The sequence below is a fragment of the Punica granatum genome, chromosome 4 (genome assembly GCF_007655135.1).
Source record: "Punica granatum isolate Tunisia-2019 chromosome 4, ASM765513v2, whole genome shotgun sequence".
Lineage (NCBI taxonomy): Eukaryota > Viridiplantae > Streptophyta > Magnoliopsida > Myrtales > Lythraceae > Punica > Punica granatum.
Genome location: NC_045130.1, coordinates 31,213,426 through 31,357,604, shown reverse-complemented (window position 1 = coordinate 31,357,604; position 144,179 = coordinate 31,213,426). Strand labels below are relative to the sequence as shown.

General features: G+C 37.9%; 12 protein-coding genes and 1 pseudogene across 17 annotated transcripts; 6 read left to right on the top strand and 7 right to left on the bottom strand.

Moving 5' to 3' along the window:
* Window positions 1–1,585: 1,585 nt before the first annotated feature.
* On the bottom strand, window positions 1,586–5,383 carry LOC116205173 (transcription factor VOZ1). Of its 2 annotated transcripts, none has more exons than XM_031537677.1 (5): window positions 5,136–5,383; window positions 4,522–4,814; window positions 3,975–4,124; window positions 2,836–3,355; window positions 1,586–2,713 (listed from the first exon to the last, which is right to left on the bottom strand). In XM_031537677.1, exons 2-5 carry the CDS (start codon window positions 4,747–4,749, stop codon window positions 2,157–2,159), a joined length of 1,455 nt encoding a protein of 484 aa, XP_031393537.1. In that variant the 5' UTR covers window positions 4,750–4,814; window positions 5,136–5,383; the 3' UTR covers window positions 1,586–2,156. The 2 variants fall into 2 exon arrangements, with proteins under 2 accessions (XP_031393537.1, XP_031393536.1); XM_031537676.1 differs by having other exon boundaries at window positions 4,522–4,781; window positions 5,136–5,382.
* A 1,360-nt stretch (window positions 5,384–6,743) lies between these two features.
* Window positions 6,744–9,940, bottom strand: LOC116205175 (OPA3-like protein). Its single transcript, XM_031537679.1, has 4 exons — window positions 9,505–9,940; window positions 8,243–8,377; window positions 7,287–7,373; window positions 6,744–7,172 (listed from the first exon to the last, which is right to left on the bottom strand). The coding sequence occupies exons 1-4, from the start codon at window positions 9,631–9,633 to the stop codon at window positions 7,014–7,016; spliced, it is 510 nt and encodes a 169-aa protein (XP_031393539.1). The 5' UTR covers window positions 9,634–9,940; the 3' UTR covers window positions 6,744–7,013.
* Window positions 9,941–13,494: 3,554 nt separating this feature from the next.
* Window positions 13,495–14,481, bottom strand: LOC116205484 (thaumatin-like protein 1). The gene is made up of 2 exons (XM_031538109.1): window positions 14,117–14,481; window positions 13,495–14,027 (listed from the first exon to the last, which is right to left on the bottom strand). The coding sequence occupies exons 1-2, from the start codon at window positions 14,181–14,183 to the stop codon at window positions 13,837–13,839; spliced, it is 258 nt and encodes an 85-aa protein (XP_031393969.1). The 5' UTR covers window positions 14,184–14,481; the 3' UTR covers window positions 13,495–13,836.
* Window positions 14,482–18,741: 4,260 nt separating this feature from the next.
* On the top strand, window positions 18,742–24,448 carry LOC116204319 (aspartic proteinase CDR1-like). Its single transcript, XM_031536407.1, has 3 exons — window positions 18,742–20,050; window positions 24,090–24,124; window positions 24,287–24,448. Exons 1-3 carry the CDS (start codon window positions 18,742–18,744, stop codon window positions 24,446–24,448), a joined length of 1,506 nt encoding a protein of 501 aa, XP_031392267.1.
* An 11,088-nt stretch (window positions 24,449–35,536) lies between these two features.
* LOC116202991 lies at window positions 35,537–37,674 on the bottom strand (annotated as a pseudogene).
* LOC116202993 (histone H3.2) lies at window positions 37,370–38,156 on the bottom strand. Its single transcript, XM_031534627.1, has one exon. It carries the CDS (start codon window positions 38,074–38,076, stop codon window positions 37,666–37,668), a length of 411 nt encoding a protein of 136 aa, XP_031390487.1. The 5' UTR covers window positions 38,077–38,156; the 3' UTR covers window positions 37,370–37,665.
* Window positions 38,157–43,214: 5,058 nt separating this feature from the next.
* On the bottom strand, window positions 43,215–51,300 carry LOC116202990 (translation initiation factor IF-2). Of its 4 annotated transcripts, none has more exons than XM_031534626.1 (9): window positions 49,430–51,300; window positions 48,967–49,038; window positions 48,761–48,807; window positions 48,130–48,241; window positions 46,950–47,019; window positions 46,376–46,706; window positions 44,785–45,828; window positions 44,503–44,652; window positions 43,215–44,245 (listed from the first exon to the last, which is right to left on the bottom strand). In XM_031534626.1, the coding sequence occupies exons 3-9, from the start codon at window positions 48,785–48,787 to the stop codon at window positions 43,811–43,813; spliced, it is 2,169 nt and encodes a 722-aa protein (XP_031390486.1). In that variant the 5' UTR covers window positions 48,788–48,807; window positions 48,967–49,038; window positions 49,430–51,300; the 3' UTR covers window positions 43,215–43,810. The 4 variants fall into 4 exon arrangements, with proteins under 4 accessions (XP_031390486.1, XP_031390485.1, XP_031390483.1 ...); XM_031534625.1 differs by having other exon boundaries at window positions 43,215–43,728; window positions 43,797–44,245; window positions 48,761–49,038; window positions 49,430–51,299; XM_031534623.1 differs by having other exon boundaries at window positions 48,761–49,038.
* Window positions 51,301–54,117: 2,817 nt separating this feature from the next.
* On the bottom strand, window positions 54,118–57,802 carry LOC116205810 (ferredoxin--NADP reductase, root isozyme, chloroplastic-like). Its single transcript, XM_031538473.1, has 6 exons — window positions 57,614–57,802; window positions 57,379–57,438; window positions 56,539–56,871; window positions 55,997–56,216; window positions 55,139–55,379; window positions 54,118–54,629 (listed from the first exon to the last, which is right to left on the bottom strand). Exons 1-6 carry the CDS (start codon window positions 57,635–57,637, stop codon window positions 54,371–54,373), a joined length of 1,137 nt encoding a protein of 378 aa, XP_031394333.1. The 5' UTR covers window positions 57,638–57,802; the 3' UTR covers window positions 54,118–54,370.
* A 15,414-nt stretch (window positions 57,803–73,216) lies between these two features.
* On the top strand, window positions 73,217–75,039 carry LOC116202628. Its single transcript, XM_031534224.1, has 2 exons — window positions 73,217–73,483; window positions 74,171–75,039. The coding sequence occupies exons 1-2, from the start codon at window positions 73,316–73,318 to the stop codon at window positions 74,741–74,743; spliced, it is 741 nt and encodes a 246-aa protein (XP_031390084.1). The 5' UTR covers window positions 73,217–73,315; the 3' UTR covers window positions 74,744–75,039.
* A 5,444-nt stretch (window positions 75,040–80,483) lies between these two features.
* On the top strand, window positions 80,484–82,415 carry LOC116202868. 2 transcript variants are annotated; one of them, XM_031534505.1, is made up of 2 exons: window positions 80,484–80,811; window positions 81,502–82,415. In XM_031534505.1, exons 1-2 carry the CDS (start codon window positions 80,644–80,646, stop codon window positions 82,054–82,056), a joined length of 723 nt encoding a protein of 240 aa, XP_031390365.1. In that variant the 5' UTR covers window positions 80,484–80,643; the 3' UTR covers window positions 82,057–82,415. The 2 variants fall into 2 exon arrangements, with proteins under 2 accessions (XP_031390365.1, XP_031390366.1); XM_031534506.1 differs by having other exon boundaries at window positions 80,486–80,811; window positions 81,526–82,415.
* A 5,323-nt stretch (window positions 82,416–87,738) lies between these two features.
* On the top strand, window positions 87,739–88,973 carry LOC116203060. Its single transcript, XM_031534726.1, has 2 exons — window positions 87,739–88,022; window positions 88,251–88,973. Exons 1-2 carry the CDS (start codon window positions 87,855–87,857, stop codon window positions 88,785–88,787), a joined length of 705 nt encoding a protein of 234 aa, XP_031390586.1. The 5' UTR covers window positions 87,739–87,854; the 3' UTR covers window positions 88,788–88,973.
* Window positions 88,974–100,003: 11,030 nt separating this feature from the next.
* On the top strand, window positions 100,004–104,420 carry LOC116202465 (MLO-like protein 12). The gene is made up of 12 exons (XM_031534035.1): window positions 100,004–100,257; window positions 100,378–100,435; window positions 100,547–100,701; window positions 100,999–101,115; window positions 101,792–101,852; window positions 102,310–102,473; window positions 102,555–102,643; window positions 102,781–102,830; window positions 102,960–103,000; window positions 103,107–103,316; window positions 103,423–103,551; window positions 103,822–104,420. Exons 1-12 carry the CDS (start codon window positions 100,129–100,131, stop codon window positions 104,200–104,202), a joined length of 1,584 nt encoding a protein of 527 aa, XP_031389895.1. The 5' UTR covers window positions 100,004–100,128; the 3' UTR covers window positions 104,203–104,420.
* Window positions 104,421–114,171: 9,751 nt separating this feature from the next.
* LOC116202695 (glutaredoxin-C9-like) lies at window positions 114,172–115,010 on the top strand. The gene has a single exon (XM_031534298.1). The coding sequence runs from the start codon at window positions 114,220–114,222 to the stop codon at window positions 114,625–114,627; it is 408 nt and encodes a 135-aa protein (XP_031390158.1). The 5' UTR covers window positions 114,172–114,219; the 3' UTR covers window positions 114,628–115,010.
* The last annotated feature ends 29,169 nt before the right edge of the window (window positions 115,011–144,179 follow it).

Below are 144,179 nucleotides of genomic sequence, written 5' to 3'. Positions count from 1 at the left end.
GTGAATAAATTTAATTTAAAAAGAGAGTGTAGCACTGTTACTCACACTCTCATATGATAACCACTATAAAACTACTCCCATATTTTTATTAATTATTAAAATTTATGTTTTATTATATGTTAGGCACGTGAACTTTCAATACAATAAAAATTTAAGTGAAATATGTCATTTTTTGTTTCTTTTTAAAACTTTCTTGAGTCAAATCCCACATTTTATCTTCAATAGTGATCTTATAAATTGATTAATTATATCCTTATTCAGAGCCTTAACTCCAATTTATGATTCATCTCACATACTCTAATTGGACACACTCATTTAACTCCGGTATGTTCCAACTCCCTCTCATCCACTTCCTCAGTAACTTTACTAAGCTATCCAAGAGTCATTTTCCAGCCAAAAAAAATTAATAAAATTCAGCAAAAATATGATTTGTTTAATTTCAGAGTTAGAATTCTACTCCCCTCATATTATTAAAAAAAGATAAATTACATTGATAATTTAAAAAGTTTTATAAATATTTTAATATGATACAAAATCTTTTTTTTATTACTTGATAGTACAAAATATTTCAAAGTTATTTCAATATAATACGAACCGTCATCCCGCCATTGACGCTGTCAAACTGATATTGATGGTGCAAAATCGATTTTTATGAGACGTTACATGATGGTACAAAATATTTTGAAGTTCTAACTTGATAGTACAAAATGTTTTACGTAAGTTACATGATAATACAAAATTTACAAATCTTATAAAGGACAGCTCGACGGCGTCAATGGTGAGATGACGATTTGTACTATACTGAAACAATTATGAAATATTTTATACTATCAAGTAACAAAAAAACCTTTTTGTATCATATTGAAATATTTGTAAAACTTTTCAGACCACAAGTGCAATTTACCAATTAAAAAATCATATAAGAAAGTTATTAGAAAAAAATATGAGATTTATTATTATTATATGAATAAAGAGATAAAAAAATAATAACTATATTAAATTGAGAAAACAATGGAATGGAAAGAGGATAAAATGAGAGAATTTATTATTAAAAAATTAATTATAATAATAATAATTAAACATAAGTATTGAGTAAAAATTTATTATTAAATGTGAAAAAGATAAAAAAAAAAGTAATAATTATATTATTGGATTGAGTGAAAAATACAAAGGAATGGGATGAAGTAGGATTTATATTTCGCAAACAAGCGGCACCTTAAAATCATTTTGTTCGGTTACCAATGCATATTATTTATACTCAGCCCATTTGCAGAGCCGAGATCTGAAGGTCGATTGATCTTCCCCCTTTCCTTATGCTCTATCTATTCATGCAGAGCACATACAAATGAATGGTCTCTCGAGACCCACTTCTCGAGTTGCCCGTGCAGATTCAACAAGGTGCCTCGAGGATAGTAGCTCGTTAGCCCATCAAGCCCCACCATGGAAGATTCCAGGGAGGAACAGCAAGGAATGCATAGCCCTTGGCAAGGCCCCTTAATCCCAAGAAGAAAAAAAAGACGCAAATCTGGAAAGGCAGAAGCTGTCCACCCCACAATTGGCAACCGAAAGAATTTGACAAGAACAGTTCACAAGGGACAGCAATCACATGCATCTTAGAATTCGCAAACTGGACATTCCAGATACATATTTATCGGCATTCAATAGTATAAGATTCCAATGTAATATTGGGATAAAATCCCGTAAATCTTCCCGAGAGAGGATGATAATTCCAGTACACCATTGTTTTTGAGAGAACCCAAATATGTCAGCAAATATTTATATTTTATATAATGTATATGTATATCAGAAGAGGGCATCAACCCATCTACTTACCGATGGTAACCGGTTGTTCTCTACTCTCCGCAGCAACTTGATCAGCTAGATATAGGTGCGGACCAAGTGAATCTTCCGAAGGGTTAGAAAGGTACTCCACCTCTATGACCAGTTGAAAACCAAACTGTACAATAATTCTTACGGCCATCCAAAAAATTGAGGACCACTTGACCTTCTTAAGAGATGATAGGGCTTCTTAAGACTTCAACAAAAGCAGCAAAGGCATTAAGCCACCACTAGAACCCATGGATTTGAGAAAAAGAAAAATGCTTTGGCTGGTGCAGAGTAGAATGAGAAAATGCAACCTCTCCCTCCATATCCTTCTACGTCAGGTAATATTCACATTTATTCTCAACGAGATAATCGTATGGAGCAACTAACCCATAGTTGATTGCTTCGTTTGCAGCTGCACTTTGATTCTGACCGGAATAGACATACCCGACAGAGTCCTTTGAGCTGTTAAGCTTGGTCCTCCCCTTGACAACGCGCTTGTTGTCGCCGGGAAACTCAGCTGAGAGTCTTCCCATCTGCTTCTGCAGATCAGCAACAGAATCGCTTGATAATTTACCCTTTGAGCTCTTTTTCCCATCAACAAGCTTCAATTCCAGTCTGTACAGGGCACAAGCATCACATTTATTGATCTCATACTCGTAGAGATGCCACTCGAAATGATTAAGTGGCTGTGGGTCCATGTAATAGGATCTTTTCAACCCCCCAAATTCATTCATGACTTGCTTCCTCGATTCATGCCAGCCACGGCCGCTGTAATCTGGCAAAGATCTCTGCTTTCTGTTTCCACTTTCAAATGCTCTCCGAGGTTTGTCAAAGAATAGCCACTCTCTAATGGTTTCCCCCTCAAGAACCGAAAGATCAAAAAGCTCTGCAACCATACACAAGAAACAGTGCAAATAAAGCACACAAAGAGAATATTTGAGCTATTAAAAGGGGAATAACAAAATCTGCCCCTCACACAAACATTTGGAAATGCAGTATCAATCTCACCAGGAGCATTCCATGGGGACTTTGCAGTTGCAGCTCCTTCACATTCTGGGATGCCGACATCTTTTCCTTGCGCCTTCGCACTAAGTGCAGCAAAAAGAAGCCCATCCTTCAGCCCGATACCACCAGGTCGCAGGACTGGGCCCATCCCAGGGGGGCCCTCATTCAATGCTAGAGCAGCATGGAAGCTGCTGCAGTAGTCTTGACACCACTCTAAACCTTGAGCAGGCCTTGGGCAGTCCCAAAGAGCACATTTTGGGCCCAAAAATGCAGAAGGGGGAGGACAGATACTTGGTAGGTAGCTTGAGATGTGAGGCATCGAGTCTTCTCCACAGTACCCTGCATTGAAAGCAGCATAATAGTTCTGGTCCAACCCTTGGTTTAGTTCATACTGTAGCTGCTCCAGGGGGCCAACCCCTTCTATATTATTCACGGCTTCAGAACGGATTCCAGAGAGTGAACCTTTGCCCTGGTCAATCATTGTAAAGCCACGCTCCTGAGGCCTGTGGCTCATGTTCAATACCTGAGGAAGAATGATGACAACGTCCAAATCATTAGCCCATGTCGACAGTATTCTTCAGATGAAAGACCAAAATATGAAAACTTCTTACAGTGCATAAGTGCCTTGATGATACAGGAATTCAGGAGAGAAGTATCCACAAACAAATAGAGTGAGCGACTAAGTTTTAGTGTACAACTATTTCTCTAGTTAATGTAAATGAACGAGGCAAAAATTTTAGACACCACTGCACCCTACAAACATTCCACGTGCAGGAAGTTTTCAAGCCAAGAGAAGTCAGCATAATCCATCCTCGTAGAAGTGTGGGCACAGCATGTGGTAAGTTGCAAGCTCGACTATTTAGTACTCAAGCTCTCCCACAAAGCAGTATCAAGAAAAACCAATGGAAATTGCTGCAAGTTGGACAATTTGACAAGTCCTTCGAAATTCAACATAATAGGAGTTATCTTACGTATAACTTTCCACATGCACCAAAATTGTGCAATTATCCGCCAAAAGTTGAAATGTTGACCAGGGAAAGAGCTTAAAATATCTTCTAGATGCTCACACAAAAAACAACAAAAATCAATGCAAAGAAAAAATAATATCTGCAGCAGAAAATAAGAATAAGTAGATGGACAACCTCTTGGAGGGCAGCATTATCTCCAACGCGCAAAGTCTGGTCATTTGGCTCCGGCTTAGGAGCAGCTAATGCACTGGTAGCATCATCCTCTTCCTCACAAAGTTGGAGCAGTCTACAGATATCCGACGAGAATGAGGCGAGACTACCGCCCTACAATCACCATATAAAGAAAAGAGTACTCAAACATTTTACTGATGAAGAGTTAGGTGTACTCAAATGACAAATTGAAGCTACTCAAATTTTAAGCCTTGTTCTGAACTGCAGCATGAACTAGCAAATAAATTATGGCAAGCATATCATGACTCAAAGAAATTAAACGACCCTCAACCTCACAGCCAATAATCAGATCCAGAGACTAGATTTAAACCCATTATCTTTACTGAGAAGAAGCAAAGAATCTTATAATCAATTAGTATTGTCTTGGCTGATTTTCCAAACAACCCCAACTGAATTGCCATATACAACATTTCATATAAATCATGAGGCAGATAAGCTCCATATACCACACATGCACTCAATAAGAATCGGGCCCATATAGTGTGCTAACTTGTTGCAAGGATGAGGCGGGAGAGGGCTCATTGAGCTCAGACTTCCACTCACGAAGCATCTGGTGGACTTGCTCCTCGAGGACGGCGACATCAATCGTGCGGCTCTCCTTCCTCGCAAACTGAAGGTCCACGAACATCCCCTGCAGGTCATCCACCCGATTCTTCGCCCTGTCCTTGAACTGCTTGTGGGACGCTGACTTGCAGTAGCTCTTGGTGCCCTTACCCATCAGAGCAATCTCTACTCCGTCCTAACCAAAGCCTGCGAATCCGAACATCGGAGCCGCAAAGAAGCCTTCAATCAGGCGAAAAACCACCGAAGCAACAATCACAGGGCATGTTTTCAATTACGAAATTACACGGAACCATGAATTACATCAAGAAGTAAGAAATCAAGAAAATCATTAGAAAGATTATATTATGTCCCTCATCTAATCAACACGCAGTGTTCTTCAAAAAAAAAAAAGCAAGCACACAGCTTCAGCAGAAACTGATCAAAAGGGCACGAATCTTTCGAGCAATTACAGCTGAAAACGAACACGAAATGGGAATCACACCACGAAATGAACTCAACCCAACTAAAAGAGCACGAAACTCGGAGATTCACGGGCAGTACCTTATGGAAAAACAACAAGCGGAGAGAGAATCGGCAATGGAGTCCCAAAAATCTAGGGGACGGCTAAATAATCGCAGCTCAGACGCAGTGTAAAGTGATCAAACCCTGATCTCGAGATCACTTTACCGACTAAAAATAATAATCTGAAACACACTGCACAGAGAGAAGAAAGGAATGTAAGGACAGAGAGAGAGAGCGATGAAAAGCGAAATATTCGAGAGCAGACTGATCGGTGAGTGGAAGTATTGCGAGCCAGAGAAAGAGAGAGAGAGAGAGAGATGCCTTCAGCGCTCGCCTCAACCAGCGCTGCCCTTTCCCTTCCCTTCCTGCTTAGAGAGAGAAAGTCTTCTGTATTTATATGGATTTTTTTTCCATTTTTGTTTTTGTTTATTGATTTACGTTCCATTTTTTTTTCGTTTATTTATTTGCGGAGAAAAATGGAAATAATTTAAATTGTGAAGAGGTGAAGTAAATGAGCAGTGATAAAGGAGTGTAATGCAGTAACTAACATTCTCACCTGATACTCAGGTTCGATTTTTATTAGTGAAACTGCTTATGTCTCTTTATTTAGATTTTATTTTTATTTTCTTATACTATGAAATGATTTTTTTTATTGTAATCGAAAAAAAGAGAGTAAATGAGCAGCCAAAAAACGGTGAAGTATTTTTTTGTTTGGAATAGAAAAAAAGAAAAAGAAGAGGGGAAAAAAAGGAGTGAAGAATAGTACAGAAGCTACCATCTCCCTCTCTCTCTCTCTCTAACGGACAGATGCTGCGCCGAGGAGGGAGGAGGATCTTTACCTGGCAACTACTTGCACTTCTGCCCTCGGTCTTTTCATTATTTACGAAACGGCCATCCACTAGCGATCCGACCAGCTCGGGGTAAAGTTCAATGGTTGCACTCGGACTCGACCCGACATGAATTGGGCCAGGGCTATGAACTAGCTTCATTGACGTTACGGTTTTGTGGTGATTATGATTAACGAAATTTTACGAGCATGATTTTCTCGCGAGCTATTGAGATCGGTGTCATACTATGCTGCATGCATAACATTAACTGCAACTGATATTCGAACTGACTGGAACATTTTTAGAGCCGATAAATGCTCACAATAGGTCACGACTCTCCGGTTCGGATGTTACGGAACGTGTAGTCGCCGAGCCGATATCTGTGACCCTCGAAGAAAAAGCGTGTGCAAAGCTCCTTTCCGAGGATAGAAAAAAGGGGTGAATGGGGAAAGCAATGGGAACAAGGAAGGAATAAAGGGCACCTCTCCCATCACCCACCACTTGCATCCATGGAGAGAATTCCTTAAGACATAAGGAACTTCTGCACGGTATCGCAAACCAAATAAACGTGGATACAATTGCACTCTACCTCGAGCTGACCGAAACCGTATATTTCCTAGTCTTTCGGGCACATTACTCGAGGTGAGTTCATTCGAGATTTCAATATGGATGAATGAACTCGTATACTTTGAGATGGACTGTCCGGAAGCCAAGCATAAGTGTTTGTAGCTGCGAAAGCTTCAAGACTATATTAACAGGTTCATACCTGGCTCTCGTCACTACTTCAATGCGATCACATAGCCGAGTTGGAAAGAGCTAGTTCAGAAGCAGTGAAACTCAATTCCATTGGATCCATCAGTCAGTCCCGACACGAATTACTTAGATGGGAGGAGAATAATTCTAACAAAGATCCCATCTGGTACAATTGTTATTCCTGAACTGTGCCACAACATGATCAGCGAATCCAATCAAAAATGAAAGAATCGGAGAAGATCAAGACACTTTTCCTTCTGACGGGGAAGGCTAAAATAAATTAGAAACAATTTTTTGTACCAATGACAATTGATGATTTGGTGCGTTTCGCGCTCAATCAGACTGGTTTTGCTAATTTTGCATTTTCCGTGTCGGCGTGTTTGAACTTGAAAATGCCGCTCAGTCCTCGATTCTTGGCAATCTCCTCCAGCTCTTCAAGTTTGTGCCGAAGAAGTTCGACTTCTCGAGCTAGATCTTCATCTCTTTGTCTCATTTCCTGAATGGAATACGAGTAGGCAAAAGTAGCAATTAAGTCAAGAGAATATATATATATATATAGATAAAGCCACAGTTATCTGTCAATTTTCTGGAGCGGATGAACGGTTGGTACCTCCATTTCTTGCCTGCGCTTTTCCTCTTTTTTAGCTTCTGATCGAGCGTTTCTTTGCACCTCGAATATCAAGAGAGCTCCAGCAACCTGTCCCCCATAAAACATTATGATAAAAATACTACTTAATTTGCCGAAATCAAACTACATTCAAGAGAAGTAACCCGCCAAGATGAACATGCACTTGTCTTATGAAGATACAATTGACTTGGAACAGCCACAGGATTGAAGATGTCATCTAGGGAAAGAAAATTCCACTAATCTAATAGAAATTCTTTTAGACATGGTAAACCACAATCATTGCCTGATCAAGTTGTCTCGGTCTATAGAAACTATTTAGACCATGTAAATATCAGGAATTCTCCAAAGAAGGATCTCAAAGAGCAACAAATACAAGAACCAGGAACTGATGACGCTTATTATCAAGCACATACTCTTGGGAAGACCACTAAATCCTCAGGATGAAATGCGGCAAAAGAGTTCAACTTGTTCTAAATTATATTATTCTCTTATGGCTGCAGAAGTTATATAGTCAACATTGGTTTTGGAAAATTTATAGAATGTCATCTATTCGGTTGAAGCGGACTTCCTACTGACCTAAAGGGTAGGTCTATGAACACTGTCTATGCCCATGAACTAGGTATATATAAGCCAATGGGGTCAGCTACACAGGAATATATGGGGCCAAAGGAAGTCAAACAAGAAATACATGGTTAACTCTTAACTACTATAGCTACTTGACTAATGACGCATTGGTTCATTTATTGGGAAAAGGTATCCGTGGGGGAACAACATGATGAATCGTGAAATTTATGGTAAAGTTCAGTAAACATGCTTTTCTAAAACAGAAAATATGACAACTGCCAGAACTAAAACATAACAAAGTCTATGCCAGAAAGGCCAATGAGTTGCTTAATACTTGATACAAGAGGTGAAACTTGTAGATTGGAAAACCGTACCGTGAAGACAAAGACCTCCCCAATGAGGTCTACAGCAGCCTGTACAGCTTTCTCTTCATTTAAGGGCCGAATCTCAACATCAGTTGCATGGCCATATAGCCGTCTTTGCATCGTTGTTGTCATTCGGTGATTTGCCTATTTCCAAACAAAAAGGTTGTAGATGTTTATAAACATAAAACCTTAAATAAAAAAATCTTTACTTTTTCCCAGGGATGTCATAAGAAAGCACCTAAGAGAATCTTGATTATTTAAATCAAATGGAGCCTCAACAGTATGAGTGAATCAGGACTGAGTATAGACAGAAAATGAACTTTATCATGAAATCTTCATCCAGAGTTGATGGACTGCGATGATACATCTCCAATGAGTTGACAATTCAATAATTAAACACTAGTATAAAACTTATGATACTGTACTGCATAAGACTCCCAAGAATCCTTACAAGTTTTCTCAGATAATTCAGGAATCAGGATCACAAGTCCTTTCACTATTCTCAACATTAATAGACGCAAGACGTGCTAGGGAAAAACTGAAGCCAGCCTAGAAGTCACAGGCTATGAAAAGTTCACTTCTAACGTCATAAGAAATGCAGCATGGCTTTTGACTGTGGTGAAATTTTACAGCAGCTTCGAATATTGTTGTCTATGATATATTATGTACTTTGTATCTGGTAGCTGACACAATACTTTTGAACATACACAGGTTGTGTTTGCAGCAATGTTATAGTCAAACGAGGAGATAAAGGATCAGCTACGAAACATGTCAGTGAACTTCTGTATCTCCATTTCAATTGACACAATTGCAGAACAAGAAACATTTAAGCTGCACAAGGGGCAACAACCACACTCTTGGCAGTTGACCAGTGCAGAACAAGCTCTAATGACGTTGACCTTACAAAGTATTGCAAACCTAAAAATCATGAACAACAGCAACCAATCAAGAATACTTAAAGATCTCGATCCATTATCGGCCCTATGCCTCATGCTCTACAAGGCATGGAATCAGGGGATTACAAATGAAAGTAACACGAGTCAATCCACCGAAACGAAGAATCAAACCGGCAAATTTCAGACAATCCCAGGAGGAAAACATAACCCTAAAGAATCGACCAGCATTATGCTACCCGCAGCAAGATTCCATTTTCAACTGCTGATGGCTTAGAGAACCTAGATTGGTGTAAATCATCAAATGACATCAACACCGATACTGGAACGAACTGAAAGAGGAAAAAGCTACACGGATCACGGGCAGATGATCATTACCTGGGCGATGCCGACGATGAACGCCCGGAACCGAGGGTGGATGGCGGCCTGCTGCTTGAGGCGGCTAGCGACGGGCTTGCTGAGGGTCTTGAGGGCGAGGGTCCCGAGCTTCAGCAGCGGCAGCACCATTTCTCAGCTCTGCTCCGATCTGCTTAAGCGTCTGCACTGACAAAAGCTTCTTCACCCCGTTTAGGAGCTCAAGTATGGCTGTTCGATTCTTCGGGCTCCATTGCGAGCTAATGGGGAATCTAAATAGCACGGACGGCAGGCAATGGCGGGGGATTCAATTTTCGGGTCTTCCGTTGCTTGATGAAGAAGACAGAGAATGAGATATGCGTGGAGAGGAAGAGGAAGAAAGAGAGAGAGAGAGGGTGCGAGCGAGGTCAGCGGAAGGAGAAGGGAAGGGGGAGAGAGAGGCCGGCGAAGAAGACCGCAATGAAGAGAGAGCGAGACAGATGACATTGACGGCTCTCAAAGATTTTCTCTTTTTTAGTTTTTTAATCTTTTTTCATAATTAATTAATTGGCAAAAAAAATATTAAGGTGATTGGTAATTCACTCTTGGTAAAGTTCGTATCAGGGTGGACGTTGACAAAGAAATATTTCACTTTTGATAAAATAATATATTAGACTAATATATCAAGGTGTCTTTTATAAGTGTCAATCGAATGTCGATGAAATTACAAAAGAATCATGTGCTTCATAAAACAATGTAAGGGACTATGATTGCTATGTTGCATAATACCGTGTATGTGTTACTCTCGCTTAATATTTTATGCAATTCTGGAGCATTTTGAATCGATGAAAATGATGCGACCCAAGAGGAATTGCAATATAAAGCAAACAACTAACTCATAATATTTTTTGTGACATTGTAGATTTTGGGAAGATTTTATCAACTTCAATTCTTATAAACTTCTTTTGGCCGAAGGAACAATAACATGAATCGCTAACATTATTCTATAGACAATGTATGCATTTGGAAAGGAATTAAGACTCCTCCACTGGGGCTTTCACTAATTTTTCTTCATTTTTATTTAATTATTAGAAAATTCTAATATGAAACTAAAAGAATGTTCCATGGTAACATCAAGGAGTTTGACCTAGTGATAAAGAAGAGCTTAAATATCCATTCGATTTCGGATTTGAAACCCCTTGAAGTCACCAGAGCGCCTTTGACGTGATTACCCGTTCCGTGTGCCGTCGGGGGTTACACGGAGACTCGAGATTAATTGGACAAAACCCAAACACTCTGGGTTAGTAAAACAAAAAAAGAAAAAGAAAGTTCCATGGTGAAACGCTTAACTTCAATTTTTATATTTTTTTAATCATATCGGTCTTTCAAAGAAGAAGAATAAGAAGGGGGAGGAGGCGATGGCCGGCATTGGGAGGAGTCACCTCGTTTTCTTCCCTTCCCCCCATTTCTTCTTCGCAGCCCTTTGCTGCCTTTTTTTTCAACTTAGTTATTTCATTTTAAACTTTATAATTTATTATTTAGAATAAAATATATTTATTATAAAATAATATTTATTTTAAAATTTTAATTTTGCAATATTAAAATATTAATTTTACTTAATTTAAAATATTTTTTTATTTTCACTATGGTTTTTATTTTTCTATGTTATCTATACTAAATTACAAATGGGAAAAGGACCTTTTTTTTTTGGTCTGACATTGTCTCCAAAATTGTCATTCCTCTTATTTCACCAAAAAGAAAAAATCATTAGACTTAAAGACACTTTTATAAATTTCTCTCTCCAATTCCACCATTTTCATCTAAAAACTATCACATTATTCTCTCTCTTTCCTCTCCTATTCATCTTCTTTATATAACATCCTCCTCCACATCCCTTCTCTCTTCTTATTTTGATTTTACAATTTTTTATATTTCATTAATTTCAATTTAATATTAATTTCCTAAATTTCCACGAACATGGGTATTAGTTAGGGTTATACCATAAATTTATGTCAACATTGATGAAAGAAAAATACAATTCATTGTATGTGATGAAAAGAAAACAAAGAAATTGTTATGTAAAATCCGCGTGTACCATAGATCAAGTAATTATAAAAGAATCAACATTACAATTTTATTTGATTGTTCATTTTACAAAAAATAACTTTATTTTATATATTTATTTCATTTTATAAAAAACCAACTTTACATTCAACTTTATTTTTATTTTATAATTTAAAATTATTTTATTTTTATCATTACCTTTATTTATAATTTTTTTATTTCCAACAATATCATGGGTTCCACATTTCTTCCATGTGTACTTCACGCAATCAATTATTTTTGTTATTTACTATTTGACTCACGATGTATCACATTTGACACGAAAGTCAAATGTTGAAGGCTGTAGCAAATTTTACAAAACAGCCAAACATTGTACTAGCCGAAATACAAATTTTACCAAAAGAAGTAATCGGCCCATTGCGATTGATATTTTTGTCTTGATAGAAGCATAACAATACCTCAATAGCCAGTAAGCTTGGAGCTTGCATGATATTGTTTCATACAGATTTTCATCTCAAAATTAGTCGTCCATATATCTAACCTCGAGTACTAATTAGGGGATGTAATATATATTATATTTCAGAAATTAACTAAAATGATCATCACAACGAGTATCATACCTTAGTTCGTTTACACTCCACATCCTTTGACATATAAGTACCTCATCCACTTATAAGTCTGAGTCCAACTGCAATTCGATGTGACATTCGGCGTCTCAAAGGTTAAAAAACCACGATAATAGTTTCGCATGATCATGCCTCAATCCTCTTAACCATAAGTAAAGAAAAAAAACAATTCAGCCTTGTGTAGTGCTAAGGCATCCCGTTTCTTCATCTGCTACTCCTATTCATCTGAACTCCCTTGCCCTTTATATGTTTCCTCAGGTCGACTTCTTATCCTCAGCTCTATTATGAATCCATAAGCGGTTTCATCACGAGCAAGTCCTCCGAGAAGAAGATGCAATTAGCCGCCATTTTAACCAACAACGCATAGAGCTAAACTAAAAAACTCTTACATCTTACACAAGACATATATATATATATATATATATATATATATAATTCAGATACGCTTTCCCTTATTAGTATCCTTTCAAGTAAATAACAGTACAAACCGCACAAAAGTTGATAATATAATTTCAGTATAGGTGCAAATTATTATAGTGCGTTTGGTTTCAGAGTTAAAGTAACTTTGATTTTGATTGTAGAAAAGGAAAAAATGTTGTGTAGTGTGTTGAGTTAAAGTTAAAGTTAAAATTTTTTACCTAGGAAATGTGTATTTTTGTTGTGTAGTGTGTTGAGTTAAAGTTAAAGTTAAATTTTTTATAATTTTAACCCTGAAAACCATGCGTAAACTCGTATATCCTTTTAACCTGGGGCAACGTGCTCCCCATGCTTTCCTTTTTCTCTGGGTCCATTCATAACTCCAAAAGTTTCATCACGAGCAAGTAAATACCAGTACAAACCGCACAAAAGTTGATAATATAATTTCAGTATAGGTGCGAATTATTATATTCTTATTGTTAAAGTTGTTTTTCTAGTGCAATTGTAGTTAAATTTATTACATTTTGACAGATGAGAGGTCAGTGAATGAGGAGCTGCGATTTCAACTTCTGGGGTAAATGGCAGAATCTTGTTAGAAGTTTCGACAGTCGTATATTATTGGACTATGAAACATGTTTGTTTTCATAGTCTGATTTTAGAATCATGATTTTGATTTTAATTCTACCCACTACACAACAAAAACACTCGTTTCCCAAGTCAAATTTATAATACTATCTCATTTGTCCTTTTCCACAATTAAAATCAAAATCAAAATCAAAGTTACTTTAACTCTGAAACCAAACGTCTCCGTATAATCTGTCGACTTTGAAAGGTTATCACCATAAGAATACAGTATATTATGATATTATTACTTAATAACTGCAAGTACGCCAAGACATTGATGCAATTGGAACACATGATGTCCTGATTAAGAAAAAAGATCAACAGCATGACAATATTATTGCAAAAAGCTTGCTTGAAATCAAATCAGACCTACACATGAACTGACATTCACATTTCCCAATGAGGCAAATCCACAATACAAGATGCCTATTATTTTCTTTTCAAGGATAAACCTCAATAAGGGACCTCAATCCGAATGTTGGTCTGATCTTGTAGCGTCTAAACCCTGCCTCAAGGAAGTTTTGCTCGCATTCTTTCTCAGTCCTCTCTCTTCCTCTGGCCACTGTCATCATCAACAGATCGAAGTAGAGCTTCGTGCTGGTTGATTCTCCGTCATCATTGTCACTTATCACTATGTCTATTATTATTACCTTCCCCTTCTCGTTTCTGCCTCCGATGGCCTCCCTGCATTTGTTCGGGGGGAGATGGCTCGGAACTCGCCCTTCTGGAGGGCGAAGCTGGTGGTGGAAACCGCCGGCTTGCCGGCATTTGCCAGTATCCCCGGCCACACCGTGTAATCGCACTTGTTCACGACCGTAAAGGTTGTCGGTTCCACCCCTGCACATAAAATAAAACAGAACAAAATTCAAACCAAACCAAACCAGCCAATTATTCCGACCGAACAGAGCAATTTCATCTCATATTACCTCGGATGAACAATAACGGAGAGAACATCACAACCAAAGCTGAAATCAAGAATGGAAATTTGGCCATTGGAGATCCGACTGTGATGAGAGATTGGCTACGGCAGAAGGAGAAGAGGAGTTGGGACTGTGGGGTTGGACCCAGAACTCCTCTTCTTCTCCTCCTCCTCCTTATTCGCGTAGGTGAGAGACTGGGGAGGTTAAAGTTGCGGAGGAACAATGGCGGTATATATAAGCCCAGAGAAGGGGTGGAGAAGTACAAAGACTGTTAAAGAGAGGCAGTGCCTCCGTCAGATTTTTTTCTTTTTCTTTTTCATGGGTTAAGTCGATTTGTTTTTTGTGATTGGGTGGGGGATGGGATGGATGAGTACTGTGAATCTACTTGATTGATTAACTGTAAGTTCCTGCTAGTTGGGAGGGACACATTCAAGTGGGAATGAGCTACGTCGTTTTCAGTCCCAGCACCTTTAAATCAACATAAACGTGTCGCCGATTAGTTTTCGCGTTCGCCCTCGAGGATCGGATGGTTAGTTAAACCGAGTCAAGGTATCGAAGCTGTTTTAGTTTTGAGCAATGGTAAACGGTGGAAAGAAAATGAAAGACCATGCTGTCGACCAGCCGATTATGTAAGCTCCATACTATTAGTAATGACTAATATATAGCTTCTGTTTGGCAGTGTTTTGAGCATACGCTTTTTGACAAGCAACTTATCAAAAATACAGCTTACAAATTATGGGGATGCCGTGGTTAGTAATTTGTGTTGCTCATGTGCAATTGCAATACGAAAGTTCAAAATTCATTGAAAGCACTTCGTGATCAGAATGAATAGTTTTTTAACCAATTGATTGAATGAATAGCCGACGACTTTATCGAATGTTTTCATCCGTTGGATTGAGACAAATCACTTCTGCAGAGGAAGCTTCATTCTTTTGTAGGACTATATGCTCGCCAAGTCGTACAAGTTATGGACTCCAACAGTAATGTCACTTGGAGGTCATTTTCCCGTCATGATGGCGCATCCAATCGACAATCTACCATGCCCAAACTTCATCACCAGTTCGTACGATGGTGCAAAATTTTTCTGGTGTAAATAATTATTCTTCAGTTCATTCTTCTTCTCTTCTCTTCGACTCATACTCGATACTCGACACTCGACGGGACAAACACACACAGACAGACAAAGACCAAAAGACGGACAAGACACCACGGTGCCCATCCCACCCCAACACCGATGCTCGATGGTCATGCGCGCACAACCAAAACCCTAAAATCAATTAAGTGAATTTAACTTGAGTGTCTAAATCTTTGCAACTCTAAATCTTGTGCATTATGGCAAGTTCGTGCAGATTAATTATACGTATATACATATATATATGTATTCGCTTTAGCAAGAACATGAAGAAAAGCACACTGCAGCAAATATCATCCTACCACTTCTGTAAATGTCTCATTCATTCTTACCCTAAAACCCTCAAACTTCTTTATAACCGACGAATGGCTAGCCCATTTGGGCATTCGGTTCGTTAGCTGGTATTTGTTTAGTCATTCAAATAGTAGCTGGTGTTCTTTTCTTTTCCATAACGCCCATTCTGGGAAGAGTTGGAAATCCTAATTCTTAGAGCAGTTTCATAAGCAAAAAAATGCTCATGTATATTATATATATAGTCGACTATATTAATTATATTGACGAGCAAGAGCTATATGAATTTTTAATATTTACTTTGGTCAATTTTAGATAGCTATATCAAAACAGGAAACGAAAAAAAAAACTATTTCGCCTGTAATTAGACATATATGCTTGTAAATGGACATATGTGCGCTATAATTATTATTGTTGTTGTTGTTGTTATTATTATTATTATTATTACTATTTATTTGTCTCATGCGTTGCACGGATTCATTTTCATACATATATATATATCTCTTTATCAATTATTATTGTAATTATTTACATTTTGAAAAAAAAATCTCTTATTAAAAATAATAATTTTTTATTATTAATTTTAATTTTCAGATAATAACCTTCAATAGCTTTTTGTTATAAATTAGAGTAAGTTAATTATTATAATAATAAAAGTTTGAAAATAACTATTATTATTGATATGTGTCATATTTTAAATTAATTGTTAATATAGATCTATCGAATAAATTAAGTTTATAATTAGGATAAAAATTTGTTTTGTTCTTTTTAAAACATTATTTAGGATATCCATATTTTAAGTTTTATTTTTTATTTTATTTATGAGCTTAAGTTCATAATGCTTTGTCATCAATTTTTCTTTAGGATCATAATTTTTTCATAAATTCCATATATAATCAATTAATTTCTTGTAGTTTATATCATTTGCATTGTGTGTATATATATATATATATATATGTTCGTTTTAATATACGCACATATATATATATATCATAAAATTAGACTAATTTTGAAAGGTTCAATACTTATGTAACAGACTCAATTACTATGAATTGTGTATTTATTTAATCATCGTATATTACATGTTTATACACATTTGAATACTTTTTTTAAAATAAAAATTTATGACATCCTTATTATAAATATTTATTTTTTATTTTTATATTAAAATAAGCTCATATATTATCTATACTATTACGAAAGGGAGAAGTTAAGTCTCCATCTAACTTTTATTTTCAATAAATGTCCTTCTAGAAATTCTATCGAAAAATTATAGTGTTAGATTAAAGGGTGATATAATAAATTAACTATCCCATAACAATTAACTGTCTCACTTTTTTTTTTCTCATTTCTCTCTTCTCTGTCCCCTCTCTCTCTTTTATCTCCATGAGGGCAACCATTCCATTTCTGTTCCATAAAAAAAAGAAGAAGAAAATTCCAATTTATATATTCATTTCAGGGCACACCATGTTTTTGTTATAGTATATTGCATTATTCAATAAATTAGTATCTTATAAAAGACTATTTTTATAGCAAAGATTGTACAAAAACTGCGTGTAGAGCAAGCATCGATTTGGTAATAAAAATTGATATGAAATATATGAATTATTTTAAATCATCTCTATTAATCTTTTAAATAATTTACTTTAGTAATTTTATTTTATTAATGAGGAAGCATTTAATGATGTAAGAGTCAATTTTACTTATATATATGGATATGGATTATTGGCTAGGATATGCACTAATTAATTACTTGGCCATTTTCATATCACCATAAATGTATAATTTAATAAATCTATCCTGATTTCCTTCTATACTAACATTTTTGCCCTTGCGTTACACGAGAATTCTTCATATATATATATATATATATATATATATATATTTATTGAAATCTATTTTATTTGGGAAAAAGGCGCAAAAAGTCTACTTTTTATTATTAATAATATATTTTATAAGATATATACGTGTATCTCTTCTATAAATATACACTACAATTCTAGTGGTGAAAATTAACAGATGGTACCAATTGGCTAGCTACCTTCAACCTTTCAACATAATTAAAAGATGACTATACTTTGTTACCACTAAATATAAAACACAACTAATAGTTAAGCCGAGAAGGATAAAATAAAATATAAAACTATTCTAGCCCTTGTTTTTAGTACCTACCGTTTCTCTATTACTATAAGAACTAAAATCTAAAATTGAAAACAATGAGAATATTAAATGAACCATTTGTCGCAAAAATCATGTTGAATATATTGAAAGGAAAATACCTTATAAAACCTCAAAATTGTCACATACAAAGTATTTACCTTATAAAGCATATTGAAAATTTTTATTTATGGTGCATAAACTATTGTATGCTTCTGATTTTCTGTGATTCCCTTTGCATCTCTTTACCTAAAACAATGAGATTAGAAAAATTGAAAATTTCTAAAATTGGGGAAATATTACTATTCTAGTTTTTTTTATGATATCTCTCATATCTCTATTACTATAAAGACTACAATCTAAATTTGAGAATAAGATTCTAGCAATTTAGTTAATAACCAATTAGTAATTACATAGGGATCCGTTAGTCTTATATGCCCATTAATTTTCTTTCTTTTTTCATTAATTCCCATTTATTATATACATAAATTGGCTCTATTAATACCCAAATATGACCAAGGAATTTTCATTCCAAAGCTCTTAAATTTATGCTTTCGAGGAAGAGCTAGCGAAGCAGCAAACGAGTTGGTGAGACACTAACTGCGAGCAATACGAGATCATGGGTACTTTTTTTTTTTTGACAAGTAGATCATAGGTAATTCATGAATATTCATTCGTTTATGTTTTTAAAGTGTGTTGCTTTGCATATGATCTTGGTAATTAATCCCTTTGAAAATTCAGTAGATGAATTATAGGTTCTTAGATCAACTCAAATCTAAATCCAATTTTGATATTGATTTTTATTGTATTATATATATATATATATATAGAGAGAGAGAGAGAGAGAGAGAGAGCTCATTGATGATTTTATATTTTTCATGTGCATATTTGGTAACCAAACAAAAGCACTCCCTTTGACAATTCCCATATAAATGTATACATGTGTACATATATTCATATATAACCCTCTCTTTTGGGTAAACCATATATAACCCTCTCTTCATGTACATATGTTTGTATCAGCGCCCTCCTAATAGCAGCCATTGATTCTATGGCGCGCACCCTCTTCTGCCTGCTGAATATCGTTGCCAAGTTATGCTTCTTCATCCATCATGCAATTGCAAGGAATACGGGATTCACCATTGATCTAATCCGCCGAGACTCCCCTAATTCTCCGTTCTATGACCCGAAGAATACTCTGATTCCTGAGCGCTCAAGGCGGCACCCTCACCTAGGACCGAATGGAGATCACTTCATCATCAAGGCCCCGTCATTGAACGTAAAGATTCCTCAGTCTCATATATTTCCTAACAATGGACAGTACGTGATGAAGCTTGGCCTAGGTTCCCCTCCAGTCGATATATATGCCCTAGCGGACACGGGGAGTGACCTGTTCTGGACACAGTGCCTTCCCTGCGACAGTTGTTACCAGCAGAAGAATCCCAAATATGACCCTAGAGCATCCGCGACGTACAAAGACATCCAATGCCAGTCCCAACAATGCCATCTACTGGACACAGTCTTTTGCTCGGCCCGACCAGCCATTCCGAACTTGTGCAACTACACCTACGGTTATGCGAGCGCTTCCTTAACGCAGGGCTTTCTCGCTACAGAAAAGATCACCCTGACTTCTAACACAGGTCAGCCCGTTTCCATACCGAATATTGTGTTTGGATGCGGGCACAATAATACAGGAGGCTTCAACGAGAATGAGATGGGCTTAATCGGGCTTGGGAAGGGGCCCATCTCTTTCATCTCGCAGATGGGGTCCGCCTTCGGCGCCAGGAGGTTCTCCCAGTGTTTAGTCCCGTTCCACACTGACCCTAGCATCTCGAGCAAAATGAGCTTTGGGGTTGGGAGTGAGGTTAAGGGCCCCGGAGTGGTCTCAACTCCTATGGTACATTTGCAGGATCCGACCTACTACTTCGCGACATTATATGGCATCAGCGTCGGTGACAAGTACCTTCCGTTCAACTCTTCTGGGACAGTCTCCAAAGGGAACATGTTTTTGGACTCAGGGACGCCTCCTACGATTGTCCCCACTGATTTCTACAACCGATTGGAGTCGGAAGTGAGGAGCCAAGTAAAGTTGACCCCAATCGATGACCCGCAGCTCAGGCCACAGCTCTGCTATGGGAATGATATTCAAGCTCAAGGGCCTATTCTGACAGCACATTTCGACCAGAATGCAGACTTAAAATTGACACAAAAGAGCATATTCATCGAGGCAAAGCCCGGGATTTTTTGCTTCGCTATGGTGCCAACCAATAGCAGTGGCGGTATATACGGCAACTTTGTTCAGACGGATTACTTGATTGGGTTCGATATAGATAAGAGTGTGATCTCTTTCAAGCAGACTGATTGTACCAAGCAATAGAAATTTTCAGGGGATGTGGGACTGCTTTTTTTTTTTTTTTCCCGGTTGATTATTACGATGATCGATTTATATCATCATGCATAAGAACATTAATGAAAATAAACAAAAAATCAGATTCTCCACCTCCCCCCCTCTAACTTTTATGTTGCCTTAATTTATCCAACTAGTCTTTTTATCCCATGGGTCGTACGATTTCGTTTTCATAAATCTCTATATTATTTCTATTGTAATTATTTACATTTTGAAACACTAATTTTCTTATAAAAATAAAAAAAAAATTCAATTATTAATATTTATTTTAAAAATAACAATCTTCAATCATTTTTTTATGCATCTTATGTTTGAGTTAATTATTAATTAGATTTGTCACATATATTAAGTTCTGTAATTAGACAATAACTTTTATTTTTTTCCTTTTTCAATTAATATGCATCATATATGTATATATCATAAATTTTAAATATTTTCTTTTACTGGTTCATAATTTTTATAGTAAGTTCTTTATATGATCAGCTAAATTTTTTGTAGTTTATATCCTTCAAATTTTATATGTTCATTTTAGCATGTTTATATATCATTAACTTTTAGCACATATTTGTTTCTTAACCAATAAAATATTTTCATTGACTAATTTTAATTTTTATACAATATTAATTGATAAATTTAACTAAGGTTGAACGATTAATTAAATATTTTGCAATATGCATGCATTGTATATAGGGTTAGTTTTACCGTACAACACAATATTTTAAAATTTTTCACTACATAGCACATATCTTATTAATTTCACCAAATTGCACGATATTTTGAAATTTTTTCGTGGCATAACACTGCGTCAATTTTCTGTCACTTCCTAGCCGACGTTGTGGGCCCACTCTTAATACTATATGTGCTACATTGTCAAAAATTAAAGTTTCATGCCATATTGCGAAAAATATTAGCGTTCACAAAAAGTTCAGCTGTGTAAGGTGGGCCAAAAATGTTAGCCATGTTAGCTCTTCTTTAAGGAATTGACGAATAATTAATGTTGTGCTACGCCATGAAAAACATTCAAAATATCGTGCAATTTGGTGAAATTAATACGATATGTGCTATGTGATGAAAATTTTAAAATACCATGTTGTAGGGTGAAATTTACCCTTTTTTTATAAATACATTTTCTTAATATAAAGTTTTATTACATCCTTACTTCAAGTATTTAAATTTAAATTTTTATAAATAAATTCGTACATTATAATAAAAATCTTATAATAGAAAATAGATTAACATCTAAATAGATACTTATTGTTAGGGCACTTATTTGTCACTTATTTTTTAAATTGGCCTTTTTCTAATAAGTCGAGAGAATAAAACGGTTTTAACATGTTTAACTAAACTCTCTTGATCTTTTTTACTAAATTATATTAATAATCTTATAACATTGATGATCGGTCATTTATTATTGCAGGAGTCAATTAACTTATATACTAATTTATATTAATAATCTTATAACATTTTCCACTTTTCAGATCAGTCCCCAACTTCCAAATTCGTTTTAAAACAAGTCCTGGGTCATTTTAGCTTTTTCCGAGCAGTCCATGAATTTTTCGGAATTTTTCAATCACCCAAGGATCTTTTCAATCTGTTTCAGTTTAGTCCCCGGGATTTTTAGCCGAATTTCCAAATCAGTCCCTGTTCTTTTGAAATTATTCTAATTCGATCCTTGAGTAATTTATGAGATGTGTGCTATGATCGTGAGTGATATATGATCGTATACGACTGTACTTTATGTTTAGTTTTGATCGGATGATAAATCATAAGTTAAATGCGTTTGATTTAAACAAATCGTTTCGTAAACCCATAGAATCTAAGGCAAAGAATACATCAAAACGGTTTAATTAATCACTAGAACTTAAAACCGACGAGTTAATTTTATTGTGACCATTTTGCCTATATTTGTGTGCTTGGAATGTTTGAATGTGTCTTTGATTAAAACTTCACATGAATCGATTTAATCACGTAAAGTTGATTAAAAATTTGATTTAACCCCAAGATGGTCGAAAATTAGAGTTTATCGGGCGGTCCATCAATGGCCATTCCGATGGCTCGAAATTCGTAAACTAAAGCATTCGGCAAGTTTTAATTAACTTAAAATTCCACACACTCGGGAAAATCAGGACGTTAAACTTGGTTAAAATAAATAACTCGACTCTTTTAAATGAATTGCATGAACCGGTCAATAATTTATAATCGCGTCGACAACTCAAGAACTGTTGACCATGCCCTTTTAAAATTCACAATTTCAAAAAAACACCGAGATAAGCGTCACGCGTAGCATGGATATCTAGGGAGTACTCGTATATCTTGACTTAAGTCTAGGCCCAATTTGAGGCGGCTCAAGTTAGGATATACGAGTCCTCTTTGGACCACTTTCAGGCGGAGCGACCAGTTTCTCGGCTCTTTCGGGGTCTTCATAACCCCGATGAATCCAAGGGGTCGGTCAACACCGGCTATTGACTTTCGATAGTCCGTATCACGTGATCTTGATTTTTCACATACATACATATTTTTCGATTCGAGCGCATGACCACCGTTTCTTGACCTGCCGACACCCTAGTGGTGTTTCGTGCTCCCATTTCCCTAAGTTTGTGTTTAGAACGGGTTAAAATACGAAAAATAGATTAACATCAAACTCGGCTTAACCAAACATGGTCAAATAGTCAAGCAAAGAGCTAGGTTTCGGATTTCAGGTCAACACACGCTTAATCTGTAAAAGCCACATTGTCACGATATAGAACAATTTAAAAACAACCCATGCATTTTAGACTCGATTACAGACAATGTGTTTGTCGGGTCCACAAAAATAAAGCCGAATGCTACATGTCATCTCCATCACCGCTTTTGTTTGCTTTAGGGTAGGATTTGCAAGCCAAGATACCCCGGTTAATCGGTTAACTCACGTAAATTCGGCAATAACGAAACCTCATTACTTGTTTATTTGTGCTTACTCGTTACATTTGTACATTTGTTTGTTATGCGGGTCGAGCTTGATCCTTTAGGACACGATTCACACGGGGTCTAACGCCCCTAACCGTTGATCACGAGGTCTAATGCCCATATACACCGAGTGTGCATTTTAATTTAATTTTCAGTTTTTTTCCAAAACCACACGGTGAGCACGAGTGGAATAATGACCGAACGCAAACCGACCAAGATTCAGTCGTTGTAATTTGTATTTTTATTTATTTGAGAGAACAATGTAAGGGTTTATGTTGTACATTTATTCATGTAAGAATCTCGATCGGAGAGTGGACAGTCGGAGTGTTTCTTTGAATTTACGGTGTCGAAATAGGCGAGTCAAATGTAACCCTAAATCATGCGGTAAATGAATAAAATGGCAAGCCTAGCAAGCTAGAGTACCGAAAAGGCGTGTGGGATATATGCCCACACGTAATAGAATCATCGAATTCGGAATTTTTGAATCCGTACAAACCATTGCCTTAGCATACTAGGTGTATCACATACCCCTAGACCCGGTAACTCACCGACTCTCGATTTTCTGATCGTAAATAGGTAGTGGCGACTCCTTCTCACGTCCCTGGGAAGGTGGCACTCCCAAGCAGCGTTGCATAGGCGCGCGCATGCATGCCCCGACGAGATTAAAATTCGGGTATGCACAGTTTGGCGACTCTCCTGAGGACATTTAGAGGGTTCAGACTCATTCCCGTTTGCTTTGATTGCTTGTTTATTTACCGCTTTCTACAATTTCCCGCATATCTACCTTACGCACATTTATTTAAGCACTCGCATTGCATATTACGATAGCTCTAAATACCTATGGGTCGCGTCCCACGACCGATGATAGGAGCATATGTTAGATAGGGGTTCCGAGTAAAGGTACGTTGCACGGTTGGACCGTCGATTAGGCTCCCAAAGAGCTTTGCTCGATTTCGAGGAATTCATGCCCATGAGTCGGGAGCCCCCATTCCTAGATAGCACGGTCCATGTAGTACCGAAAACATGCATCGTGCTGAGCCTCCAACTCAGCTTCGACGAACAGTCCATCGAGTCGACCTGCGTACCACTTGAGTATTTTATGTTTCAAGAGTCATGTACCTTGTAATTTATACAAATCTGTGAGCATTTACTTTATTCGCACACATACATCATATGTTTTACAAAATTAGGGTGTCATTCATATTGATGAGTCATAAGTCGGTCTTTCTTTCATCTTGGTAAGGGATGCTATGCTCGGCCTCTTCGACAAAGTCCGTCAGCACACGAGGATCCCACCGAGTCTTCGCAAACCAAGACCAGCACACCTGCTAGGACATTCCCCACTTCAGGCACAGCCACCATGGTCGACCTCACCAACAACATGATTGATCACCTTCGCCGGTAAGCCGTTGAGAAAGATAAGGAACTCACCGACTAGCCGCGACCTCAGAAGGAGCTCCCTCAAACCCACACCAAGCTTTAGAGACGCGACCAAGAGTTGGCTCGAAAGAGCGTCGCCTTGGAGAGGTCTAGGAATAGAACTTGCGGAGGTCCGCATACTGTTAGGAATTGGTGTATGCCCTAGAGGCAATCTATAATCAGTTCTGTAATATGATATCTATTTCATTATAAAACGAGGCATTTCTGTTATTGTGTAGATTGCGCTAAATATGATTTTACACAATAATGTCCTTGGAATAGTATGTTCAATAGGCATCAAGTGTGACTTGATTGTGAGATCCTATAATTACCGAACATTATTCCTAAATGTCCATAGTCAAAGTATTATCGTTAATTAGGATAACGATAATACGGTTAGACTAGTGTGGGTGTTAATTGATGACCAAGTCTCACAGGTCATGGATATGGAGATATCAAATCACACCACATGTATACATTAAGAGTAATGTGTATTGGACTGATCCGCCATGAGATTGCTACATGGATTGTTACGTGACTGTCATTAGCATATCTCAAAGTGACTATAGTATAATGGTCCTTTGACTTGAGGTCACCATGGATTCCTACATGTAATGTCGTATATTTTGATACTGTCAAACGCCACCGTAACAGGCTGGTTATAAAGATAGTTATTGGGTATGCCACAAAGCATGGAAAAGAATGTGAGTGACCAAGATAGGATTTGTCCCTCCTACGAAACGGGAGCGATATCTCACGGCCACTTGGTGGTTAAGTCTAAAAGTATATGCATACCCAAATGAGTCGATATAACGATATCGAGCTCATTTGTTCTGATAGACTTACCCGGTAAACCAAGAAAGAGAGATATTGAGCCATACAAGGATGTCATCGACCATGCCTTGGGCTCAATAGAGATATAGAGGACAATGGATTATATTACACGGTAATATAGGTCACGAGGTTCGTCGAGAAATTGACTTTTCGATTACTTGAGTAACAGTGATGCATTGCTAGATGCCGCTCACTGTTTGTAATATTGAAATAGAGATTTCGATATTACTATCAACGTAATTGGGAACCTACAGGGTCACACACGACGACTAAATCGACGAGATATTTTGAAACAATAAAATCGTCTAATAGAGATTAGATGATTTATGGTGCGATTGATTAATCGGATATTTAATGAGATTAAATTTGTCGATTAATTAGACTCGATTTATTAGATTAAATGGACCCAATTGATGCACGATCCATGTGAGGACACATGGCAATTTGGAATTCTTAATTTCCCTTATCCCACACCGGTCAGGGGACTTGAAAAGCTCCCCCCAAGCTCTATATATATAGATATATATAGCTCAAAGGATTGATATATATATGTGACAGTGTGTGGATATATATATGTGATATATATATGCATGCATAAGCATATACGTATATACATGTGTGTATGCTTTATATATGTGAACATATATATATATATATATATAAATAATTTGAATTGAATTGTTCAATTCAAATTAGGTCCATTAGTCTGAAAATTTCGGGTGTCGCATCGGTATTTCTTTCGAGTGTTGGCCGCTAGCATCGCCGATCTCGAAGACTCGTCGACAAAGTCGGTGTGGATTCCAGTAGAGGCGTCACGCGTGGGACGCTCGGTCGACAATTTTAAATATTTCAGATACGCTTTTATTTACTCTTATTCTTCTAGTAGGTCTTGGAATTAGTTTCACGGGTAGGAAATTTTGAATTTCTGTTTCTTTTTCCGCTTCCGTTAGCCCCGTGGAACTAGCAATTGGTATCAGAGCCTAGCTAGTTAGAATTTGAGTAGATAATAGCATAAAATATGATTTTATGCTTGGTACTGGTATGATTATGTTTGATATTTGCGGTGCATGACTGTTAGACATGGACTAGGTCCTAGTTGTGTTAGTATAATAGTTATACGTGTGGACTATTATGTAATTGTTACATAATAGTGTATGGTGAGATCGATTAAATGTTAATAAAATCCCTCAAAATATTAAGTCCATATCCTTCCACCGTGTAACGCTCGTCAAGACCAAGATCGATGAGTGTGTAGACCTTGCTTTCGCAGGATGCCCTCATCTATCCTAGTAAGATGTGGTGTTTACCAGTGGGTCGGACTTAACTGAACAAGCCTAATAGGATTAGGAGTTCAGAGGCATGTAGTTGGGCATCGATCTATAAGATAGATTTGAATAAGGAGTTATTCACCCAACTAATCAAGAGTTGCATGTGATGCAATTGGGAAAGTGAGTTCCCTACCTAAATAGCCAGTTCTAGGTGAATCAGCCATCGCTGACTCAGAGCTTGGTGAGATATGGATCTTGAGCTACTATGAGAATGATATTCTCTGAATCAATGGTGAGGGTCATTGATTTGATATAAATAGTGGGAGCAATATTTAATAAAGTCCTCATTAAATATTGTTGTGTCGTAATACTTATTTTGCATATTTCTGTGGTAGTTACCATGGCAGGGAGCACTTCTAGTATTTTCTGTTTGCGATCTGTCCTTGATAAGGACAAACTGTCAGGGAATAATTTCCTTGGTTGGTATCGAAACTTGAGAATTGTTCTCACCCAAGAAAAGAAACTATATGTCTTAGAGCAATCTCTTCTTGCGCCACCACCTGACGATGCCCCCCAAGCTGAGAAAGATGCTTATAGTAAGCATCATGATGATGCCGTAAACGTCGGATGTCTCATGTTAGTCACCATGGACTCGGAGCTTCAGAAGCAACACGAGAACATGAAGGCGTACGATATGATCGTGCATCTCAGGCAGCTCTATCAAGAGCAGGCCCGACATGAGAGATTCGAGATCTCTAAAGCACTTTTTCAGGCAAGGTTGACTGAGGGTAGCCCAGTGGGTCTTCATGTACTCAAGATGATTGGGTACGTCGAGACTCTGGGAAGACTGGGATTTCCTCTAGGTCAAGAGTTGGCCACAGATTTAGTCCTACAGTCGCTGCCCAGCAGTTATAGTCAGTTCATTATGAGCTATAATATGAATGACTACAATAAACCATTGCCTGAACTGCTTAACATGTTGAGAACAGCTGAGCATGATATCAGCAAGGGGATGTCCGTTCTAATGGTCCAAGGGACCAAAAGAAAGGGCAAGGACAAGAGTAAAGGCAAGAAGGCTAAAGGTGCATCCAAGTTTGACTTGGGTGCGTTGAAGCCTAAAGCCAAGGTGGCGAAGGATGATTATTGCTTCCATTGTGGCAACACTGGACATTGGAAGCGGAATTGTAAGGTATACTTAGAAGAGTTGAAGAAGAAGAAGGGAAGTGAGACTTCCACTTCAGGTATCCATGTTATAGAGATTAATGTATCTACTACTTCTACATCTTGGGTATTAGATACCGGGTGTGGTGCTCATATTTGTGGAAATATGCAGGACCTAAGGGACAGTAGATTGTTAGCAAAGGGCGAGGTGGACCTACGAGTTAGAAATGGAGCAAGAGTTGCTGCATTAACTGTAGGGACTTATCACCTGTCTTTGCCTACTGGGCTAGTATTAGATCTTAACGACTGTTATTATGTACCTGCTATTAGTAGAAACATAATATCTGTTTCTTATTTGGACAAGAAGGGATTTTGTTTCACTATCAAGAACAAGTGTTGTTCTATGTACATGAATGATGTATATTATGGCAGTGCACATTTTAGTAATGGTCTGTATGTTCTTGATCTAGATACGCCTATTTATAATGTGGAAACCAAACGGCTCAAATCTAATGATTCGAACCCGACTTTCCTCTAGCATTGTCGTTTAGGCCATATTAGCGAGAATCGCATCTCTAGACTCCATAAGGATGGATTACTGGACTCGTTTGATTTAGAATCGATCGAGACATGCGAACCTTGCTTAATGGGGAAAATGACTAAGGCTCCTTTTACCGGAAAAGGTGAGCGAGCTACTGATCATCTGGCTCTCATACATACCGATGTATGTGGACCAGTGAACAAGCTTGTTAGAGGTGGGTATCTCTACTTCATTACATTTACTGATGATTTCAGTAGATTTGGATATGTGTATTTGATGAAACACAAATCTGAATCCTTTGAAAAGTTCAAAGAATTTAAGAATGAAGTGGAGAATCAGTTGGGTAAGAGCATTAAAGTTCTTCGATCAGATCGAGGAGGTGAATATTTGAGCTATGAGTTCGCTGACTATCTTAAACAGTGTGGGATTTTATCTCAACTGACTCCACCTGGAACACCATAGTGGAATGGTGTAGCTGAAAGGAAGAATCGAACTTTATTAGATATGGTTCGATCTTTGATGAGTCATGCAAACTTACCTGACTCCTTCTGGGGATATGCTCTACAGACAGCTACTCTCATATTAAAAAATGCTCCGTCGAAATCAGTTGAAAGGACACCATATGAGATGGGGTATGGGAAGCGTTCCAAGATATCTTTTCTAAAGATATGGGGTTGCGAAGCTTATGTGAAGAGATTATCTTCGGATAAGCTTGGCCCTAAATCGGACAAATGTTACTTTGTGGGGCATCCTAAGGAAACTCGAGGATACTATTTCTATAATCCCATCGAGGGCAAAGTGTTTGTTGCTCGAACTGCGGTATTCCTTGAGAAAGACTTTCTCTCCAAAGGAACTAGTGGGAGAAAATTAGAACTTGGGGAAGTTCTACCACAAAATGACATTGACCAATCGACGGGTGAGGTTGCAGAGCAAGTACCACAAGATGTTGTGGCACAATCTTCTGCACATGTGACACAGGAGTCTCGCAGGTCTAGTAGGATACGTCATGAGCCCGAGAGATATGGATTTCTCGTGACTCAAAACAATGACGTATTGCTCATAGATGATGATGAGCCTACAACCTATGCGGAAGCCGTAATAGGCCCTAACTCTGAGAAATGGCTGGTGGCCATGAGATCTGAGATGGAGTCCATGTACACTAACCAAGTATGGACTTTGGTTGATCCACCTGAAGGGGCAAAACCCATTGGGTGTAAGTGGGTCTTCAAGAAGAAGACTGACATGGACGGTAATGTGATTACCTTTAAGGGCCGACTTGTGGCAAAAGGTTTCAGACAAGTTCATGGTGTTGACTATGACGAAACTTTTTCCCCGGTGGCTATGCTTAAATCCATAAGGATCTTGCTTGCAATTGCAGCTTATTATGATTATGAGATCTGGCAAATGGATGTCAAAACTGCTTTCCTGAACGGGAATCTCCTCGAGGATGTGTATATGACGCAACCTGAGGGTTTTGTCGATCCACATAGTGCCGAAAATGTTTGTAAGCTACAATGGTCTATTTATGGGCTGAAGCAAGCTTCTAGGAACTGGAATCTTCGTTTTGATGATGCAATCAAAGAGTTTGGTTTCATCAAGAATGAAGATGAACCTTGTGTTTACAAGAAGGTTAGTGGGAGCATAGTAATCTTCCTGGTGTTATATGTAGATGACATACTTCTGATAGGGAATGACATTCCTTCCCTACAGTCTGTAAAAACTTGGTTGGGAAGGTGTTTCTCTATGAAGGACTTAGGCGAAGCTACCTACGTGCTAGGTATTAGGATCTATAGAGATAGATCCAGGAGACTGCTTGGCCTAAGTCAGAGTGCATACATAGATAAAGTGCTTCGGCGTTTTAGCATGCATGATTCTAAGAAAGGGTCGCTGCCTATGTTACATGGCATAAGCCTTTCGAAGGCTCAGAGTCCTTCTACTCGAGAGGAGAGGGACCGCATGAATAGGATTCTATATGCGTCAGCTATTGGATCCATCATGTATGCTATGTTATGCACTCGATCAGATGTCTCGTATGCTTTGAGTATGACGAGTCGATACCAATCAGATCCAGGTGAAAGACACTGGATTGCAGTAAAGAACATCCTTAAGTACTTACGAAGGACTAAGGAGATGTTTTTGGTATATGGAGGAGAAGAAGAGCTCGTTGTAAGAGGTTACACCGATGCTAGCTTCCAGACCGATAAGGACGACAGTAGATCGCAGTCAGGGTATGTGTTCTGCCTGAATGGAGGTGCTGTGAGTTGGAAGAGTTCCAAACAGGAGACAGTAGCCGATTCTACCACAGAGGCCGAGTATATTGCTGCCTCTAACGCTGCAAAAGAGGCCGTTTGGATCAAGAAGTTCGTGACAGAACTTGTTGTGTTTCCCAGCATCGCAGATCCAGTGGATCTCTATTGTGACAACAATGGAGCCATTGCGCAAGCTAAGGAACCCAGGTCTCACCAGCGATCCAAACATATACTCGGGCGCTTCCATCTCATTCGCGAGATCATCGACAGATGAGATGTGAAGATATGCAGAATACCAACAGATGAGAATCTCGCAGATCCACTTACGAAGCCTCTTGTGCAGCGCAAGCACGAGGCTCACACTAGATCTATTGGCATAAGACATATGCCAGATTGGCTCTAGTGCAAGTGGGAGATTGTTGGGAATTGGTGTATGCCCTAGAGGCAATCTATAATCAGTTCTGTAATATGATATCTATTTCATTATAAAACGAGGCATTTCTGTTATTGTGTAGATTGCGCTAAATATGATTTTACACAATAATGTCCTTGGAATAGTATGTTCAATAGGCATCAAGTGTGACTTGATTGTGAGATCCTATAATTACCGAACATTATTCCTAAATGTCCATAGTCAAAGTATTATCGTTAATTAGGACAACGATAATACGGTTAGACTAGTGTGGGTGTTAATTGATGACCAAGTCTCACAGGTCATGGATATGGAGATATCAAATCACACCACATGTATACATTAAGAGTAATGTGTATTGGACTGATCCGCCATGAGATTGTTACATGGGTTGTTACGTGACTGTCATTAGCATATCTCAAAGTGACTATAGTGTAATGGTCCTTTGACTTGAGGTCACCATGGATTCCTACATGTAATGTCGTATATTTTGATACTGTCAAACGCCACCGTAACAGGCTGGTTATAAAGATAGTTATTGGGTATGCCACAAAGCATGGAAAAGAATGTGAGTGACCAAGATAGGATTTGTCCCTCCTACGAAACGGGAGCGATATCTCACGGCCACTTGGTGGTTAAGTCTAAAAGTATATGCATACCCAAATGAGTCGATATAACGATATCGAGCTCATTTGTTCTGATAGACTTACCCGGTAAACCAAGAAAGAGAGATATTGAGCCATACAAGGATGTCATCGACCATGCCTTGGGCTCAATAGAGATATAGAGGACAATGGATTATATTACACGGTAATATAGGTCACGAGGTTCGTCGAGAAATTGACTTTTCGATTACTTGAGTAACAGTGATGCATTGCTAGATGCCGCTCACTGTTTGTAATATTGAAATAGAGATTTCGATATTACTATCAACGTAATTGGGAACCTACAGGGTCACACACGACGACTAAATCGACGAGATATTTTGAAACAATAAAATCGTCTAATAGAGATTAGATGATTTATGGTGCGATTGATTAATCGGATATTTAATGAGATTAAATTTGTCGATTAATTAGACTCGATTTATTAGATTAAATGGACCCAATTGATGCACGATCCATGTGAGGACACATGGCAATTTGGAATTCTTAATTTCCCTTATCCCACACCGGTCAGGGGACTTGAAAAGCTCCCCCCAAGCTCTATATATATAGATATATATAGCTCAAAGGATTGATATATATATGTGACAGTGTGTGGATATATATGTGTGATATATATATGCATGCATAAGCATATACGTATATACATGTGTGTATGCTTTATATATGTGAACATATATATATATATATATATATAATAATTTGAATTGAATTGTTCAATTCAAATTAGGTCCATTAGTCTGAAAATTTCGGGTGTCGCATCGGTATTTCTTTCGAGTGTTGGCCGCTAGCACCGCCGATCTCGAAGACTCGTCGACAAAGTCGGTGTGGATTCCAGTAGAGGCGTCACGCGTGGGACGCTCGGTCGACAATTTTAAATATTCCAGGTACGCTTTTATTTACTCTTATTCTTCTAGTAGGTCTTGGAATTAGTTTCACGGGTAGGAAATTTTGAATTTCTGTTTCTTTTTCCGCTTCCGTTAGCCCCGTGGAACTAGCACATACATCCTAGGATAGATACCTCTATGAGGCCTTGGCCTAGAATCGATGCTTTCCAAAGCAACGCTCGCTCGCGTCCCGAGCGTGGTCGAAGATCAATTTAGGATTTGATTTTACAAAATTTACATTGTATTTCGAACCTCCTAAGTCAATGTGAACGACAACATTAGCTTTTCAAAATTCACTCATCGTGTGCATTTCATTTATTTATTATTTCTCACAACTACCCCACATTCCAGTACTACATGCTAGTCGTGCCCATCGTTGAAGGTAAACTACCAACGGTCTTCACCCGTTCCCTACAGCAAGACGAGTTGTGGCTTGAGGCAGCCCCACCTTCTCAGGTGAAGCTTACTCCACACTCACCCCGCACAACCGAATGTGACTGAGCACACGTCTCTTCGCGCAACCAAGCGCGTCCACCAGCAACACTGACCGCTCCCTTTCGCATCGTGCGAGCACGCCTCCATCTTACCCATATATACACCAACGACGCATTTTGTGCATGTTCCTCGGTGTGCTCGCACGACACCTATCATGCAAGTCTGCTCCCCTACGCAATAACCTTCAAATTACGAACAGTCATTATTTCTTCATTGCTTTTCCTCTTCCCATTGCAGGAAATAACCGACAAGAAGGCAATTTGAACCTTGAATGACCACAATCAGGACAATGAACACTCCCCGTCTAGCTCCTAAGAATTTCGACATCGAGTCCCAACCCTCCATCTAGAAAGATCGCAACTAACCACCCCAACAGACAAAGCATGGCCTAGCCTACCCGCCGCGAAAGTCATTTGCATGGTCGCACCTCCTACCGAATGATGGTCCCAGCCCGCCCTCCGCTGTGTCCACCAACCAGCCACTAGTACAACGCGCACAATCTTCCTTAAACCCATTTTTACTTTCATTTAAATGCAATTCTCAAACGGGCTCCTGACTATAACAAACATTCAAAGGGCACTAGGACAGTCCCGAAGATGCCATATCGGTTCCGTCGAACCTGTTCGATCTGCCTGTCCTCATGGGACCCGGCCCCTCGAGCCTTCCCTAAGACGGCTGCGCATGCTTACCCGCGCCCGGGGAAAGTATATACTTATGCGGCCCCAGCCATGGTCTAGCCACTCCGGTGTGGTGATGACTATACTTTCGAAAACAGGTGTCCCCCACACGTGGCACCCCATGGGCCACGTGACGGATGAAGGGATCTCTCATGGGTCCACTCTACATTTCTTATCGCATATTTCACCACAAAATCGTCTAATACATCATCTTCTCTGTAGGCTTTCATAGGGACACACCGGTCATAAGCGAAGAACGATGCACAAGTTCACATCTCTCTGAGAACTCTATCGGACCCTTCACCTTTTACTTCGATAGAGAAAGGGTCCGACCAAGAGGTACCCCCCTCCGAAGCCGAAGATGGAGACGATCGAGCAAACCATTCAACATCGGCGCGAGCATTTCCATCAAGATCAAGCAACATCTCAGGGCAAATCGGGCCTTCACCACTGCAAAAACCCACAACCGACAACATGCGACGACAAGCCCTGAGGTAGGACACATTCGGCTTCAAGAGCTCCTATCCTCCAAAGGGCACAATCCACGGGAGCGACAAGACACGGTCGAGAACGGCGATCTCACAAGGCACCTGCCACAAGCCACTTCAACAAATGAAGACCGGGGCATCCCCGTTCAACATTCATTCTAGGGCCACCTCGGTCACCCCTTCCCTGGAACATAACTTTGTACTTTTCTTTTGCTTAGACAATAGGGAAAAACATATGTAAAGTTTGCAAAGGAGAAGAGACGCTCGATTCGACTTCCGAATGCACAAGACATGTTCCAAGACCCGGACCCCACTGACGAGACCAGAGCAAGGACACATTAAGTCTCCACGAGGCAACGCGAATCAAAGCACCCGCAGCAACGTAAAAGTCTGGAAAAGCAAATCCAAGGGGCATAAACAGACCCTAATTTCAAAAAAAAAAATACAGGCGACGCCAAGGTTCATCAAACATACGGTGGCGCACGCAAAAAAAGAAAGCCACAAAAATCAAGGAACCCAACACAAAGAGGCAATAATCGCGACTCATCGATGGAGACACAATGCAAAATAGCGCAAACTCGGGAGTCAAATTCTCCGAACTTTTCTCCCCTGCAAACCTGAGAGACAAAAGAATTGAGCCCTCTAAGTTGAAAACCCCTTTGGGGGGTTGTGGCAAAAGAAGAACTCATCCCCTATAGGTTTAGAGGTGCAGCCGAATCCCGAGACAGGAGACCGTAGCAAAAGGAGAGCAAAATGAAAGAGAAATAAACCGAATTGTCACCCTAAGCCCTCGCACACCGCGTGGACTAGGGACCTCCAGGGAAAAGGGCTAGGTTGTCTACTCTAATAGATCCCCGATCGGCTCTCCAATACAACTTAACCGTCCAAGGCGGATTCTTCCTCAAGTGACAACCGAGCAAGCCGTCGGAGCAGTTTGGCGTAACCCGCAAAACAGAATGACGAAAAAGGGGTACGTCTCACTGCAGGCGTAAACTCGTGTATCTTTTTAGCCTGGGGCAACGTGCTCCCCATGCTTTCCCTTTTCTCTGGGTCTATTCATAACTCCAAAAGTTTCATCACGAGCAAGTAAATACCAGTACAAACCGCACAAAAGTTGATAATATAATTTCAGTATAGGTGCGAATTATTATATTCTTATTGTTAAAGTTGTTTTTCTAGTGCAATTGTAGTTAAATTTATTACATTTTGACAGATGAGAGGTCAGTGAATGAGGAGCTGCGAGGGTAAATGGCAGAATCTTGTTAGAAGTTTCGACAGTCGTATATTATTGGACTATGAAATATGAATAATCTGTCGACTTTGAAAGGTTATCACTGTAAGAATACAATATATTCTGATATTATTACTTAATAACTGCAAGTACGCCAAGACATTGATGCAATTGGAACACATGATGTCTGATTAAGAAAAATGATCAACAGCATGACAATATTATTACAAACAGCTTGCTTGAAATCAAATCAGACCTACACATGGACTGACATTCACATTTCCCAATGAGGCAAATCCACAATACAAGATGCCCAATATTTTCTTTTCAAGGATAAACCTCAATAAGGGACCTCAATCCGAATGTCGGTCTGATCTTGAAGCGTCTAAACCCTGCCTCTAGGAAGTTTTGCTCCCATTCTTTCTCAGTCCTCTCTCTTCCTCTGGCCACTGTCATCATCAACAGATCGAAGTAGAGCTTCGTGCTGGTTGATTCTCCGTCATCATTGTCACTTATCACTATGTCTATTATTATTACCTTCCCCTTCCCGTTTCTGCCTCCAATGGCCTCCCTGCATTTCTTGAGTACCTTCACACAGTCCTCATCGCGCCACGCATGTAACATTAGCTGTGCATATATCATAATCATGAGAATCTGATTCTAATGAAACATCGGTTGGATTGCTATCTTAGATGTCAGAGTACATATTATCTCTCCAAATTTGTCTTTAATACAATCGTAATTGTTCAAACTGATGCAAAGGTTGCTTTCAATTCTCAAATAAGTTTATAAATCTACGTTTTTTTTTTCCTTAGCGTAAAGAGATCATAAATACATAATAGACAGAGCAAATTTCAGAGGTAGAGGCAGATGACACAACCTTTAGTAGAACAGCATCAGCAGAAGGGACAGCTTCAAACATGTCCCCACCAACAAACTTCAAACTCTCACAATTTTCCAGCCCTTCCACGACATGAGGCAGATCGAGCACCGTGCACTTAAGCCCTGGGAATGCCCTGGTGATTATCCTTGCCACTGTTCCAGTCCCACCACCGACATCAACCAACGACCGCAGCCCTTCAAAGACCTCTCGGCACTCCCCGATGACCAAATTCATCATCCCAGAATCACTTGCCATTGCCAGATTGAATGTGTTGTTGAATGATGGATCCTGCCTCTCGTATCCCCATAGGTCCACTCCGTGAGCAGCCTCAAACGGGGTGCTCGGGCTCTGCTTGCTGTTACTGTTACTGTCACTATTGCTGTTATTACTACTGCTAGTTTCAGTGAACCAGTCTCCCAGGCAGTGCCAAGGCCCTACTAAGGCCGGGTCCACCATGGCCAGAACAAAAGGCGACAGGCAGGTCAGATTACCTTTAACAAGCAACTTAGAAGAGGGTGTCAGTGCATAGGCTGTTTGGCTTGGGCAACTTCTGTTACAGCAAAGATGCCCGAGTGGACAAGGGCCCGCATGAGGCGGCCTAAGGAGGCAGTTCTCGAGGGATGGATAGAGAGGGCCTTGGCAAGCTCCGGGAGGGTGATGGGTCTCTCGTGGGAATGGATAACATCAGCAATGCCTAGTCGGACTGCACATTTGAGGGACATGGAATCTATAAAGTTGAAGATATGGTGGTAGATGTGGGACTGAGCTCGGAACAGATCTTCCGACTTTTCGCCATGGTTGAGTTCCATGGAGAGCTTTTGGTTTTCGAACCCTTCTTGATCTGATGCTCGAAAAGATGAGTGATGAGTACTCATCTTGTAATGTAAAGTCTCCCATCCAACTATCCGGATGACCAAACTCTGACAATAACCAATACATGATATATCCATAAATCCTGCAAATTGACAGACTTCGGGAACTTAGAAGAAATTAAGAAACATGAAGACAAACGACGCCATTTTTGACCAGTCAACTCCAACACTAAAAAAAGGAAGAAGTGGATGGGTCAAATTTCCTCCCTGACCAAGTCAATGGTATAAAAGACAATAGAAGATAGAATCAAGGGTATGCTGCATTTGCCAACAAAAGCAGTTCTTTGCAGACATCGGAGATGTTGGGATCGTGCCAAGATCAAGGTTTCAATTTTTCCCAGCGAAAGTAAATGAAATCAACAAATGTTCAACAGCTTCGTTTGAACTATCACAAGTGAGCAAAGCACCTTAGTCAACAGAGAATGCATTGAGATCTCGATCTCCCGCTGCTACGGAATCTGCAGCTATGCAATTCATAAAAAGATTCAAAGCTAACAAATTTACAGAGTTCGCGTTGCAAGCCCTAGCAAGCAACTAAGATCAAGCCCTCTCGCCCCGAATCCTCCTCGCAAGCTGGATGTCCTTGGGCATGATGGTGACCCTCTTCGCGTGAATCGCACAGAGGTTGGTGTCTTCGAAGAGCCCAACGAGGTAGGCCTCAGCGGCCTCCTGGAGAGCGGCCACGGCAGAGCTCTGGAACCTCAGGTCGGTCTTGAAGTCCTGCGCGATCTCACGGACGAGCCTCTGGAAGGGCAGCTTGCGAATCAGGAGCTCCGTGCTCTTCTGGTACTTCCGGATCTCGCGGAGGGCGACGGTTCCGGGACGGAAGCGGTGGGGCTTCTTCACGCCACCGGTCGCCGGAGCTGACTTGCGGGCTGCCTTGGTGGCGAGCTGCTTCCTCGGGGCCTTGCCGCCGGTGGACTTGCGAGCGGTTTGCTTGGTACGAGCCATTGGTATGATAAAATCGACGGTTGAAACGAAGAGGGTTAAGCTCCCGGTCACGGCGATGAAATGATTAGGGTTCCGGTTAGTACGAGTAGGAAGAAAGAAGTGGAGGTGCGTTTATAAGTCCGATTTGAATTTCTGGAGGGAGATGGCGGTTCGTGTCTGCCGTTGGATTAAGTTCCTATTCGACGGCAACGATGGGTTTTGAAGCGGATCGATGATGTGGCAAGGGATCATGGGCGCTGGAACGATCTTGGACGTCGATTTGGACTGTCATCGACGGCTAGGATTGCTGACCTGGCAAGCGCGCCAGAGGACCGAACCGGAGGAGAACATGTCATTGCTCAGGTTCAGCCTCTTCGATGTTGTTTTTTATTTTTTTGCCCCTCGACCTCTCGAAAGTAAGTAATGGAAATTCATTCATTATTAAAAAAAAAAAAGGGGGGGAGTATGAGACAAGATGTGCAGGAGAAAATTTATACAGACAGAAATATTAAAAGGATCCTCCATAAATTAATTAAAAGCAAAATACAATTATTAATACAATTCGTACAACTTTCAATTATCTCATATGAAAATCCCGAACGCGAGATAATGTACATTATTGATAAAAATTATTAAATAAATCGGTATAATGTAGCGAATTAAGGTGTGCTTTTTTGTTTTGCTGGATAAATTAAGGTGTGCGTTAATTAGTTGCTCCAAATGTCATCGGTCTATTTAATTGCTCCCATGTCTCACATAAAAGAGAGAAAAAAAAAATGCATCCATCAGTGCCAAAGTCGAACCAAAAAATCAAGAAACTCATTATAAAGAGTGACCCAAAGCACTATCTCCAATACCACACAGAGCAAAGTATCTTTAATGGTGAGCCTTCTCCGATCAGACATTTTATTAGATCAATCTTTTAAATCTTTTCTATAAAGTCAAAGGCGTACCTCAAATAGCAGCTAAGTAATATCTTGCCTCGTTGTGGACGGTCTTCTGCAATCCTTGGTCACTTAAAGTTGGGCTCACTAGAGGCACAATAGGGCGAGCGAAGGTGAGCCAAAATGAAGTCACACATCCAAGGGTTTGATAGGTTTTTGGGGTGTACTTTGTGATGTATCCTAAATAATTTTGGATAAAATTGAAAAAAAATTAAAAATCTAAGGACTATATATATAGTCGGGATGGCAATTTTTGCCCTGATCCCCGGGCATCGACTGCCCGCCCCATTTAGACTCGCTCCATTTAGACCCGCACCAATTAGCCCCAAGGCTAAAACGCGACAGAGATGGAACTGATTTGAGCTACCTGCACGTGGGGCGGGGCGGATCGGAGATGCCGCTCCCCATTTAGACCTATGCAAATATTTAAAATATATAATGTAAAATAATAAAATATTTCTTTAATCTTTTCCTCCTTTCCTGCTGCAACTAATCACTCTAACCTAGTAACCGTAGAAACTCATTAGCACAGACAGTCAAATAGGCGAACCATTGACCCCTTCGGCCCTTTCCTTCGTTGAACCACCTCGACGACTGTTGACTCAGTAACTACCTTCCTACGCAGCTCTGTGCGTTGTCTTGCCTGGCGACTCCGCCTCCGGGTCTGACGCCATAGCCTCCACACCACAGTCCTAGCTTTCTTTGCAATCCAAAGTCTCTGCTCTCACGTGTGGCTGCAAGTTCGAAGCTTTCTCCGCAACCACAAGTTAGCCTCCACACCATAGTCCACAACCTACACACACTCTCCCTCTCTCTGTAATCTATGTTCCCGTGCGTGGCTGCAACTCCGCCTCCTATGCTCCCTTTCAGGGCAAGGCGGGCCGGGGCGAAGTGGATACCCGTGCACCCAAGACGGTGTAAGCTTGCTATTCTACCCTCTACTTGTGCATGAGTGCGGGGCGGATTGGTACGGGTACTTGTGAGCACGGCGTGGGATGGTAGCTGAACTATGCGTGCCAATCTGCCCCATTGCCATTCTTAATCTATAGGTAGGGAATTTTTTTAATAGAATAAATAAAGTATCTATCAATGACATCGACAAAATGGATGAGACTATATATTTTCTGCTTAGAAAGAAATTCTTTATTTGATTATTTCAAAGTATGAGAAAATTTCGATTAGGATTATAATTAATTATTTAATTTTTACTTAGAAGGAAATTCTAATGTAAAATATGTAACTTTTAAACATCGAATTATTGTAAATTTTGCTTGAAAAGAATAAGATTTTTGCCGAAGTGAGTTAATCTAAACGGTTCTGTGCTTTTTTCGCTTAAGTAAGGTCTCGAGTTTCGAGTGTTATAAATGGAGAAAATTGACGATGGGAGAGATTTACTCCTTAGTGGACCGACCCGGCTTGATTGGATTAGTAGAGGCCCATTGAGTTTCTCGATACTAGGATTCACACAGAAAAATATTTTTTTATTGAAGAAGGTGTAGTACAATAGCTTAGGCCTTCATTTGGTGATCAAGAGGTCCGCAGTATAATATTCATGTGTGACTACTTGTGTCCTTTTATTAGATATTTAGAATTTTTATTTTATTGTACTATACCCATTGACCTCGTAAAAAAAAGTTTTTTTTAGTTTTATTATAGTTATGTGTTCTAGAAGGGAAATTTTTCTTAAAAAAAAAAGAAAAAAGAAAATGAAGAAGATGGACAAAGATTGCAAAAACAGAGAGAGGAGGAAAGAAAGGAGGGGATGACACTAATTACGGTAAAGTAAGGTAAATTTGGCGAATAGTTTTACTAATAGCCACTGCAAGCAATTTAATGAAGATTAGCTTAAATTAAGATTATTGATTTAAGTATATATTTCCGCTCACTTATAAAAAGGGTACATTAGTCAATTATTAGGATGAAAATAGCCGCCCACCTAGTCCCAAAAGAAAAATGAATACGTGCTCTCGTTAAAGAAAGTATAAAGAGAATATTTTTAAAATTATTGATAAAATTGGAATAATTAAAAAATTAAGAAACAAATTAATTCAGGAAGTTTTAATTATAGAGTTAAAAGGAAAGCTCTCTTTCAAATGTATTAAATGTACTTAAGTAGACATAAAATTATGCAAAATGATGGTTTGATTTCATGATAAGAAAGTAAAAAATAGGAAAGTATTGGGATTGTTGATAAAATTGAAATAATTAGAAATCTGAAAACAAAATTAAGACGTACAAGTAATGAAAATTAAAATAATCTCTCTCAAAATTAAAAAAATAAAAAGTTCTTATACAACACAAATTCATGGTCCAATATCCCCGTGCTAATAAGCTTTTCATTTATTTGTTACCATTTTGTTTATATTTTTTTTACGTTACATGACGTGATATGATATGATTAAATCAGTAATTTGCAAGATTTTCTCCCTAATAGATTTTCTAAGAGATTTCTCATATTTATATATAAGGAAAGACCATAAATGAGAGACTATCTATTAGAAAATTTATTATTATATGTGTGTATATATATATATATATATTTGTACATCTGTGCATATATACATCATCTAGTCAAATTTTATAATTAAAACATCCGTGTCAGTACAATTGTGATCTTGATCGAAAATATGAAGATCACCTCAGCCTTTTCTCTTTCATTTGCAGCTGTAATGCTTCTTGTCTCATGCGGTATGATTTATTTATTCATTGGGTTAATAGCTCCATATAGTCTAACGTTTGAATGAATTCTTAGTTCTAATCCAAACTTGATTTTTTACCTGAAATATCCCAACGTTGACGTGTTGGTTTCAAATCTATCCCGAAGCTAACTTTCCGTCCAAAATTGACGGAATTGCACACGTGGCATGTTAATGTCACATCTATCCCGACACTTGTTACAAAATTAACGTGCCACGTGTGCAATTCCGTCAATTTTGGACAGAAAGTTAGCGTCGGGATAGATTTGAAACCAATATGTCAACGTTGGGATATCTCAAGTAAAAAATCAAGTTTGGGGTAGAACTAAAAATTCCTTCAAACGTTAGGCTATATGGCGCTATTATTCCTTTATTCATTTATATTTTACTATTTTACAACAGCAATAATCAAGTTAACTAATTACTTAGTTGGCTTTTAAATTCTTTATTTTTTTTTTGTGTCCATCCAGTATTCGAAAGCCAAATAAGTCCCGAGTAATTCAATTCAACAAATTATTTTAAATCCTTTTATTATTAATTTTTTAATCATAGGTACTATGCATGGAGAGGCAACGAAATGCGGACTCCCGATTCTTCCAATCTCTGACTGCTCAAATTTCGTATGTGTTCAAAGATGCCTTCAAAAGTATGGCTTGAGCATGGATGGTGCCTGTGTCGACTCGAAGCACTGTTGCTGCCAGGCCTTGCCGCTGGAGATCGCCGGGAGCCAGCGTTAATGCTCAGTATTTCAGCTCAATTATCAAAAAGAAAAAAAATAATAATATTAATGGTGCATGTTCACTGTTAATTACATGTCCATTATATACGATGGGATTATAAGGAAAACGCTTCGACTAATTAGCTGTAGAAAAGGAAGGGAACATCTTCGTTCTAAGATCAAGAGAACGACTTCCACGGCATTCAGATTGGAACCTAATCGCTAATTGAGAAGTGATCGGAACGACGGAACTTATGGAAACTAAAGATTTTGTTAAAACACAAATCTTCATAATCCATTGTTGTATAGTGAAACGAACTCGTGTTTATTGAATAAACCGGGAACGAAGTGTTGGTGTACATATGTTAGTTAAAAATCTAAAAGACTAAAACCAGCCCTTACAAGAGGCAAGGGCGCCAGTGGGCAAGTCTTCCCGGGGGTCATCAGGCTGATCGTTCCCTCCAGCAACAATGTTATCGGTTCCAGTCTCGGCTCTGCAGGATTTGGATATGCAACTCCAGTTGAGCTCGATCAAGTCTCGTCCTCTAGGTTCGAACTTAGCAAAAGGCATATTTGACAAACTTGAGCTGATCTCACATTCCGAAGGTCATTTGAAACGAAGATGAACGAACTCGAACTCAATTATCAAAATAATGAAGTCAAACTCGAGTGATTTAGAATACCGTGACTGTCAAAATTGTATGGACCTACAGCAATAACATTACATTTTATTTATTTATCTATTTCTTTATTTATTTTGCATAGGGACAATTAGAATATATTACATTTACAAACAGAAAAAAGAATTAAAGCAAATATATACATACCCATGACTTCATTGGACATGGACCATTTGAATTTGAAGTTGTCATTGGCAAAACTTAGCCCAACACGTCTCTTTGGACATGAAGTGCTTTCACATAAATGTTGGAAATTGGGACTTAACAAAGACTAGCATAAGATTTCGATGGCAGAATTCAACCGGACGAAATGTCCGAGAAGTAGACGGAGACGGAGACGAAACATGAAGTCTCAATAAAAGAGGCTGTGGCACTGCACAGTTCGCCTGCTTCAGTATACCATTGACCACTCCTAAACTTGTTTGCATAAAAACCTCCCTGGCAATTACAATTGTCACCCGTTTTGGAGAGGCAGTGTGCGTCCCGAGTTCATCGAAGAATTATTCAAGAGATTGCAGTGCTTTTCCCTTCGTATGACAACACTCTATAACTCCAAGTCCCCCAAAATTGACAGATTTACACAGCTCAGTATAGTCAACCATCATATGTGTGCTAGAAAAAATCTAAGCGGAGAGCTGCAAAAAAATGACACTTCTGTCATTGTATCAGACGAAATGCCTTATCAGCACAACAAATAAATTACCTCGTGGTGCTGTGTCAACACTCGATCCGAACGGCCCCACTCTCCGAGGAGATAAACTTGGGCTTCCTTATCACCTGCTCCAAGCACTGGATGACGTCCCCAACTTGAAAATCGTCCCAGTCTCGAATCACGAGCCCGCACTCGTTCCCCTTCGGCACCATGTCCACATCCTGCTTCTCTCGCTTGAGTGAGATGCAGGATCCCTCAAACATGACCTCTCCGCTCCTCAGGAGCCTCATAGTCGAAGACTTCACCACATGGCCATCTATGACTCGGCAACCCGCAATCCGCACGTCATCTCCCTTTGATTTGCTCCGTCCTTTGAGTTCAAAGATGTTAAGCACCTGGGCTTCTCCTGCTACTTGGGTCTCGGCAATTCCTGGGGCCTGCTCAACTATCAGATTGCCGATATCCTCCAAGAGATGGTAGATCACACGGTGCATTTTTATCTAACAAAATAGAATAAAATAATTAGATGAAATAGAAACTTTCTCAGGCAGAAGAAGCATTTCCGGGACGAAAGGATTTACAGATGCAAAGACAGAACAGGAAACTGAACCGATAGCTCGGTCAGATCTTATGGTCATTCAGATTCTGAAACTTACGGCAAAAAGATATCCAGAGCGCGAAACAAAGCCACGAAAAAGATTGAAATTTTGCGCATGAATTTTCAGTACGTCAACTGCTAAAAGCTAACTAAGATTACCTTAATGCTTGCTCTTGTTGCTGCCTGAGCAACAGCACTTGTTGGACTCTTTACATTGAATCCGACAATACATGCACCACAGGCCTGTGCTAGATCCATGTCAGACTGGGATATAGGCCCCACACCTACGTGGACCACATTCACGAAAACCTGATCGTCCAGTTGATGAGGAAAAGAGTGAGTAACGATTTGAGAAATCATACCAAGTCTATAAAATTGCTTACACTCAACGACAGAGATGTATTATGACAACAAAAAGGCATCCATGGTGATCTTGCATACCTGAGGGCTATTCAAACTCTTCAATGCATCTGTAACAGCTTGCACCGTGCCCTGTACATCTGCTTTCACAATTATTGACATTTCAACTCTCTCAAACCCTTCTTCTTCTGACAATGTCTCTGAAGTTGCTGGGCTTCCCTCACTGATCTTCCTCAGCCTGTCCTTCTCAAACTTTCTCTTTCGCCCTGAGCTGAGCATCCTGGCGCGTTCCTCTGATTCAACAACAACAATATCATCGCCAGCCATTGGAAGCCCCCTCAGCCCTTCAATCTCAACTGGCATTGCAGGAGTCGCTCTATCAGTCATCTTCCCTACCATATCTCTGATAGCCCTTATTCGGCCCCACTCTGAGCCCACAACCACATGCTGCCCACACAGCAAAGTGCCCGCCTTCACTATAGCAGTGGCCAATGGACCCCGGCCCCGATCAAGTCTTGCCTCCACAACATAAGCTTGGGCCGACCCATCGACACGGGCTTTCAGGTCCATGATCTCGGCCTGAAGAAGCAATGCCTCTTCCAATTTGTCCAGCCCAGTCTTTGCCATCGCTGACACCTCCACCACCTGAACATCCCCACCCATCTCCTCCAACAGCAACCCCTCAGAGGCGAGCTGGAGCTTGACACGCTCAGGATCAGCCGCTGGTTTGTCACACTTATTGATCGCAACAACAATAGGCACATTGGCCAGTTTTGCATGGGCCATGGCTTCTCGTGTCTGGGGCATGACTCCATCATCAGCAGCAACTACTAACACAACTATGTCTGTAACTGCTGCCCCTCTCGCTCGCATTGCACTAAAAGCGGCATGACCTGGAGTGTCAAGGAATGTTATTGATGCCCCAGAGGGCATCCCCACCACGAAGGCTCCAACATGTTGTGTAATGCCTCCAGCCTCTCGAGCAGCTACAGAAGTCTGACGAAGGGCATCCAAAAGGGAAGTTTTTCCATGGTCGACGTGGCCCATGACTGTCACAACAGGAGGCCGAGGAACGATTTCTGAACCTTCTTTAGAGTGAAGTCTCCGAACATTGACCTCCACTTCCTGCAACAATTTTTTTGGGGATTATACGGAAGAGATTAAATGGAAAAGGCATCAAATAGGATACCAACCCCTACAGATACAAATGAGGCAAAAGGTATCCAAATAAGGGACCACAATAACATCATAGTGAGTCCGTCATATCTACAAATACATATCTATCCCATGCACAACCTTTGCGATTACTAACACAACAGTGTAATGGGCATGATACAGTAAATGAAGTCCTAGGAATCCACCTCAGAACTGTGATAATCATCATAAAAAGAGAAAAAAACTGAAGGGAAGTACAAATCGGATCTTACTCAAAGCCACTGAAGGTAAGATTTTGCTATTAGGTTTAAAAGTGACACCATAACAAGTAGAAGATAAGCAATCTAAATGATCTCCTAGCAATGGGCTTTATCATTTCACAATCCCATTCCTATATTTCCACCTCTTGCCCCCAATCGTATTTTTTTGTTCCTCCATTAATCAACATACCTACTCAGATAAAAATGCGATGCTCAAGTGAAAAGATGGAAGCTACTTTTCAAGGTTGGAAGCATACCATAGCGACAAGTTCGGCAATATCAATGCTGAGAGGAACAAACTCTGATTCAACCTTCTCCCCAACATTCACGAGTATATCTTGCAGTGAAGAAATTGATGCTCCAGTACGCTTAGCTAGCTCCAGAATGGTCATGCCTTCAAAAATGTCAATTGTTTTATCTTGAGAGGCTTTAGCTGATGTCTTTCGCTTGGATGGCACATAAGGAGCTTCAACAGGCGGCTGGGTCCGGGTCTCCCTCTTCACATATTTTCCTTTCTTGCCAGTTTTCAAGCCCAATGGCTCATCACTTCTCTGTCTCGCTTGCAGACATGGACTTGTATGGAAACACCTAAATAATAAGGGAAAAAAAAAGAAAAAAGATTCTTACATGTTTCTGCATGTAAACAACTTAACACTCTTAGTAAGTGCATTTCATATTAATCAGCACCTTCGTCAACAAAATTCTCCAAAAATTAAATCTGACCACATTATTTGATGAGTTCCCAAAAGTTCTGTATTCAAAACCTTATAAGTTTAGCTGATCGTGCTACTTATGAAGAACATTGTCTTAGTAAAAGAATTATCAAATTACCGGAATGAGTGCTGTTCCTGCAGGACCTTGCCACATGCAGCCCTTTGGAGAACTGAGATGACAGAGTGATCTGCAACAAAATATTTAAGTAATAGGATCATCACGACATCCACATAATTCAAACTTCCATTTTGTGTACTCCTTGTCTGCCCCTTCCTCTCTTTACAGCTTGTTTGGATTGACGGTTATCAAGGGTCATGGAGGGCTGCGTTATGGAGGGTAATTATATAATTTGTATAATAACCCTCCTTAATCCCTCTTAACCCACAATCCAAACAAGCTCTTATACCTTGTTTGGATTGAGGTTCATGGAGGGTTATGAAGGGATGGGTTATGGAGGGATTCTAATAACCCATGTTTGGCTTTTAAAATTTTTAAGAGGCGGATGGTTAAGGAGGGATAACTAATCCCACCATATCCCTTCATAACCTTTATATTTTAATCCCACCAATTTGGGGTGTTATGGAGGGATAAGAAGATCAACCATTGAAATAACATTATAAAATTAATCAATGGTCAAGATCTTTTCTAAATTTTCTCACCGTCCCAGCCCACCCTTTAATGAACTTTATCCAAACATAGGTTATGGAGAATTAAAGAATCCCTTCATATCCCACCCATCCCATCCCTCCATAACCCATCCCACCCCACCCCTCCATAACCTTCCATAACATGCTATCCAAACAAAGTGTTAAAGTCAACAGAGGGGCTGCATTTTCTTAAAGCAACTAACATCACAAGGCTGTGCACTATGTATTCGTGCTCCCTCTAACAACAGAAGTTATAGTTTTTTTTTTTGTTTTTGGGAAAATGTCAAGTGTGACAATTCTCCCATGCTACCAGCATGAAGGTGACCAAAGAATGCAAAGAAGTGAAAACTAGAGCCTAAAACAGTTAAAACAGAGAGAGAAGCTAAGAAAATAAAGGTGTAATTGATGTCTATAATATGAATATATGGCCAGGTGAACAAGAATCTTTTTTTTTTTCCTTGGGGATAATTACAACAATCATACTTTAATCAATGGAAGTAAACTTCATATGCTTGTGTCGAAAGCCAAAAGAACAGATAATTTGATATCTAAGTCCCAGAGGAAAATTGATAATAAGGAATACTCTGTTCAAAGTTTGTGACTTCGCTTAAGGATGTCGTATTATAAATGCAAGATAATGCAAGGCTGACCTGATTTACAGGAGTCTATAGCAGAGACAGATCTTGCCACTTGTTCAACATGAGAGGCAGATATTCGTCCCGTGGAATGTCCTTGTGATAATATATGCCTAGCCCGAAGACCCTGCGAAATCCAAGTAAGTCAAGCATCGGTTGCATGACAATGTGAACTAATTAGAGTATATCGCACAGTTTAAGAATTAGCATCTCTTCCATAATATAACTTGTCGTGTCTTAAAAAGATTTACTTTATGACTTCCATGTACAAATAAATCCCAATTTGCCTTAGCTTCGGAATGAAAATGAACCTTCTGGTCACCAGTGGCCTCCAGAATCAACAGTTGATATTCACTTTCAGGCATATAGTTAGAGGATAGTCTAGTTGCTTTCTACTTATTAACTAAAGAACTCATACTCAAGCCGTTTCGTTCGAAGGAGAATACAATACATCTGCACAGGGGTGAAAAATAGTTGCAAACAGAGTATAGTGAGGAATAGCAGCAATCTAAACTAAGTTCACCAATAACCAGTGAGATAAATTGATTGACACAATATGCTTGAAGTTTAATTAAGTAATGAGATTGATACCAAAACCAAGTTCACGCTTAAGCAGGGTTTTGAGCTTAAGACAGGACAGACATACCTTGCTTGCAAAAGCTCTCCAAGCCATTCATAAGTATTGCAAAATCCCTGTACAGTTTGAGAGGCACAACGAAGTGTAGGGATGGGAGCAAAGTGACGGCACAAGGCAGTTGCTCCCAATGAGGCAATAATTGCAGATTAATGCCACTCTTAATTCAGCCAGAAAAATCTACAATTACAAAACCATAAAGGTGAATTTTTCAATACCGCTTTCACTTCATTCAGGCAATAACCTCAGCAGCTGAGCAAGCGGAGCGGCAGATAAGCAGCAGAAGGGAGCTTCAGATAAGAAAAGAATCAACATGAACTGAAAATGCCCAGAAAATTTCCTCTTCGGAATCACGCATCGAACCACAAAATCGGGAAAAACAATAGCCAGTCGAGTAAACCCAAAATGCACGTCTTGAATTGATTCATCTTTTTAGCTTTCCGAAAAACTGAGAGGAATACAGAGGAAAGCAATCCCAAGAACTCAATTCAAATAGGTCTGTCCATACACCAAGATGATCAAACAAATTCCATGAATAATAACTTCTGTAAGAACCCGCGCGCGAACAATGGGATGATGAATAACCTACCCATCTAAATGCTTTACTTTCAGAGATCAAAAGCAGCGACATTTCAAGCAAACAACAGACGACAGTCGGGGTAGGGGCAGTTTGTGCTTTACCTTCTTACACTTTCAGCAAGTGTCGGGGAGAAGACGGAGGACGGCCGAGGGAGCCGAGAGAAGCACGAGCAGCACCCAGCGGCCGCCAAAAGACAGAGGACAGAGCAGCGGGCGGACCTCGGGAGAGACGGAGGATAGAGGCTCGCAAGCAGGGAAACTACGGAGGGACTCCGGAGGACTGAGGAGCAGCCGACTTGTAGGGAGAGGTGATGTCGGCACCGGCGTCGGAACGGAAGGCGTCGCGTCGGGTCGGAGATGGCAGAGGAGTCGGATAGTCGGCGTGGAGGCAGAGCCGAGAGCTTGAGGTGTGAGTGGCCGACGCTGCCGCAGCAGAACTTGAATTTTTTTTTTCCAGCTTTTTTTCTTATTATTATGTTATTTTTCCTTTTCACTCATCGGGCTATCAGGCCGTGCCAGGCCCGATGCATCTGGCCCGGCCCATCACGGTATCTTTCTATGCGGGGCCGGCGGCCCGATAAACCTTAGCCCAGGCGCAGCCTTATTGTGCCGGCCCTAGGCCATGCCACACCCATGCCATCATGCCAGTCTATTACGTCACAATACATAAAAGTTGACGAGCATTTATGAAACATTGTCATTTGAAAACCCTCAGATTAATCGCTTGTTTCATTAGTCAAAAAATTTAATTCACTAATGATATTTGTACCTTGCTTATTTTTGTCATCTTTTCCTAATTGGTTAAATGATTTTGGTCATATTTTTTAATTGGATTAAAATCAACAAATTATCTATAATTACTCCAAGTTATTTATGCACATTACAATGCTTGCATTTATTTTTATTTTTGTTTGCCACAAATTTAACAGGCTTTCCTCAAAAATGAAAAAAATGTATATAACTCAAGAACTTGAAAAGACATCTTGAAATATAAAATGTTATTCGTGCACTTTAATTGACTTCATACTAAAACTAGAATTTGGTGTCATTGTCATCATTGAATGATTCACTTGTCACCACATTTGCTCCTAAATTATTTTCCCCACAAATTTGCCTAAACCTTAGTTAACATTTATAACAGAAGTTTAACGTGGCAATTAGATGGCGCTATTTTTTTAATTATCTATGCTCCAAAATGGCTTCATTTCATGTTTTTTAAATATATATATATATATATATATATATATATTTCATTTTCTCCAATGGTAGGAGCCTGAAGGGGAAAAGGAAAAATTCTTTTGTCCGTAAGTACTGCATACGCAGATCGGAAGAGGGGGCTCCTCCGCCGGCCAAGACCCTCTCAAGCGAGGTCACTGGACCACGAGGCGGGGGAGCCTAGTCGGCCCCCCGGTTACCCCGTTTCTATTATTTCACTTCTTATAATTATAGATTTTTATATTTGTGTATTACTTAAGAATATACTAACATATATACGACATAACCAAGCTACTATACAGCAAGAAAAACATAAACAAACATAAAACCATCCCGACCTCTTTTCCTCGGTCAAGCTCGGCCTCAAGAGGTCACATTGGGACTGATTTCGAGCACTTGAAGATCATTGTCTTACGAACTTAGCATGTATCTAAAAAATTAATAGAAGGTAAAGAAGAAGCGGTATTCCATTATATATTTACATGTATGTTCGGGAAATGAAAGAATAAATGATTAATTGGGTCAAATCCAAGCTAGAAAGCTTTGGATTCAACGCCGAGCAGAGGCTGTAAAAGGCTAAAGGCCAGTATATACCTTGTTCGGGCAACTTTCGGACAAATCGAGCTTCAAGGGACCAAAACTGGGCAAACACTCGTCAATTCCTTACTTGGTTTAGCTAGAATAGGTATAATATATGTAAGTTTGGAATTTTTGGGTTGATTTCGGCAGAATTCCAGCACCTGAATAGCCAAAATCTTTTCTAACTCTGAAATTAACCCTTTATTTATAGAGAAAGGGGGTCGGGAATTGATTTGTAATTTAAAAAACTATGGCGTCAAAACAAAAGATTTTTTGAATTTTCGGAGGTCCGGAGGACGCCAGTTGTCAATCTAGATAAGGATGGAACGATTAGCTAGGGGCGAGTACCAAGTGCGTCCGGCGCGCTAGGCGTAGGTACCATCCCGCCTCCATTTGTTGGTGTGGGTTATTTCTGCAGTAGCGCTCCTTATTTTCTCTAGAAGACGGAATTGAGTTCAATTAGATCGATTTGGACTAGTCTGGTCGGATCTAATAGCGCCTCAGCCCCTAAACTTCTAAAAAAACTTCATTTTCACCCTTTTAAAAGATTTGAAGCACATCTTGGCGGAGAAAATTCACCGAAAAATATTTTCAAATTCGGAAAATAATTATTTGATTGAGAATACCCCGAACTTAATATTTCTCGCTACGTGAGAATATTGGTTTCTTCGTCACGAAACCCTTCTTCTATTGAATAAAATACGGTAATCAAAGGGTTTTGAACTTTTATCGATCATGGACTATTAAGGTGCCATTTTTACTAAAAAATACAGGTGATAGGGTTTTGAAATAAGACCACCAGGGATCGCATGTTGTTTTCTGAAAACCACTTGCTCATGCAATCCCTGAGGAAAAATATCGCTAAGTACGCCGTACTGTTTTTAAAGGGGGCACCAGTAAAGGAATACTCAAGAGTGGACACTCAAAGACTTATATGATATGTCTCGAAGACTGTTTTCTGAGGTTCTTCCTCTATAAGCTCTCATGCTTGCTTATGCTCTCTGACCAATGATGTGCTTAAGGATCATTTGACCGAGTTGGGGCTGAAACGAGGTGCTTACGTCCGAGTTCATTTTAATATACTTTTTATGTTCCTTTTTATATTATAATTCTTTTTATTTTGAAACACCAGTTTTTCTATTAAGATCAATAATATTTTTTAATTATTATTACTTTCAAGTTTCAAACAATATTTTTCCATAATTTTTTACTAAAAATTAAAGTAAGTTTAAATAGTACAATAACAGTTATGCATTTCTATTCTTTCAACTAATTCTTTAAGTGTGGTTATTTGTCAATTGGTTAATTGCAATACTTTCTATTTTTGTCAATTATTTATATTTTCTAATTTATGCGCAAATTGACTATTCTAATTCTATTTAATATGCTCTTATTTGATGCAAAATGTAGGTAGTTTTATGATATAGTACAGATATAAATTCTAGTCTTTGAACTAATTTTAATTTCGTTATTTGTCAAATGATTAATTGTAATACTTTCTTTATAGTTTATTTTTTTGCCAATTATTTATATTTTCTAATTTATGCGCAAATTGACTATACTTTCTTTAGTTTGGTCATTTGTCAAATGGTTAATTGCAATACTTTATTTATATTTTTTCTGTCAATTGTTCGCAAATTGACTATTCTAGCTTTAATATGCCTTTATATAGTGCAAAATGTAGTTAGTTTTACTGATTGAGAAATGTCAATTAGGATGGAGAAATCAGGCAGAGGGATAATTTTGAGATATTGAATCCGTGATGTCCTGTATCGGCGAGGATTAGGGTAAATTACACAAGGAGTACAAAATGTTTTGAAAATGTATCACTTTGATACAAAAAAATTTAAAATGTAACAATTGAGTACAAAAAGGTTGAAAATGTTGCAATCAGATACATTTCGTCCATTCGTCATTGACGTCATTGAAAAATGCTAACGTGGAAGAATTTTAAAAAAACAAAAAAAAAACAATAATAAAAACATTAAAAAAATCTTTGACTGGTGGAGATGACTTCGACCTGTGACTTCGACCGACTGGCGAGGATGACTTCGACCGGTAGGAATGACACCTGCTCTTCGACACCACCATCGTCGCCCGCTCTTCGACACCACCACCGTTGCTCGCGACATGAAACGGGACCGATCGAAGAACAACACTGATTCAAACCCCATGAACAATAATTCAAGAGCAACCTTACTGATTCAATGATGACCGAATCGACGAGACCGACGACCAGAGGAAGAGCTCAAACCTCACTGATTCAATCAAAGAGCAAGACAAATCAAGCAATAATCGTAACTTTTGAAATCAGAGTAGTGGCCTCCTGGCCTCATAACAACATCGCACAAACCAGAAAAGACCAAATGAGAATGAGGAGCAAGTCGTGGAGCCCTTGCAATCACTGGTAGCACCACTATGATAGCGCCCCTGCAGCCACTGCTAACACCACCACCGCGACAAGCGCACCCACCCCTTTTCTGATATTTTTTTTACTAGAAAGGGAAAAAAATAAAAACAAGCCCACAATTGAAGGGGGGAACCAGCGACCCCCCAACCAAAAAAATCAAGGTTACCGGCAAACTCTGAGCCATCCGACGGTTTCGAATCGAGGGTGAGATCATACGAGCGGTGCCCCTACCCTCGATTAGAGAGATCTCCAGCGTTGGAGATCTCTCGAATCGGGGGCAGGGGTGCCTCCCGCCGATAACCTCGATCGGGGGTGGGGTCACCAGTGGGGGCACCCCTGCCCCAGGCCTAATGAGATCTCCCCCCTCTGATAGAGGGAGATCTCGTTTTTTATTTTATTTTTTATTATTTAAAATTAAATTATTCATTTTAAATTTTAAGTCAATGTAGAATATCCCTTACAAGTCAGTTATCACCTCAGTACAGACTAACGGCGTGAATCGGGAATTGACGGAATGCATTTGATTGCAACATTTTTAACCTTTGTGTACTCGATTGCCATGTTTTTAATTTTTTGCACCAAGTGATACATTTCCAAAATATTTTGTACTCTGGTGTAATTTACCCACGACGAGGACACTAGTTGTTGCTGACCTCCAACAGAGACAGTACAATTCAGGAACAAATGCAAGAATTGCTCCTCCTCGTCCAATGATAATCTTAATTACTCAACCCCTAAAATTATTCAATGGTACAAAGATGGCTTCCCCCTGCCCGAAATCAATGGGGAGCAACCCCGCACAGCTCAATAAGCTCAAACATCGGATAGCACAAAACCAACTAATAGACCTCGACATGCCACTGCTTGTTCTTCTTGAGCTGCGAGAGCTTCTCGTCCCAGCTCTCCCCTCTCAGCTCTGCAACCTTCCTCAGCGTATCCTGGATTCCTGGCATCATCCCCTTGAGCCCACAAAAGTATATATGTGCCCCATTATCAAGTAGCCTGAAGATCTCGTCGCTGTACTCCTCGATCTTGTCCTGCACGTACATCTTCCCACCACTCTTGTTCTTCTGCTCTCTGCTCAGCGCCGTGTTGTACCTGAAGCAACGTTTCAAAACAGGATAAATCATTTAACTGGAAAAAAAATAATAAAATAACTAAAAGAGCAGCTCTTAGAGAAGATGAGATGGATAGAATAGTCATGTCTTCAAATTACTAGGTATACCTACTTTCCCAATAAAAACAACAAAGAAACTGGTAAATACAGCTGTTTCAAAATAGAACAGTGGTAACTGTTTCATATAGAACACAGAGATTTGAAACTAAGTCTTTTTTTAACTCCTGATCAGATCGATTTCACAAGTCGGGAAGCTTCTTACTCCTTCCAACTTGGAGTTTTTATTGAATTGTAAACCTAAAGTTTTGATAAACTAAGAAAACCAGTTGAACCGCTTAACTATTGAAACTTCTCGTTCCTTGAACTCTTTGTGGAATTTGGCATCTTCCTATTCCAGTTTTAACGCGTCTTGGGTATAATAGACATGCTTCATGTTCCATGTGAAACCCCATTGGATTGACCAGACCAAGTTGGTTTCTAAGACACTAACCTGAAATGGTCGGGATAGTCCTTGAGGTACTTTTTGAACTCCTCGTCATAAAGGAGGCTGTCAGAGTTGGCGACCCCAAGGAAGAGCCAGGCGAGCCCACCAAACTTGTAGGTCGGAACTGACTCCATAAACATTCGCCGCAGATAGCCCCTGAAAGGAGCAATTCCAGTCCCAGTGGCAATCATTATATGGGTTGCATTTGGGTCATCTTCGGGCAATAGCATTATTTTGCCTGATGGGCCTGCAAAGAGTCATATACATCAATACTCTATTCGTTAAATCCTTAAATACTGTCCATAACTAACGCAAGGATACAGAAATCATATTAGGCATTTGGAGTATGCTTATTTGGCAAAAACTATGAACCCTGAAAAAGCTTTTTTCAGGAAAAAATATTTGGTGATATTATTAGCATATATTTCACAGTGAATCTTGTAGGGAAGAGTAATCTAGTTAGATTCATACTTGTACTGATTGAGAATTTAATTAAAAAGAAAAACCATTCTTCAACCTAGAAATTTGGGAAGAGTAATCCTAAATTAAACGCATCATGGGTCACTATCAAAATACATATGCAGCTATCTAACTTTTCTTTTTATAATCTTGAGAATAAACATTTTTTTTGTTTGGGGGGGGGGGGGGGGAGAGTTTTGTTGCATTGCACTTTACCATACAATTTATAACGCGATAACAGGCTGTCAAATGCAATTCAATATGTTCTGTTTATCATAAAATGGAATACCTTTCCCGTTGTTTGAGGAAAGACTCTAAAATTTTCAGATATCAAAGATAGGGAACATTTGAAGGAAAACCCCAAAAAGTAATGAATTCATTTCTCCAAACTGAATGACTGCTTACCTGTAATCTGCACCTTGTCACCCGACTTTGCGTTGCAAAGGAAGTTGCTGCAAACACCACTCTTGGAGGGATCTTCCTTTCCTGTCTCAGGGTCATAGTAAAGAGCACGGCGGACACAAAGGCTGGCTGTTTGGCCATCAAAAGAGTCTCCATACCTTGTGGAGGCAATTGAATAGAGCCTTACATTGTGAGGTGTCCCCGGTTTCTTTGGATTTTCACCCTGCAAAAAAGCAGGTATTATCAATGTTGTGTTTCCTACATAAAATAAGTGGAATAGTGATCCTAATGAACAATGATCAAATAGTTGAGACACTTCACTGAGTTCAGTTCTAATGAAAAATTACATAACGATGTCTCTTAGAAGACACTTATAACTTAATTTTATCTTTCCTTCCCCCCCCCCCCCCCCCCCCCCCCCCCCCCCCCCCCCCCCCGCTCCTTTTCTTTTTAACCTTCTTTTTGTGTTGAACCTGAATTTGTTGATCCCAAAAGATCACAAATTTGCAATCAGATGGCTTTAGAGGTTAAGAAATCTGACTTACAGGGGGGATAACACCGTAACTCTGCCCTTCCCAATAGGGAACATTACCGCCGTGATCGATCACAATGTGACAGACTTCCCCAGGAGCTTTGGGTCCTACGAGCCTCTCCACAGAAACAATTGTTGCCGTATATGGCGCCTTCGGCTTGTACAGATTGAGAGGGGGCTCTTTCGCATCCTCGAGTTCCAATGGAGCAACAGCTACCTTGGGCACACTTGCTTGTTGCAAGGACATGCATACTACATACTGATCGCTCAATCTTTTGCTTCTTGTTTTTGAGCTCAGAGTTGAGAAAGGGGCCCACGATGTGCCTTGGAAACTTATACTTTGTGCCTGCAGAAATTGGAATAGAAGGTGTGAACACTAAAGATGTTATTAACCGGACGCACATCAAAATTTGAGAATTGACAAATAAAAGAGCAAACTTGTGGCCAGGAAGATACAATACAGGTTGTGTTCACGAAATAAATAATGTAAATAGATGTTGAAATTGAAAGCTAATGGAGTACTCTTCATAGCAGAACATGACTTGGGCAATAGTGTAGCTAAAACAACTCAAAACCATCACCATGGATTCGACAATAGTGTAGCTAAAATCACCAATGATCGAAACATTTTGACATGAGCTCGAAATGCCGACTAAACCAACACAAGTGACATAACTTGAAATGCCATTGTTATTAGCAACTAAGCGTAAAAGCAGGGATTCTCGAAGCATAATTACGATCATTCCTTAAATTCATTCAGATCGACGGCAGCAGACATTCAAGGGACAAGAATCAAGAAATCCCACAACAAAAAAAGAATAGATTTCTCCCGATGAAGTGAAGAAGTCTTGACCTTAAATACGGATTGCTTGAGGGACGACGAGTCGCTGCCCACAGGAACCGAAACAGCAACCTGCCCAAAAAAAAAAAAACCATAAAACTCTGTCAAGCCCTCCGACCAAATGCATCGAGAGCTGCCGAAAGACAAGCCAATCTTCATCAAACAGAGCTCAATTTCCAATTATCTTTCATGGAAATCTAACAGAAAAAAGATCCGGGAAGAGAGCAGGCTCAGCGGTTCGACGGACCTGAGAGAAGGCGGAATGAGCCATTGCTGAAGGTGACGAGGAATGAGATTAGGAGATTCGCAATTGGGAGAAGAAGAAATGGTGGCTGCTCGAGAGAGAGTTGACTCTCTGATCAGATCAGTACCTATAAACAGAGGGAAGCAGAAGAGGGGCAGAAGGGTAGAGCTGCTGAGCTCTTGGAGGGTGGCAAAAGACAAGTCTTTTTAGTTTTGATTTTTGCTCTTTGTTAGAATTAAAAACATAAAAATATATATTTTATTAACCAACCAATAAATAAAAGAGTAAATAGCAATTTGGTTCCTGACTTTTCACGATTGCAACAATTTAATCTCCGACTTATTTTTTGCATCAATTTGATCTTTGATTTTTTCACAATTGCATCAACTAGTTTTAGTTACATCATTTAGGTCCCTCACTTTGAAAAATTTGCACAATTTTGGACCTAAATGAGGAACCTAAATGATGTAACGATGTCCAAATTGATGCAAATTGTTAAAGTTCAAGGACTAAGTTATGCAAAAATAAGTGAAGGACTAAATTGACGTATTCCTGAAAAGGGAGGGATCAAATTGCCTATTTACTCTAAATAAAACTTCCTAAGATCCCATCAAAATAAATAAATAAAAAATCAATATAGATATATAAAAATAAAAGCTGCAAGCAAAACAGTTATAGCGCAGTAGGGCGCGTCTGATAATTATGCTTTGTTTGGTTTTCAAGTAAAATATTTTATTTTATCCAACTCAACTTTATTCTTTCATAAAGTCAACACTGCAGTCGTTACTGTTTTATCTTTTTCTCCATTTAATAACAAAATTTCACTCATATTTTTTCCTAATCATTTTTATAATTAATTTTTTGATAATAAATTCACCATCTACTTTCACACATATATATACATTCATGTGTATTCTCGCCCATCCATATATTTGTTAACACTTGCAATCATTACATAAAATTAAGTTAAGTTGGATCATGATCCAACTTACAAACCAAGCGCAAGTTAAGGTATTCTAGATTCGATACTTATCGGGAGATTATACGTGCTTTATTATTAATATTATGATTTATATTTCATTGTACTTACGTCATGAGCCTCCTTTAGAAGGCAAAAAAATAAATAAAAATAAAAAATAAATAAAATAAATCCAGAGGAGAGTATGTCCTTTTATATTTTTTAAGTTTGTTTTAATTTAATAATTTATTTATAATATAATAAATTTTAATTAATAAAAAATAATATTTTATCAATGAAACAAGGAATAAAACTTTAAAAGATCTCAACAAAATAAATAAATAATTAATATATATAGATAAAAATAGATATATAAAATCTAGAAAATATATCTGAAGGTGGGAGAGATGGAGAAGTACTGAAATAAAATTACTAGAAAATAAGCGTTGGTTTCAAAATAAGTTAAGGAAACTAATTTAAAGTTGCTTAAAGTAAAAAAAAAGTAATTATTAATGCTTGAAACCGAATAAGCAGAAACATATTTTATAAACACCTATTAATCTGTTTGAGAAAATTGCGTTTGCAACTGCAATTTTGATCCAAATCATGGTTTCAAAAACTCTCACCAAATACCAAATCCGCTTATAATTAATTGGAAAAGTAATTATAAAACCTTCTACCGCACTCTCAAACGAACTTTTCATGTTCTTGCAATTTTAGAAATGAATTAATGGTGGCAATGGATGAGTGTTAAAGGACAAGAGCATGAAGAGTTGAGAGCATCTTTAGTGGGGAGTCCCAAGTCCCAGATTCATGACAAATATGTTATCTATCAATAATTCCGTCAATTTGTTGAATAAAGGCGGTGAAGTGGCAAACATAGAGACCAAAATAATATAAAATAATAAAGAAAAATTACAAAATAAATTGAAAGAATTCGGAGAAGGGAGTTTGCCATGTAAAGTTCACGATTTTTTGAATAAAAAAGGGGTAAATTGCATTTTTATTATTATTATCCCTAATTTTTATTGAAACTTAAAAATAATAACTTTTAAAAATTGCCACCTAAGCATAAATAAAATTGTGGCACTGAGTTAGCTGCTACATCGGCATTACTTAATAGTTTAATTGATGAAATGACCAAGTAAAATATTTATCATAATATAAAGGATTAAATTAAAAAAGGATTGAATTGACAGAAAAAGAAAATGATAAAATTGAACCTCCAATTAAACGTAAACGTCAAAGAGCAAGGCATACTTTTGCCTAAAAACTATGATAGATATAGATATAGATTTAGATATATCGTAAAAATGGTTGAATCATCAAAAGTTAAATATTTACAACCGAAGGCCCTTCCTTTTTCTTTCTATATGCATGGAATGGTGTTATTTTCTATCAAAGTATGGTGTTTGTATATCGTATGTTAGTATATTTAGATTACATCATTTAATACAATTAATTGATGCAAAATTTAATGCTAAAAGCTTACACTTTAAGAGGTTCAAATGACCACTATAAAAGAAGGCTCAATGTTTTACGAAAATATCGACAAATTATTACAGAATATAAGCAACGATCTAATTAATGATGACAAATAATATTAAAAATAAAACATGAAGTTTTCTTAAGTTTCAGAAATAGTATAAATATATGTAAAAGGTAGTGACTACTATCTCAATGAATTAACAAAGATGGGATGACATAAAACTTTTTTATGGAAATACAAAAAAAAAAGCATTCATTTTCCTTTTTCATGAATTTAATAATTTATTTATAATTTTAAATTCATGCCTAATAAAACAACATGATTAAAGACAAAATTTCTTTCTTTTTATTTTTTATCAATTAAATACTGGATAAAAATATAATAATAAAAATTAACTTAATAATATATAAAATAAAAGCGAAGAAATTTTCAGGAGTATGAAGACCATGTCAAACTCTCTCTTAATATATAAAACCTAAAAGTATGCAACTTTACAGTTACAGTATTTAGTTTGTAGTTTTGTTTTATAAATTTATAAATTTATTGTAAATAAACCAACATCACTAAAGGACAAAATCTCTTTCTTTTTATTTTTTTTATTAATTAAATATTGAACAAAATATATCATAATATAAGTTAAATGAATAAAATATAAAATAAAAGCAAATAAATTTGCAAGAGTATGAAAACCATATGAAACTCTCTCTTATAAAGCCCAAAAGTATACATAATATTTAGATGAATAATCCAACACGAGACAAAATCTCTTTCTTTTTTTTATTAATTAAATATTGAACAAAATATATCATAATAAAAATTAAATGAATAAAATATAAAATAAAAGCAAAGAAATTTGCAAGAGTATGAAAACCATATGAAACTCTCTCTTATAAAGTCCAAAAGTATTCAGCATTATAATATTTAGATTTAGATTTAGAATTAGATTAGATTTAGGTTTAAATTTAGATTAGACGAATTTAGATATTCTTATCTCCATGATGCACTATCTTCTAAAAGTTCAAGTAAAAAAGATCAGTACGAGAATTCAATAAATCCATAAAAAGAATTATTTGACATTACAACTACCAAAGTGATATCAATGTGAAAGTAATTAATAAAAATTCTACAATATATAATGAAATACACATAAATAATTATGAAAAAATTTCAAATAATTTACTTGTTACTCAAGTAAATCATGTCAAAAGCAAGCTTGAAAAATACAAATAGTTTACTTGAATGAACCGTATATTAATTAAGCCTTAATTAATATATTCCCAAGTAGCAAGAACGTGTAAAACTACCAATTGTCCTCTACAAATTTGACAACACATGAACATCAAAGGCCGGCTGATGTTGGAAAAGCCAAGAACTACGTATGTAAATGTCAAAGTCACATTAGTCCGTTTGATTTCATAATTTGATTTTAAAATTTTAACTCTAACTTTAACTCTACTCACTACACAACAAAAGTCAACAATACAATTATTATTTTTTCATTTTTCTTCAAATTTTTTAACCATTCAATTCAATTTTTAATAATAAATTCTCTCAACTATTCATTATTTTTTTTACATTTTTCTCATAATTCAACATCATAATCATTACAAATCAATTAAAATCAAAATTCAATTCAACTCAACTCTGAAACTAAACACATTAACAATGATTCTTATTAACTGATTTTTCTTTTATTAATTATATAATTATATAAAACTAGATGCAAGGTTGCCCATTATGCAAGTTCGTAGAAAAAGTAATAAAGTTTAATTTATTTGATATTTATGAAAATATATTTTAATTTATCGAGGGAACCTTTTTTAATCTCATTTTTATAATTTTTTTCGTGAATTAAAAATGTTTTTTTTACAAAAAATTTAGAAAAATGTAAAATTCCCCTTAAAAAGTGTGCTAATTATTTGCTAGTACTCACACTTTATAAAATGCCCTTGACTATTTATATATTAAAACATATATACCACCGTGAGCATTTAGGGAGGGTAATTAAGAGGATTGAGAATTTAGAAAAAAAATAAAAAATTTGATACTTATTCATAAATCAAGAATTTTTTTTTGGTATAGTAGCTAAGGTTATAATTATAACTTTGTTAATGATATTAATTGATCAAGTAGTTGAAGAGACAATCAAGAGTTGAGGATGACATTAATAGAAAATGTTAGCGTGACGCTAATCGCTGTGCTTATCATCTTAGTAATGTTGGGGTGGGGGCTATGTGTAGTATAGGAGCTGAGCTGATTATCATCTTATATCTTATATTATATAAGTAAAATTAACTCCTATTATAATAACTGATATATTATTAATGAAATAAAATTATCAAATTAATCTTTTAAGAAGATAAAACTATTAACCTGATTTCTATAGTAAGAATAATATCATTATAATATACAAATTTATGATTATATAAAAATAAAAATAAAATCTTTGAAAAATAAATATGTCATTAAATTTTATATTTTAAAGAATTGTTATCGAGTTTGTGTATGTATATATTTATACTAAACCTATCTAATGTACAAACGATTAAATAAATATACAATTAAACATTAATTAAGAGAAATTAGTTGCATATTTATTGAATCATTCAAAATTAGTCTAATTTTATGAATTAATTATTATATAAAACTCAAAATTAATCATTTAAAATGTTTCAATGTGTTAAGAATGAATCAGAATAATTATTATAAAAATGTTATATAAATGTTCCAAAACAAATAAACAAATATATAACACAAGTAATATAAACACCACCAAAAAATTTATTGATAAGATATAGAAATTTTAAAACAATTGTGGTCCTATAAAAGAAAATTTTATAACATATTACAATGAATTTAATCTCATAAATAAAATAAAATAAAACTTAAAACTTAAAACTAAAGATGACAAAACACTATCTTAGAAAGAGGACAAAAAAAATTTTATTCTAATACTAAAATTAATTAATGTAAGTGACAAATCTATATTAACAATTAACTTAAATATTATTATTATTATTATTATTATTATTATTATTATAATAAAAACCTATTTGACCACATTATTATAATAATTAACTTACTCTAATTTTTAACAAAAACATTGAAGATTACTAGTTAAAAATTACAATTGCTAAGTGAAAATACTTTTAATAATAAGATTGATATTTTAAAATGTAGCGGTTACAATAAACACATACATAGACATGTATAAAAAAAAAAAGAATCCGTGTGCTGAAAAAGACTAATTGACTAGTAAATTACCAAAATTTAATATTGTGCAATAATGCATAAGGTGCTATAAAAGAGGCTACTTAAGAGAAAGGACTCGAAATTAAAGATTTCAGTATTGACTTATAAGCAAGGTGAGTTGATTAAGGCGATGTAGCATTTGTTTATTTCAAAATATTATTTCCGTGTGAACCCTGTTATTCGGAAGCCTAATTGGACCTTAATTAATCCAGTCGAGCCGGGTTGGTCCACTACGGAGTAAAACTCTTACAGCGTAAATTTTCTACATTCACAATGACCCGAACCCGAGACCTTACTTAAGCGGAACGAGCACGAATCGGTTGAATTAATCCACGTTGGTGTTCCTCTCAAAATATTAAGTGTAATACCCAAGATCAATCCTATAGATTAGTCTCTTAATAGTAAATTTAATTTAATAGTATGTTTAAGTGTTCCTTAGTTAAGATTTGATTAGGTCTGCTTGGAGCTTTGAATCTGTTTAAGTCTGGGAAGGTTTGATCAAATTTTAAGATTTTTGAAAATAATTGAATTATGAATTTTTTTTTCCGGTATTTGTTCTTCCATATTATTGGACCTCAAAGATGTTTTTTAATGAATTTTTCATTGAGGTTTACCTTAATAAAAAGTCGATACGAATTTGAAAGAAATGGATTTTTAATAGGGACGGAAGTTTCCGTTGCTAAGCTTTTATACTAGATATGTCTGTCTCAACCCATAGCAATGCTAAAATTAAAAACAGTGCCAAGGTGATCTCTATTCCGTCTCTATGGGTGGTATAGAGACGGATTTGGCTGTCCCTATCTGGTAGTGAGGTATCCTCTTTATACAGTCGATTGTTTTAGAGACAAAATCCATGAAATGTATCATTTTATCATTGATTCCATTCAAAAACCGAAAATAATTTGGAAGCCGGTTCCAAATGTGTTACACGGATCAACCAATTCGGAAGACAATAATGTACCGACTTTATCACTCAAGAAAGAGAAGAATAATCAAATTCAATGGTCCAAAATTGTGCTCTTGGCGATCCATTTCAATAGATATAATCAACAAAAGCCTCCGGCCCCCAAGCCATGATGACACGATTAAAGCATAAAATTTATGCCAATAAGAAGAAAGACCAGAATAACTAGCTTTTGCTACGTCTTCAGATATGAAATTCATTTACACAAAGGAAATCTCAGTAATGAGACACTTTTGATGAAGGTCGAAACAGAGGTTCATCATCTGGGCAAGCTTCATTCAAAATTTTTACAGAAAAATAATAGCGATTCAAAAATTGAAGAAGACTCATCTGAATTCTGGGCGGTTTTTGACGATCAGGGGTAGAATTGAAGATTTCCTCGCTTCCCCCAGTCACGAGATCAGACAGTTGGCATGAACATCGAATTCTTTAGGCTCATGGCAACCAACTTCTCCAATCAACCGCTCGACGTCTGTTAACGCCGGAAAGGAGGGCATTATCATGTTCCCCGGTTGTTCTCTACGGCATCAACATGATCATGTTGCCAGACACTGATGCACGAGTATGCCATCTCCAAATTGAGACCGTTTGCGATGCCATCTCCTTTGCCCACCATCTCTTCCCGGCCATCATCATCGAAGCAAGGATAAGTAAACAGAGGAAATTGTAGAGCAAGACACCGCTTCCAATTGCTTCGGGGCTTCGATCCATTGAAGGAGGAAACGTCAAGGAAGGCAAAGCGGATTCATAGCCTTTCACCGGTTCCCACAGACAACGCCCTATTCCATCTCTATGGACATAACGACGGAACATAGACGAACTTTTCCGTCTATAAGTGACCAAATTTTACATTTTCAAAACCGTCTCAAGTGTGATATAGAGACGAAATTTTCTGTCTCAAGGAATGGAATATGGACGAAATTTTCGCCTCTAAAATATAAACAAAAAATCCTTGAAATTCGATTTTTTTTATTTTCTATTTTTAAAAATATAAATAATTGGGACAACTATCAAGAGGCCAGCACGTGGGAGCACCGTGTGCTCACACCTCCACTTTGCGTTGGTCGAGACTTGATCTTGGGCCACCTTATCACTGTGCTATACTCTAACATTTGTCTTCTTTGTACAATTGAATATATTTATAATATAAATTGGAGTATTATATTTTTACATTGGTATCCAATTTTTTTTATCAAAAAAATATTTTGTATAATAATGTTTGATGGACGGGTCCAATTTCCACGATCGATGCGGAGGAATATTCATTATCTACATATTGGCAATAAATAAAACAAATCACTATCTAATATTAGTAAAAGCTTCGTCAATATTCAATGTTCTTATCTTTAAGCTAGGGTTTGATGATGAAACATTCAATTGAATCGAGAATATTATGAATTGGTAAGACTTGCCTGACAAGGAATAATAGAAAAGCAATGTAGACTCGATGGATGCTTTAAATTTTTCGAAAATGTCGATATATGGGCGTTGGTGGGGGTAAAAGACGGTCGGATCGAAAGGGAGGAGAAGAAAAACTACGGAAGCAGTGTATTTTTCGAAGTAATCAACGAAACTTACGAAGATATCATGAAAATACGTTTACTTATTACATAAGGAATAGGGACAAAAATTTTCGTCTCTATGATATGGATAAAATAGGGACGGGGATTCCTTCTATATGATATGGACTGATATTTCTATCTCAAATTCCGTCCCTAGAGTATTGATGCATATCTCCATCTCAATTTCGCCTATACAGTAGGTAACTGAAATTTCCGTCTCAATTATGTCTCTATGTATAGATGAAATATATGTCTCTAATCCGTCCAAATATTTAGACAGATTGCATCGTTTTAAATTTTTCATCTCTATTTATACGGACGATATTTTAGTATGTAAGATCATCTCTATGCATATGGATGGTTCTTTTGGATAGAATGTTTTGTCCCAACATTGAGACAGAGTTTTCTGTTCAAATTTTCTGTCTATAAAATGTCGAGATAGAAATTCCGTCTCAAATTCTATCTCAACTACTTTCGTCTCTAATTTTAGACAGAAATTTTTTCGTCCCTTTTGACCGTCCCTATTTAGCGAAATTCTTGTAGTGCCTATCCCTGCAATCATTTTTCATATCTGGAATTTTACTATATTCCCATGTATTTGTTCCATCCTCTGTATAATCCCTTCTTTCTTTCTTTTTTTCACATGCACCTCTTGAGTAGATATTATTTACTTGACCACTTGGTGGCAAGCCACAGTGAAAATGGAAGATTCCTATTTTATTATAACATGAAAGGGTGGTGGAATAATTCAAGCACTTGGAACTTTGGAAAATGCTATTTTATTTGTCTGATGAAGATATTTGGGAACTTCTTTATGCAGAAATACATTCCTGGGAACAACGCATGTCCTTCGAACGTGGAGAAGACTGGCAAATTATTACCGAGAAAGCAAACTGATGGAAACAATAGCCAAAAGAAGATCAACAAGCGGAAGGATCCGTTAAAAACATAAAAGGACAAGCAACAGAGCATCTAAGCAGGGGCGGCTCAAGACCATTGGAGGCTTAAGGCAAAATATAAAATGAGGCCTTTTTTCTTTTTAATAAAATTTATAAATTTTTTATTTTTCGGTAGGATATAATTTTTTTTTTTTACTTTTTGAGATGTAAAATTACTTATTAAGCTTTTAGATTCAATTTCTTCTAATATTTCCTTTTCAATTGATAACATAACTAGACTTTTACTTGTTAAAAATTTATCAAGAGCTCCTTTGAGATTGAATTCAACTTTCAATTCTTCCTTTTTTTTTTTTTAGTTTTGAATAACTAAATTCATATTTCCTAGTTGACATATTTACCTATAAACACTACCAAAGAAACTCCTATGTATTACAAACAATAAAATATATGTAGAAACACTTCAAAATATATACCTGTAAACAATATATATTTAATAAAATAAAAATATAAATTAAAAAGAATAATAAAAGTTCATAACAATAAAACCCGATTAATTATGAAATTTGAAGGAGATCACTTGCTTCAACATGAGAGGGTTGCTTCAATTAAAGTGAGTGTAATTTAATAGAAAAGATGAGAAAAGAGAATAGTTGTGAGAATAATTAGAATTTAAAAGTAAAAGAACTCCTTTTATGGGAGTAAAATTTGAATTTTAAAACATTTATTGGAAATAGGCAGTTGGAGATAATTAAGGGGATTAACATTATAGGGGAGGAGATTAAGTTATAAGAGTAGTTGAAAATATTAAAGGAGAGAAAAAAAAGGAAGAAATAATAAAAGGATTAAGTAAATATTTAGATATGGAAGCTATGATTTATCAATTAATAAGTGGGAAGAAAATTTAGGAGTAGTTGAGGTTTAATTAGATAATTTAATAAATGATGCCTTGATTTTTTTTTTATATGTGAGGCTTTGATTGTTTATTAATTTTTGGATTTTTTTTTCACAAACCAAAAAATTAGGGGGCCTAATTTTTTATGAGGCCCAAGGCCATTGCCATCCTTGCCAAATGGAAGAGCCGCCCCTGCATCTAAGCTACCTTCCACACCATCATTGTGGTCCACATCAAGGCCATGAACAACAGAAAACAAGAACAAGCTGTGAACAAAAGGAATGCTGGAGAAGGATCATCTCGGAAAAAGAATCGATCATTCACTGCTCCCTCTCTAACCTGTGTCGTTCCAACTTTATTTATATTAATAAGATGAAGGAAATTTGCAGGAACACATCATCAGATTATTGTGATTGGCAAGGCCTGTCGAAACCCCCAAAATAAAATCGGTTTCCCCAAAACTTGTAGTAAGAAAAGGGTGAGAGCCGAGTCGAAATCCCAAAGGAGGCTAAAGGATTCTCTAAACCAATGAGCTTGCAAAGTAACGATAGGGAAATTTTGATAATCAAGAAACTAAATTGCAGCAAAAACAATTTAAAAGTGCAAGGGAGATTGAGTAATCAATAATCGAGAGACGTATGACTTGAGTTCGAAAACCACCTAGCGTTTGGTTGATCATAGAAGCATCAGAATGTAAATTCTAGCAGCTAAGATTCGATTCCCGCGACCGCAAGGAATCAACTAGCATCTAAATTCTAACTAGTCAAAACACCGTCTAACTAGTAAGTTCATCAACTAGTTAACAAGGTATCAACCGATTCCCTAATTAACTAAGCGACAGCTTTAAGCGCAAGGATGCCTTAACCCGAGCGATTAATCGATTCATCAATTAATTGACTCGTCCTATTATTCTCTAACCAATTAGGGTAGCAACTACCGTTTGTTCCTAATTAGTCTTGCTTCGAATCGATTTCTACAAACACCGTAGTAGTCGTCGATAAGCTAATTTACAAATATCCTATTCACAACCATGAGAGAATACTTGTAACGATGACATCCAAGAATAAATAAGTGCTGAAATCGAAATATTAAAACCTGCTCCTCACAACCAAACCGTGAGGTTTCCGTTCTCAAGTCAAACGAAACGAATTAGCCACGCATGGCTATACAAGAATCCATGAAAACTGATGATCGTTGGAGGAACACTCCGCAGCCGCCAGCCTCCTCTCCAAGTTTCTCTCCACAGAAAAACTAAACTTCCAGAAAGCCCTAAACCTAGATGATCCATAGGTTTTTATATCTCCCTCAAAAATAGGAAATAAATAATGAACATATTTTAAAAGATTTTATAAAAAACTCCTATTGTAACTGAAAGGGAATCCTAAGATTTGAAAATAAATCGAGAATTGATTATAAACTCCCTCTCGGATCGGTTGTGCACGTGGTGCACCACTAACCAGAAGTCCTTGTATCCTTGCAAGTTCCATCTTGATATTTCAATGGTCTCCAATTCATCCCGAACATGCATCAAATTGCCTTCAATTCTTTTCTTGCACAAGTTTTCCTAGAAATCGTCATCCAAGCATTAGATACCATCAAAACAACATAAAACCGAGTCTAAATTTTACCAATTTCATGGACAAATCCTCTCTTATCAGTGATCTAGCATTGGATCAGTTCAGTAGTCCGACCAATATAATTGTGCAACATGTGGTTTCATCGAAATGGTGATGTGGTTGTTCCTATTAAGCATTGTGATGGAGTAATGCCTTCAAATCATCTCTTTGATTGCATGTTTATGATGGCATCATTTGATTGATCTGAGATGGATATTGCTTGAAAGGCATTCAAACTTGTGTAAAGATATTGCAGCCAAATATCAGTTCAAGAAAGGAGAAGAAAGAGCTCCAACTTTTTGTTCGATTTGGTGCATTTCTTTCAATGCATACTCAGGAGAAACGGCTATACTTTAGTAATTAAATTTGATGATTTGATTTGAAACTTTCTGATTTTTTGCCACTCCCAGTCCTACTGCAGTGATATTGTAGAAACTTCTGGTCCATTTGGTTTTCACTCATAAAATGGAGCACTACTGTTCGAATAAAGATGATGAGACCACAAATGGCGGAGCTGGGCAACTCTGATGCTCGCATCACATAAGGAGGTACAAGGTCAAAGTACTCTACTGCAATATATATCAAAGCTTGAGTGGGCTTTAATTGAATTAATCAAATGCGAATGACATAGTAACTAAAATGAGCACCATTAACTCTTCAGCATGTAGAAGACAATATCTTGGGTCAGATTCTACAATAGCATTATCAATTTATAGTTTGCACAATTAAATGTAAAATATTGGCATCCTGACTAAAATAAATAAAGTAATTCTAGCACGCTCACCGGTGGATAATTTGAGAAGTGCTTCCTTCCAGGATTCCTTTTACGAGCAGTGGTGACTTTTGGAATGTCATCAGGAAGTGTACTCGGGTTAAATGTAGCTTTTCAGGCTCTTTTCTTGTCAACCTAACTGGGAGTTAACCCATCCAAATATGAATAGGTTCTCCATTACAAATGCTATTATATATACTAGATAACAGCTTCATCTTCATCTACTTTAATAAGATTTGCAGAAAACAAATGTTGATTAGCTCTGACAAACTTTTTTTTTTTTTAATGTGTGGTAGAAATATTTCGACTCTCATTAATTGTATAATTATGATATTTTGTGTGTGTAGACCATGTGATGTTGCTTCCATTGTGATGGCTAAGGTTTTGACACTTTACAGAATATTTCGGAGAAAAGATTTCGAGTTGATCCTCATGAAATATTGATGATAATGATATATATGTGGCTCGTGTTACATGACAAAGAATCGACCATCGCGAAGCTCTACTTCGATCTGTTGATGATGATATTGGTTGTAGGAAGTGAGAGGACCGAAAAACAATGGGAGCAAAACTTCTTAGAGGCCGGGTTCAGTCACTACAAAATAAGACCGATTTTCGGGCTAAGGTCTCTTATTGAGGTCTACTCCTAAAAGTAAAACGATGTGTGATTGGGTATATTGTGACACAGCCTATTCTATTTTCAGTATAACTTTCGATTGCCTCATTGTAATAAGGTGAATGTTTCGTAACAAAAACAAATAAATAAATAAATAAATAAAGTGAATGTAATTGCGTGAGCTATATAACTGATGTTAAGCAAGATCAAGATGTATGCATGGTGTTGTCCCATCGAGAATCTAATATAAAATTTTTTGATTACTAGGCGAGAGTGCATTTAACTGTGCTACACTACTTTCTTGATATTGTGTTTTTCGTTCATGCAATATGTGTTTACATTGCTTCATGACCAAAATGAGACTTAGGATGTGAACCGGTGACCTACATGGGCCTGCTGTCTATAATTGTGCTTTGGGCTAGGACCACAGGAAGCCCATAAGACTTGTGATGCAGTAAGTGGGCCCAAATCATATTATGTAGCCTCCGCGCTCCCGTCGTTAAGATGGGTGTTATCCCGATTCGATTCTTGATGCCAGGATTAGCTATCAAAATTTATGAGTTTTTGAAAATAGAAAAGCGTCGGAGTCGAAGGGCGTGCCTCTATTTATAGGAGGATCTAAGGGTCACCAATGTCGGCATATGTATCGAGGTCTGCTCTATGCTACAATTGCTCGTGTGAGATGTTCTTACTTGAAGTGGTGTCATTTCATGCTTGTGTCCGTTAGGGCTAATCACGGTTTGGTTCGGGGTGATTTTGGAGTAAAATTAAGGTTCACCGCTTTCGTCGGTTCAAGGATTTCAGAACCCGTCCCCGAGAATTGTAACCGAAATAAGTAAAGAAAACCGACCCTTATGGTTACGAGATTTTTTGGATCGGTTCTTGAATTACCAGAGAAAATTGTCTGAAGACATTTGCATTGCTGGAAAATTGAAAAAAAAATCAACAAAACTTAAAAGCAAGAATAAGCGGCCTTTGTTGATTAGTTATTGTGGATGAAAATTTAAAAGAAGAGAGAAAACGAACCGTCGTGAGCCTTAGGAATGAGGGCTGAAGCGTGAGCACAGAGCAGAAGCAACACTCATTGAGAAGGGAGATGAGGGTTTGCAAACAGAGAAGCGGAGAAGTTTGGACAATCTAGGATTTTGAAGGGTTTTGATAAGGGCTCATTGGGCATTGGGCTGTAGGCAAGCTTGGTGGCTCACTGAGTTGAGCTGAGAAATTCAATTATAATAATTAAAACTTGGGACAAGTCGGGGTATCCGGAGTTGTGATTTTGAAACCCATCCCCATCCCCATAATCGAAAAAGACAGAGGAAATCGAACCAAGAACCAAATCATGATCTAACCGAACCGAAAATTCAGGACGGGTAAAGATGGTTCAGATTGAGTTTTCGGGGCAGCAGGCTTTTTTGATCAGCCCTAGTGTCTGTTGTGACATGCGCCAAACAATCTCACTGCAACCGTTCCTTGGTTCTGTTACAGTCGGTCCAAGGAATGACGCGATAACCATTCCTTTAACACATTGCACATCGTCATGCTCTCTTTTTATTTTTTATTTTTTTAATATTAAAATAAGACAAAAAATGAATATCTAGATTTATGTCTGATTGATGTCATTGCCTACTGCGGATGGAAGTCTCTAGATGCTAAATTAGGGTGCTAGCTAGGCTTAAATTTCAATTTTCTATTCATTTTTCTGTTAATGCCTTGGTAGCTATGCCAATTTCAAACTTAAAATTTGGAAGTCAATGAATTGGAATCTAGAAGTCCTTTTCTGTACTCTTCGTCCAACCTAATTTTTCATATCCCTCGATCTGATGTCCCCATTAATCTAAACAATTAGGATCTGTGCCTTAAGAATTTTGTGATTAATCTTTCTCCACTTGATGGTATAGAAATTTGAATTAACTGTGGGTCAAAGCAAAAAAAAAAAAAGAAAAAAGAAAAAAAAAGAGAGAGGAGTTAAATTTCTATGTGGAATGGTTGGAGCAACATGGTTGACCCGCAAAACTGCACCAAGTCCTTCGCATTGGGCCAAGAAAACTATGGACATGGAAATAGAAGACTCCCAACTAATATGACGGTCAATAAAATTTAATATAATCAAACACATATTCAACTTAAGAAGTTAATTAGCATGTCCAAAGGTGCACAGTAAGGGTGAAAGTGAAAGGCAGATCGTTAATAGGGCAAGCCTACGACCGAGATATATCTTAATCTTGATTATGCTCAAGCATATATCTGGAAGAGATGGATTTTCTTCAATTTGCTCTGTTGTAATTCGAGAATATTTAAAGGCGAAAAACGTCTGGTGCCTGCTCGAGGGAATGTTTGGAGAATTTTTTCGTCATGTGACTGCTCATGGAAGCTTATATGAAAACGGGTGAACCTACATTATCTGTTTATTGTCTCATCTTTTTTTAAAATTATGGATCGATCAATCATTAATCCATGGAATCTATATCTTACGCAGACATACATATACATACATGTATCTATATAGAAATATAGAGAAGAGGTAACCTTCCACATGCAATGCGAATAAAAAAAGCGCAATTATTAGTTGTTAATAGCAAGCCGCCTATTACAGAAAAGTCAAATAATGCCCCCATTAGAAAAATAAGAAACTGCATATGACTTAGACATCTCACCTTGAAGAAGAGAAGAGGAGGAGGAGAGCAGATGGAGCTCCATAAGCATGATCTTGATCTTGTGCTAGTCCCAGGTGGGCTGCTGATCATGTTCTTTTACCATCTCTTCCTCCTCTACAGGTACTTGCACCAGCCTCACACGACCCAGATGGGATTCGAGAACCACGACAAGCGAGCCTGGGTCAAGAGCATTATGCAGGTAATCCGAAGACCACGCCTTCCAACTTTTTTCGTGTCCATATTCTCATACAGTCGGAATTTAACTGTTTTTTGGTTCTGCGTATCCTAAGCAAGGGCCTCCCCGTGCTAGAGTTGCTATATATGAAAGTGTTTTAAGTCTGAATCCAAGCTATATATGTGCCTTTCCATATCATTTACAGGCATGTTCCATTCCTGGAAGCGAGATAGCGAAGCTCTTGATCCGATGATTTGGTGATATTCTCACCGGCTGAATGATTAGAAATTGTCCGGATCCTCATGGACTCGCCTCCTAAAGCTCAATTTTGAAAATCAAATGTGCTGATTTCATAACTTCAACATCGTCTTCCTAATTTCCTTCTGTTTTTTGCTTTCGACGTACGGACTTTAAGATACTTGAATAATAATTACTAGCGCCTTGTTACCCGTATTACTCATTTTAGTTCGACAGTCTAGGCAGAACATTTGAATAGAAGCCTCTGATAGAGTGCCTTACTGTGTGCCAATTGTAACGATCGGTGTGGGCATATGTCCTATCGGCTCGGCTCATGTGATTTCAAAAATATTACCGTGCTATATCGTGCATGGAGTAACGGGAATGAGAGAAATATGGCATTTCCATTCCGGACTATTCACATTCCATGTTGACCTGTGCGTTTTTTCCTGAAGCAAATTAATTTTCTTGTAGAGCGAAAAGAAGGATGTCGGGACGTGCCTAGGGGTGATATCGTCCAATATCTCGGCGGCGACATTCCTCTCCTCAGTCTCCCTCACTCTAAGCTCCCTTATTGGCGCTTGGATAAGAAACTCAACCAGCAACTTCTTCCAAAGCGACCTCATCTACGGTGACACAAGGACCACCACGATCTCCATTAAATACATCAGCCTCCTCGTCTGCTTCCTCCTCGCCTTCACCTGCTTCGTCCAGTCGGCGAGGCACTTTGTCCATGCCAACTACCTCATCAGCACCCCTGGCAGTGACAACTCGCTGTCCCGGAGCATCGAGATTGCCATAATAAGAGGCAGCCACTTCTGGTCGGTTGGCCTCAGGGCCCTTTACTTCGCCATCGACCTGCTGCTCTGGTTTTTTGGGCCTATACCAATGTTCATCGGGTCCATAGCCATGGTGCTCCTGCTTCATTATCTCGATTCAAATTCCGAGCCTCTGAATCAGCACCAGTACTTGAAGAGAGTCGAGAAGATAGTCGAGGAGAGAGTCACCGAGGTCTCTTTGGCCATTCGTGGGCATCATGTGGAGTAAGAGAGACAGGGGGCAAATTTCTCAAGGAATAACCACAAAGATTGAGGGTATTTTAGGCGTAAAAAGAAAGTTTTGAGGTCATAATTGGATTAAATTTATCTGGTTTTGGCTCTTTTGTGTATAAAAGGATATGAGAACATTGTCCTGTTGCTGTTTTTCGTTTTCTCTTTCAAATTGTGTGGAGGGACAATTGTAAACAGTTACTGAGAATGTTCATCTTTTTTCTTTCCCATGCATCAGCTAGTATGTATAAGCTCAATGAGTTTTGACTAATTCATATTCGAGTTGAATCGACTTATTGAGAGGTAATACTCTCCCAAACGTGCAATTTCTTAATGGATTACTTTTTTAATTTAAAAAACCTACACTTTACTCCTAATCCTAAACATAGCCAAAATTGAAAGTTGTTAGAAACTAAAGAAGTACTTTCAAAATTGTCTTATTGATAACAACTTTGAACTTCTGTTAAATTTTCCATTCGGAAAATAATTTTTAAAATTTTTTAAAAGTGGAAAATTTAGAAAACATAAAATTGAGAAAATTGAAAATAAAAAATAAATAAAAATGAAGATACTTTAAGAGGAGCTAGGAACAGTGGTGCGGGTCTCTTGCCTGTCGCCATGTTGGTGCTTGGTAATTTACTATGAGAGGAGGATAAATTTTTAGCGGCGTCAGGTTTGAAGTCAATCACCACTGCTTAAGTAAAGTTGTGGTGTCCTCAGCATCGTGCTCCCACTGGCCTCTGCTTGCTCTCTTCGTTATTTTTCTTTTTCTGATTATATTTTTCTAATATCATTTTATTTTTAATTTTTAAACGAAATTAATGGAAAAACATATGAAAAATGGAAAAACTTAATGGAAAATATACAATTGGCTAAAACAAGACAATTTTGAAAGTATAGGCTTTAATTTCCAAATACTTTTGATTTTGGTTATATTTTGGGAAAGAAAGTAAAGTTTAAGTTTTTTTAAAATTAATAATTTTTTAGTTTATAGAATTCGAACTCGAGATCTTATTTATGATCCATTCGAATTAATCCATGTTGATTAGTTCATTTTAAGTGGACACGGATAAGACTGAAAGGATTTTCAGCCAAAGACAAATTTTTTGAAAGCTTTCTTTTGAAAATATTTTTTTTATTTTAAAATTTTTTCCACTTTGGTGTTCCAAACCTTGTAAGTTGTAAGGTGTGCACGGCTATAAGCTATATCGTGGAACCTGTAAGAATCTATGGCCAGGTTTTGGGTACGTACTAAAACTAATTAAGAACCAGCTTAAACCAAAAGGATGTGCTTAATGATAAGTTGAGTTTTTTGAATAAATTTTATCTAGTGCGCAAGGATTCAATTTCATATGGGGAGTTTTTAGTCTCCTTTATATCTTATCCCAACTTTTTATTCGGTCCCGACCCCTTTTTCGATCAAAGCCAATCGGGGGCGATGGCTAGCGGTGGGCGATGGATTGCCGGGGCCTCCATCCTTTCTCCAATCAAAACCTTTCTCTTCTTTTTCTTTTTTAAATTTTTTTATTATTCTTGTTGACATGGCGTGACACCATTTGCCAAGTAAGCACTTTGCCACGTTAGCAAAATGAATGAAAAATGACACAGATGTTTAACGTGACAAGAAAAATTAATATTTGTATTTTTTGCCAAAAAATAAATTTGATGTCAAAATTAAAAAAATATAAAAATTCATACTTTTTTGGATCCTTAAATAAAAAAGATATGCAGGAGATTTTGCAAAAATACCTTACCAAATTTAAAGAATCTATGCTCAGGTAATCGTCTTATCCTTTTCTTATGTGCTTGCTTATAGGAAAAATTGCACTGTGTATTCCAATGTTATTTTAGTTTTATTTCAATGTCGATTTTTTCTAAGATATCCTAATTTAAATAGTTTAATGTCAAATCTATCTTGCCGTAAATATTCTTTCTATTTTTAATGGAAATGCTAACGTGATGCGTTAATTGCTTGACGGTGCTGATATGGAGTGTGTGTGGTCTAAATACAAGGGAAAAATAATACCACGTATCCTAACATTTTAATATTTTATCAATTTTATGCCAATTTTTTTTTTCAATTTTATCCCAATCTTTTCATAATTTCTCAAATTTATCATAACTTGTTGGGATAATATTGAGAAACCAGTAAAAGATTGTGATAAAACAAAGAAATTATCAAAATATTCAGATTAAATTAAGAAAGTATCAAAATGTAGGATAAAATTGAGAAACAACAAAAATGTTTCGATAGATGGTGTAATTTTTCCCTTATATCGAGACCCACACACTCTCCACTTCAGCTCCGTCAAGCAATTAACGCACCACGTCAGCATTTTCGTAAAAAAATAGACGGAACTTTTACGGCGGGATATATTTGAAATTGAACCATTAACGTTAGAATACCTAAAAAAATCAACGTTGAGATAAAACTAAGTTAACATGTTGTGATACATGACGTTATTTTTTATTACTGATAAGAACAACAGTGCGTTTGTTATATTCTGATGGTGCAGATTCCACTAAAGAAAAATGGAATAAAAAAGAGGGTGTAGCGTATGCCTTTGTCTAGTAATCAAGATATTTCAGATTTGATAATTATTGTGGGACTATCGGTGCTCTTCATTAGTAATTAGAATTTCTATTTTTATTGTATTAGACCCATATATCTTATTTATAACTAAAAATAAGGAATTAATATAATGTCAACTCACAATATAACTCAACAACATATGTTAACTGGTGTCTAACATATTAAGGACACGATCCGCGTTGGAAAATGACTAATGAGGAGCCAAACAAACGATGTGCCAATAGTTCCATTCTTCTATCTTCATATTTTTGTGTAATTATTTTTAATAGTGGTTGCTATATATGTTGGCCATTCGGGGACTCAATCTTAAAGAAGAGGATTACAGCTGGCAGGAGAAACGAAAACAAATTTCAGCCTATAAAACTTATGGGGGAAGTGGGCCTCCTCAATAATACATCTATTTAATTATTGATCGAAATATAGAATATGCACAACAGCCATTCAAATGGGCTAGCAGTGACGCAATCAAAGTAGCTGGATTCTATTGCATGATGACCGATCGATATCGATAGCTGCATAGATATAATATTGTTAAGAAGTAAAGTGAATTAAACAAAAAAAAAAAAGAAGCTAATTGAACATATGTAAAATTTATGTTTTACCACTTAACAGTTTGAATTTTTAAGTTTGGAATGAGTCTAACGCCATTACATCTACATTTTGTAATTATATTTTAAAGAAATGTCTTAATTTCCATGGACTGCTATAAAAAGGTTTTATACTCTCGATAATGATATAATCCATATGATTCTCATCTTTTCTGGAAATAAGGGGGTTCTAGTCATACTCCGACCGACCTACCTTACCGTCTATCTAGTAGGGGCCCATGATCCCCAACTTTTCTATCGTCAGTCACTAGATTGGAACTAGATTGGAAATATCAGACTTTGCGGATACCATAGAATTTTCTGACCTTAAAAACCATGGAAAGTTGGTTGAGGGTTTAGCGATTATGCTGATGTTGTGGGCATAGGGCCCAATATTTAATTTCCAATTTGGGTCGAAGAATTGTTTAGCACTTGTCGAAAGTGATGTGACTTTCCATTCTAATCTTTTGACATACGTGTTTCCCTTTAAATTCGCGATCCACTCTTCGGCTGTTGTGTGGCGTTTAGGTTGTAAGGCGTGCCAGAGTGCAATTCCAATGTATGAGTGAGGGCGAAATCGTTGGCCGTCCTCACCGAGCTAAAGTGTCGCACCATGGCACTTGGGATCCACAGGATTAGTTGGCGACTAAGTTTTCGATTGTAGAAGTGTGATGATGTCAATCGGGAGGTTGTAGAGGTGTTGCATACAATGTCACGGCTTCAAGGGTTAAGCCGTTTAAGTTCTCCCAAACGTGCGTGGGATGTTTAGCCCAATATTTATATGAGACGGCTAGGAAGCCGGTCTATGCGGTGTCGAGACGGCTAAGAAGCCGGTCTAAGAGGATGAGGGTCGCGGCCTAGAGAAGGCCCATGAAGGATGTGTCTTGGCTGGGGCAGATGAAATGGATGAACTTCGGCTAAGAAACCGTAACTCGAGGAATGCCTCCTTGTATACAGGTCTCAGCTAGAGGCAGCCGAAAGGTGAAGTCACAGCCCTAAAGCCAATAGCAGAAGAATAGGACCACGGTCACCGGAAGTTCCTATTTGGCGAGTCTTGACTACAAGTTAGCCGAAAAGAAAGAGTCTTAGGTCGGAACCCTTGACTCGATGGAGACCATTCTTAGCCTGGAAGCTCGAAATGGGTAGAAAGGGTAGATACCGGATGATTGGCGTTGTGTAGGAATTAGAAGTGCATGGTAGGTAAATGTGCATGAAAGATAGATATTGAGATACCGGATGATCGGCGTTGTGTAGGAATTAGAAGTGCATGGTAGGTAAACGTGCATGAAAGATAGATATTGAAGTGCGGTGCAGATAAAGTAGATATTTAAGGTGCAGTGTAGGAAGAATAGATATCGAAGTACGGTGCGGTATTGAAAGTATGAAAAAGTAAATGATAGAGAAACGTAAAGATAGACTAAATGAGCATATGTTGTGTTGCGTTGTTGCGGGGAGAAAGTACAATGTTCTTCCAATCCGATATATATAGGCTCAACCCAGAGTAATGAACAAGATACCAAGATCGGCAAATTATTCTAATAAAAAGAGCAATATACTAAATATAGATTATCCTAATATTCTCCATTATTCCTAAATATAAAGACAACATAAGGAAAGTAAATTCACTCTCCATGCACGTCCAGAGAAGCACCCAAGCAATCTTCCATTTCTATGGACATTCTCTTGAAATATATATATAACTTTGCATGTGGCAACTTGTCTCTTTCTAATTAAGCACCAAAGATATTTCCTGCACATGAGATAACTTCCCAATCAACCATTCTTCTTCCTTGGACGCCTCTTGCCTTAGTACACACGCCTAGCTTGCCTAAGAAAGAAATCAGAATAATTTCCTTGCGGAGGTAACAGTCATATACCTTTGGCTATTCTCATGTGTGATTAGCCTTACCAAGGAAACAATCCTTGGCTGTCATGTAGAGATGTTAGCTGAGTCCATGTCCAAATTTGCGATTGGCTTCACTGAGGAAAGAATCGGAAGACCTCCGTGTGTGAGCTAACTCGCCAACCTTCTCGCTATTGCCATGTTTGATCTGCCCCACTAGGAAACGCTCTAAAACATTCTTCTTCAATCAGCCAATCCGACCACAGCTGTCCAAAATGGGTAATGCTGCGAGTCGTTGGGTCAGTTCTCCGCGAATTGGATCCTGGGCTGCCTTCCTGTACTTAGGCTTTTGTTTGCTCAGTTGAATCAGTCATGGAAACTCAATGTCATTCATGGAGCCTATCTTTCTTGACATGTGTACCGCGAGCTCCGTAATTACTGCTCGATGTGAAAAAAGCATGTAAACAATATGATATACCATATCAATCTGGGTAGTGCCTAAGCAATTTCGCTGTCGTATATGATTGAGCTTATATAGCTATTGCTTACGGAAATAATCTATATGTTGTACTATAATACGTGTGCATCACATGTAATCTATATCTTATATTGCAAGTTACATTTAATTAATTGCATATCTTCAATAAGTCAAATATATACATAAGGGGGGAAAAAAACAATATGCAACTGGATCAACTGCTAGTCAATGGTCCCTCCAACAATTCCTGAATCAGAAAATCCGTCTTCTTCTTCTTCCTCACCTTGCTCTTCAAGTCATCAATATGTAGAAAAAAATTTATATGGGGCGATTTCTTTGCTTTTTCACAACCCAAAAACATTCTCCTCGCAAAAGCGCCTTATAGAAGACCAGAATCATGGGTTTCTCCGAGGACCAACTCGATTATGTTTTGGTCCCGATTGGATTCGCCATCATGTTAGCTTATCAGCTTTACTTTCTCCGTAGATACCGCCACTTCCCTAAAACAACAGTGTTGGGCATGGAGAATGAGGATAGGATGGCGTGGGTTGACAGCATATTGCAGGTAACTATTGAGCGGAAAACCATGCATCTACCATGCTTCTTCCTTCCCTTCCTCTTCTTATTACTGTAGAAAGTCGGTCAGGATCGTCATCAATGAGTTCAAACACTGACAGCTCATTGATGAAGTACGGCTGGCGACTCGTAGTGCAAATATTGGCCCATGAATTTCTAGTTTGTGTCGGTTGCTCAACAACCGGGCCGTCCGAGTTTAGCTTTTGTGTATGAACGAGCTAAGAAAAATGTGTTTGTTGATTGTGGTATGGCATAATCTTGAGGGTACTTGTGAATGCTACCCCGGAAATAGGACCACGTTATCCCACATCCACATCAATATATGCAGTTAGAGAGGGACCTAAAATTTGAATGGAGATTTCATTTATATGTATTATAACCTAGAGCTAAAATTATTTATATTTATTGTAATACGAACTGTGTTAATAAAAAACCATGTCCATAATGTATGGTTATGCAGTGGCACAAATATTAAATTTCATAAAAGTAAATAAAAATGTAAATTAATATCTTCTATTAGTAAATTCTGCCTGCAATGAGCGGTCTATCTCCATTTTCTTATTTTAGTTGGCGGGTGCTTGTTATGAACTAGTCTGATACATTATGTTCGCTTTTAATCGACATCATGATCGATCGCGGGGGAATTATCTGGCTGCATCTTTTAAAATGCTCGATAAAGTCTTGGAAGGGGCCAATTTTGCAGGTGCCACTTAGTTCAAGAACAGTCGGGTCGAATGTTGTCGCATCTAACATAACAGTTGCGACTTTCCTGTCATCAGTTTGCCTAACTCTGTGCTCTCTGCTGGGAGCATGGCTGGCAAACTCCTCCGAAAACCCAATAGAGGGCTTGGTCTATGGCAACAACGGTGCATCGACTGTGCAGGTCAAACTGCTCTGCCTTCTCATCTGCTTCGTGCTTGCGTTCTCGTGCTTCCTTGAGTCTGCCAGGCAGTTCGTGCATGTGAACTTCCTTGTGACCACATCAAATAGTAGCCAGGACAAGGTCAACTACACGAAGGGAGTGGTTGTGCGAGGAGGGGAGTATTGGAGTGTCGGTCTTCGGGCGCTCTACTTTGCCATTTGTCTGTTGCTGTGGTTCTTCGGCCCCATCCCTATGTTCGTTGGCTCCATTGCTCTGGTAATGATCCTTTGTTTCCATGACATGCATAGCGTACCTCTTCAGAGGCGTGTGTCTCAAAAGGCAGCGTCAACTACTAGCAGCGGTGTCTCGTAAATGGATCAGGCTTCTTCAGGCGAGCAGCAAAGAGGATGATGAAGAAGTCGGGGGAAACCTTAGTTAATTGTTCAAATTGCCTCTCTTTTGCTCCCAAGTTGTAGGTTACAACTGATAAGTGGATTGGGAGTTTGCTGAGAAGATGTGAAGATTATGGAGTGCCGATTGAGCTCATCAGCAGCAGTAGTTGATCTTATTATGGAAAGATTTATTTTCCATTGTATTTTATGTACATATTTTTATATTCCATACTTAGCATACACTAGTTTAGCCATAGATGATGCTTTCCTATTTTGCTTTGGACTCTACTGTATACATACCAGAATAATGAGTGAATGCAATAAGCTTCTTCTGCTCAATCACGCTCTAGACAATCTCGTTCTTTACATGGTATCAGAGCGGTGGTTCTGAGGGCCACCCGCCTCATCTCATCGCCGGCCAGATTTTGGCCGAGCTTCATCTGCCAGTGATCCTACTGAGCGTCACCCTTCTCTCCTCTGTTCTCTGTCCTGCAAATCCACCCCCTCATTCTTCTGTTTTTCTGAGTAACTGTCATGGCTAAATCTACAGATCAGAACACCTCAGCTGGAAGCATGCCACTCTCCTACGTCTTCACCCCTTCCAATGGGTCTGGCACTCAACTGATTTCCTGCAAACTCAACGGTAAGAATTACAACACTTGGTCGCAGGCAATGCAAACAACACTGCAGGCTAAGAATAAGCTAAGTTTCATTGAAGGTAAAGTGGCACAACCAGCAGAAGGGGAGCTTTATCATGACCAATGGATAACTTGTAATTCAATGCTAGTCCGAGATGAAGAACTGCAGAACTCAGTTGCAGGAGCAAGAAACACAAAAACGTTATGGGATGATCTAAAGGAGCGATTTTCTCACGGCAATGAGACCAGAATACATCAATTGAAGACTGCCATATGCTTGCTCAGACAAGACAAGAGATCGGTCTCCGAGTATTACTCGAAATTGAAAGGCCTCTGGGATGAGTTGGAATTATACCTAGACTTACCGGCCTGCACTTGCAACGCTGGACTCCAGATTGCAGCGCACAAGGAGAAGGAAAAGCTGCATCAATTCCTCATCGGGCTTAATCCCGAATATTCCACAATCCGCTCGCAAATCCTCAGTATGGATCCTTTGCCGAATGTGAACAAAGCACACTCAATGGCTGCCCACGACGAAGTTCAACGTCAGATTATGCTAGGAAGGGAATTGAATTCAGAAGCCCTAGGGTTTGCAGCAAAAATCGGGAACGATTTTGGGGGTTTTAACCCTAATTCCAGTAGAGGAGAGAACAAACCTCGGGGACGCCCGTTCTGTGAGTATTGTGGTCGAAACGGCCATTATTGGGCCACCTGCTACCAACTGAACAGTCATCCGAGCTCTGATCAATCGAGCTCGAGGAGTTTGAAAGCAGGTTTCTCTCGACAAGGCGGACGGCATGTGACTCTCCCTTCTTCCCCGATTCCTCAGTCTCAGCGGGGAGGGAGCTTCGGGCATTCTAACCCGGGGGACAGTTCCAGGTATTCCAACCCGGTCAGTTCGGGAGGTTTCCATTCGGTCGGCTCGGGAGGATTTCATTCGAGCGACCCATTTCAGCAGCGGTTTGCCCAAACGACCCGAGGCGAATGGAGGCCCAATCAGACGGTTTTTCCTGTCAATTGTGGATGATTATAGTCGGGGTGTATGGGTCTATCTTCTCAGAGAAAAATCGGAAGCCCAACGTTTTCTGATTAGCTTTTGCAAGTTGATTAGGAACCAATTTGACCGAACGGTGAAAACAATAAGAAGTGACAATGGATCGGAATTCATGAGTTGAGCGGTTCAGGATTATTTTTCAGATAATGGCATCATTCATCAGACTTTGTGTATTGACACGCCTCAGCAAAACGGGCGGGTTGAGCGCAAGCATCGCCATATTCTCAATGTGGCCCGAGCCTTAATGTTCCAAGCCTCACTTCCACTTGATTTTTGAGGAGAATGTATTTCGGCTGCGGCACATCTCATCAACCTTACACCTTCAAGAATTCTTTCAGGCAAGACTCCATTTGAACTTCTTTTCCGTCAAAAGCCTGATTATCACCATATTCGAGTTTTTGGATGCCTCTGCTATGCACATAGTAGTCCTCGTCTTAAGGATAAATTTGGGCAACGATCAAGAAAGTGCCTTTTCATCGGGTATCCATTTGGAAAGAAAGGATGGAAGGTTTATGACTTGGAGACTCAAGAGGTTTTTGTTGCTAGAGATGTCTGAGTTTGTGAAGATAATTTTCCGTTCAGCAATGGGCCATCATCGCATACGCCTACTACAGGTTTCAATTTTTTGGATACTTCAGGCCCAAATTTTCAAGGGGAGTTGCCTGGCCCACAAGTGTTCATTAGTCCGCTTGAGCCCATGCCCACCCATTTCGCTTTGCCCAACTCAACTCAGCCCAATTCGGTCACTTCCGGCCCCGTAGTGACATCTCCGGCTTAGCCCGTTTCCGCTCAGCCTACTTCCGCTTCTGGGGCCCTATCTACTCTCGCTCGGCCCAATTCTGAGCTTCCTCCAGCGCAGCCCACTTCCGTTTCTGGGCTTCCTCCAGCGCAGCCCACTTCCGTTTCTGGGCTTCCTTCAGCGCAGCCCACTTCTAATTCTGGGCTTCCTTTCGTTGAGCCTAGCACGCTGCATCCATCAGACCGAACTGCTCCCTCCGGTCCGCCCATCTCAGTTGCGCCCGACCCGATTCCTTCACTTATTTCTACCGACCCGACTGCTTCTTCTTCTATTCCATCTGATAGTATAGCACATTCCAAGGCTCCCCGTAATATTCGTACACCGGCTTGGCTTAAAGATTTTGTCTCTCGTACTGCCCATTGCTCCGACAACCCCCCCCCCCCCACATCATTTCACTCACTCCATCGCATTCTCCAGGTTCATCTTATCCCCCAGAGCATTATCTTGACTACTCTGATCTTGTTGCCACTCAATTATCCTTTCTTACTGCAATTGATTCCGATACAGAACCCAAGACTTACACTTAGGCCGCCAAAGATTCCCAATGGCGTCTCGCGATGTCAGGAGAAATCCGTGCTCTTGAGGATAATGGCACTTGGACTATTCAATCTCTTCCTCCCGAGAAGAAACCCATTAGATGCAAATGGGTGTTCAAGATTAAAAGATGGGCAGATGGCACTGTGGAACGCTACAAAGCTCAGATCGTGGCCAAGGGTTTCACTCAGGTTGAAGGCGTCAATTTTCACAAAACCTTTGCACCGGTAGCAAAATTAGTCACGGTACGTTGTTTATTGACCGTTGCTATTGCTAAACAATGGGAGCTACATCAGCTTGATGTCAATAATGCCTTTCTCCATGGGGACTTGGATGAGGAGGTTTATATGTCTCTTCCTCCTGGTTTTCGCTCTACTATTCCTCATCCGGTATGTCGCTTGCGGAAGTCTCTATATGGTCTCCGTCAAGCATCTCGCAACTGGTATTCCAAGTTCGCCGTAGCTCTAATTAAATAAGGTTTTCAACAGTCCCAAGCTGATCATTCTCTATTTACTTTCTCTCACGATAGCGTTTTTCTTGCTGTTCTTGTCTATGTGGACGTCATGATTCTCGTCACTAATGACTCCACCTCATGTGCTCATTTTAAGGGATATCTCAACCGGTGCTTTCGCATTAAGGATCTGGGTCCTTTATCTTATTTCTTGGGGATAAAAATTATTCGCAGCAGTTCTGGTCTCTTTCTCAACCAGCGGAAGTACACACTGGATATCCTTACTGAGGCCGGTATGCTCGATTCTCGACCTACTTATTTTCCTATGGAGCAATAGCACCACTTATCCACCGACAGTGGTGATCCCATTCCAGATCCAGGACAATATCGTCGTCTCATAGGTCGCCTCTTGTACCTCACCATCACTAGGCCGGAGCTCAGCTATTCTGTTCATATCCTATTCCAGTTCTTACAAGATCCTCGTTAAGGACATTGGGATGCTGCTCTGCGTGTGCTCCGCTATCTCAAACAATCTCCAGGACAAGGGATTTTTCTCCAGCCAACCTCATTGTCTTTAATGGCTTACTGCGATGCTGATTGGGCTAGCTGCCCTATGACTCGACGATCTTTGACTGGCTTTTTCATCACCTTGGGCGGCAGTCCCATCTCCTGGAAGACCAAAAAGCAAACAACTGTCTCCAAGTCATCCGCTAAAGCCGAATATCGGGCCATGGCAGCAACTGTTAGCGAACTCTTATGGCTTCGCCCTCTTTTCAGCTCTCTTGGTGTTTATCATGCGGGTCCAATGCGTCTTTTCTGTGACAATCAAGCGGCTATTCACATCGCATCTAATCCGGTTTTTCATGAGCGCACCAAACATATTGAAATAGATTGCCACTTCGTTAGGCAACATTTGCGCTCTGGGACTGTAGAAACCTCCCACGTGTCTACACGCTTTCAGCTGGCAGATCTTTTTACCAAGGCACTTGGGCAGGATCAGTTCCGTTTTCTCCTCAGCAAGTTGGGAATTCGGAATTCTCATTCTCCAACTTGAGGGGGAGTATTATGAAAATATTTATTTTCCGTTGTATTTTATGTACATATTTGTATATTCCATACTTAGCATAGACTAGTTTAGCCATTGATGATGCTTTCCTATTTTGCTTTGGACTCTACTGTATACATACCAGAATAATGAGTGAATGCAATAAGCATCTTCTGCTCAATCACGCTCTAGACAATCTCGTTCTTTACAGTTCTTTGGCATAGAATATATATATATATATATATGTATATATATATTTCGAGTTCCATGACATTCTTTCTAGTCTGATGTTTCATACCAGATTATGTACACTTATGAATAAAACACATTGTAAAAATTGTTCATTGATTAATATCTATCTTACGTTAGATTCCTCCTTTCTTTAGTTAGACCATAAGGTGTTCTTAGCTTTTTTTTTTTTCGGTTACAATAGGAGGCTCACGACCTAGTACAAGGAAATTGAAAAGAAATCTAAATAAACGAGCACGAGTAGTCCCACTGATGAGAATCGAACCTGGAACCTCTAGGTTATCCAAGTGAGGGTGTTAGCCATTGCAATACACCTCCTTTCTCGAGATGTTCTTAGTTTGGTGCCCGAGACGAATCCCTGCTCTGTACGCTTCGCCCTGGCTAGTTTTCAGCAAGTTCCGATTTATTGCATTGAAAGTAAATGTGCAGACACAATTTGTCAATAACTCCTGGGACTTGATGGTACCTTCAACACTGTCCAATCAAACACAGTAGCATTTCACTGAAAACAGAGAAGACGGTTTAGTGCCGTAACACTCACTCTCAACCTTGACCCAAGAGATTCCCTGTTCAATTATTTCCGATGCTCCTTTTTCTCCATCCCTCACTATGATTACGCGATAGCTGAATAAAAAAATCCACGGAAAAAGGAAAAGTAGATCCAATTAAAGTCGCATTACATGAGTATACTCGAATCATTCCTCGGACTGAACTTTCATTAATTCACTGCTAGTTGCACTTCTTTATCCTTCTAATTAGCTAAGTTAGCACTTAATACAACTTTATGTGGTGCTCAACTGCCAATCTGTGATCCACTATAGCTCAGACAATCATTAAATCCAAAACCCATCACTCATTAACTGGTAAAATAACTAAATTAATGGGGGAATCACGTCGTCAACGAGCAACATGTACTAATATGCGGTTAGTCCCTACTAGAACCCGGAAAAAGCTGTTCAATACTTTCTAGCTAGAAAGCCAGAGTGAAGAGAATCAATCAATCAATCAATGGGTTTCTCCAAGGACAACCTCGATCTTGTCTTGTCCCCGGTAGGGCTCATCGTCATGTTTGCCTATCAGCTCTACTGTCTCTACAAATACCACCGTTTCCCTAAAACGACAGTCCTGGGCATGGAGAATGAGGGTAAGAAAGCTTGGGTTGAGAGCATCTTGCAGGTAATCGACAATCCTCTCTTTACGATCTCCAGTTGATCAATGCATATGCATCGAATCAATGGCTCTTCTGAAGAGTCATCTAGCTACAACTGGCCCGTAAATGTTTGATTGTTTGTCATGGTCGGTTGTCGACCGTATATCTGGTCTTCATTTGTAGTTTTGTTGTACTTAAGTCGTGAATAATCATGATTGTCCAAGAAAATGGGTAAACAACAAATGTCTTGGCAGTTACAACTTAGCCAAAGAGCGACTGGATCAACGGTCATCGCATCTAATATCACGGCAGCAACTTTCCTGTCCTCAGTCTGCCTAACCCTCTGCTCTCTGCTCGGAGCATGGCTGTCAAACTCTTCCGGAAACCCATTTCGGGGGATCTGGATCTACGGAAACATGAGCACCTCGGCCACAGAGATCAAGCTTCTCTGCCTCCTCACCTGTTTCCTGCTGGCTTTCTCGTGCTTCCTTGAATCTATGAGGCAGTTCGTGCTCGCGAGCTTTCTACTGACTACATCTGACAGTTGTCAGGACGCGATCGACTATGCCAAGGCTGTGGTGGTCCGAGGAGGGGAGTACTGGTTTGTTGGACACAGGACACTCTACTTTGCCGTCAATTTGTTGCTATGGTTCTTTGGTCCCATTCCTATGTTTGCTGGGTCGATAATCTTGGTCATGGTCCTCTATTTCCATGACACCTATTGTGTCCGTCGACAGAGGTGTCCGCATGAAAAGATTGGTCCGAATACTAACACCGGTGTCTCGGGATAATGAAAGATCGAACCCAGGTTTGCCGTTTTCTTTTGATTGAAGAAGTGAATTTCCTCCCGTTATGAAGTCCAAAGTGTAAATTAAGGAGCCACGAAGATCAGGGAACCAACTTCAATCATATTGCATATTCAACACGGTATATTTGGAAGTATGGCTAAAATAAGGAACCAGTGATTCTTAAGGGTAGTTGTTCGACTATGATTTCATTCCCCATTAGTGTTAAGTGTATAATTTAACTGGAATAAGAAATCTTAAATAAACTAGCGAATCTACATGTGCGTTGCACGTGAAAGGTTTCTCAATTAAGTGGTAAGACATGATAATTATAAAATATTAGAAAATATATAACAAATTAAAATTTTCATCCAAAAAATAGATTATTAATTATATAACATCAATAATAATCTTATTGGTTGGTTTAAAGATGCCAAATCAATAAATATGAACTACTTAGTATCATTAATGTATATTGATAATTTTTTTTATTTAGATATAACATAATTTAATATCAATAATCATAAATAATTAATTCAATTTTTTTGGCCAGAATAAGTCATTTTCCTTTAAAAAATTAAGGTTAATATAAGAAGTCAATGTTTCATAATTTAATATTTCACAATCCCAAACTATTTTACATTTGTCGGAATTTTAAAGTAGTTAATTGAAACAAAAGAAGAAAAAATTTTCAATTCTAACATTTAATCAAAAAAATTATAATAAATATTCATTTTAAGTATATAAGTAAGTTAATATTCTTGTTGTATTACACATATAATAAAAATTAAAATATGCAAAGATAAAATGTGAGCAATAACTAATTAATATAAAACGCCATGGTCGAATGCAGGATTAAAAACATGCTGATCAAGAGCAAAAGGATTGAACATTGTTATAGAAAAATGAAAGAAAACAAAATATCAATAAAAAGATTGTCTAATTTCTTATAATTCTAAGTCTTTGTAAAAAACTACCTTGAACGTAATGAATAATTATTGTTAATCTTCTTTTATCTGTAAATCACATATGACTTTAATTTCTTCTCAAATTTTATTTGGAATAAGTGCCAAAAAAAGTTAAAAACAATTGAAATAATTTTTTCATTCAAACCAAAATGTTTATTTTTGTATAAACGGGACATAATATTTGTTAATATTTTAATAAAGCCTTTCCAATATTTTGAATTTTTTTATGTTTCAAAAGTTAAACCTAAAATATGTAAGTTGTAACAAAATTGGAACCGAAATTGTGTGTATATATACAGACACAAAGAGCAAATCTACAGGATTTGAAGAACGAAAGAGAAAAGCTGACCGAGCCGGTGGTGGTTCGTCGAAGGGCGCCATCGCCCTTGGTGAGGTCGGCGGCGGGTGGTGGTTGCTGGACAAAGGCCCCTACCACTTAATTTACTGCTTTATTTGAAAATATGAGCAAGAGCACGAATAAAAAAATTAGAAAGAAAACGAAGACAATCAAATAATCTCTTAATAAAGAGGGAAACCAATGATATCCTAAAAAAGGAGTAAAATCTATAAAGAACAATAGATAAAGAACTACTCGAGAATTATACGTAAATATTCTGTATTAAAGACCCATAAAGACTCTACAGATTATAAGCGAGTAGATATTTTATAAATGATAAGATACCTTTTGAAATGTAATAATAAGAACATTGAGATTTTCGAGCAACAACATCGAAAATCTTTTGAAACTTTATATAAAACTATCAAGGAGAAAAGTTTTAGAGAGAGAAGCGAGTTAAAATTATTTTTCTATGTCTATTTGAAAATTGAAAGGCATATACAGTTGAAACAAATGCACCACTTTGAATAGTCACATTTCTTTAGCAATTACATCCGGAAAATTATTTAACCAAATATGAAATAGTATTTGATGATTAAAATTTTTTATACTATTTTAACTATCACATTTATCTTTTTATTAAATTATAACTTTCTCTTTATTTTTTCGGTCGGATCTTTATAGTTGTATATTATACTAAAGAAGATATAATTTTCTTACAAAAATAAAAAATTAAGTGACAAATTTCATTTAACCCTAGGGGATATAAGGGTCTCTTGAAATATTGTTTTAAAAGTTGTTCGCATTGTATTATTTGAACGTAGGCAGATTTACCGTAAGGTACAATACTTTCAAAAATTAATTTAGTTTTGTTAATTATGTAAATGAGCAAATTTGTACTATCATTATTTAAGTAAGGACAAAAATATGAAGAATAGTTGGAGAAACACCTTATACTTTTATTTTTGCCATTGAAAGCGTAAAAGGGTCCAAGAAACAAAGAATGTGTGAAATCTCTAGATAACGAACATATGATATAACAAAGTTTTGAAATTATAAATCGATATGAAAAAATAGGACAAAAGTACCGCAATAGAGACTAACTCGGTTGAAATGGATATGAGAGGAAAAATGTCAAAAATCAATGAAAAGAGAAAAAAAGCTGTATATAAGTATTATGAAAGTATGCGACCAAAAGTAATGAATTTAAAAGGGTGCAACGAAAAATCACAAGGGTATACGTGTATTTTTGAAATAATGAAAATTAAAAAAACTCATTGTACTTTTATACATAGTACATATTAGTGGCATCACCTCAATTCTTAATTGTATCGACTACTTTTTTCTTTAATACAAGAAAGTAGAGAAATAAAGAGTTCGAAGATGAGGAAGGAAATTTAGTGTAGTAGTATAAGACTCCAATCCAGAAACAAGGGGTCTGGGTTCGATTTTCATTGTTAAGACTTACTTGCTCATTTATTTTGTTTTATATCCTACTAGTATTTTAACCCATGCAACCCACGGGTTTATTTTTAGTAGTAATTATTAAATTTTTAATAATTTTCAACCACAGAAAATAATTTCAAAAAATAATATCCTAAGATATTAGTTTAATTTTAAATAATCTAGTGATAATTTTGCTAATAATTCTCTTATTTAAGTTTATTAAATATTTCTTTAATCTTTAGCATTACGCTAATTCACTAAGTGTATGTCCACAAACTTGATATTATAAATTTCTTTTTTGAGAATAATATTTTTTATATCCTTATATTCAAATATTGATTTTTTCTTTTTACTTTTTATGTGAACCTAATTTCATTGAATTAGTGTTTGGTGTTAATTTTTTTTTTAAAATTCTATGTATAGATAACTGTTATTTTATTTAATATGCAATCTTATTTAAGTTTATTAAATATTTCTTTAATCGTTAGCATTACGCGAATTCACTAAGTGTATGTCCACAAACTTGATATTATAAATTTCTTTTTTGAGAATAATATTTTTTATATCCTTATATTCAAATATCGATTTTTTACTTTTTACTTTTTATGTGAACCTAATTTCATTGAATTGGTGTTTGGTGTTAATTTTTTTAAAAATTCTATGTATAGATAACTGATTATTTTATGGGATTTTTACCTAAAATAGCCTATGGTTTATCCGTTTTTTCAAATCTATCATATGTTTTTTTTTTCAAATATATCCCATGTTTATTTTTTGCATCAAATCTATCCCGGCCTTATCTTTTCTGTCAACATCTAATGGCCGTCCTGACGTGGCATGTGGAGAGATAGTGGGCCACACTTGCCACGTGGGCGCTACGTTAGCACGGCCATTAGATGTTGATGGAAAAGATAAGTCGAGATAGATTTGATGCAAAAAGCAAACCATGTGATAGATTTGACAAAAAAAAAGCGTAGAATAGATTTGACAAAACGGGTAAATCATGGGCCATTTTAGGTAATTTCTCCTTATTTTATTTAATATGCATTCTATATTTATTTAAATATCAATATAGTTCAATTTTTTAAAAATATATTGTTCGAATATATAGTCAATATCCTTATTTCTACGTGTAAAAGTTTTTACTTTTCATATTCTTGTAAATTTGTATAATTAGTATGTTGTAATAATTTATTTATGTGCTTAATTACTTATTTACTTATTTACTTATTTAATATTTATTTATTTATTGTATCAATATGAATATGCCATCTATAATATAAGCTTATGGGAGAATTTTATAATATAAACAATATTATTGTGTGCAGTTAATATTATGATATGAATGTAAAATGGCTATTCTAACCCTATTTAATGCAAAATGTAGGTTGTTTTACTATAAAGTTTATATAGATATAGATTCTTATATTAGACCAATGGGTCTTCCTTACTACCATATATAAATAAAATCCCTTAATACCAGATTATTCCTATTCAAGTTAGAGAATGAGATAAGATTAATGAATACCCGTCTTGCTAATAAAAAGGCCGAATTGATCTCGAGTGAATCCCTTAGTAAATATACCCGCTAGTTGAAGGTGCGCAGGAACATGTGCAGAGGTGCTGACGTGGGATTTGATAAGCTCACAAATGAAGTGATAGACCACCTCAATGTGTTTTGTTCACTCCTGGAAGGCAGGACTGGCAGCTATGTGCAACACCAACCTAATTGTGGCAATATAAAATCTTTCATTGAGGATGGGAGATGCCAAGTTGAAAAGTAAATCATGTAATCATAATAACTCACTAAACGAAATAACCATAACTTGATATTCTACTACATTGAAAGAGCGTGAAACTGTGGTTTGTTTCTTGGTCTTCTATTAAATAGGACTCCCTCACAATGTGATAAAAGAATTGATTACAAAACACGAAGTCATTGAGCAGCTAACTTAATCAAATCACAATATGCACTGGGATTTATGGACGAAGGCCCCAGAAATATACCATATCCTAATGATTGCTTGAGAGAGCGAAAAACCTGGATTGCAGCATCTCAATGTCTTAGTGAGAATCCTGCATAAACTGCACTAAAATGTGGACCGAATAGCAGAGTTTGGCCTAGCGACTGATCCACTAGTCGATTATAGCAGCCATGGTAGATAGTGGAGAAGCAGAATCACGAGAAAGTTTGAGCTACCGCTCCATAGGAAACTGAGATGGTGAGACCCAAGCATGATGAATCCAAGAAGTACATTAATCATATACTTATGTTGCTTAAGGAATAGGCCAGAATTGACTCTTGTGACCTCGATAACCAAAAAATTACTTCAGAATTCTAAGGTCCTTAATGTGAAAGTAACAACACAAATAATCCTTAAATTTGAGATAAGGTCTATGGTGTAATTAGTTGCACTATACATTCAAAGTAGGTTACTACAACTTCTAATAAATTACTACAATTTCTAGTAAATTACTTGAAGTTTTAATAAATTATTATTAGAAAAAGTGAGTTCCACAAATTTCAAAGTAAATTGTACACATTTTGAAATAAACTATTTAAATTTTGAAACAAAGTACACAAAATTTTGAAGAACTTTACTTAGTTATTTAGTAAGATACTTAACGTCTATTTTCTTTTAGAGAGTTGATTCGTTATTTCCATCTCTATTTTTCTACTCCTTTTCTTAATTTATTTCTCCATAGAAAAGTATAAAAATATGTTTACTAATACTAAGTTAGAAAATGATTTCCTTTGCGATAATCATCATTCTTGAAAATTTTTAATTTAATTTATAAATAGAAAAACAAATAAAAAAAGAAAGTCATAAATTGGAAGATAGAAATGGAAACAATTAGCTAACGGAAAAGTGGAGAACTAAAAAAAAATGCTTTTCTAATTCATGTGCAAATTTGAAAAGTGGAAAAGAAAATTTTTCTTTTTTTTTTTTTAATTTCTATATAAGTAAACATATTTTTTACAGTTCTCAACTTTTTAAAAAATTTTCTAGAAAAAATGAATTTTTTGCATGAGTATACATATCCTTAATTTTTCCTTACAATTTTAGTAATTTATCTGATGGCTTAGTACAACCAATTTTATTGATTGCATCATAGAATTTCCCTAAATTTGATATCGTGACTAGAGCTATTACTCATAGGAATAAGGCCATCAACGTTAGAGAAATTCTAGCATGGGACACCAAATTATGTCTTGTGGTGGGACACATAGAAACACTCTCAATGAACCAGTGCACCTAAAATTATGGTACCTTGAGAGAAAGTGAACAATGAGTGATCATAATCCAATTGTTGGAAATAACATTGCAAGACTCCGCAAGCTCGGAGAGCAAGTTGCACGATGCTTAATGGAGACCATAAAATGATTTACACGAACAACAAACATTCCCAATAGTTAGGGAAGAAGATTCGAGCGACAACTTCATGTAGACTTCTTCATGAAGGTCCTTATACAAAAATGCACATGGACATCCATTTGATAAATATACCATTGCTTGGCTAGGGCAGTAACAAGGCAATCAGAGCATAAAACTCTCATAGAAATCAATACCTTGAACTTGAGTGAATCCCTTGGCTTGCATTTGGTTTTTGAGTTGGAGTATGATCCAACTTAACTTGATTTTGTATAATGATTGCAAGTATTGACAAATATGTTGATGAGTGAGAATATATATATGTATGCATATATTGGATGTGAAAGTAGATAGTGAATTTATTATTAAAAAATTGATTATAAAAATTGCTAGGAAAAAATGTAAGTGAGAAATTGTTATTAAACGGAGAAAAAGACAAAACAATAATGGTTACAGTGTTGAATTTAGAGAAGAATATAGTTGACTTGGATATAGTAAAATTTTTTATTTTAAAACCAAACAAAACAAACTAACTGGGTTTTATATCATTCTATGCTACCATCTGCCTCTGTCTTGATCCTAAACACCCCTTTCCATCAATTTTCTCAACCTTAAATATCATAATCGACATCTGTAGGACATGATCTAGCAATGGACTTAGATATCATTTATACGTGGTAAAATCCTTTGAACCAAAAGAAGCATTCTTAAATATAGTAGTAGAATTCACTAATAAAATAAATAGGAGATTACAGCTCTTAAAGATGTCTCTCAATCCCAACTCATTACAAACCCAACATCGAGTAGCGTTTAATCCAATCTCTCTATTTTCTCAATCTTCTTACTTTACAACCTAAAGACTTCGAGAAGATAAATCCAAAAACTTATAGAGAAGAACACACTATCACTGTCCCGTAGTTAAAGACTCTCCTAGCGACCTCCATTGGATCTCGCATTAAGGCATCTTTCTCAATTCGTAGCCATTCTCAATTCGTAAAGGGTCCTATATATATTACGCAAAAACTATATTTTATTTCTCTAGAGATGTTGTAATATCTCCATATCATAATATCTCTTTTGAATAGATTTAAAGGTTACAAGAAATTTCAAAAATACAGCAAACATTATTTCGCTCAATTTCTTCCTCGTACTGATTATTCGTATTTTAGGGTTCATTGCAAGATAACCCCAACATGAGATACTCCTGATATCATTAAATTAGGGGAAAAAAGAAAATCTCTATGTAATTACATCTCACATGATTCAACAATGAGCCATAACTTTTATGTAATTCATCAAAAAATTGTACTTATTGATTCTTTTTGCCCCATAAAAATTGTAAATCCCTAATTGAAATTCGACAGCAACTCAATAAGGTTGACATGGTGATTGACTGTTTTTCTTAGTGAAAACCCAATCTATATATAGTATATAAAAGTCGAAGGGCGGGATGTGAAAGTATCATTTTAGAACCCTTAGCTCTTGGTAAAACGTCGTTGCTTGCTAGAATTTATCCATTTGATAACCCTCAGCTTCACGGTTAATTGACCTTTCAATTCCAATTCAATGAGTTTTATTATATTTTATTTGTGTTCATATTTGGTGTATTTTGATTATTTGTCCATGTAATTTGTATGTATAATTATTATTTTAGCAAAATAAACGATTTTTCGATATTTTGAAAGAATTCATCGATTTGAGTGATATTTTTCAAGTTCGATGTGCTAGCTGCTCTATAAATACGAAGCCAAAATTCATCATTTTGCATCATTCTTTTTATTCAAGATAATTGTCAAACATTCTATCTCCTTTTGCTACACCAAATCCAATACGTATTACGATATATATTCTTTTATAACGGGTTTATTCGGATTCTTCCTTACTAGTCATCACAACCTACAATGAGTTCCTTGCAAACTCATGGGATAAGTCCTCTAGTCACATAGGACAATCCTTGGGTTCATATTATAGAATCGTTGACTCTCTATACATATAATATCGCATATAATCATATGGCTAGATTACATATTAGTTTGATAAAATATAGTGTTTTTTTTCAAAATTTGTTGTATTGATTATGCATACTTGATAAATATATGATTTTTAACGAATACTTTATTTATATCTATATCCATTTATACATCATATATGTTAATTATTTAATTTTTTTCATAATTGATAAAAATTTACTGTGCAACGCGTAGGTCTCAACTAGTTAATTTCAACCCAATAAAATCATGTAGAAAAACCAACATTCGTTAATTCAAATGGTTCGATACTTATTTCGCTTAAACAAAATCTCGGGTTCGAGTTCTTGTGAATGCAGAAAATCCATGTTGTGAGAGTTTTACTCCTTAGTGGGCCGATCTGGCTCGATTGGGTTAGTCGGGGTCCAATGAGACTTCTGGATATTATGGTTCAAACTGAAAAAATACACATTTAATGGGGCATATGAACCGTGTGGCTAGACTAACATATCACGTAGATTGGGCGATATCACTGGATAGTGGTAATTGATCGGGCGAAATTCTGAATGCCAGAAAAAAAAAAAAAGGAAAAAGAAAGACAATGATCGTTGAAAAAGGCCGGGACCATTACCCTAAGGCATGTAAAGGTTCTATCATATGCTTCCATTGCATGCATAAGTAATTGATTCGGCCCATCTGTACAGCAATGAGTTGACCTATATGAAATCATTATAACATTGCATATTGTTTTGTCACACGCTTTCAGGTTGAAAATTGGGACAAAATTCTAGTTGAAAATGGGGACACAATTCAGGTTGAAAAATACATCTATTTCACCAAAAGACCATTAAAAAAAAGATGTATTCCCCTTAAGTAGATGTGTATATATATATATGTGAACTATCCTTGTCCGTAGATTATACTCAATTCTTACCACAAAACAACCCGACGATACACTAAAAATTGTCCTTTCAGGAACCTGCCCCTGCCTCCTATCAGGCTATCACCATCGAATTAGTCAACATTTATCATTTAATTTTGCACAAAAAATTGATTCTGCAATTAGATGAAGCCGATAACGGTTCTTTTTGAAGATCAAAGCTATATATTGCAGCCCCATATTTCACAAAAAGAAGAAGAAGAAGAAGAAGCTATATATTGCAAGAACATTACGTGATTCAAGTAATCAATTAATCACTGTACATGCATAGATAGAAGTTTAATGAGCTTAATCAGTTCGACCCAGTGGTACATATCACTGTAGTTGTATAACAAAAACAAATATGAATAATAAAAATAACATTCATATTTTCTAGTACATATACTTCATTGATTAGAGGCAACTCTTTTTAATAAGATTACAATGCGTTCTCAATCTATTAATTTTTTATTAAAATTAATCTTTGCTCAGACCGTCGAACAGAGACTTTGCACTAACAACAAAGACTTTTGGACAATTTTCGTCACTAAAAAGTAATCTAAACTTTTTGGATACTGAAAATTATATTATAGTTAAGTGTCATAAAATGCAAATGATGATTATTATGATCAGAAAGCAAGAAATAGATTTAAGGCTGTGCAGCAACGGAAGTCCATGTCGGTGCTTGATATTTTGGAGGGAGACATTTTGTTTACGATAAGGACAAAAACAAAACCGTTTCGTTTCCTGTTCTAATTGACGTAAACGAGGTGTGGCTGTAACATCACATGGAATCCTAAATGTGAACAAAAACAATTTCAGAAATATCGTTGAGCCACTTACATGACCCTATGTACGGGACACCAGGATCATGGTCGTCCAATCCGTGTGGGGCCTACAAATGAACGGCCGTGATGATCGTGGTCATATTAGAAAAACCTCGTTGATAGTGATATACTTTAAATTTAAGAATTGATTAGAAATAGTGCATCCCAATGGTACATGCTTTTACCGGTCAATCAAGAGATTACAGGTTTAATACTCGTGGTAGAAATATTTGTACCTTTTTATTAGCTATTAGAATTTTTTTTTTTTTGCTAACTCAGGGTATTCGAATTTCGTCCGACTAATTTCCGGGGCTCTGTGAACCCCTGACGGCGCATGGAGCGGGTAATTACGCCAAATGTGCTCCGGTGGCCCCAAGAGGATTCTAACCCAAGTCTCAGTACAAACTTGGGTGTACATTAACCACTAAATCAAACCCCTTGAGATTATTAGAATTTCTATTTCATTATACTATAGCATGAGTGTCCCTTGTAACTGAACAAAATTAAAAAAGTTCCAATCAACGTAGATCGGTTCAAGTAGTTAAAAACTTATTTTCCTTAAATAAGATATCGAATTCGAATATTGTAAATAGAAAAAATTTATACCGTGAGACTTTTACCTTTTACTAGGTCAATCCAAACTATCAAAGAAAATTTTTGTGAATATCAGAATATATACCAAAAAAATTAAAAGGTTACTAATTCAACTTTTACAATAGAATTTTCGCTTTTTCGTACGCCGTTCTTTTGCTATTGGATGATCCCTTTCACATATCGTTTTCCCGAAGGTAGACGAAGCTGACTGCGTTGTTTCATGTATGTGTATATATAAATATATGTATATGTATATATGCGCGTGCGTGTATCATCGCCGACGTCATTGCATAGCTTTCCGTACCCCGAGATGTTTGACAAGTCAGAAACATATACTCCCCGACGCTGAACCCCCTTTGAACTTTCTGACTTCCCACTGAAATCAAGATTTACTAATTTCAACCCCATAATAATAAAAATAATAATAATAATAATAATAATAAGAGAGGAGGATGTAGTAGGGTAGTACAAATCTTCGCTCGGTAACCGATGTAAGTTTCAGGTTAGCAAATACTCGATAAGTGTAACTCAATAATTTAACTGAGTAACATCCAATAAAATACATGTAAATGATTGTCATGACTTGATGGCCTCACAATCTCCCACTTACATATATTTTCATTGATAATTATGCATTCACAATAAATAAATAACACTCATTGAATATTTTTTTTCACTATTCTCATGGTGGAACTATGTGTGTCTTTTCATTAATTACTAATATATTCCTTTCATTATAATAAACCGTGTGTCTCTTTAGTAATAAAAATATATTTATAGTAAAAGACTTGTCTCCCTTGCAGACTTCCCAACAATTGCATAGGTTCTGATCATCAATCAAATTCCTGTGTGTGTCTCTCTCTCTCTCTCTGCATCTTCACCAGCAGAGCCACAGAGACACCGAAAGGGAGAGAAATGGCAACAGAAGAAGAGGCCATAGAGAGGACATTAGAGGAAACGCCCACTTGGGCTGTGGCCACTGTTTGTTTCGTCTTGATTTTCACCTCCATCTTCCTTGAGCACTTGATCCATCTCCTGTCCAAGGTTCGTTCGTGTGGATTAACGAACCCTGCTATTTGATACGGAACCGGTGTTTCGGCTATCGATTATATGTCGCTATGTGCATGGGCTCTGTATTAATTCTGTGTTTTCTGATTGACTCAGTACTTCCGTAGGAGTAGAAGGCGGTCTCTCATTCATGCTCTTGACAAAATCAAATCAGGTAACACGATCCGTAATCTTGATATTTGTCTCCTCTATTAATCTTTCGAAATTACAAGCACTAGTTAATCCATTATTGGGGGCTTATGGTGTTGGATATTTTGAAATGCAGAGCTGATGCTGTTGGGTTTCATATCGTTGCTGTTGACGGTGGGCGAGAAGACGATCGCTAACATATGCATACCGAAGAGTGTCGGAGAGACGTTTCTTCCTTGCAGTAGCTTGGAGTCTGATGATACCGAGGAAGAAACCAAATGCCAAAATCAGGTAAGCGTATACAACGTATATGATTAATTGTGTATGGACGACATGATGATTTTATCCAAGGGTTTACGATCAGCTTTTTTGTAAACACGGGTTTCAGGCCAGAGCAAGTGGTTCCATGTGATCATATGATTTTCCGGATCCAAAATTGTTAAATAATCAGATTTCACATATTGGTAGAAATTGTTTAAACGGGGGCTACATGTCTTTGATCATGTGGGAGCTGATCAATCTGTTCGATCTCTGGTTGAATATTTGTCGATGATAGTTTGATTTTTTGTTTCATCCTCTTGTAAACAGGGAAAGGTCTCTTTGTTGTCTAGGGAAGGTGTGCAGGAACTTCAATACTTGATCTTCGTACTGGCCTTCTTCCACTCTCTATCATGCATCCTCACTTTCGCACTCGGCATGGCCAAGGTAATTTACGAACTCTATTACCATACCATAGAGTGGTATGATGTAAATATCAAATGATTTTAATGGATCATAAGTTGATCTTATTTATTTATTGCTGTTAAATCCACAGTGAAACGAAAGGTCGAAATGCACATTGAATATATCATGTCATAATAATCTGATGTTTATTGATGAGGAACGGTGACGGGAAAAGATGTCACTACCCATCATTAAGTAATAAATAATAAGCCATACCATTGTCCAACATGGTTGGCTTCTCAGAAATGTTAATATAAAATGGTGGTCTTAAATTTCACAATTTTATCAAATACTTCGGCGGGAAATTTTAACATTAGGTAATGGGAATATATTTAATCGTTTCAGTTTAAGTGTTTAGTATTTTAATTCAAGTATTTAATACATGCACTATTTGTGATGAACAACAGTATATAATCCTAAACATTGATCGAAATATTAAACAATTGAACTGAAAATACGCCTCAATAACTTAAAACTCATTTCGTAAAATGATATGATATGGAAGTCCTCCTAACTTTTATTTTCATAGATCCATGTTCGAATTTTTAGCAATTATTAAAATTATCAACCTGACTTTCTGGAAACAATACCTGTGGGAAAGGAGGACAATAATCTTTGATCCTTTGACAATAATAATTTGCTTAAATGTCATTTTCAGATGAGGAAGTGGGAATCCTGGGAGGCAGAAACAAGAACCGTGGAGTATCAATTTTCAAACGGTGGGTTTAATTAATTTCGTTGGGCGTCCTGCCAATACTTGATAATAATAAAAACCAATAAAGCAAATCTTTTGGAGTTCAAATATGTAATTTGATGGGTCCATTTCTGCATTTCACACGGAATTTTTCTTTTTTGAAATTAATATACATAATAACGATAACCATGCCCACCTCAAAAGTACTGTCACATTGCGGGGTCTCATTTGACTTTGTGGACTCTTATGTTATGTTCGGACGATTATGAAAATGGACAGGTTGCAAATTTTCCAAAGCATACATTATGTCGACTATTGGTAGAATGAATTAGCTAGCTTTTCTAGTATTGCATACAACAAACATATATGTTAATTGCTTAATTCATTTTATTTTCATGATACAATTAATTGATTTGATCTATTAAATAATGTAAACTCAATTTCTATAAGTTAATTGTTTTTTGTTATCAATGACGTTTTAGATCCAAGAAGGTTCAAGCTCGTTCACCAGACATCATTCGGAAAACGGCATTTGAGGTTTTGGAGCGATCACCCAATCCTCCAATGGCCGGCCAGCTTCCTGAGGCAATTCTTTAATTCGGTCCCGAAAGTGGACTATCTCACTCTTCGTCACGGATTTATAATGGTAACTTCATTTTACAATGCTCAGCCAAAAGGAGAAATATCATCTAGCTAATGGTTCATTGATTGCTCTTGATGAATGTAGGTTCATTTATCGGAAGGAAGCAATTTCGATTTCCAAAAGTACATAAAGCGAGCGCTTGAAAAGGATTTCAGTGTACTTGTAGGAATAAGGTATGATTCCTTGCTAATTGTAATAGTAAGATCAGGCTAACATGACCTATTTATCATTGATAAGCTAATTTTAGTATTGGTATTATATATTTATTATTTATTACAATAATCGGATCATAATTTCCGTATATCTGCAGCTTGTGGGTTTGGATCTTCGCCGTGATTTTCATATTTTTCCACGCACACGGTAATGAAAGATCATAATCATTAATTTTCATCGATTTTCCTTTTCGTTCGTTTATACTTCTAATCTAAGATAAGGCATATATATATTTTTATATTCAACTCCAACTTAATATATGGCTCTACAATTCAGGATTCTACAACTATCTGTGGCTTCCCTTTTTCCCGTTGGTGGTAAGCAAATTAATCTAACTTATGGTATCAAATATAATGAATAAGTCATGAAAATTGCCTCTTTAACCTTTTTTTTTCTTTTAATTTTTTTAAATATTTTTGGCAGATGTTGTTATTGGTCGGGACAAAGCTCCATGGAATTATAACAAAGATGTGCCTCGACAGTAATGACAAATCTCATGTAGTGAGAGGGACTTTACTTGTGAGGCCAAGTGACCATTTCTTCTGGTTCGGCAGACCCAAATTGCTCCTTTATCTCATCCACTTCATCCTATTTCAGAACTCATTTCAATTGGCATTTTTCACATGGTCTTGGGTAAGTTTTAGTATGTATCTATATCTTTTTTCGATTTTTTAAATTTCCTTGTGACTAATAAACTAGAAAATTATTGATTAATTTATTTAATATCTTTGAATTGCAGTTCAAATATGGGTTCAGATCTTGCTTCCATCAAGAGACAGAGGACATAGTCATAAGGCTTGTAATGGGAGTGGCTGTACAAGTTCTCTGTGGCTACGTGACTCTGCCTCTCTATGCATTGGTCACGCAGGTACATACTTCTTTAATTAGGACCCTAAAGTCATTCACAATTGAAAATAATTGTTCCGAACCAATAGAATTGGCCTGGTGGATGAACGGTTCGACTTCCTTTGGTGAAAATTCGAGTTCTCGCCCCTGTGAAATCATTCAAGATGATACTGTTTATTGGACCACGCTTATGTGGCCGATATCTTGACAAACCTAAATGCTCTTTTTTTTTTGGAAGTAATACAATTGGAAAGGGAAATTGAATATGATTTTCTTATTTAATTTTCCTTAGATGGGGACTTCAATGAGGCAAGCCGTATTCCCTGAGAATGTGCACAAGGGACTCAAGAGATGGAGAGCCACTGCCCGGAAAAATCTTGCCCTCCGGAACCCTTACTCGGCTGGCCCATCCCTCGATGCTTCTGTTGACACCTCGCTTGGGACGTCGCCTTCTTTCTATACCCTCGACGTTTCTATTGATACCTCGCTCAGGAACTCACCTTCTTTCAACACCCTCGATGTTTCCTTGGCAATGGACCTGATCAACCCTGAACCAGATCCCGAGCTTTTGCAAGCGGTCGACAACGTGGGGAATGAAGCTCCTAATGGAGGTGATCATCATGAAAATCAAATGAAGAACAAGGGATCATTCGATGATTTTGTGACGAATTAAACCCCGTATTTTTTCAGAGAAATTTTTGTTGCACTCTGTTGTGCCATAAATCGATCGAAAAGATCAAAGACTAAAGAGGAGGTGGCATTGTATAGCAAGGGTCATCAAATGTTTCTTTCCCTGATTTGTAGGTACTAGGTAATTAATCGCGCGATGTAGCAGGATCAAGAAATTTAGTTATTAGATTATAAAATTGATCGGATATATGTTTATGCTCATTTTTTCAATAAATAATAAAATAATCACATGCGTTGTGTATGAACTTAATGTGATTTGATAACTATTTCACATAATTTTTAAATAAAAATGTTATTATCATATATATTCTTTATTTTCTGAATGAAAATGTATTTCTAAGTACCTTTTTTATTTGGATTTGAAAGTATTTCCATATATTAATTTTTATATCCAATTTAAAACTTATGACTTATAATGAAAAATAAACCAAAATATTGGTATGTATAAATAAATATAATATGTCAGAATATATTTTTAAAAGGAAGGTTTTTATAAAAAGGGGGGATGGATTTTTTAGATACAATAGTTGACAAACTCACATATTAGAGATGTGTAAGAGCTCTGTCTCTTACTTGGAATGTTAAAAATAAGAAATGAAAAGAAAATGAGTGAAAATAAAATCAAGTTATACATTTTAGAGGTTTTTTTTATATGTAACATATATTACTATTTTGCAATTTCTCATGTAATAGTCGTTATACATTGTACATAGATGAAATATCGACTAATTCATTAAGAATGATTATCGAAGCATGTTTCATTATGTCGTTTTGAAATAATACTGACCACTAACAGTGCTTCGAGACTAAACTTAAGCATCAATTTATCAAGAATCACGGGAAAGGTAAAAATGAAATTATTACAAGTCAAGAACAACCGGTTCATACACCGGTTTGACTATTATTATTATTTTAATAAATTATAAGAAATTCCAGGATTATTTAATTTAAATGTAGAATCATTAATAAAGTCACCAATTACAATTCGCATTTGAATTTGAAAATTGTAGTTATGTGACAGTTGGTATAGAAATTCTGAAAAATATATCGCACGTAACACAAATAAAATTGAAAATTGGTATCTAAATATTCGAGATTTTAATTATACAAAAACATTTTATAAAAAGATTAATTTGCAATATATATCTATATTTGGGGGAAAAAAGTTTGGGAAAAATTTTCTTGGCATAATTGGTTCGGGCCATAACGATTGGGCCGGTTGAGCGGATGGGTCAATTGAATTACCCACTATATTTTCACTACTAGTTTAAAAACACCGAAAAAAAAGAAATTCTCTTAAAATAATTGGAAATTAAAAATAGTTAAGAATAAAAAAATGGAGGACCTTGCAAGTGGAATCGTGGGACTCAAATCTCTAACCTTAAGGAAAATAAGACCATCACCATCCAGCTAAGCCACTCGTTATAAATTTTTAGATGTAAGAAGGGGAAAAAATGAAATTCATGCACGTGGATAAAAGAACAGTACTCGCCACCTAGAGCCCAAATGGGACCTATAATCACTTCGTAGTTAAAGTTAATTTTCCTAAAAGTAGAGAAACAATTGACATTTGTTCTTTTTTTTGGGTGTACAATTGACACGTGTTCTTCTGATTTGTATAGATTATATTATTTGTTTACATACTTAAATGGAAAAGTACCGAACAACCTGAATCAATTCGTATTTAGTTGGGCAAAGAGATTTTTCCTTTTACCTGTGAAAAAAAATAGAAAGAGAAATATAGGACAGAGCAGAATTATAGATGGATTTTGGACGATAGGACATATTTGTTTAATTTCCCTTTCAAGTTTTCAACTGGCAGGTGGGTGACAAAGGCTAATGGGCCTGAGATGGGCTCAACCCAATCCCACATTACGATCCTCCTCCTCCTCCTCCTTCTATATATGCATATAATTTGAATAAAAATAATTTGTTATTTCCTTTCAAGCACATAAAGATATACACGATCTTCCCACTAACGTGAGATTTATCAATATAGAATTGTATATAGGATTAACTTCATGAGAGTAGGAGAAACGAAAACGTTAAAGATGGGGAATGTGAGAGAGAGGAGAAAAATGGATGAAGGAGACAATAAAGATTTATAGCTAATTAATGTTAAAAATTTTCTTGAAATTTTAAAAAATAATTATGAAATGTATATTTGTGATTAATTAATGCTAAGTTCAAGCATCTGTAAATATTTTAATTTCAAATATACTAATTTTTCATCATTTGGATATGAAAATATTATTTATTTTTAATGCAATTAAAATTTTATTACTATTGTTAAATTATTTTTGAGAAAATAACTAAACTTTCACTTTGTTCCAAAACATTTATTTTTATATTTAACTTAAATTTATTCATTAAAATTTATTAACGAGAAATTTGCGATTATCTTTCTAATATATCTAGCGTATTCTAATGAATCATTCAGTTATATATTGTACATAGATTATTAGATAATAATTTTATTGGATTTATCGCGTGTTTAAGTTATTTATCGAGATTCCTTACGCTTAAGTGATATCTTGGCTTAATTAATAGTATCTACATTATTATATAATTAAGCCAAAAGTTGGTGGAAATGGTTCGCATTACTGCCACAAGATAACCAACTAGGCCCCTCATTCTTCCCAAAAAAGAAAAGAAAGTTAACCACCTCCCTGGACCCTAGTTGTCCAGTAAGTCACAGTGATTTGTCTTACACATGTTCCTCTGCTATTTATTCATGTTTTCATGCGACTCCATCTCCTGCCATCAGCATCCGCCATTTCAATTTACTGCTTTCACCATCTTCTTTTTATGGTTTTTACTCTTTGCCTCTCTTTACGTTCAAGTAATCGTACATATTCGAATTCGAGTGGCACTCTACAACCATTTTCTCTTTTCTTCGAAATAAACAAACTACTTACTCACTGCACTCGAGAATTCAACAATAAAGAGCGTTCAATTCGTGATAAGTTACTTGCTTACAGAGGAATCCTACAGTAACACCATCTGGAAAGAATAAACACTCGATCCAACAATCGCGCTTCAGACATACAAGAAGTGCCCAGCTGGAGATTTCGATTGAGCTGATCCTGCTGGATATCCATCTAGGTGCAGGCAAGATATGAATTGGCAAATCCCGCCATCGAACATGCACCTAATAGATGTACATCGACTTGCGCGGACATTAAAAGGTCCGAATGCTGGCACAGCATGTTCTGTAGTATTTCCTATTATGCTGAAAAGGTTAATCTTATCTGTTTTACTGTGCATGCAGAGCGCGGGCGGTTGTCCGCTTGTGTTAGGAATGTGAAAAGTTAGGTAACGAGAAACTTGTGATTTGAATTTTTAACATGAATGGCGGCTTTCGATGGATTAGGGATATATATTCTAGATAGATTTTGTGAAATTTTCACTTCGACTTACATGAACTTGAGCCCATCTGCAACTCAAAAACTTAAGCTGATAGGTTGTTGGACCCAAGTCTTATATAAACTTGTGGTTTCTTTCTCAATTTTTCATATAAGACAACACATCTCAACACCCGCCCTCACGTGACAACGTGTAGTCCAACACGTGCCACGTGCCCTTAAACATTCGCCATTAATAACTGACCACGAGTCGGACATCCCTTTCTGTACTCGGACAAGGGAGGACAAATACCAAATTAGCCTTGAGCTCTACACTCGCGCCTAAATAGAGATGCACCTTTTTATCTATCTCAAAACTAGATCGGGCCACTCTCGGGCTTGATTAACATGAGGCGCACTCTTATTACCTGGAAACAGAATCTGACATGGTGTGAACCCATACGAGCACGTGAATGCATAACTCACTCTGATACTATGTAAAATTCTCACTTGGGCCTACATGGACTTGAGCCTATCTACAACCGAAAAGCTTATATGAGGCTTGGGTTCAGTAACCTATCAGCTTAAGTTTTTGAATTGTAGATGGGCTCAAGTTTATGTAGGTCCAAGCGTGAATTTTACACTCAACACTCGCCCTCATGTGGCAACGTGTGACTTTAACATTTATCTACACGTGCCACTTGGACTAGAACAACCGGCCCTCAAGAATTAACTACGAGCCAGGACTGGACTTCTGTGCTCGGGAAGAGGGAGGACGACAATTGATAATGATACCACGCTTGGGCCGGACTAAGATGATGCGGGTTTTTCTCCGTACTCAATTTCAAAAGGGACTAGGGTCTCCACACTCGGGTTAAACATGGGCGCACTTCGGCTACCCATCGACAAAGAGACATTTCAAATGGCGTGATGTAAACCCATCCACATGCGCGTGGAAGTATTACCCGCTCTGATAGCATGTAAAATACTCATAAGACCTATAAGCGATTGAGCTTATCTCCAATCCAAAAGCTCGGGCTGATAGGTTGCTAGACCCAATTCTCATATAAGTTTGCGATTTCTTTCTCAATTTTTCATGCGGAACAACATATCTCAACAGATTTTAGCACGGGTAATAGTCATACTTTTGTATTATAATTTGTAAGAAGAACCACGTTGATTATGGAATACTAGATGAATAATGGGGATATGGACCACCTTTACTACCTTACTCCTGATATTTCGAAAATGTATGAGGAATATTCGGTTGTGCATCTCATCACATGGCACGAGGAAAGTGATGATATAGCAACAAATCAATAACTGGATTTATAAACACATCAATAGTAAGCCTTTATAATAATTGCTCAGCTTTTCTCCTTCTGAGGTCTATGTTGGCACCACAAGTAATGTTATATTTTATCCTTTTAACTTTAGTATTGTTTGACTACCCACAATCAGAAATTGAAAGATCTTGGATTCAATTCGAATATATGCACTTTTTTGTGCCCTTTTATTAATTTTCCTTTCTCCAATATCCTAGTCGATCAGGCAGATAGACCCCCCTCTCAATTGGGGAAAAAAAAAGAGTTGATTGAAAATTCAAAGTAAGTATTTTCAGTAAATATCCAAAAAAGAAAATTTTAAAAAGAATTAAAAATGGAATAAATATAAAAGTACAGTAATCTAGAGGACATTTTTACCGTTCTTTCCAACCTAATCTTAAATGATCATATTATATATACCTCATAATGACATGTTGAGAAAGAATCAATAAAATTGTAACGGTTAATAAAAAATGATTATGACAAACACTCGATTGATTAAGAATCATTCCCTTATTTGTTACAATGTAATTGATATTTTTTTACATCACATGAAATGTAAGATTATTGAATAGTTTCTCCAAACTGGTTGTGCCACAACCTGAAACTAGGGAGACGTCCGGTACGTTACAGCAATTTCCCAATTGTGTGAGCCGATCAACTTGAAACTTGGGAGACGTACGGTACATTACAACCTCGAATAGGAAACAATAATAAATTAGACTCTTCTAGAAGTAGTTTTTTTTTTTTTAGCGAGCGTCGGTTCTTTGGAGGTGTTTGTGAAATCGTGTGGTGTACATATATCTACATATACTTTGCATTATAGGTCAAGAATAGCTGCTAGACTTGGCCAGTTCGTTCATATGTTATGCACCGGAAGACTAAAAGGAAATAAAAAGCCTTGAAGTAACTAGTAAGGCTTCTGATTCTGATTCTTCCCGTGAATTGGAAGCCATTGTGAATTGAGATCCGATCCATCCTTTTCATTCCATTTTGGTTAGTTCCATCAAAATTCTGATGACCGGGTCAACCTATTGGGAATTTTCGCAATCCAAACATGTTAGTTTCCGACTATTTATACAAGGACGATACCTGATCTTTATGCATGATGATGCTATACATACCAACAGTTAATTTGAAGTCTCGATGTGAGGAATATGGTCGAAATATATACTCAATTTATGACGTGATGGATCTTGACCTAGTCGTATGACGTTACTTCTTGTGTTAACGATGATGATTAATTCTCAATGGTATCCCATAGTACTTAGTTTTCTCCGCCTTTTTCACGCCCAAAAAAGGGGCAATGTAGGGTTATCAAAGTGAAAATATTCATTAGTTCACATTTAATTGTCATCCTAACTCTTCGACCGATGTTAAGGCGGTTCCACGTTTGAGGTAGAAAATCATCTAAATATGAACTTTTGATTAAAGTGACAAAGCTGATCATATGCAGAGTCTTCAAAAGATGTAGAAATGTCGGACCTAATAGACAATATCAAGATGTTACAACTCAAAATGATAACTTCTTTTCTAAGTAAATGAAATCTTTGTACCATCGAATAGTCGCTCAAGTGATTCGACACTTATTCTCTTTAATCAAGATCTCCGATTTGAGTTTTGTGAATGGAAAAAGAAATTCCTGATTGGGAGAGCTTTACTCCATTGACAAATCCGATTCGAACTGAATTAATCGGATTTTATTAAATTTTCGAATATCAAAATAAAAAAAACGAAAAAAAGAAAAAAAGAAAAAAAAAAGAAAAGTTTTGTAATGATGAAAGAGACTGCGTGAGCTTCTAGGTCCCATTGCTCCCAACTCGTGTCTCACGAGGACTGACGAGGCATATTTGGTTATTGACATCTTGTTCACTCCAGACATTTCGAACCCGTTTGATTTCAGAGTTAAAATAACTTTGATTTTAATTTAGATTGTGAAAAAGAATAAATGAGATAGTATTATAAATTTGACTTGGGAAATATGTGTTTTTATTGTGTAGTGGGTAGAGTTAAAATCAAAATCATGATTCTAAAATCAAATTCTGAAATCAAACGGCCCTTCATTAATTTCATCTCCAAGGAAGTCTGTAGTCCAGTGATCATGAACGATTCGCGGGCCTATTTCAACCATCAGATCAATATATTGTGGTGGATTCACACTGTCATGACCGTCAGATCAAAATGTTGCGCGAAGGGTTCATACGGATTTGACTGACTTGTTTGGTTTGCAAATATGATTTTAAAATCACAACTTTAACCTAATTCTACCCATAACAAAACAAAATAATCCATACAAAGTCAAAGAGTGGGCTCCATTTATATTACTTTTTTTTTCACAACAAAACAAAATAATTCATACAAAGTCAAATTATGGGTCTCATTTATACTACTTTTTTTCAAAATCAAAATCTTATTTTAAAATCAAACGCAACGGACAGTTCTGAAGGGCACATGAACTGTCCACAAATAAAATAAGGAAATTCCAATTATTCATCTCCATCCATCAGGGGGTTCATTCTGTGTATGCCCCTGTAATTTAGAGAAGGAGAGCTTATTAAATTACTCATGCTCTTGATAAATGCGCTTTCCAAAATTCAAATATTTTTTGAGTATCTTCACTTCACATACGTACATATATATGGTTATTGATATCTTGTTTTGAATTCTCGTAGGTTGATAAGATGTGGAAAATATGCTATTAAGTAAGACTGAGTCAGTGATAGGCCATTACACGAAATGTCGTTGAAATTCAATAGTACTTAAATGTTACTAATAAATATTTAAGTACTTTTTTTGATAGGTAATAAATATTTAAGTAATTCACGAGACCATAATATATGTCTATTCACTCTATCACTGTCCTACCTACTGGTTATTTTTTGAAGGACCATTCAAATATTGGCATAACTCTCAAGATCATAGGTCATCGTACCATCTCAAATCTTGTCAATTAAAGAAAAATTAAAGAAAGGATATTTCCACTTTTCTATGCACTCTCGTAAAACTCAAAGGGTCCGAATTCATCCGATTCAGGCCGAGTCCGGGGAATAAAACTCTCCGAATCTATTATCACAATGCTCAAATCCTAAGACCATACTTAAGCAATAATATTTCTCTTGCATAAAATATATAAATATACTTTTCATTGTAATCAAAACGTCATCAGTCTATTTGTTGAGATTAATAATTCTCTCCCGAACATAGGCTTTGTCCAATCACATGGACTTTTGATGAGTTTTCAACTTGCACCACATAAGGAATGCCCATTCGCATGGATTGAGATATTATATGCTTACTGTATTATATCTCGTGATGATGGGTAATAATTACTCATTTCTTTTTGATAAATCCCTCTCAAGAGGAGATGACTGGGGACAACTACTTTCAGACATGTGGAAGTGACGGGATGATGACATGTTAAATGATCGAACAATTTCCTTCCGTCCCACGTGGCGGGTAGGTGATGCGGACGAATGGTGTGGATGACGGTGAGCATGATGTCACTGGACTTAGAGACGTATGACTCATGTGCATACCGTTCCTCACTTTGCACCGCCCAAAGATTGGGGCAGCAGTCCATTTAGAAATTTTCTTCTTCCTTCGGGAATAACAGTTTAATCTTTTATATATATATATATATATATGTATATATATATTTATTCTATTTTAAATTTGTTAATTAATTATATAAGCCAATAATTGCTTCATTATCCATATGTATGGTGAGTCCACTTTGGCTTACCCATAATGAATTAATCATGATTGCGTAGCCCATCGAAAATTTTCGCACAAGAATGGTGCAGATTTGTAACATACGATACGAAAATCCGACTGCAAAGCTATTGCACAAATTTTTTCATCAAATTGATTAATGGGAATGTGATTTTTGATCTACTTAATTTTATTTCATATCTGCCTTCGGTTTGTCCTTAAACACAATGGTATATTTTGAAAGTGATGAGTGTGAAAGTAAGAAATATAAGAATGACGCGAAATTCAAATGGGTTGAGTATAATAAAGTCATATAGATATATATAATTTTGTCTATCCTCTAGGGGGGATTCAAATCTTCCTGTCTTCGGTCAAAAGATTTCACATTTTCTGAAGGCTCCATCAATTAAAAATTTTGTCATTTTGCTTTTGCCCAAACCCATCATGATCTTGGGATATGGCGTAAGCTAACACGTCTAGACGTGCCTAATTTTTCTCCCAGTAAATTGCACTGTCAACTCTCTACATTTGGCCTTTGTAAAATGTAATTATCCCGGCCTTTTCTAGGATAACATTGTTTAATTTGATAATTGTAACGTAGTTAAAGTTAGGTTTTTATTTAATGTAACGAGAGGTAGGCCGTTGCTCAACTAATCTTTATGATTTATGTGAACACTGTGCAAACTCACGAGATCAGTGAATTCAACTACACAGTTCATGTATGTGGCTTAGGGAATATTCCCTTACATGATTTCAAAAGAAGTCAAACTTGATTTTAAGTCTCTAGCATGCTTTATAATTAACCGATCCAATTATACAATAGTGCGGTACTTACAACTCTTTTTAATAGATATGGGTTACACATGATTTAGCACGATTTGGAAAAACAGTTAAAGATGACAAAAATGATAAAAACTGATGGAAAATTAATCCCATATTAAAAAAAGTATATTGAACTTATATGATTTTTTTTTGAAATATTCAAAACATTGAGATAAATCTGCAAACATTAGTTATTTTACACATTAATCCTCTAGGAAATTATGCATCTAAAGTACTATATAATTCGTCAATCAAGTGGCGTTACGTAGTCAGCAAATTACTATGAGAATGGACCAATTTTACCTGTAATGCAGGGGTGCAAAACAATCTAAACGCATTCGTGCCGAGGGGCAATATGATCACTCAAAAAGCCTTCTTTCCGGCAGAAGAATAAACACACGGGATCTTATCAGATATATTTCCGGACAAGAAAAAAATTTAAAAGACGGAAAGGCCAAGGAGGCTATGATCAAACGGTGCGTCACGTAGCCACCTTGGAACCGGTCTACCGAACTAAAACACCTACACACGCCAGAGCCTATGCACCCAGAAGGTAGCGGCTAACTAGTCAACACGTGCATCCGCAACCATTCAACGTCCGGGCCCATGCACCGGGCATATGCTTCGATATTCCCTCGCAGACGGTGACGTAGAAGCACGTAAGCCACAGTTGCAATGACGTCAAAGGATACGTAACCGGCGTTGACGTCGGAGTCTTCCCCCTTCCCTTTAAAGCCCTCTCCCTCTCTCCCTCCTCTCAAACCAAAACGCATCAAAGTCTCTCTCCAATTATTGATCATGCAACAGGCAATCTCATACAGGAGTGCATGGGCCACGCCGCCCATCTCAGCCGGCCGCACTGCGGAGGCCGGGACCATGGAGGCCGCAGTGTCCGAGAACGCGGTGACCGTGATCGGGCGGAGTGGGTGCTGCATGTGCCACGTTGCGAAGCAGCTGCTCCTAGGGCATGGGGTCAACCCGGCAGTGTTCGAGGTGGACGAGAAGGACGAGGCCGCAGCCATCGAGGATTTGACCAGAATTGCCGGAGTCAATGGTGGCGGAGGGGGTGGCAAGTTGACCCCAGTGGAGTTCCCGGTTATTTTCGTCGGAGGGAAGATGTTCGGGGGCCTCGAGAAGGTGATGGGCGCCCACATCTCAGGCGATTTGGTGCCGATCCTTAGAGAAGCTGGCGCCCTCTGGCTATGACGATATCATACTGATCACCCTGGCCCATTCTCCATCAATCCACTTGGGCGAGCTGTAAATCCAACGGACAACCGATTAACAGCTTGATATCGACAATCCGACCCGATCTGTATCCGTCCCGGAACATGATGAACATATACGCCATGCTTTTGTACCTTTTGTAATATGCAGCAGAAGTTTAGGGAGTTCACAAATGCAGGACCCGTTGTTATTTCTGTTAATCTTTATTACTTTTTCCTTTTTTTTAAAAAAAAAATATGAACAATTTTTTCATCATTATTCAGGATCCGTTGTTATACAGGACTAGGGCATTAGAATAAATTCTTGCTAAAATGGGAGCCGATCATATAGTAGATTTGCATTCCATCTTTGCGCTATCACAAGAACTTCAATCGTCTCCGACCCGTCCCAATTATTTATGTCTTTTTTTTCCCTTCTAGCTGAAGTGTCCGGATTTCGTCCGATTAATCCCCGAGATTCCGTGAACTCCCAACGGCGCACGGAACGGGTAATCACGCCAAAGGCGCTCCGGTGGCTTCAAGGGATTTCAAGCTTGGGATCGAATGGATATTTAAGCTCCTCCTTACCACTAGGCTAAACTCCTTGAAATTTCAATTGTTAATAAATCAGAAATACAAACGAGGCATATTTAATCATAGAGCACGTTATGATCATCCTACGTGTGTGTTTGTGTGTGTTATATATGAGCATAGTTTCAATATGTTATTATACCTAAAGTTCTTTCACAAACACAACTCGAGTTAGTGGGGCTCCTTGTGCCTAACCTTGACACTAGAATTAAGTCACTTTTTTTTTTTCGGTGGAGGAATTAAGTCACTTTTTATCTAACATTTTGGTCGGTAGGGCCATCGAAAATACGTTTGGTTGTCTTACCCAAGTTTGCAAATATATGGACATATATTTATATAATTAAAACAATAGAAGGAATAAAGGAGGAGATTCAATATCGTGGTACAAGCCACGAACGCAGAATTAAGTGATAACTTTTTTCCTTTCGTTTTGCTCTATCTAATCTTAAAATAGATTATGAATGTCTCTTATAATAAAAAAATAACAACATCCATGGAATAATATTGAAAAATAAATAAGTAATAATAAAAAAAGGAAAAAGACAATACAGATAGCTGGACTTTTTTTTTTGTACGTATTATTATACCGAGGCCTAAATTAGTTTTAATCACTATTAGCATGGATAAAAGAGAGAACCCAAAGCAAATTATAACTACATAAAATCTAAGTTTTCACTGTCCACTTGTGCAAGTTAATCAATCAATATGATGGATGAGGATTGGGGACACACTAAGATAGCCTATTATCAGCCAGTGGCTCCTTCACGATGGTGGTCTCCTCATGGTGCAACGGGACCTTACCATGGTGGCTCAAACCTGTGGGATAGGTGGAGTGGACTCCAAGTTGAGACAACGGCCCTCCCCGATGGTGGCCGCCTCTAGCTCCCTCTCGAAAGTCGCACTCCCTCTCTCTGACGGTCCGACCGATTCTGATGGTGGAACTGAGCTACTATGTCGGGTCGGGTCGGGTCGGGTCGGGTCGACTCATCACCGACATACTATGCGCTCTTCGAGTCAGATCTGGGGTTATCTCCACCTCCCCGCTCATTTCCTAGTCCATTTTTCTCCTATCCCATGGTGAGTTCTTGTGTTCGATCTTCCCGCCATCATTTTTAGCAACCGTATCCCCACCCATCACAACAAAGATTGCGATTATGATCAGTTTGATCTTCCTCCCCTTGTTGAAATCAATTTTTGTGGCTTTTCCTTTTTGTTATTGATATGAACAAGGTCGGCTTCCATATCGATGGTCGTTAGTTTGAACCAATCGAAGTAGTTCTAATGGCTTAGCTGCTATTTCCTTTGGTTTGATTGTCTTGGGATTGGGCTATTGGGGTAAAGTTGATTAAAATTGACTGGCGGTCGTTGATTTGAACCGGTCGAAGGAGCTATAGTTTTCTCGGTTTGATTGCCTAGAAATTGCAATCTGTGGTGGGAGTCTGCGCTCGGATACAGACCCAAGGCATCCTTCATACTCTATCTCCTGCAATGGAGATAGAAATTCACCATGGATTAATAGATTGGACTGATAATTCCCTTTTCCGGTTTTCACTAGGGTCTGTGGTGTATTGTTGCAGGAAGGTAGGTGATCGAGATTTTTGATTTCAGGGTGGCTTACTACAATTGTAATATTCTTACTCGTTGTGATTTTTTTAAGTCTATTTTCTTTTGTAGTTTGCTCAGCGGACCAACCAAGTATCATGTTCTTATAATTCATGTCTAGTGCCTAGGTATTTTTCTCTGTATTTGCTTTTTTGCAGTGGATTAATGTATCCATTTGGATATCAATGAAGGATCTTCATTACCGCATGAGAAAAAAAAAAGAAGAAGGAAAAAGATAGCCTATTATCCAACATGATCTCTAGCTCCTTTGAAAGGTCTAATGGAGAGTTTTTATGCTGAAAAATCTAATTTACTTGAAAAATGGGATTCGGTATGTTTATTATTTTACTTTTTTTTGGGTAAGGTCAGTATGGTTATATTTACCATCCTTCTAAGGCAAAAAAAGTTACGAAGAAAAACTACTTGTAAATATAAAAAAAAATGGTCCATTCATTAAATAAATTGCCATCATTTTTAATAGATCACGTCGCTTTGTCCATGAATGTTTTCATCGATTTGGGAATTTTATCATATATATCTCAATATTTATAGTCTCCATTTTTTAGGTTAAATTCCTCTAATAATTCAACACTCTTCCCCAACAAACTACTTGCAAGTATAAGAGATGATCCATCCACCTAAATTAATAAAGTCCTATCTTTTTGAATGGGATTACGTTGCTTATTTTGTGTTTATTGTGGATTACGTTCCTTATTTACTCCACAATGAAATGCTAATATAATCACGGCTGGAGGGCCAATAAACAATATTTAACAATCAATAAACTATATTTAACATCTTTCGTACATACATATATTCTGACAGGTGGATAGATTTATGTGATTGCTCCGTCGTGCTTGCACAGTAGCTTTGGTCGGGTAACGTTGACTTTTGAGCTATCAGCTAGTCATCAACTAATATGAGCATATCTATCCGCTAATGTCGTCAGCTCAGCTCCAACAAAAAAGGGGATCAATGATTATTTTGCCTTAATTATTCTTTTTAACCTCTTTCCTTTACTTTCCATGTTTGTAAATTCAATCTAGAACTAAAATTTTCTAATAATATTGTTAAAAAGAAAATAATGTAGTAGTACATGTCCTTATTCAAGAATTAAGATATTTGAATTTGAATTTTATCGGCAAAATCTATCATGTTTCATTATTAGCTAACGATTTCTTTTTACTAAACCCATTGACCTCTCTTATAACGGACAAAAAATTTCTGACTTCCCTTTTATTTGAAACATCGTGTCACATATATATAAAATGACAAATTAAAGTATATCATTGAACTTATGCCTGAACTAAAATGTTGATAATCTGGTAAATCATTTGTATATTTTCATCAATCTTTGTGTCGATGTTGGTACAATCATCTGGTAAATTAGGTGTTGGTCTATGATACATATGCTTGAAAATATAAGTACGGTATATGCAAGGAAATTACTTATATTTTTTCAAGTGAATTACTTGATCTCGAGTAATTCACTAGTTTTTGACATAATTTACTCGAAAATTTTCCAGTAAACACGTGTATGTACCATATACGCATTTTGGAATGATGAATCTAATTTCCAATAAATCAGTTGTTTATTTTCATCAATCTTTATGTCAGACGTTGGCACAACCTTGCGAACACCATGGGGAAAACCCTGAGTTATCATTTTTTTAGTAGTCGATCGATGCAATCAATTTCTCATGAATTTTACAATACTAACTTCTTTCTTTGATAAAGAAGCGATACATATATATATATATATCATTTTACCCAGAGACCTATCCGTAGGGGACAACCATGGAATACAAGAAGAACATGGATCTGATATGCATAGACTGTCAAGATAAATATGAGATCGACATGGAAGATTTAATCAAACACTTAGCCCATGATGGGCTGAAGGGAGTACATGAGTTTGAAACAAACAAAAGAAGAAAGCATTAAAATAAAAAGGAAAGAGTCTGTAAGGACTCAATCCATGCTTACACTGGAACTTACACACAGAAAGGGGGTTGGAGGATCCGGGTTATGGGAGCCGGATGTTTACATATGGGAAGAGATAAGAGAGGAAGAGAGGAAGAGTGAATTATGTGTTGCGGGTGTGTGTCTTCCTCGATGCTGGAGGAAGGGCACTCTTATAGGCAGTGGTGGATGCCTTGTCGCTGTGCAGCTTTACACTGTGCACTCACATGCGGGGTACTGTCGAGCTCAGTGGAAGAACTGTAGCTACAGTGCCTTTTTTGTCGCAAAAGGTGACAGGAGGCTGCTTTATGTCGGGCACGCTCGCCGAAAGGTTTTTTGTCCGTTATGGGACCACTGTGAGTAGTGGTGGGACGCTTCCGGAGATTGCGCTGATTATGTCGGGGCATAGCCTTTTGAGCCGAAAGGTTTTTTGTCCGGTAATGATCCACGTGTCTGAGGCAGTGGGCGGACGCTCTCGGTTGCTGGGGGCTAGATGCCGTATTGGCGGTGATCACGCTGAGCTTCTAGCAGGAACTCCTCTTCGAACTTGTCAATCAGGAAAGCATGTCTTGTGCTGAACCCTGGTTGAGCTGGTAAGTCGACGAGAGAGATGTGCAGGAAAACTCTTTGACAGTTACCTGAGAACTGGAGAACATGCTCTGGGTATTTACGCTAGTGCCATTCGTTTACCTGAACCCAGGCTCGCCAATCGCTGATCTGGTTTGTTATCGTTCCTTCTGCTGGCCAGAACTTTACCTCCGGAGTGAGAATGCTCCTCGAACTTACCGGAGAGATAAAAATGTAATGGATAGCAGGTTGGACTTTTATGGGGGAGATCCATTCCGGTGGAGAGGATTCTATGCTGATGAAGAGGCTGGACGATCGACGCAGGGACCTTTTGATAAATCCCCAAGCATTTTCTCCGAAAAGAGACTGATACTCCGGTCGATGCTCATCCTCTGGTCTCAGAATTATGGATTTGAGAACTCCATATTTCAGGAGATCACAAAAATCAAAATGGTGATTATAAAATTTATCCTTTAGGGGGAAAACATAAAAACTTATCCTGGGGATCGAGAATTCCAGGATATGCCTGCAACCATTCATGAGTAGGATGTCAGTTCTTTCAAAATCATCATCTTCCTCGTGTTGGTCACAGGGTTTTGGAAAATCATTTTGAAAATGGTTTTTTCTTTCCCAGTTCCAAAACCATCCGTCAATTCCTCTTTGTGAGCATGCACAGAAATGAAGGAGTTTTTTGAAAAAGGAAATGGTGGTTGTAGTAAAATCCTGGAGACTTGTCTCAGAAATTTTTAAGACGATATCTTCAGGAAGTTTTGAAAGGAACAGGATTTCTCCTGCTCGGGGGAAGACACCACTGAGAGTTACTTCAATGGGTTTTTCCCAAAACAGTTTTTCAGTCTGGCTTCTGATGGGGAGAATCACAGACTGATTTATCGATGGAGTTGATATGGACTCCAAATCCTGCTTTAATTTTTTATTTTCATTATCAAGAGCGTCTTTTTCTCTGAGGCAGGACTCAGAAAACTCTAAGACTTCTATTCTTTCCGCACAGAGGCTTTCTATTTCTTTTTTGAAGCCTTCATTTTCTTTTTCAAGAATACCTCTCCTTTTTTCGCTCTTTTTCAATTTTTTCATTAGAGCATGATTTTCTCTTTGCATTTCTGCAAAGTGCTCTGTGAAATTATCGAACTCTACTAACATGTCTTGGAGGAAAGCTTGAGTCTGGGATTTTTGGAGGGATAGCTCTTGTTGCAGCAAATCGATTTTCAGGCAAAGTTCCTGCTGCAAGGACGCTTTGCTGTTGCTTTGTTCCTCCATGTGGAGAACCAATGCATTTATGGATTCCTCACCCTTTTGAGGATGATTTACGGAGGACCATAAATCATCCAAGATGAGTTGTTGCCTGTGGTCAGGCCGCCAAGCCGTGAGGCCGGACTTTATGCAGAATCTCTTTTTGGGGGGCAGATCCTGGTGTTTATGGGTTTTGTTCCTGGAGGAGGAACTTTTATCGACCTGGTCGAACCAGGGGAGATCCATGTTCCTGTATACAGACATGAAACAATGGTTATGGCAGATTAATATTTAAATGGACTCTTACAGGAGCCTGTAAAGCCAGGTGACCTATGAATAGCTCATAGTCTTCCCGGGTTTTTAAAGTGGAGTTGATGTTCTCAAAACAAGGTTTTGTATTGCAGCGAGGGATTTGCTTGCAATGCTTGTTAAAATAGGCACACAACACATGGGATACAGGATGATCGATGAGGGCACAGATTTTGTGGATGTATGAAGTGAATATACGATCCATAGAGTCTGTTTCCCCGTCCTGTATATCCTTTTGGATTTTCTCAAGACTTTCGTCTTGCCACAGTTCTAACAGCCAATGGTGTAACCACTCTTGAGCAGACTCCACAGCCATTTCCTGCGCAAAATACATCAGTCTATTTTATAAATGCATTTGTCAGAGACAAAACGGAATCTTATTTTGTTTCCAAGCCTGTGCGTCTCAATGCCAGATGTTGTGACAAGAAACGGTTTTAAAAGCTGGATGAATGGGGTTCCTAGTATGACCTCATGATTAAGGTTTCTGACTAGGAGGAATGATGTTTTGTACCGGACTCTATTTTGTTCAACTTCTACTTCGCTCAATTTATGCTGGATGTCGAGCTTAGTACCACTGACCGAAGAAAGTGATTCAGTTGTTTTTTCATAGAATATGGCAGGGATGAGTTGTTCACGAATGCAGTTTTCATCTGCGCCTGTGTCAAACAGAGCAGTTGCATCAATAAACAGATTATGGGTTATGACAAGCTTGATTTTGATCAACCATCTGTTAGGAGAAGGTTCCCCTGTCATGGTCAAGGCTTTCTGCTCGTCATTTTTTGGTTGGTCCAGGGCCAGAGTGTCCTCTGGGTTTTTGTCCTGGTTCATGAGGACTTGTCTAGAGCTCCCTGCCTCTGCAACGAACTCTTCGAGACGTCCAATTATGGTGGAGTGCTGCTGTTGTTCAAATCTGAGACAAACAAGCTCACTCCTGAGATTATCGATTTCCTTTTGGGCATCAAACGAGATTATGTGAGCTCGTTTTTTGCCATGTCTTTTCAGGATTTCTGATAAGTTATAATTAGGGGTTTTGGTCTCGGCTTCGAGAGTGCCCTGATTTAACTTCTCAAGGTATTGTGTTCTTAACAAAGGGTTTTGGATTTCTCCTGCTATTTCAAGCAGGAATTCTTGGTCCTTAGTTAAGACGTTTATCGATTTTGACTCTGACGACTGTTCATCAGTCGACCAGTCAAGTTCATCCATCTGCAGGTTCTCCTCGCTGGCAGTCGAGAAGTCCGTCTCAGAGTCGGATAACTCTGTCAACAGATTGCAGATTTGATCTTTTATGTCATCATCAATTGCCAGTTGATGAATCTTTTTGTTGAGGTAACAATACCTCTGGGTATGGCCAATTTTCCCGCACCTGAAACACTTAAAGGGGGGGATGGACTTTCCCTTTTCCTTATCAGTGACATGTGGTTTTGAGGGAATCCTAGATTTTTTATGGAAATGTTTGGGCTTATGTTTTCTGCTGCAGTTCCCACTGCAGGTTATGGGCTTGTCGACCTTTCTGTCAACCTGGAAAGAGGGATCGAATTGTTGGCAGAAGCTGCCAAGCTCTTTCTTGGTCTGGGTCTTTTCTTTTTTCAATTGTTTTTGGAGTCTGTGCTGAGTACACATTCGGATACCTTCCTTATGGATGAAGCTGATGAGCTCTCCATAACTCAGTTCTTTGTAAGGTATCTGGCCATGATTTATTGTTTTGATTTCGTTTCGGACTTGTTCTCCTAACAAGGTTGGCAGACCTGTTAGGAATTTTTCTTTCCAAAACGGCTGGTTGCAATCCTCCCTAGACATGACCCTAGTGAGAAAGGTGTCTTTGTACTGTCTGAAGTCAGACAGCCTTTTGCATTTTAGGTTTGACAGCAGCTCTAGGTTTTTGTCTTTAAGGTGAGAGGGGTCTCCTACGAAGTGTTGGGAGATGGCAAAGACTAGAGTTGCTACGGCGTCAGGGATGTCTTCGTTGTTAGCATCCCAGATGATCTCACCAGATTCATCTGTCTTGACGCTGGTCAGGATTTCATTTTGTTGGAAGGGAGAAAGGTAGTTGTCCCACCATCCCTTCAATTGGCCTGTGAACCCTGCTATCAGCATGTGTGCTATGGCTGGGTCCGACAATCGGGTTTGGGTCTTGTAAGCATTTGACACCATCGTCATTTGCAGTAAGACGCTGAGTATGTTATATTCAGACTGCCCGTCTATATTCCACTCATAGATGGCATTGGCACTATACCTATTCTGGACAATATTGGGTTTTTCTTCCAAAACTAGGTCTGGTGCACTTATGGTAGTGTAGTAAGGTTTCTGGGGTTCCTTCCACACTAATGCTTCTAAATCTCCAAAATTATGAATGGCGTTGACGACATTCGAGCCCTGAGACTCTTGTGTCTTGATTTTTGTTGCTCTTAATGGGGTTCCTGGCTCTTTTTCTGAAAGAGGGGTTTCCGAGATAACCATTTTTTGCAAGCTTATGGATGGGGAATTTTCATGGAGATTTATGGATTTTAATCTTCTCTCTATTTCCTGCCTAAACTCCTGTTTCCTAGAGATAGGAATTTCATGTGGTTTAAAGGGAGGTTTTTTGAGAGACTCTATGGCTACAGGTTTCAATTGGTTCGACTGACTAGAGGTCCCTACCTCGTTGACAACAGGTCTGGTGACTTCTTGTTCTATCCTATCCAATTGGGAACCTATGGTGTGGAGACACTGGTTTGTGAAATTATTTTGTTCAAAGATGTTTTTTATGTCTTTGGGTTCCAGTGAATTGTCCACTTTTACTTTGAAGGGAGAGGCCTTGACCTCTGCTTTTTGATGGATTATTTGGATGGTTCCTAAAGGTGGGTGTGTGGACTCAACCGGGTCTGCATTAGCAAGATCCCACTTTATGGTTTTCTGAGTCACGCATACCATTCTTTTAGGTGCGAAATGATTTTCAAACCAATCCCAAAATAGGATATTGTTGGAGTTTTTTAGCACGAATGCTGTCCATTCTACCCTGATATGAAATTTGGTATATTCTTCGGAGAATGTCTCATGGAGCCATCTCCTTTTATGGTCATTATGGGGTGCTAGGAAATCACTCCTAAGCTTATCGTAATTTATCTCAAATTTCTCGACTACTGTGTCTACCCTAGGGACACCTGACACAGACAGTGCAATTTGAAATCTACATTCAGCTAATTTTTGGTTTATTCTATCCTGAAAAGAATTTCTTTTGTTGATAGAATAATTATCGTTTATGTGATGAGAACCTAAGCATGCATGTGGAGGAAAGTTTTTAAAAAGACCCATGTTTTGAAAACAATAAACCTTCCAGTCTATCAGACATTTATCAAGACTTTCTATACTTTTGCATATCAGTTCCCTATCCTTAAGGTATTCCATACCTATCCTAGACGAAAGCTCTACAGATCTAATAGAACCATTAGCCTAGAGAGTAGTTCAAAGATGCTATACCGTGTCAGATACTCCTACCCAGCTTCTCTCAAGATCAAGATCTAAGACTTACCTGGATGAACGGCAGATTCCTCACACAGTGTTTCCCATCAGATCCTAGCACATCCCTAACCAACTGCTGTACCTGGTTTTAACAATAATAGTAGGAAGACAAATTCAAAAAACTCACTTACTCTTTGAGAGATCTATATAGACCCATACCCAACTGCTGTACCTCTACGAACGGTAATGCCCTAGGATAACTCTACTCCAGTCGATAACCTCCATCTACTTAGACGGTGTTCATAACACTACCGGGATTATTTCCAATTTTTACCCTGAAACTGCCCTAACCGTCGGGACTTACAAACGGGTACACCTTAGGACTTCCCCCCGGGTTACTACAAACGGTGAATGTGTAGGGTCCATTAGAGCGACTGGATGGACATTAGAGCCTATTGCACTACTTCTTTTGTGAGCATCAGTTCATTGTGGATGGATCTAGAAGCCTAAAGAGACCGTGATCTATGCCTTCTTCCTATCCTGTTTACCAGCTTCAGTTCATTGTATAGGATATGCAAGAATACACTATTGGGAGAACGCTACATGAGTTTCTACCAGCCATGAAGGCAGTCCTAGATGATATGATCTACGAGATTTACATGGATCTAAGTACCTTAGACGGAATATACATCCTATCCCCACCTATTTTTGGCGAAGTTTACCCAGAGACCTATCCGTAGGGGACAACCATGGAATACAAGAAGAACATGGATCTGATATGCATAGACTGTCAAGATAAATATGAGATCGACATGGAAGATTTATTTAAACACTTAGCCCATGATGGGCTGAAGGGAGTACATGAGTTTGAAACAAACAAAAGAAGAAAGCATTAAAATAAAAAGGAAAGAGTCTGTAAGGACTCAATCCATGCTTACACTGGAACTTACACACAGAAAGGGGGTTGGAGGATCCGGGTTATGGGAGCCGGATGTTTACATATGGGAAGAGATAAGAGAGGAAGAGAGGAAGAGTGAATTATGTGTTGCGGGTGTGTGTCTTCCTCGATGCTGGAGGAAGAGCACTCTTATAGGCAGTGGTGGATGCCTTGTCGCTGTGCAGCTTTACACTGTGCACTCACATGCGGGGTACTGTCGAGCTCAGTGGAAGAACTGTAGCTACAGCGCCTTTTTTGTCGCAAAAGGTGACAGGAGGCTGCTTTATGTCGGGCACGCTCGCCGAAAGGTTTTTTGTCCGTTATGGGACCACTGTGAGTAGTGGCGGGACGCTTCCGGAGATTGCGCTGATTATGTCGGGGCATAGCCTGTTGAGCCGAAAGGTTTTTTGTCCGGTAATGATCCACGTGTCTGAAACAGTGGGCGGACGCTCTCGGTTGCTGGGGCTAGCAATCATTCTGATGAGAAATCACTATCGCCTTGATCCCTGTGGGACTCTGAAGCAGACGAAGCAGTGTTCAATTCTTTGAGCTCCAGGAGGACCTGGCTGAGTCGCCCTATGTAATCCTCATCAGTTTTTGCTGCTGAGAGGAAGGACGAGGCGCGGGCTTTGACGTGGAGAAAGCTTTGGTGGTCCACTTGTGTTTTGTCTGAGACAAGAGCATTTTTACGGAACCAACTGAGAACAAATTGGGAGTCAAGATGGTCTACCTTCAGCTTAACCCACCATTTGCATTTGAAGATCCTGGCCAGTGTCTGCAGGCCTGTCTGTTGATCAGCCTTGTATCCGAAAGACCAATTATGAACCCATGATAATCCAAAGATCTGGTAGAACTGGAGAAGCACGAGGAAAATGGTTTGGTTCCCTTGAGGTTTAAATCGGGAAGCGAACATGATGTAGGCTTCATGGATTATAGGAGGCAGTATGTCTGGAATGGGACCCCAGATAGACCACCAGTGGGCGAACCAAAAGGGAAATATGGCTATATCTTTAGAATGGAAAAAGATCAGCCAAGTGTGTCTGAACTCATAGTTTTGGTACAAAAATGCATTGTACCATGCTTGCTGGTAATCCCAATAGGAATACATGGCATTATGGGGGAGGTCGGACGAGAACCGGGCTTGGAATTTATGGATTTGGTATGGTTTTCCCTCATTCCATTCTCTCGGGTGGATCACTCTGAGTATTTTGGCTGTAGAGTGGGATATGGTGTTTGAGGATCCAGGGACGAGGTGGTGTTTGAACTCAACTGAACCTGTATCACTCAAAATTTTCTCATAATATTCCCGGGTTTTTGAAATGTCAAATGGCCGGAAATACCAGTTTTCGGGAAACAATTTCGATGCAGCGAAGAAGGGGTTTTCATGGTAAAAACCTTCTTCCATTATCAAAACAGTTTGAAATAATGATTTTGGAAACCATGGTGCTGTTTTTGAAGAGCTGGTTTCCTTATCGGAAAATGTGGTGAGACTTTTTTCTGCTCTTTTGGCGATTTGCCTAGAGCTCTCTCCCTTGCCAGTCTCCAGCTGAGGAGGAGATATTCCAGATAGCACTTGTGCTATTTCTGGTTTATCTTTTAAAACAGTAATCCATTGCTGGACTACAGCATCATTATCGAGGGGAGAGGAACTCTGTTTTGCAAGAGTTTGTTTCTCCTTTTTGGGTTTAGGAATTTTACCTGGCAGAGTCTGCATGCAGCTCTGCTTATCGATCTCCTGTTGGAGAGTCTGTCGATAGGTTTTTATCTGGCTATCAACAGTGATCTGCCCAATGGATGGTTGGCCAGGGGCCTTATGGTGCGAGGATTGCTCCTCATTTTTTATCGACTGGCTGGGAGCCAGCTGTTTTGAGGCCGCAGCCTCTTTTTTCGAGGAACGAGTCCTCATGCTCATGTTGGTACCTGCAGGAATTCTCTTGTCAGGAAGTCAGGGAGACTGTTAGTCTCACCTTTTATGAATTCAATGTCAAAATCAAATACACTCAAGATAGCTTGCCAACGGGCAAAAATCTGTTTTGATGCAATGTTTTGAACATCTTTTTGAAGAACCTCTTTTGCAGATTTGCAATCAATCCGAAGTAAAAACCTTTGGTTTAAAAGATCAGATTGAAATTTAGAAATGTAAAGGACCACAGAAAGAATTTCTTTTTTTATTGTTGAGTAATTCTTCTGGGTAGGGTTCCAATGTTTTGATGTGAACTGAACAACCTGTTCATGTCCATTTTTGGATTGTTTCAAGATTCCTCCGTATCCTTCTTCAGAGGCGTCCGTTTCAACAATCTTTTTTGCGGAAGGATCTGCCAAGTGCAAGCAAGGCAGAGTTTTGATTTGAAGCTTGATTTGCTTCACAATTTTGGTTTGTTCATCCGTCCATGGTGGAGGAGAATTCTTTAACCTGTTATGGAGGGGTTTGCAAAGCTTACTTAGGCCAGGGAAGAAATCTTCAACGTAGTTTAGACTTCCTAAGAACCTTTGTAGCTGTTTTTTATCATGGATTTGATCAGGGAACCTATCAGCAAACTGGATTGACCTGTTAATGGGGATTATGGTGCCCCTGCTGATGTTGTGCCCTAGGAATCGGATTTTGGTTTGGAAGAGGCAGACTTTAGTCGGGGACACAGTCAAACTATTTATCGAGGTGACTCTCATAAAATGCTTCAGATGTCTGAAATGAGAATCAGGGGTTTTGGAAAATATGAGAACATCATCGATGTATACAATTATGAAATCGGAGTATTCACCAAAGATGTCATTCATGATTTTCTGAAATTCAGATGGGGCATTTTTGAGCCCAAATGGCATTACATTCCATTCGTACTGGCCAAACGGAACTGTGAATGCAGTTTTATATTTGTCCTTCTCGGCGATTTGAATTTGCCAAAAACCTGACTTCATGTCGAATTTTGAAAATATTTTTGAATCATGAAGTTTTTGGAGCAATTCTTTTTTGTTAGGTATCGGGTACCTAATCCACCTTAAGGCTTGGTTCAAGGGCTTGTAATTGATTACTAACCTGGGGACTCCTCTTTCAAGCTCAGCGTTTTTGTTCACATAGAAGGCTGAACAACTCCAGGGAGACTTACTAGGCCTAATCAATTTTTTGTTCAAGAGGTCTTGGATTTCTACCTTGCAGTGTCTTTCCAATTCTTGATTCATCTGAATGGGTCTGGCTTTTGTTGGGATATTTTTCTTATCAAATTCCTTTTCATAAGGTAAGTCGATGACATGTTGCTTCCTATCCCAGAAAGCGTTTGGGGTTTCTCCACAAACTGACTCCTGAATCAGCCTGTCGAGATTATCGATTTTTTGTTTCCAATCTGGTTTTTGGAGCAGATTTTCAACATTATGGTGAGAGATCTCATCTTTTACCCAACCTATTTGCCTCTCAGCTGCCTGTATCATGTCCAGATTTCTGGTTACAGGTTTTGTTATGAAAGGGAAAAGGGTTTTGCTTCCTAAGTACACCGTTTTTATGCCTGAATTGGTGAGTAGGAAGGGTTTAATGAGCTGAATGAATGGGGTTCCTAGTATGACTTCATTTTTTAAGTCTTGGACAACTAGGAAACCAGTTTTGTATGTTGAATCTTCATTTTTAACTTCTGCTTCTGCAATTTTATGAGTGATTTTCAGTTTATCGTTGCTGGCAGAACGTAAAGATTCATGGGTCAATTCGCAGTATTTTTTAGGGATTATTCCCTCCCTCACACAATTGGCATCTGCACCTGTATCCAACAGGGCAGTTACTTCCACTTGGAAGTCGTTCACCTTGATTGTAGGTTTTAGGAGGTATTTCTGATGAGTGAATTCCTGGTTTTTACACTCAGGTTTGGGTTCAGTACCGTCCATGGTCTGAACCAGCTTTTTATCAGTTTTCAGAGTTATTACTTCTTTATGGAGCTCATTGAGTTTTTGGCGAAGTTTTAACTCTGCTTGAATTGATGCTTCTAGGAATGGAGCTCATATATATATATATATATATGAATTTGGAGAGCAATATATACGTAAGTTTCATGTAAATATCTTCTAGAGATTTACAAGGGAGAGTTCTCACTTTAGATAAAATGCACATCTACGCAAGAAAAAGACACTTCAACGAACAATAACAGGATAGACATTAAATGGGCATTATGTGACACGTGTTAATGCCAACGGAAAACCAATCCTTTTTCTTTTGCTTATCCTGATCTCAAGCAAGAAAAGACCACCACATGACCGGCCACAATGCCGGCATTTTGAGATATCGACCTCAGTGGCTTTATCTAGAGGGCATTTTCTCACCTTGCCGATTCAGTTTAATTATATTTTAATTGTTATACTTTTTTTTTTCTGATATGCACTAATTTAACTTTTGAAAGCTCATTGAATCTAACTATGTCAATTCACTATGGCGTAGAACTTTTTTAATAATGAATTTTCACCATTTATAAAATTAAAACTCGAGATCTTATATAAAGATAAAAATGTGCTGAACTATATCCGAAGCAATTCTCATGTTGATAACTATTTATTATTACTAACAAATATTTCTTTAGACAAAGACTGCATCTTTTCCTCTTTTCGGATGGTAAATATTTCTCAGAACATGGAGTGTGTAATCGTGAACTTATTGGAACGACAATATTCTTCTCGTATTTCTGACTCTGCAACCATTGATTTTACCAAACTGATTGGGAAACAACTTCTGCGAAGAAACAACAGGTAATTTTCTTTCGAGTCAGCAGTTGTTGCCGGGAGACGGATTGTTTTACTTATTTTATAGTTTAAAGGTCCACGATGACGGTGGTGATGATGTTTAGATAGAGAAGACTTGATATCAATTTCACATGGTTCATTGACTATATATAGCACTAGGACAAAATCGTCCCTGAGCAATTGTTCCTTTAGACATTGGCTGCATATGGGCCCTTCGAATGCGACTATCTGCCAGTGCATATGTAACATCATGTGGAACGGTGATATACTGCTTGGATACCCGTAAAATAACTCGTGCTCCATTCAGCTGCTTTGTGTAGTGAGCGAGGCAGGAATTTTTTTTTCTATCTTTGAAAATAAACGGACCGAGCAGCTTAGCCTAAGTATGAGCCTCTTATGGAATTGAGGTATCTCCTTCTGCTACATGAAAATAGGATAGTAAAAGGAGAGAAAAAAAGAAGAAGAAGGCATAAAACAAAAATATTGATGACAATCTTCCTCCGACCGCCGAATATAGAAAGGAAAAGTGTAAGTGCTCTGGCCCAATGGACTGAGGAGACACATGGGCTTAAAAACTTTGAGTAATTTATGAATAGGTAGGCCTTTGATACTAACTATATAACTAGACTACGGATGTGGAGTGGAGCCCACTATACTAGACTAAAAATGATGATATCACGTACATATAGAATCTTATTAATAATTTTTCCTAATACTATCATTAACTAGACACAGGCACATGCTTTGCGCGAACTTATAAGAATATCAATATATTAAAAGTTAATATCTGACTTACAGTGAAAGCTAATTTTTCAAAATGCTTTTATACTTATTTGCGAGTTGAGATTTTCTATTAAATTTTTTCATGGATAATGTTAAAGGGTCGGGGGGAGATTTCAAACCTGAAGTAAAAGAAGCTGCTGTAGGAAAGTGGTCTTGCCACTCCAACCACCCTCCATTTCCTGTCACTTCTCTCGCTTTGATTTTCTAAAGTGGAGAATAACCAAATAAAGAAAGGGACATAGGTCAAACTCTATTTGGCATAGATCAGTTTTAAACTAGTACTAGGGAGTTCACATTCGAGTGATGCCGCGGGTAAAAAATCGTATTCACAAATTAGCTCTTCAATTATAAAACCAAAATAATTTAAATTCTTTATTTTCTCTCTTTTTATGATAAAAATAATAATCGAATTAACTTAAAAACATAAATGGTATGTGCATATTATATTATTTCATAAGAATTACATGTCATTGATTCTATTCTTTTTCGATAAGTAGGTTGGCATCTCAATGTTGATCATGCTATATCATCAAACTTGACTTAATTTTTATTAACATTATTATTTTTATATAAGCGATTTTCAGATTCCATTGCTTTCTTAATGATTTCACACATTGTTTACTATTCATGAAAAATCTTATATATTAAGAAATTTATACTACATCTTATTCACATTTTAGTATAGCTTATTTTCTACTTTCATGTCATTTTGACAATTTTATGTAATTTAGCCTTTTGAGGATACATTTAAATTATGAAATATTTATTGTATTTTGATAAAAAAGAATACTAAGTACAATGGAAATACTAGAGCACGATTGAGAGTGAAATTGTTCAAAAGAAAGTCAATAATATTGTAATGCGGTAAAAAAATATAAATATAGCCAACAAAAAATTTATTATAATACAATATATTTGAAGAATTAATAGGAAATATTCTTTCCGAAATTATTTTGGATGACGAAAAATGGAAGAGCAAGAAAAACGATTTATAAAGAATATTAATTAAAAAGAAGTAAAGTAAAATTATATAAATATAAATTGGGTTTTTCTTGGAAAAACTATATATGGACCATTTAGATTCATTTTTGTTTGTTATAATAAAAAGGGATTAGTTTAATTATTTCAAGAGTTGCTTGAACTGTTTCATGATATATCGGTATACTGGTTAGTTGGAAATATTTAGAGAAAAAGATCTTTTAAGGATGATGTAAAAACACATATATTGCTACAGTAAATTAATTATAATTTAAAATAGCACATTCCATAGTAAAATGTCCTTCGAAAGGGAGGAGAAAAACATATAAGAGTCGTAATCAAACATAATAAAAAGGATAGAGTATAAAATTGAAAAATTATATAAATTCATAGAAGTATTAAAAAAAAGGAAATTAGGGAAAAATATTTTAAAGAAAAGGGTGGACCATGTGACATTGTAAGGTTGACAGGACCTATTTTAGTTTGTTATGCTAGTAAGATAAGATAAGATAATATAAAGATATAAGATAAAATTTATATTTTATTATGTCATAGTATGTATAAAATTTGTCCAAATGAAAAGTGTTACAAATGAAATAAATTCTATCAAGGGGCATGAAAATATTCAAGTTCTTTCTCAAATTCCCATTTGCCGGAGTTCATGCACATCCTTCACCACTCAAATATTGGCTATTACTCTAGGGCCATGGGTCCTAGCTAGAATAAACAAAAAGTTATAAATTGTATTGCTGTTCGAATTCCTTGATTTATATATGCGTATATAAATATAAAAATATTTATATATTATATGGTACTTCTTTTTATTTTGTTTACCTATGCATACTATCTTATTATGATAAGAATTTTTATATCTAAAATGTAATATACTTCTTACAAATTTTGAACGTGCAGTTCACGTATCTTTTTACTACTATTGTATAAAAATGTCAATTGGGAAAATTAATTTCTTATGTAGAAGATATCTCCATCGGTGATATTTTCCTTTATTTTGATATGAAAATTGATTACTTTTTAAGTGCATATTTTTTGTTTTTCTACATCATATATAATTAATTTGGCTCCTTAAATTCCCCTCAATCTAATCTGAACCGTTATTTTTATAAGTTTTAAAATTTCAAAAAAACCCCTGAAAAATCACGATCTGATTCCTTTGTTATATAAAATGTGATTTTTGTCTACAATTCTTTCTGTCAATCTTCAATCCCATCACAAATTCATAGAGTTTCATGCTGTGGAGAGAACAATGGAGACAATAGACCTTGGCCATCTCATGGCCTTTGACCCCGCCCACCAATTCTCTTCTCTACCGTCTTCAAGGTTCAGCAATCTCATCTTCCTCAATGCCCTTGCCGACCTCAGTTGATATCTCTGTTTTACCGTTGCAAAAAATTTGTTTTTACTTCGCTATCTACAATGTTCAGTCAAGAGCCAATAATATGACTATGCATGAATTGAAAAAATAAGGCTAGTTAGCTGACTTAAAGGTTGTTGCTTTCTATCTTGAGCTCACACAAACATTATTAAGAAGCTCAAATTGTGTCGGGAAGAAGCATCAGCTCATGTATGATGAGCTCGTACAAAAACCCACAGAATTGATAGCAAATAGACACATCAGAGCTCGAAACCAAATCTGCAGCCAGGTTACAATTGAATACGTGTGTTGAAGTGAGCAACCTTTTTAATCAGAATTCCCATCTCCGGCTACCATTCCAACCTCGAATCATAAAAATACAGCCTTGAGTGTGAAAGAGATCATTTTGAGAACAAACTACGCAGCTGGTTTGATGAGTGATTTATGGTCGATGACGTGGCACTTCCTCATCGGTCCATGCGTGAGGGCTAATTTGTAACAATATTGAAGGTTTGTGGGATGAAAATAGAAAAATATATAATGAAAATACTTCAAGAAATATTATGTAAAATGAACGGTCCATTTTAAATGAGAGAGGATCTAAGAGCTCATATTAGTTTTATATGGAATGGAAAAATTAAAATTATGTAGAGTAGAATTTGGGTTTTGGAGAGATCCACATATATAGATTGTACTTCAGAAAAAGATGTTGATGGTGTGCATACACACACATATATATATATATATATATATGATAATAACATTCACTAGAGAGATTATTGTGCCGCGATACTTCACCAAGATAGATGCTTAAGTAGTTGGACTGATTGTTATAATGAGAATATGTGACATCCACCTTGTCGAATAAATGAAAAAAAATGTACTACCAAAAACACTTCTCATATACCGGAAAATTATCTTACAATAACATTCCAAAATTGGACTCTAGTTATTTATTTATTTATTTATTTTTTCCATTTATATGGTTCCAGCTGAATTGTCTTGCTTTTCAGTATCCACTCAATCAAAAACAACGGGGGAGAAAGTTACAACAGAGACGAAAGTCATAGTCTTCTCAATCGACATCGTCGTCACAAGCGAACAAAAGAAAGAGAGTATGACCACCAAAGGTACTCTTCTACCTTCATTCTTTTAATTGATTATATCACAATTAAATTTATGAAATGAAATTAATCTAACTTTTGCTTTTTTTTTTGTTTTATTTTGATTTATCTATAATTTATAATCTATAACCCTTATAAATATAAGGGTGAAACTCATTCTGTTGTTTCTCGATTTTTATTTATTCCCAAAATACCCTCTGTGGTTACACAATACTTACATTAAATGCCTTTTTCTCACACTAGGTGGCCACCAAAAATTGCGTTAAGTGCCCGCTCAAAGATAATTCCTGCCCACCTTTCATAATTCATACGCTGTAAATTTTGCAAAACAACCCACCCAATAGACGCTTAATGCTGTCCTCCCTTCTCGTGCCTCGTCCCACCCGATTCAAAACGTTCCAACATTTCACAGAGGCCCCCAATAGATCGCTTATGCTGTCCTCCCGTCCGGTCTCGTGCCTCCTCTTGTAAGTGCCTCGTTCCACCTGATTCGACCTAGAAGCACTGACACATTCCATACCTCACCGCCAATGCTCGCTTCAGTCCCTTCCTGCGATTTCATGGGCTCTACCGTGCAGTGGAGCCTTCTTGCATTGAACCGATCAGACAACCGTTCCTACTTTCAGCGCGAACGTACTTGAATTCAGATTCACAACGGTTGAATTCAGGCCGGCGATTTGAGCCCCTTGACGGTATCTTCATCGGTTCCGCTCTTCTCCAGTTTGTGTTCGCCTGCCTGCATTGCAATCTTGAATATACTTACTTCATTTCTCGCCTGCAGGTTACATAGTTATTGGTGGCTATGACATTGAGCATTCTATGAAATTGGCAAAAGGCCATTACTGTTGCCTGCCATGGGTTCGATGCAAGTCCCCAATCAACTTGCCATTATGACAAGTTCATATATATATATATATATATATATATGTATTGGATTTGGTGGATATACATATACATATATATATATATGTTTATATTCCTGTATATATGATTTTTTTTAATGTCATTAGATCGTTCTTCTATATATGATTTTTTATTGTCCTCAGATTGTTCTTGCTAAAACATGTGCAGCTCTCCAATTACTCTCTTGTGCTACGCATTTGCATTGGCAAGCCCCGTGCTATCATGGATGGAGGTTAGCTGCCAAATCTTCCTATATAGTAATAATCACTTAAGGAAATGGTTTAACTTATTATATTCTATTTCTTTGTATATTAGAAGCATTGACAAGCTTGAAGCGCAATTGGTCCAAGTCCTATTATTCAAGAATGTCAGCTGGACCGAAGAAGCGCAAGATAAGAGCCGTTCTTGCAAGCAGAGAAAGTAAAGAGACCAAATACACTGAAGAATTCAGTCCCCTGTTCGATGGCGAGTGAGACAAGTATTCTACATGGTTGGTCTCATCCATCTTATTCGTTTCTCCACACTCCTTACTACAGCCGAGTAGAAGGTATTGTGCAATTTTCTTTTAGCTCTTAAAGAGGGAAAGTGGCATGTCCAATGAGTTTTTTTAACGTGGAATAGGGATATGGTATGACCCAATATATTTCTGGCTGATACAAGTGAGCAAAATGGAATAACCTTTCCTGTTCATTATTTAATAAAAGTCAATGACATTTCTTGTATTATTAGTTCTCTTATACATGTTAGACTTACTTCCCATGCATTTCACCTTGTTAGATAGATTTCATAATTCAAGATTGCCACCTTTGAAAAAAGCTGGTGCTTGGACCTAATTTGCTTTAATTTGTAAAGCTATTCTGATTAGATTACAAATGCTCCTGATATCTTCCAGTAGCCTTGGTGATTTGTGGTTATGTTGATTCATTTAGAAAGTTGAGATGATTAGCATATAATTGCTGTTGCCTGTGCATAGAAATAACAAAGTGATGATTGCTAGCTCACTTTATTTTGTTTCAATTTAGCCATTGCTTTTTCTAATTGTAATATTGATCATATGCATGGGCTCAGTTTGCTTATATTTGAGTCTATCTCTGCCTCTTCCTTAAGTTAAGAATATAGAGTTAAGAATTGGTAGTCTCATAGATATTATGGATTTGAAAGAGAAACACACTAATCAAGACACATCATTTTCTTATTACGTGCCGCAGTTTTGCAGCGACTCAAAAATAGATGATTTATAATATATTTTAGTGTGATTGAATATATTTGAACGAAAAAAAGTAGATAGTAACCCTATTTATCACACTAAATTGACAGAGAATGGGAAGAAGAATTGAATGGAACCATTAGAGATTTACAAATGGCAAACATGCAGAGATGGAGCATCAATTACATCAAGCACTTCAAGCACGACATGTAGAGTTCATATCCCTTCAAGACGATATCAGGCACCCCACTTTCCGAACAACATCACAAAAGAAACATGATAATGAAGCAATAAATTCAAGATATCCAAGCGAACCCAGCAATTGAAACATCCCGCCTAGGTAATCTCTCTCTCTCTCTCTCTCTCTCTCTCTCAAAATGAAAATTGAAAAGTCAGCTTTTGCCTCTTATTTGCTTAATGCGTCATACCACAAGACCACGACCTTGAAAGAGGCCGTTATTAAGGGGAATAGAGGCATTTGCGAAGTTAGTTTTGTCATGTGACGGCATTATATATTATCTACTAAAGCATGTTGATAATTTATATGCAGTACTAAAATTAAAGTGCAGCAAAGAGATCTTCGTGTTGGATTTGGCCCAGTGGTACTGCCCAATCTTGTAATTGGTCAGAGCCAATTCAGTACAATATGCCCTAAAGACTATTTGTGCCTTGACATTTCGGTTATGGATATAATGCATTTTTCATTGATTGAACATATATACTAAATTCTATAATGTGTGTGTGTATAAGGTCCATTGGATCAAGTAAGCGACTTATGCATGTGGTGGATGTACCTAGACATGCGGAAGTTGTAAGTCATGGATACTTGAGCCTAAAATAAATGTTCATAACAGATTGATGGAGCTGGACACTTCATCATGTAAAGGTTATACCTTGAGGGTCTCCTACGTATGTGGGGATGGTTTGCCTTAGTCATCGGACATGGTCCAGACTCATAGAGCTAGTGCAGGTGGGCTAGCATTAAACATGACCACATAAAAGTGTTTCTTGAACGCTATCACAAAAAGGAATCAGGTACTTCTACTGCTGTAAGGTGTTCATAGGACTTAATCTTGAGCATATGTGGATGAACTTACGAAGCTAAGACCTTATACTTTGACATACCATGGGTGAGATCTTTTAAGGATCAACAGCTCTGTATGTTAGGCATATCGGAATAGTTAGTTGGGACATGCATATGCAATATAGAATTTACGCGACTAATATTGGTTCGGACTAATCACCCCCTTAGGTCATCCTTATTGATCATCAAAAACCTAAGCGCTTAATGATGTGACTTCGGGTGTTGGAATACTTGTAGAGGTGAAAACCCCCATGGGACGACCTAGGCAAAAGTTCGGGTAAAAGAAAGGCACGACCGAAAATCCCGAAGTGGACGGTCGCAACAAAAGGAGAATTCATTACCTTTAGATTGAGAGGTGCGGCCGAATCCCGAGGTAGGCGAGCATAGTAAAAGGAGAGCAAAATGAGAGTTAGATAAATCGAGTTGACCCCCTAACCCGTCACACATCATGCGGACTATGGATGCCCATGGGAATGATCCCCGATCGGCTCTCCTACAAAACTCAACCGTCCAAGGCAATTCTTCCTGACACTTAACAAGCAACTGAGTACGTCATTCGTGCAGTTCATGACAGTCTACACAATAACAAGACGAAATGAGGAGAGTACATCTCGCTGTAGGCGTGAACTCGCATATCCTTTTTAGTCTGAGGCAACATATTTCCCAAGCTTTTTCTTTTCTCTCGGTCTATCTCATAACTCCGAATAGGTCACAACCACCCTTCAATCGGCTACCATAGAGCCAAAATCCCAGACATTCATCTCTGGGAGTCTAGTCATAACACTTCGGAAATGACTAGACCAAGATCTGACTACTTCATGACAAAAATCCCCTTACGGATTATAAATGCAGTCGCCCTATGGCACCCTATCGAGAAGGGTTCAAAGCCAACATGCGCGTCGAGCAACCAACAGAGCCGCTGGGGCCTTATTGAAAATGTCTCGATATACTCATGCATGGCCAACAAAAGCCTCACAGAGGCCTTGCATCGAGGCCTTAAAAAAACAGGAACCTATCTGTATTTTTCAAAACAAAACTCTTCGCGGGTCACTCTGGTGACCCGAGATTGAAGGATCATGCATTGTCACGATGTCCCCTTTATAGCTTCATTGTACCTAACACATGTTAGTATTTCTCAAGTGATTTACTAACAACATCTGGCTCGCAGTAACCTTAAGCCACCAAACTGTGTAATTGCCTGACGGCAAACTCCATCTTCTTCAACAAGACCTAGACACACGCCGAAGCAGCTTTTGCCCCTCGCGCCTAGTATGGCAACACAACCACTCAGTGGCAAAGCCAGCCTCTAGCAAGTCACACAACCACCCCAGTGGCAACGCCGGCCTCCAGCGAATCAACACGCTCTAGACAACACCTCCCCCATGCAACTAGCGCACATCGTCGCCCACACGACTAACAATGAGTCGTGACTACCTCCACGGACGAGCCACCCGCGGTTCTCTCTCTCCGCCATGACAAGGCGAGTCACGACCCTAAGAACTAGCCGACCCACAACACTATCGCCGCGCAACCACATTCAAATATGATCGGGGCATCCCCGCCAAGCGCAACAATAATTGATCTCCAGCAAACGCAACGATGGCCCCAACATCCATACCCCAAGGAAGCCGACTCCCAATCTAACCAAGCTCACTTCTTCTTGTGCCTTGCGCAATCCCAAACAGTTTCTGCACCTTGCACAGCTCCCCATTACATGCACGCTTCCTGCGCTTGGGCCTTGCCTGACTTTACTTTCCTGTTTGTGCCCTGCACCCGGGTCCTACCCGACCTTATTTTCTCGTTGGCGCCTCGTGCCCGATCCTTTACTGTCATGTTGACACCTCGTACTCGAGTCCGCCCAACTTTACTTTCCCGATAGCGCTCAGTGCCCGGGCCCTACTCGACTTTACTTTCCTGCTAGCGCCCTGTGACCGGGCCTTGCCCGACGGTACTGTCCTGTTGGCGCCCGACTTTATTTTCCTGTCACGTCTTGCGCATTGGGCCCTGCCCAAATATTTACTTTCCTATCGTGCCCTGCGCATCAGGGATTGCCACAATCATTTATTTTTTGCTGCAAGATGCGCATCAAGCCCTACCCATATCTTTACTTCCCTATCGCGCCCTGTGCTTTGAGCCCTGTCCGAATCTTTACTTTTATGTTGCGCCCTACGCATCATGCCTAAACTTTTATTTTCCTGTCAGGGCGTAATGCCACATTTACTTTCATGTTGCACCCTACTCATTGGGCGCTACTCGAATATTTATTTTCTCGTCTCTCCCTGTGCATTGGGCCCTGCCTGAATCATTTACTTTCCTGTCACGCCCCGCACATCAAGTCATGCCCGAACCTTTGCTTTCCTGTTGGTAATTGGTACTGCCCAATCTTGTAATTGGTCAGAGCCAATTCAGTACAATATACCCTAAAGACTATCTGTGCCTTGACATTTCGGTTATAAATATAATGCATTTTTCATTAATTGAGCATATATACTTTTATAATGTGTGCGTGTATAAGGTCCATTGGATCAAGTAAGCGACTTATGCACATGGTGGATATACCTGGACGTGCGGAAGTTGTAAGTCATGGATACTTGAGCCTAAAATAAATATTCATAACCGATTGATGAAGCTGGACACTTCATCATGTAAAGGTTATACCTTGAGGGTCTCCTACGTATGTGGGGATGGCTTGCCTTAGTCATCGGACATGGTCCAGACTCATAGAGCTAGTGCAGGTGGGCTAGCATTAAACATGACCACGTAAAAGTGATTCCTGAACCTATCACAAAGAGGAATCAGGTACTTCTACTGCTGTAAGGTGTTCATATGACTTAATCTTGAGCATATGTTGATGAACTTACAAAGTTAGAACCTTATACTTTGACATACCATGGGTGAGATTTTTTAAGGATCAACAACTCTGTATAATAGGCATATGGGAATAGTTAGTTGGGACATGCATATGCAATATAGAATTTACGCGACCAATATTGGTTCGGACTAATCGCCCCCTTTGGTCGTCCTTGTTGATCATCCAAAAACTAAGCAATTAATGATGTGACTTCGGATCACGTCGGGTGTTGGAATACTTATACAGTTGAAAACTCCCATGGGACAACCTAGGCAAAAGTTAGGGTAAAAGAGAGGCACAACCGAAAATCTCGATGTGGGCGGTCGCAGCAAAAGGAGAGTTCATCCCCTTTAGATTGAGAGGTGCAGCCAAATCCCGAGGTAGGCGAGCATAGTAAAAAGAGAGGAAAATGAGAGTAAGATAAATCGAGTTGACCCCCTAACCCATCACACATCGTGCAGACTATGGATGCCCATGGGAAGTTGCCAGGTTGTCTACTCCAATATAATTCTCGATTGGCTCTCCTACAAAGCTCAACCGTCCAAGGCCAATTCTTCCTAACACTCAGCAAGCAACCGAGTACGTCATTCGTGCAATTCATGACAATCTACACAACAACAGGATGGAAAGAGGAGAGTACATCTCGCTGCAGGTGTGAACTCGCATATCTTTTTAGTTTAGGGCAACATGTTCCCCAAGCTTTCTCTTTTTTCTTGGTCCATCTCATAACTCCCAATAGGTCACAACCACCCTTCAATCGGCTACCACAAAGCCAAAATCCCAGATATTCCTCTCTGGGAGTCTAGTCATAACACTTTGGAAATGACTAGACCAAGATCGGACCAATTCATGACAGAAATTCCCTCACAGATTACAAACACAACCGCCCTATGGCACCCTATCGAGAAGGGTTCAAAGCTGATAGGCGCGTCGAGCAACCAATAGAGCCGTTGGGACCTCATTGAGAATGTCTTGATATACTCATGCATGGCCAACGAAAGCCTCATGGAGACCTTACATCGAGGCCTTCAAAAAACAGGACCCCATATGTATTTTTCAAAACAAAGCTCTTTGCGGGTCACTCAGGCTACCCGAGACTGAGGGATCACGGGTCGTCACGATGTCCCCTTTATAGCTTCATTGTACATAACACATGTTAGTATTTCTCAAGTGATTTACTAACAACATTAGGCTCGCAGTAACCTTAAGCCACCCAGTTGCGTCACTGCCTGACGACGAACTCCCTCTTCTTCAACGAGACCTGGACACACGCCAAAGCAACTTTTGCCCCTAGCACCCAGTATGGTAACACAACCGCCCAGTGGCAAAGCTGGCCTCTAGCAAGTCACACATCCACACCCCAGTCGCAACGCCGACCTCCAACGAATCAACACCCTCTAAACAACACCTCCCCCTTGCAACTGGCGCCACCGTCACCCATAAGACTAATGATGAGTCGTGACTACCTCCACGGACGAGCCACCCACGGTTCTCTCTCTTCGCCGTGACAAGGTGAGTCACGGCCCTAAGAACCAGCCGACCTACAACACTATCGCCCTGCGGCTATATTCAAATATTCCCGGGGCATCCCCGCCAAGCGCAACAATAATTGATCCCCAACAGACACAATGATGGCCCCAACATCCGTCCCCTAAGGAAGCCGACTCCCAATCTAGCCAAGTTCACCTCTTCCTACGCCTTGCGCAATCCTAAACAGTTTATGTGCCTTGCACAGCTCCCCATCACATGCGCGCTTCCTACGCCTGGGCCTTGCCTAACTTTACTTTCATGTTGGCGCCCTGCACCCAAGCCCTACCTGACCTTATTTTCTTGTTGGCGCCCTGTGCCCCGACCCTTTACTTTCATGTTGGCACCCTGTGCTCGGGTCCGCTCGACTTTACTTTCTCAATAGCGCACAGTGCCCAAGCCCTGCTCGACTTTACTTTCCTATTAGCGCCCTGCGCCCAGGCCCTGCCCAACTGTATTTTCCTGTTGATGCCCGACTTTATTTTCCTGTCACGTCTTGCGCATTGGGCCTTGCCCAAATATTTACTTTCCTATTGCGCCTTGCGCATCGGGGATTAACATAATCATTTACTTTTTTGTCGCGCCCTATGCATACGGCCCTGCCCGTATCTTTACTTCCCTGTCGCGCCTTGTGCTTCAGGCCCTGTCCGAATCTTTACTTTTATGTTGCGCCCTGCGCATCATGCCTAAACTTTTATTTTCCTGTCAGGGCGTAATGCCACATTTACTTTCATGTTGCGCCCTACTCATTGGGCACCACCCGAATATTTATTTTCCTATCTCCCTGGGCATTGGGCCTTGCCTGAATCATTTACTTTCTTGTCGCGCCCTGCACATTAGGCCAGGCCCGAACCTTTGCTTTCTTGTCGGATCCAATCCCACATTTACTTTCATGACAGGCTTAGTCCCACATTTACTTTCCTGTCATGCCATGTGCATTGGGCCCTGCCCGAATCTTTACTTTCTTGTCAAGCCATTCGCAATTCAGGTCCATCATGATTCTTTACTTTCCTGTCGCATCATGCGCAACTCGAGTCTACCCCGATTATTTTACTTTCCTATCTACGCCTTGCGCATTTTCAACTCTAGCTTTACATTCCTCTTTACTCTCTTTGTCTACGCCTCGTGCATTTTCAATCCCTGCTTTACATTCCTCCTTATCTTTCAATTCGGGTCATACGATTTCCCTTCCTTTTACTTTACTCCTGGTGCCCTGCACGATTTCTACCTGACCCATTTCTTCCAGCGTAGAGGGACGCTTTCCCCAAGCCACAAGAATAGGTCAGGAAGTTTTTAACGGATCTGGGAGTCGTACCAGTTGTGTAGAAACCGATTGTCATGTATTGTGATAACAGTGGTGTTGTGGCTTAGTGCAGGGAACCCAGGAACCATAAGAAGGGGAAGCATATTGAGCGAAAGTACCGTTTGATCCGGGACTTTGTCCGGCGAGGAGAAGTGGAAGTCGAGCAAATTGCTTCAGCCAATAATTTGGCAGATCCCTTTAAAAAATCTCTGGCAGAGAAAGTCTTCAAGAGTCATGTGGAGAATATGGGTCTTCGGCAAATAGGACATAGACTTTAGTACAAGTAATATATTGTTGGATTTGGTCCGCTAGTACTTCCCAGTCTTGTAATTGGTCGAAGTCAATTCAGTTAAGTATGCCCTAAAGACTATTTGTGCCTTGGCATTTCGGTTATGGATATCGTTTATTTTTCATTAATTGAGTAGATATACTAGATTCTATGATGTGTGCGTGTATAAGTTCCATTGGATCAAGTAAGTGACTTATGCACGTGGAGGATACGCCTGGCCTAAAGTAAATTTTCATAACTAGTTGATGAAGCCGGACACTTCACCATGTAAAGTTTATAGCTTCAGGGTCTCCTACATATGTGGGGATGGCTTGTCTTGGTCATCGGACAGAATCCGGACTCATAGAGCTAGTGCATGTGGCTGGCATTGAACATGATCACGTAGAAGTGATTCCTAAATGTTATCACAAAGAGGAATCATATACTTATATTGTTGTAAGGTGTTCGTATGCTCTTAATCTTGAGCATATGTGGATGACCTTAAGAAACTAAGACCTTATGCTTTGACATACCATGGGTGAGATCTTTTATGGATCAATAGCTCTGTATGTTAGGCATATGGGAATTGTTAGTTGGGACTTGCATATGCAATACAAAATTTACGTCGACCAATATTGGTTTAGACTAATCACCCCCTTAGGTTGTCCTAGTTGATCATTCAGAAACTAGGCGCTTAGTTATGTGGCTTCGAGTCACCTCGGGTGTTGGAATACTCGTAGATTCTATTGGCTAGTGGGAGACAAGTATGACACTCAGGATGTTCGCCTT

Coding starts and splice junctions, on each gene's coding strand:
- LOC116205173 (XM_031537677.1), bottom strand. CDS start 4,749: ATGGGTAAGGGCACCAAGAGCTACTGCAAGTCAGCGTCCCACAAGCAG. Junction 4,125..4,521: donor CCGCCTCATCCTTGCAACAA/GTTAGCACACTA, acceptor TGGTGATTGTAG/GGCGGTAGTCTCGCCTCATT. Junction 3,356..3,974: donor ATAATGCTGCCCTCCAAGAG/GTTGTCCATCTA, acceptor ATTCTTCCTCAG/GTATTGAACATGAGCCACAG.
- LOC116205175 (XM_031537679.1), bottom strand. CDS start 9,633: ATGGTGCTGCCGCTGCTGAAGCTCGGGACCCTCGCCCTCAAGACCCTC. Junction 7,374..8,242: donor GGGAGGTCTTTGTCTTCACG/GTACGGTTTTCC, acceptor TATGGGGGACAG/GTTGCTGGAGCTCTCTTGAT. Junction 7,173..7,286: donor AGCGCAGGCAAGAAATGGAG/GTACCAACCGTT, acceptor TATTCCATTCAG/GAAATGAGACAAAGAGATGA.
- LOC116205484 (XM_031538109.1), bottom strand. CDS start 14,183: ATGGCCAAATTTCCATTCTTGATTTCAGCTTTGGTTGTGATGTTCTCT. Junction 14,028..14,116: donor TCCGTTATTGTTCATCCGAG/GTAATATGAGAT, acceptor TTTTATGTGCAG/GGGTGGAACCGACAACCTTT.
- LOC116204319 (XM_031536407.1), top strand. CDS start 18,742: ATGGCGCGCACCCTCTTCTGCCTGCTGAATATCGTTGCCAAGTTATGC. Junction 20,051..24,089: donor GATCTCTTTCAAGCAGACTG/ATTGTACCAAGC, acceptor TGAGCCTCCAAC/TCAGCTTCGACGAACAGTCC. Junction 24,125..24,286: donor AGTCCATCGAGTCGACCTGC/GTACCACTTGAG, acceptor CATCTTGGTAAG/GGATGCTATGCTCGGCCTCT.
- LOC116202993 (XM_031534627.1), bottom strand. CDS start 38,076: ATGGCTCGTACCAAGCAAACCGCTCGCAAGTCCACCGGCGGCAAGGCC.
- LOC116202990 (XM_031534623.1), bottom strand. CDS start 48,787: ATGGCTTGGAGAGCTTTTGCAAGCAAG. Junction 46,707..46,949: donor CAGGAACAGCACTCATTCCG/GTAATTTGATAA, acceptor CTTATTATTTAG/GTGTTTCCATACAAGTCCAT. Junction 45,829..46,375: donor TTGCCGAACTTGTCGCTATG/GTATGCTTCCAA, acceptor AAATTGTTGCAG/GAAGTGGAGGTCAATGTTCG.
- LOC116205810 (XM_031538473.1), bottom strand. CDS start 57,637: ATGGCTCATTCCGCCTTCTCTCAG. Junction 56,872..57,378: donor TCAAGCAATCCGTATTTAAG/GTCAAGACTTCT, acceptor CAATTTCTGCAG/GCACAAAGTATAAGTTTCCA. Junction 56,217..56,538: donor GTTACGGTGTTATCCCCCCT/GTAAGTCAGATT, acceptor GCTTTTTTGCAG/GGTGAAAATCCAAAGAAACC.
- LOC116202628 (XM_031534224.1), top strand. CDS start 73,316: ATGGAGCTCCATAAGCATGATCTTGATCTTGTGCTAGTCCCAGGTGGG. Junction 73,484..74,170: donor GGGTCAAGAGCATTATGCAG/GTAATCCGAAGA, acceptor ATTTTCTTGTAG/AGCGAAAAGAAGGATGTCGG.
- LOC116202868 (XM_031534505.1), top strand. CDS start 80,644: ATGGGTTTCTCCGAGGACCAACTCGATTATGTTTTGGTCCCGATTGGA. Junction 80,812..81,501: donor GGGTTGACAGCATATTGCAG/GTAACTATTGAG, acceptor TGCTCGATAAAG/TCTTGGAAGGGGCCAATTTT.
- LOC116203060 (XM_031534726.1), top strand. CDS start 87,855: ATGGGTTTCTCCAAGGACAACCTCGATCTTGTCTTGTCCCCGGTAGGG. Junction 88,023..88,250: donor GGGTTGAGAGCATCTTGCAG/GTAATCGACAAT, acceptor ATGTCTTGGCAG/TTACAACTTAGCCAAAGAGC.
- LOC116202465 (XM_031534035.1), top strand. CDS start 100,129: ATGGCAACAGAAGAAGAGGCCATAGAGAGGACATTAGAGGAAACGCCC. Junction 103,317..103,422: donor CATTTTTCACATGGTCTTGG/GTAAGTTTTAGT, acceptor TTTGAATTGCAG/TTCAAATATGGGTTCAGATC. Junction 103,552..103,821: donor TCTATGCATTGGTCACGCAG/GTACATACTTCT, acceptor AATTTTCCTTAG/ATGGGGACTTCAATGAGGCA.
- LOC116202695 (XM_031534298.1), top strand. CDS start 114,220: ATGCAACAGGCAATCTCATACAGGAGTGCATGGGCCACGCCGCCCATC.